Below are 109,552 nucleotides of genomic sequence, written 5' to 3'. Positions count from 1 at the left end.
GAGGAAGACATAATAATGTATGAAAAGCTACAGAGAGAGAGAGAGAGAGTCATGTGTGTCTTGCAAGTTGCAATCTGGTGTCCTGGCTGCAGTTTGTGTTCAGAAGCCTTGTATGGTCATTATTCTCTCTACTGATGTATTCTCCACCACAATGAAACCACAGCAAAACAATAGTAGTTTATATTTTAATAGTATAGATTCGTTTGTAGCTAAAACATACTTCCACCTAGCATCTATGTAAATAAAATAAATAACAATCATCTAGATAATATAGCATCTATAACATAACTCACATATCACCATTTATTCGTATTTTGTCTGCTAATTTGTATTCCATCACTTCCAATTTCACTTGTTTATCCTGTATCCATGTATTCTCTCCATCAGATGCAATTGATAGTCCCGACCCCGGCGACCCGAAGAGATGCAACCCCTGTTACTAAACAAGCTCAGAATAATAGAGATCATTTAACACTTATTTTAAAAATCAAACATTTAGCTTTCATATAAAGAACATATAGAATATAGAACCTATTATTGTATATCTAAATAACAGACTAACTAGTGTCTATCTAAATAACATTACAATAAATCTCTATAAGAGAATACCAGCACTCACTGTCCTTTTAAGGCACTTTTATTTCTACATTTAAGTTATATACTGTACTGAGTAGGCTACTTATTGTAGGTCTAAAGTTAACTTTTCCAGACCATGCACCCGGTAAGAAAGATCAGTAATATTGAAACTAGTTGGAGTTGTGCTCGCACCGTTGATGTAAAGATATATCCAAAGAATTTACAAGAAAACTACACTACACAATTAGATTAGATGTAAAATTGTTCTTATTTTGATCAATGTCTGCCGTCTCTTTCCTATGGTACCACATCAATGCAGCATGGAATTGTGGACAAAATCTTACCCAACGACAACAAAATATTCTTTAGTTTTGGGTCTGCAGGGCTAAACGTCATCAAATGGTGGTCCCTGGCTTAAATGCAGAATAAACAATGGGCCTTGATCTGTAAAAGGTTGAAAAGCACTGATCTAAATCATAGTAATGGTACTGTAAGGACACCAGCAATGTTGTGTGAAGGTATTCAGTATCATCTTCTCATCTACTTATTTTGTTTGGGTACAACACACAGCCATATTTGTATCCCATTTTAGCATGACCTTGTGTCTTGTGTTACTCTGAAGTCAGAGGATACGTCTTCATGTTGGCGGGGGCCCTGGGCCAGTAACTTAATGTCAGTGGAGGGATGTCATGTGGGAGAGCAGGGAGGTTACAGAGGGAACGTTTCTGGACCTACGGCAGACCATTCTCATGGGAACTGCTGTAGACACGACACACTGAGAGCACAGAGCTACACAGGATAGAATGGGCACACAGAACAAAAACATATACAAATGCCCTAGAATAAAGATGCAAGTTTCCAACCCATTTAAAAATGTATTAAATGATCTAAAACCGAATACACCATCAAGGCTAATATATAGACACCAGTAAATGCTGGTAATTTACTGGTATATGTATATGTAATGAATATCAAAGTGCAACATGTCATGATGTACAGTACATCAGAGATTCACTATCCAAGGAAAATGTCAGTCAGATGCTATTGCATTGAAAATAAGGATAATAATTTACAAAGAAAGGTTTGGCTAATCATTAAATGTTGTGTGTAATTACTTTACTTTATTTGTAAATTGGACCCGAGTTGGCTCTGTACTTGGATCGCTTTTTTCCATCAACCCCCCAAATCTCTTTGCCAAAAAGAGTTGATCTACAAAGCTCACAATCCAGAAAGTTATAAGCTTGTAGATCACCCATTTTTTTCCTCGTGCGGTTATAGGGTTTGGGGAAGGGTTAGTAATGTTGGTTTATTGGGGCGTCGGACTAATGCTACGCAGTACGGCTAATGTTTCCCTCGGAATATGGATGCTGCAGGTTCAAGTGGTTAATGGTGTATACATCCTGCTACAGTACTTGCATTAGCACTTATTGCAGTTGAGGGGGAAAAAAAAGCAACGTCACTGATTTTTCTGTTCAGTCTTTCATGGTTGGTGTCAGGAGCCTCAAAAAAAAGCACAAATAGAACTAATCTAAAACGTCGCTCATGCAGCTAATGAAATCACAGGGCAAGCGAGGAGCGTGTGCAGTCTCATTCGGTGGTCTGTGGGGGGGCCTTTCCAGGTCCTGCCATTTCCTCTGTTGGGACAGAGGCTGTTGGAACAAGGAAATGAACTCCCATATCTGCTCACAAGTGTACGCCGTCAAAATCCTTAGTTTGAATTCAACTCGAGGACACAAATGTTTGTACAGAGAGAGAGAGAGAGAGAGAGAGAGAGAGAGAGAGAGAGAGATAGACCATTTGGTTTTATTTGTACACTGAGGATTTTCCTGAGATGCATCAGAATGTAGTATAAATGAGTGTCTTAATTATACAGTAGGGTCTTTCTAGATTTTATTGCCGGTATTTGGTGAATTGGAGGGCACAGCCCTTTCACCTCACTCTGTGGGAAAGGACAGACTGGACGGATGTAGATGACTTTTGTTTTCTTTTAGTTTTTATTCCAGGATTTGATTTCAGCACTACTATATCTTTCCCTCATTCTGTCTCTTACCTCAGATGACCTCTATTTTTTCCATGTCTTCTCTGTCTGCATATAGCTCTCTCTTTTTGTCTGTCTCTCTTTCAGTCGAAGTGCTAACAGTGTCTAAAAGTAGGCTATCCAATGGGAAATGCAGCAGCTGATTAGAATGAGACAGAAGTGAGCTTGTCGATCAGCTATTTGTGCCACTGTCATATGATGCAGTATAGTATATTCATCTACACAAATACAGAAACGTTGAAATATGGAGATAAAGGTTTCTGCTCAACAGCAATGGAATTATATGACAATCCAGCCGAAAGATTTAAAGATAGTCTGTCGGGTGGAAACCATGTCCAAAACGGTTTCAGGATCCAAATTCCAAAATAGCAAAAGTAGCAGATCTACAAGCTCAAAACACTTTTGATGCTTTTATGTGACACAGTCATATATTGACTAGTATGATCTTGTATGGCATCAATTTACGAGAAAAACCCCCACAAACCATTATAGGAGGTTTCCGCCTGACAACAACGCTATGTAAGTTTTCAAGTGTTGGACCGACCGGCTGACGGACTGACTGAGCGGTGGACATTGCCGTCCACAGAGCTCAGTGAGGCGTGTGTTCTGGATAAGTTCTGGCTCAGTGAGGTGTGTGTTCTGGATAAGTTCTGGCTCAGTGAGGCGTGTGTTCTGGATAAGTTCTGGCTCAGTGAGGCGTGTGTTCTGGATAAGTTCTGGCTCAGTGAGGTGTGTGTTCTGGATAAGTTCTGGCTCAGTGAGGTGTGTGTTCTGGATAAGTTCTGGCTCAGTGAGGCGTGTGTTCTGGATAAGTTCTGGCTCAGTGAGGTGTGTGTTCTGGATGAGGTGTGTGTTCTGGATAAGTTCTGGCTCAGTGAGGCGTGTGTTCTGGATAAGTTCTGGCTCAGTGAGGTGTGTGTTCTGGATAAGTTCTGGCTCAGTGAGGTGTGTGTTCTGGATAAGTTCTGGCTCAGTGAGGTGTGTGTTCTGGATAAGTTCTGGCTCAGTGAGGTGTGTGTTCTGGATAAGTTCTGGCTCAGTGAGGCGTGTGTTCTGGATAAGTTCTGGCTCAGTGAGGTGTGTGTTCTGGATAAGTTCTGGCTCAGTGAGGCGTGTGTTCTGGATAAGTTCTGGCTCAGTGAGGCGTGTGTTCTGGATAAGTTCTGGCTCAGTGAGGTGTGTGTTCTGGATAAGTTCTGGCTCAGTGAGGTGTGTGTTCTGGATAAGTTCTGGCTCAGTGAGGCGTGTGTTCTGGATAAGTTCTGGCTCAGTGAGGTGTGTGTTCTGGATGAGGTGTGTGTTCTGGATAAGTTCTGGCTCAGTGAGGCGTGTGTTCTGGATAAGTTCTGGCTCAGTGAGGTGTGTGTTCTGGATAAGTTCTGGCTCAGTGAGGTGTGTGTTCTGGATAAGTTCTGGCTCAGTGAGGTGTGTGTTCTGGATAAGTTCTGGCTCAGTGAGGTGTGTGTTCTGGATAAGTTCTGGCTCAGTGAGGTGTGTGTTCTGGATAAGTTCTGGCTCAGTGAGGTGTGTGTTCTGGATAAGTTCTGGCTCAGTGAGGTGTGTGTTCTGGATAAGGATCAAGGTTGTGGACTCATCTTGTCTCGTGAAGAGTGCTGACGGACGGGGTCGCGACCCTTCTCGCAAGCTCCTAATTCTCAACACCTGCACAAACACACACGCTGGGACGTAACCTGAGAACCGTCTACTCATTCACAAAAAAGAGCATGAGGTGTGTGTGTGTGTGTGTGTGTGTGTGTGTGTGTGTGTGTGTGTGTGTGTGTGAACAAACTGCTACATGGATAAGTGGATGGCGTCACATACGAGTGATGGATGGATGGATGGACGGACGACAGACTGAACACCAACAAACCAAGTTAAATTAATATTTGACTGATTAAGTCAGCTTACAAAGGGTGAAAAGGAGGTAAATGTATTTTCAGGAGAATATTCAATGAATTAAGATTGCCAATCAAGTAACACACATACGTAGCTATAGGATGCAGAGTGACTATCATTTCTTTTCTGAAACAATACAGTATAAGTGATGTTAATTGAGTCAGTACCCTCCCCCTGATTGGGTCATGCGTGTTCATTTATCAAAATTGATAAATTGATTAGGGTGTACAAATGGAACCAATACATTAATTTGGTTAATATAATAAATGTTGTATCCTCTGAGTTAAATTAACACTGATGTATAGGCCTACTGTGTGTGAACCATGCGCTACAAACAATAAATAAGATAATGTAAGATATACAATGGCATGTCTTGTAAACAGAGAAACTTGGAATGCAAAGTGATATCACTATTTTATTTGATACCGAGTGTTTGTGTAATGGCCCACAGGGTTAGCTCAGGACACATAGGATTAGGATACATAATATAACAAGGGGCGGCATTGAGCGTGGGGGGTGGCATTAGCTGAATGGTTAGCAAGCCCGCCCGGGGAGCCAGAGGTCCCAGGCTTGATTCCAGGCCCCAGCGATGTGTCAAAGTGTCCCATGAGCAAGACCTAACCTCTAACTGCTCCCTTCTCTATGCTCCCCTGTGGGCAGCACTCAGCTATAGGTGAAACTGAAGTTTTCAGTTTTTCAGTTCAAAAACCTTTTATAGACCGTTGCACATTCCCCTCGTGTGCACCGTGATCCACGTTGTTTTGGTGACTAACTATAGTAGTTATTAATTTATTGCCAAATCCAAGATGGCAATTTGAAATTTTGACCTTCATTGATGACAAATCCAGAGAAAGAGACCTCCGCTCTCCACGGTCATGGAACATCTAGACATATGACCCAACTATTATGCTACATATTGTTTCTCTCCTTGCTCTCCCTACCTCTCCACTCCTTCTGTTTTCTCTTGCGAAAAAAAAAAACCCAATAAAAATGACAGATTGCACAAAAACAAATTCCACCCATTTGTATACAGCTGTAAACCTGTGATATGACAAAAAGGTGATTCTGATTCAAAGATTCTTTATTTTATTTAGCAAAATTGGGTATTCAACTATATCATCCCAGACATCCCAGATTGTATTTCACCATATCAGATTATAGGGCACAAGGGTACATTCCATCTGTCAAGAAGAGTCCCACTGTTCATCATGTACTTATCTTTGAAGATATATACAAGATTCTCCAAAGCCTTCTATCGTTGCAGTTTCCGTCATGTTTGTTGACGTTATCTGCCTTTCAGAGAAGATAAAATATTAAACAGATAATCTGTCATGTCGCACAAAACATCTCAGCGTTGCACTGAGCGTCTCAATAACGGCGTAGAGTCTGTGGTTTGAAGCCATTTAAAAGAAATCAGTAACACTAGCCATATCATTTTAAGAGTCCAACACTGCATATGATTGAAACAGATAGTCTATGAGAAATTATACTTTATAGTTTTATAGTTTAGTTAAATATTTAATTTCCCCATCATTGTTTAAAATGAGAGCTATATTTTAAGATATAACAACCATGTTTGTAATCCTTGAGTCGATGCGATATATGATGCAAGTGCGGACTAGCCAACTCGGGAATCGCTGCCCTCCACATCCCCATGTCTAGCATTGAGGTCTTAAAAAGGTCACCGCTAAACCCCTTATCCCTAAACTTCTTTGCCTTTTTTTTTTTACTATTTTTGACGGCGGTGACGAAAATGGAGCCCATATAAATATCTCTGCAGCTCCGCTGTTGCGCTGCAGTGCGTCTACGACAGCCCCGGGTCGGCTCCAACAGTATCAGTTTCTTCCCATCACCATCGGCAGAGTGCCTGACATAGTGCCCTAGCTGCTCCGTAGAAAATTTAAGTTCTGCGTTCACATTTTACTTGAGTAAAAGTTCAAAGGTATTTTCAAGTAAAAGTACAGCTAAATGTATAGCTAAAAATCTAAAATGGAATGAAGCATCCAGCGGTCAGGAGTCACCAGTCAGTACCAGGTCTTAAGGTCCCTGCACGCAGCACACTGGACGTGTTTTCAGATTTTTACGAAAAACGTGTCCAGTGTGTAACCACCTTTACTGTACATTTCTCATTATGGGGGCCAAGCTTGGTTGTGGAGCCTGATGGCTACTGACATAAAGGACTGTACAATTGGCTTTGCAGTGCAGCGCAGCATGGAGGGTTGAGCTAGTTCTCCTAATCCTCACTATCTCATAGAGGGGATGCTACTCCCTTCTGTTGAGTTAACCACCCAACAGACCATGGGGGAAAAAAGTGTATACTGCGGTATTACATTGAAGAGGGATCCAATAGGAATCACCCATGATCAAGGGCTTGATGTATTTTTTAATATTCATATTTACTTACTTATATGAAATTGTTTACATGAGATAATTGTTTTTGGAAAGCATACAGATGAACACAAGTTTAAGTTAAACCTATTAATGTGTTTGTCCTAACTGACCTAACCTTCTCCCATAGTGCTTACACCACAGTGAAGATGAAAGAGTAGACAGATAAGACCAGAAAGGGGAGTAAAACACATCTTCAGAATTCTTCACAGTTAGAAAAGAAAATGAACTGCACCTCCACAGAGGTTTTAACTTATGAGGTCACCTTCCATTAGTGGCAGCTGTTTCTACAATGCTATTATCGTAATTATGAAACTATCAGGAGAAGAGTAATATGGAACTGATAGAGCAGCTATGAAGGTTGTGTAACTTAACTTTAGACCATACTGCTACTGCACAAAAGAAAGGAGATTGTTTAAATCTTTTTTGGCCAGCATTGACAGCATTTGTAATGTGAAATACAGTTTTGATAACTCAACCGAGTGCAAGGATTCATTTATAATGGGAGGGATATTTCGCTGCATTAGTGATGATTGTGTTTATATTGTAGCATTACCATCATATACAAACATGATAAGAAGAACTGGGTCACATAACAAATTAGTGACATGAACTCAGATCAAAGGATCACAATCCAACATTATACAACAGGTCGTTTCGAGGAAGCAATCCAATTGGTTGAAACAGCTTTCTAGCCGTGATTAAACCACGATATTGGAACATAAAAACAAAGAAATCACCTGCTCTGTTCTCCCAGAGCGCAGCAGACTCTGTGGCTAGGCTAGCTCGTTTCTTGGGACATTTGTAGTCGTAGTGGCTACATCTGTCATTTAAAAATGATGATTTTTTTGGTGAATATTTTTGCTTTAAGGGTTTAAACTGTTGTTGCAATATTACACGAGAGGGTGTTCTTTCATTAATGCACTTCTGCACGTCATCAATGCACTTAGGCTCTGCATTTCGGCATCGCAGGTGTGCATTAATGACGATAAAGAACACCCTCTCGTGTAATATTGCTTAATTATATTATATAACAACTAGTGACCTCTGTTGAATGTTCACAGTTGTGATATCAACCCTGGTTAAGTTAACTACAGTATAAAGGACATCATACTGTGAGTGAGTGTGCACAACTGAATCAGCTTTATTGTCACATCACAGGTTTACAGAAGGAAAAGAGTGATGAAATTTGTTTGTTATTTCCATAGAAAATAGGAAGGGAAGAGAGATCAATCAAAGTTGAGAAGCATCAAGGTTTGGATTGGGGGGAAGTCCCTGTGACATACATGATTGCATCGCCCATCTGTTTATACAATACTTGTACTTTTTGTCAGAGTATCCGTTGTACATGTTGTTAAAGTAACCATTGTACTGCGCGCTGTGCCCTGTGCGGTACCCACTATCATACAAGCGATATACATAATATGGAGAATGGAGATAAGGGGAACCCTGATTGTTGTGATATACAACATGATATGTGTATGAGTGCCTATGCTGTGTACTTGAAACACAGCATTCCTTTTACAAACTAGGAGTACTCACACAGTAGATAATATACAGGTCGCTGAAAATGTTTGTGAATACTGTGGCTATGTGGATACAGACAGTGAGTAAGGACAGATAAGGGAAAGACAAAAAAACAACAAGAGTAGAATAGAGTCAGAGTACACTGATCCGTGTAATAGTGTTGAAATTAGACACAACTGACTTAAGAAAAGGTTGATTATTCATTATTTAGAAATGATTTAATTTAAACATAATCAGTGATCTTAAGTGATGCATGATTTCAGGTTGTTTCAGTGTTGATTTTTATTGTACCCTTCCCTCTCCCCACATCACATTTTCCTTGTCCCTTCCTTATTCATTTCCTATCTCTCTCTCCCTGTCCCCGTCTCTGTTTTTCACGTACAAACATGTCGCATGCGTGTGCTCGTCCATAGGATGGTTGATGAGGATAAAGGAGGGCTCGATGCAATTTTCCTAGCAAAGATTTATCACAGATTAAGTGAAAGGGTCATATTAAAATGACTGTCTAGGTTTTTCGGTATCGAGACATGATTGTACGCTTTTCCGTAAACACAGCAGAGTTGTTCTTTCATAACAAAAGAGGGCACTGTTGTGATATACACCATGATATGTGTATGAGTGCCTATGCTGTGTACTTGTACGTGAATATACAAATGTACAGGATATGTATTGTGTACTGCCATGAACTGTGACAGACTGATTTTAGCCACTGAAGCCATCTCAGAGAGCAAGGCCACTTGCTGCTAGCCGATGTTATTGTTATGTCTCATTGGCACGTCATGAGGACACGAGGATCCAGAGAGCTATATACGATTCTGTATGTGTATAATAAATTGTGAACCTTTGGCGAGATACTGTCTGAGTGTCCCGTTATTATCGTTCTCCCGGGCCCGTCGATGGCCGCCGTTACCACAGGAATAATTCAGTTGGATTATTACACACCACCCAGCCTGCACACACACTACCGGTCAGCCAGAAACGGACAAGGGTCCTTACCAAGAGATTACAACACTGATGTTATCAGAAACTGACAATATCGGGATTTTGTGCCTACCTGTAGTTATATTTACAGGTAGGCCTTGTGGTGTTTCATTATATATATATATATATATATATATATATATATATATATAATATATATATATATATATATATATTCAAAGAAACAATTTATCTTCCATGTTTATTATTTGAAACACAATATAACTTAACATAATAAACTATGAAAGTTGTGTTGTGTTCCGACAAAATTTATCTCATCCAATCGAGAACAAAGGAGAGGTGCCATCAGACCAATCAGCTGCTGAATTCAGACTGTGCTCTTGACAGTTATGATGAAGTGGAAACTCGTAGGGAGGCCATCCTGTTGCCAGCGGTTACCGACAGGCTTTTAAGCCCTAAAGTAAACACACTATAACTCCCCAGACTTCGTGGTAACATTAACCCTCATTTATCAAAAGAGTGAAGCGGTTAACACTCCCCAAAGCACCACAGGAGCCATATAAGATGGTGGCCTCTACTTGAAGTTTGATACACTTGCTGTGGTTGCAAAGCTTCCAGACGTCAACGTGCATTCTGTCAGTTTGGAAAAAGGGGCAAAGTGAAGCATGGAGGCAAGCATGGGGAGTTATGTTTGGTGCCAGTATCTGAAGAGACGAACGTTGTGGAAGCTAACTTTACATTTCTAAAATGCAATGGATCTAGTTTGGGAAAGTATTGTTTTGTCAACTAATGTACTGTACCACGATTTATTCAAATTTAAAGTTATGGTTGTTTTCTTCTCGGTAATTCACATGAGCTAAAACAAATTGAAAGTATTTGTATTGTAGGATTGTATGATGAGGTACAGGCCAAAACAACATGTTTATAGCACCACAACGAGGCAGATAAAAAGAAAGCAAAAAGTGCAGTGGAGGTTAATTCTTCCTTGGCCTACTGGGAGTGTGCATGCAAAGGTTCAGAGATTAGTTGTACGCACGGACAGACGCACGAACGGACAGACAGACAGACAGACTGGCAGGGGGGGAAATGTTAATCTCCGCAACCCAGCCTTTCAGCCTAGCAAAGATAACTAATGCACGCAAACATAATTGATTCTAGTGAGAACTGGGAAACTAGTGTCCACTGAGCTGAGGCTGTGGTATCTCCTTAGAAAAATCTGGATAAAACTCATACATATCCCAACAGACAATCTTAGAAAGCACGGGAGGCATACTTTGGTTAAACATTGGTCCGACTGGATTAAGGTGTGTGAGGGTTGCGTTAAAACGACCGGATTAAGGTTGGTGAGTGGTGTGTTAAGACTACCGGATTAAGGTTGGCGAGGGGTGCGTTAAGGGATGGGAGGGGGTTAAGGTTAGGTTTAGGTGTGCTGCCCTGTGGGAGGTTCGGTTTCTGGTTTAAGGACTTCAGCGTTTTGTACCATACTATTGTATGAGTACAGAACAAAGAATGTTTGCTTTCGCCATTTTAGGGTTAGGGTGAGGGTTTGAGATATCGGAAAACAATGATAATGTACATAGCCTACTATATAAAAACTAATACACTATATACATTAGGAAATTATTAAGAAGCTGAACTTTTGATGATCCCACATGAGGGATTTAGCATAGGCCCATTGTGTACAAGGATATTATATACAATACAGTATGAGCATGAGCATGAGTGCGTGCGTGTGAGAGTTTATAGATTGCCTATATTTGGTGAAGACATTTTTGTGTTGAGGGAGAAATGAGCGGATCCAAGTTGACCTGGGTCAACCTGCAGGGTATAAAGTGGTTAATAGTAAATCACAACCAAGTTCTTTTTTTTATACAGCAATCATCAACATGCATAGAGAGACACTCAGGGTCCATTTTACACAAATGAGATGTGTGTATTATGTTTGTGTCTGCATGTGCAGATGTTTGTGTGTGCATGTATAATGTTATGTATGTGTGTACATGGGACTATACTAATATACTGTGTGTGTGTGTGTGTATATGGCAAAAAAACTAAAAACATCAACACATAAAGTCGAAATATAGTGGGTGATGCGTTTTGGCCAGAGCCTTCATCTGAGTATAGGTCATTATGGCTGTAGTATACTGTATGCAAAGAAATTAGTCTCTAATGCCAGTTTTACAGAATTCCCTCTCGTGCATGTGTGCTTGCTCTTAATAACATTAACCCTGCCATCCCTTTTTTGGCATATTTTGGCTAAAATGGTAAAACTTTCTACTCACTTTCTACCCCTCCCCTCTCTAAAAGAATAAAAATCACACCTGTGTGAACCGAGTGGTGCATCTCTAACTCTCTCTCTCTCTCTCTCTCTCTCTCTCTCAATCTGCAACATATTGTGAAAAGGCTTAAGTAATACAACAAACCACTACAAAAAATATCTGCCTTATCTGTGTTTGCATTTACAGATTGCTCCGGCATTTAGACTAATAGTAAAAAGAAAATCATGCATGCACACACACTCAGCCATTGTTCGGTGTTGCACTTGGAGCGAGTGACGTATGTTATAAAACATAAGACCACAGCATTGGCCAAAAACCATTAGTACTGTGTGAAATAAAGCGGCCTTCCCAGTGTACACAGCCAAAGATATCCACCGAGCATTTATAGGAAAGATTATCTGTATTATTAGTTATGAAAGATGGCTTTTAAAAGTGGGGGTTTTCAACGCAATTGACCTGATCTCATCATCTGTGTTTTGAGGTCAGAGTGAGGGTTGTTGCCGTTACTATGAAGCTTTATTTATTTAACCTTATGTTAACTTGGCCGTACCATGCATCAAAATCTAAACTGGACCTGGTACAAAATAGCAGATCATATCACTGAGAAAGACGTGCAGATGTTGTTTACATAGTACCACAGTAGTAGAGAAACACCAAACAACGCTATTGAATGCAAAATAGAGTCAAAGGCCAACAGTTGGAGCAGTTGAAATTCATCTGAGTGAAAACTATAGTTTCTGTCTATCTGACCACATGTGTTGAGAGAGTGTTTCCATTGACTATGAGGATTAACCCACTAGTGGTGGGGCTCTGATGGGCTGTAAGGATTGCTGGCTGTTGTTTGTCAGCCCGCTAAACATTTTTTTGGCTCATTTTGAACCATTCTTGATGTTAAATATTCTTAAATAATAATGTCTTTTAAACAATTAGTGTTCTTAAACAATGAATGCCTAAATTAAGTATTTTAAATTAACTTATTAAAGTCAACATTTTAAACAAATTAAACATTTCAACATTACTTTAACCTTTAAGCTTGGATAAATGATTCAAGTTAAGTAAACATTTAGCATTTTAAATTGAATAAGTAGTTAAAGAAAATAGCTGAACTTTAAGCTTGTAGTAGCCGCAATTTGCAACTCTAGATTTTTTTACAATTGGTTGAATCTAGAGTTGCAATAACCTCCATCGACTTCCTATGCATGGTTTTGGTTTTGCATTGGTTTGTGATCTCCTGGTCTTAAATTACGTTAAACTCACCAACATTGCAGCTGTAGTCCAAGCTTGAATTATCCTCTTTCAATCTGGTGTCGCTTGTTTATCATAAAAGTCCCCCGTAAAGATGTTATGAGCTACTTTCTGTCCAAAATATTCCAAGAGTGACAATATCGAGCCGCCATTTTGATTTTTGCAACGTGCCATAAAACAAGATGTGAGGGGGAGTGCTTGTTTAATAGCGTCCCTCCCTCCCTAGGGCGTCGGCCTCTTCTTTGGGTGTCTTACCTGCGCAGGTAAGATTCTATTAAACAAGCGCTCCCCTTCACATCTTGTTTTATGGCACGTTGCAAAAATCAAAATGGCGGCTCGATATTGTCACTCTTGGAATATTTTGGACAGAAAGTAGCTCATAACATCTTTACGGGGGACTTTTATGATAAACAAGCGACACCAGATTGAAAGAGGATAATTCAAGCTTGGACTACAGCTGCAATGTTGGTGAGTTTAACGTAATTTAAGACCAGGAGATCACAAACCAATGCAAAACCAAAACCATGCATAGGAAGTCGATGGAGGTTATTGCAACTCTAGATTCAACCAATTGTAAAAAAATCTAGAGTTGCAAATTGCGGCTAAGCTTGTAGATAAGCTCTAATTGAACAAGGCATTTTAAACCTTTAACGTCCACATTTTTAGTAGTCTTTTAAATTCTTAAATAATTTTAAGATTTCTAATTTAGGCTTATTCTTTTGTAAACACTTTTAAACATAAACTAAATCAAGTAAGTTAATGACAGCTATACTGCAGTGTTAATGTGTGAACCTACTAAATACAATTAGCCAGACATAAACCACATCACACCACAAAACCACAAACTGCATACACAAGTGTGAATAAAAGAATACACCGACCATTGGCGTCTTTGGAGGTAGAACCCAAGAGTAGTCTTTGCTGGTGTTTGTTTGAATGACTGAAGCTCCATTCCTGACGTGGTAAATCAACGAATCCCCCAAGGCCAGTGACGTTACTGACGTGGTAGACAATAATTCCAAATTTTTTAAATAAAATTATCATTTTTTTTCGATTTTTTTGCATTTTATTTTTTATTTTTATGTAATCTACTAAAAACCGGCCGAAATCCGCGCGGTCGTGCACTATCGTGCACGCGCGCCGTCTCTATGTGAATCGCGGCAAAAAATCTGATATTTTGGGTTCTTCTGGGCTCGATAAATCTGACAATAAGAGGGTTAAGGTGCTCCTAATCAGGTAACGAGCAGCCATCTTGCTGCTGCATTCTGGGAGATGTAGTTTCTGAGGTGTGAGATGTCATGCTGACCAGATTTTGTCCATTTCTGAGTTTTGACTCAACATCAAATAACATATCTCAAACACTATACTGTCTGGATTGCCACGGGATTAGCTGTGGAACTTCCTGCTCCACCAAGAATGAACCTACCAACTTTGTGACCACATATGGCCTTTACTGCTGTACCGCCAGCATGCAGGACAAGATTTCCACCTGCACACAACATATCTCAACATGTTGTGGGCAGTTTGCCTCATGTATGTATGAGGAGTATGAGGGGCACATGCGGTTAGGGTATGAACCCTAACCACATGACTGACCCAGTGACCTTTCCTCTAGCACCACTCTTAGGCCAAAATGTCCATTTGTTTAACTTTTGTTTTTAGGCCGAATCTACAAATGCCTTTGTGTAGTTCTCTTATCCACACTTATCCATGCCAAGGTTTCAAGATTTTTCAAGTGTTAGAGAATAGCAGATGTTCAAGCTCGCAACACGCTGTGAGCTTGTAGATCTGCTATTCTTGAATAGCCAACTAAAATGACACAGAAGCTTTCCCCGTTTTGAGTTGACACGTATTTATTTCTGAAATTATTATATATATATATATATATATATATATATATATATATATATATATATATATATATATATATATATATATATATATATATATATATAGTGTCCATCCACCAGTGAATATAGACAGAGCAGCTTTCACTTGTAGTGTAGAGTAATGTTTTACCAGGAGTATCTATACAGTATTTTGACTCAAGTACTGGGGTTGACTCCACCACTGGTGAGAAGTTGAACATTATCAAGATCAATATTTTACTCCTTGTTGCAAGAACATACATTCACCACTAGATGGAGACAATGCAATACATGTTCTCAACTCTGGACCTGAGGAGTCTAAGCTACTTTGTGTGTGCATATCTATTCTTTGTTGTTGTTTTTCATTAATAAATAGGTATTTTCACATAAAATCCATATGAACATTAAATTATCTAATGCATCAATGATGGGTTTTAAATTAAGTCAAATTATTGAAACAACCAGCTTTTTGTGAGAATTTAAGTTTTCAATAGGCTACTCAATTATAGGATATAGTTTCGAAATACTTTTTCTTTAAAAATATATGTAAATATATAGGCCTATATATTATTTTGCAACCCATTTTTTTCACCCAGTGTCATCTAATGTAGGCTAATCCTGGGCGCTATACACTTCCTCTGCCAACCTGGGGAGGGCAGCGGAGCTTCTGTGTCATGCTTCCTTCTATGCATGAGGAGTCCAAGCTGCTTCTTTTCACCTGACAGGGGAGAGTTTCCCATGCCGGACGTAACGCGTGGAAGGAACATGTTATACCAAACAGTTCCTTTCCCCTCCATCAGTTGCCCTGGCTGCGGCCAGGGGAAAGGTATAGTTTAGAGACCAGGATTCAAATTACTTTTTCATAGACCCAGCTGCTGCTGCTGCTGGCAACGCCATTCAAGTCAGAGAATATAGGCTACCTACTGTATTAATGCTGGTACCAGAATTCTAAAATATAGCCAATATATAAATGGATAAACTGGTTAAAAAGATTGTGAGGACCCTCAGTTTGATATGCAATAGGCTACGGACCCCCATTAATGCCAATTCATATTGTAAAATGGGCCCTATATAAGGGCCCATTTGGTTCCTATAGTAGAATGCCTTACAAACAGACATACAAAAGTGTGACTCCTGTCCTCCTATTAGTCCTATACCTCCTTCAAGAACGCTAAAAAGTGCACCCATGGCTACCGGTAATATCTGCAATTATTCATAACAGGTCCCTGTAAAAATCACCAGAAATGAAAATAGGCTAAATAAATGAAGTATTCAATCAATCAAAATCAAAATAATTCCCCAGAAATTTCTCGTCCCCCCTATAATGGGGAACTGTGGCCATGCAGGGCCGCCTGACCCCTGGAATTCCCCTGATTACATGGTGCGTCGAGGGCAAGGCTGGTTTATTGGTAGGCTACAATCAAGCGCAGGTGTGGTTAATTAGGATGAGACAACACGATATTTTACTGACTTTGTGCTGTGCTGTGCTCAGATAAAAAATGTCCCTGCATTGTTTTGCCTTAATATTCTTTTACTGAAAGTGACAGCCAGGCCTGCTTTGTTAACTGCAGTGAGACATTTGGACATCTGTTTTGTTGTTGAGCTAACGAGCACACATAAACAATGTAATCTACCGGTAATTGGTTAAGTAGGCCTCAGGACTTTGTCACGTACGGAATCGACAGTCAAGAGTCAAGTCAAGTATATCACGTGGTTCTCAAAGTGGTCCGCGAGGCGCGAGGGCCCGGGGACCCTCAACAATACCTTGTCCTTGAGGCCAGGTCCCAGATAAATGTGTTAGGCCTATAGCTAGAAATAAATGTATTACCAATTTAACACATAGCCTAGGCCTATTAACCCATTCTGACCTGAGATCATATTCTAAAAATGTCTTCTTGTACATCCTGACAGTTTTCTGAAAAAGCTATATGTTTCTATGTCAGTCGTTCTTCGATTTTTCAAAAATAGCAGACCTACAAGCCCTGAGCTTGTAGATCTGCTATTTTTCGATAGCTAAAGCATAACGTAATGCTAACACCAAAAGGGGTGTGAGGGAGAGAGAGAGAGAGAGAGAGAGAGAGAGAGATTGCTTCTTCAGATTAAATAAAATTCTTATAGGTTCCTGGGCTGGCCCACATATAGTCCTATGCTGATTTGGGGGTCCTTTGTTTGAGAACCACGTTATCATCGGAATGGGATCGTAGAGTAACTAGAGTTACGTATGGGATGATTTGGGATCCCTCATCCATCGGACCATCCCTGCCTGCCGGAGAGAGCCGGAGCCCGGCCGGAATGTGCCGATCTGTTTCCCTCGTGTTGTGGTGAGACACGCGGAGCGGAGGAGACTGAACTGAACAGAACAGAACTGAACTGAACTGGAGACTCATTCAAATAAATCACCTGATGAAGGAAGGAACTATCTTTCTACCTCTGATATCACTTTGACACTTTATGGCCGCTAGGCTTTAGATTTCAATAAGACTGTTTCCAGTGTTTCTGTAGCAATTCTACTTTCTGCGTTGGTAAAAAAAAAAGAGACAGATACAACTTTGTCTACCATGGGGTGATTGAAGAAGCTGATTCTGCAGCTATTTAAAAAGTAAAACATTCCTGAGCGTCTGGAGACATTTGCAGGTGAGGCTCTAGTGACAGTCTATACATTTAATTATTAGGCTTACCGGTATATGCTTTAATCAGCTTACACACTATTCATTTTGATTCTGCAGAGGCAGTTATGCGCACAAAGCTCACACACATGCAACTCACATACAATGTGAGTTATAATGCCTGCTTTATAGAATAGCATAATATAATGTAATAATAGTCTACATTATAATACACTATATTGTCTTAATGTCTTTACATTGTACATTCATTATTTTGATTCCAGTATAGCAGCCCATGTTTATTGGCTATTATTGCAGGACATTACTTTTAATTAAATCTACTTGTCTACAAATCTGTATACAGGGATATTGGACTGGACAGCTTTATCTTTATCTTGCCCTGGGATTTTAAGCTGCAAGTGCTTCTGTTGAATTATAGATCAACTTTATTTCTGTATATGCATGGAAACCCCCCTGGGAGCATTGCAGACAGCATGGATGGACCCTGAAGAGAGAGAGAGAGAGAGAGAGGGGGGGGGGGCTATATAGCTAATCGTGTGTGTGTGTGTGTGTGTGTGTGTGTGTGTGTGTGTGTGTGTGTGTGTGTGTGTGTGTGTGTGTGTGTGTGTGTGTGTGTGTGTGTGTGTGTGTGTGTGTGCACTTCATCTCTCTCAGCTAAGGGTCATATTGCCCTGAAAAACGTTAAAGACCCCTGCTATAATATAGCAGGGGTCTTTAACGTTTTTCAGGGCATTTGTTGCATTACCATGAAAATGTGACTACTGAAATAATATTATTATTTCAGTAGTCACATTTTCATGGTAATGCAACAAATACATAATTGTCTAGTTATTTCTACCTTTTCATGTCAAAGACTCCCACAACTGAACATAATTTGTGCCATGTTTCAAAACGTTATTCCAAAAGTTCATATTTATGAACTTGATGGGGTAGCTGGGAATTTTTTTTTGTGTTTTAATTATTTAAGACTTAAGCTATAGCTTGCAGCATGGTGCCTACAATTAAATTAATTAAGATAATATCTTAACTATTGATCCTACTATCTATCCAGGGTCATGTTAACTATAGCTACTATTGATTTTGATTTGCTAATGCACCCACTCACAAAATGATTACCTATATATGCCTTCTCATGTTTCTCTGTGAGTATATTTTACCCTACTCTATAAATAGTTAGGAGAGACCAAATTAACCACTTGAACCCCAGCATCCGTATTGTGGCAAAAGCTTTCGCAGAAAATAGCAGATCGACAAGCTCACAGCGCGTTGTGAGCTTGTTATTTTCAGCGAAATATTATACAATAACAAAACAGAAAATAAATGTTTGTCTTCAGCCTGTGTGTAATCCCAAGTTGTCTTGTGTATGTGTGTGTGGGAGTCATGCAGATTCTTTGAAATGTGATGACTGCACTTTATTTACTGATTATACCTTCTAGGCAATTAACTAAAAATACTTAGAACCAATAACTGACGAGGGGCAGGGTTTCTTTATATATTTTTCCATTAGCAACCTTTGAATGTTGTGACTGTCCCTGAAGGCTGCTACAACTGAACCTCAGAATTCAGTTTTGTGTCATTAAAAAAAGAGAGAGAATGAGTAAACCTGCCACCCCCCAACTCTTAACATGTATACTGTTATGCTGCATTCACACTGGCAGATACACAAGATTCAAAGGCACACAGCATATTTGTAGCTTCGTATCTTTGTACAGTAGCTGAAGTTGAAACCAGCTCAATGTTTTTGTAGCTGTTACAAACATACAACAAATGTATCTTCACCTCACTGGATTCTATTGAAATAGAATGGTAGCTTATTGTATCAGCCAATGTGTACATGGCATTCCACAAGGGACAGGGCCCTTAGCAACAACAGCACTGTCACAGGAATGCATTTATCAATTTGCCATCACCTTAGTCCAAACATGCATGCACGCACGCACGCACGCACGCACGCACGCACGCACGCACGCACGCACGCACGCACACACACACACACACACACACACACACACACACACACACACACACACACACACACACACAGACACACACAGACACACACACACACACACACACACACACCTACTCAAATGTCACAGGTGTTTAATATAGGCCTCATTAGTCAGGAGGGTGAGTAGAGGGCCAGCCTGTAACTGTATGGGAAACACTATTATTATGTCAATCGAAACCAGAAGTACTTTTGTATAGGTTAAATGCCAAAGGTAACTATGCATGGTCTAGTTAAAAAATATTATGCCCATATTTGGACTGTACGTATTTTACTTAACGTTCCAACATGTCATGTCATGGGACAGGTCTTTTGACCACATTTTGTAATCCACTGTACCCTGCAGACTCCATTTTAGTTGATATAGATTCTGATTTAGTCCATGTCTGTCCTTAGCCTGTCTGTTTTAACCGTTAGCCGAAACTCACAAATGGTTAATTAAGGCGTTTACAGTATGTCACATTTTAATGTTTGAGAGGATAATATCTGTGCCAGACCTTCATAGTGCACAGGCTTTGAATTAGAATTTTAGAAGGAAGTAGGTAGCCCATTTCGATGTGTGCACAGGGAACTGACAAGGAAGCCTCTTTGAGAGAAGAGAAGTGGAGGCATGCTGACATGGTGAAAGATTTTCCATGTTCGTATGAAAAGTTTTTATTTTGTTCATGTTCAAGGCTGATACAGGCACAGGCTCTTCTTATGCTGAGAGTTAGAGCATCATGACATTCAGCCCAGGATGTATTGAGTGATTGAATCAATGAAACAGGACTGTGCAAAAGCTAATGGATGACATTGGGGAATTTAACTTTCACTGGAATGAAAATATCTTTAACCGCTTGAATCCGGGAAAGCATCTGTCAACTCCACTGCAGCTATTGGGTGTCCGCCAGCGTGGCGTCGGTGCTGCCAACGCAGGGAATGTTCCTTTTTTAATTAACTTTTTTTTGCCAGCTAAGTATATATTCGTACCCCCCCATGGGACGTTATCTGCCAGCTACGTATACCCTTTACAGTTTACACCATATATTAATCGGTTTAGCCGAATATCTGGTTATAACATAAAACATTGGTCAAGGTTGCTAGGCAACGCCTCCATCACCCGAGCCAGGCCCTCCAGTCAAAGTAGGGTTTTCTATGCCTCGTATCTCTGAAACTACGTGCGCTGTCCGTGGTTTTGACGATCCACCCGAGTTTCCGATGTGATTTGTGATTTTGTCTCGTATCGCCCTCGACATGTTAACGTTTCTGGCGAAAGGTAAACAGCATGAGCTAACGCTAATAATAGCCGATCGTTACAATGGTGGTCTCCAGGCCGGGAAATCGGAAATTAAGATGACTAAACATAGTCAAAACCTTTACACTCTGCTGCCACCTAATGGCACAGAAAGAATTAATGAAGGGTACTCCATTGCTGACGGTTGTGTTTGGATGGCGTCTGGACGGCGTCACCAATTCGCCCCGGTTATTTTTTTGATGCTGAACAAACGCAACACGACGCACTCAGCGGAGCTCTGTGGCAGAATTGGGCAGCAGTCATGGAGCAGTTGCATTGTGTGCTATTTTTATTTGTACATTTTGAAAACTTGTGAAATGGGACATTCGCATAAGGAGTACTCCTTTACTTTTGTTACTTTGTTACAATGCAGTGCAAGAAATGAATCAAAGTATTCGGCTTTGATTTAAAAACTGAGATTTTAGTGTGTAGTTAATAACACAGCAGGAGGTTAGAAATGTAGTTACTATCACCATATTTGAAGATGTGAGAGAAAGGCCGGGACCGACACAGGGAGACATCCACAGACTGCAGTAGGTCTAATCGTGTTAAATGAGACCAGAGGCCATTTCCTTCACAGCCTGCAATTACAGCCTCTAATGTTGCTAAATTACATTACAGTCACACTTTACCTGCGGTGAAACAGGACTTAGAGCTCTGAAAAGGGATAACTCTGCTTCCTGCTTTACTGAGGTTTCCCTAAGCAATATGAACTCATGTTACTCTACCGTTAAACCCATTCAATCCAGGAAAGTATCTGTGTCATTTTAGATGTCTACCACTTCAACCATTATTTTATACTTTACTTTACTTTATTCAGATGTGCTTGTAGATCTGCTATTTTTGAAAAATCCTGAACATTTGTGCAAATCTTTGAATACAGTACTGTTTAAAGTGAAAACTTTTACCAAAACAAAATTTCCAGGTCCCTGGAACAAAATGAGATGGGGGTCTGTGGCCAATTACCGGTACAGTTAGGATTTAGAAGACATTTGTAGAGGTCTTAATGGGATAAAATCAAGAGAGTGAATAAATGATGGGTATGGATAGTATTTGTCAATTCATTCACTATTATATTAATTATAATTTGCAGTGAATCACAACAACCCCTTTTTCTTTAAACCTCTCAATCATGTTGAAATCACTTTGCAATCATCATTAGATCATCATGGTGAAGGAGAGGCTTCCCCAGTGGGCACGCCAGGGCCCTGAGGAGAGCCTGGTTCATGTGAACGTAGGTGGTCTGAAGAGGAGTCTCTGCTCCAGCACTCTGAAGAAGTTCCCCGACACCAGGCTGGGAAAACTGCTGGCCTGTGACTCTGAGGAGGACATACTGCAGGTTTAGACATTACTCAACATTACATTTACCACTTGACTTAACCGGATTATGGCCAGTGTCATAATTGACGTAATTAATCAATAAATCCCTTATGGCCACCTACGTAATTGACGTAATCGTTTAATCCTCTGTAATCGGGAGCTTAATATAACAAAATGTAGCAACTTTTAGCTTGTTTGGCTAACGGCCGATGTAATCTACCTGTAGACAGTACTTCGAACATTACCATTAATAAAACAAATCAATCTTTTGTTGTAGGTGTGTGATGACTATGATGTTCAGCAGAAGGAGTTTTACTTTGATAGGAATCCTGGTTTGTTCCCCTACGTGCTCCACTTCTATCAGACAGGAAAACTGCACATCATGGACGAGCTGTGTGTCTTTTCCTTTAGGTACAACAACAATCATCTGTCTGTCTCTGACTTTGTCTGTTAATTTGTCTGTGCTGTACTGTCTTGTCGGTGGCGTGGCATTGTTTCCGAAGGCGCATTATTCCGACATTGTGTTAGTCTGACTCGCCCAATTACTAATCCTATCCCTAACCACACGCGAAGCCATGTAGTCGGAGTAATGGCATGTCGGAATTATGGGCAGTCCCCGTTTTGTTGTACTGTGTTGTATTGTACCTTACTGTAGATAAGAGGTTCTCAGGGTCCCCACATGATTTTTGGGGGGAGGGGGGTCCCCAGATGACAGTGAAGAACTAATCAAACATTGGCCAGATTGTCATATAATATAAAACAGAGACAAATGTTGAAAATAGCTATAATCTCACAATGCCTTGCACTGCGAGCCGTGAGTTTGTAGATATGTAGATTTTCACAATATTTCAAACAAAATGTAATGCCTCAACTCCTACAATTTGAAGTGCACACAACATTAACATACTGTATCTTTGTGAGTATAGAATGGATAAAAAAATTAACACATCTTTGTGAATACACAATGGATTATTTTGTCTTCTCCACATCCAGCCAGGAGATTGAGTACTGGGGTATCAATGAGTTCTTCTTGGACACCTGCTGCAGTTACCGTTACCATGATCGGAAGCTGGAGAGCAGCCGCCATCGCAGCTGGGACGACGAGAGCGAAGTCAGCAGCATCGACACCTCGGTGGACGAGATATCTGACCTGAACAGGTAAAAGAAAAGGAAAATGCCCAATGTTCATCCCTTCCCACCACACATGATCTCAACCCGTGACACTTTGTCTTTCTGGATCAGCAGCCCAGGTGCCCGGACCGCCAGGCCGGCCCGGGCGGTGTGTTCAGTTCTGTTCTTGGAACCTTCCCTTGATCCCTAGTGGCAGAGCAGAACAACAGCACTACATCCATTTCACTTTCGTGAAAATCTGTCCTTTGACCTGGACCTTGACTGTGACCTTAACCTTTGGCCTTTTCGACTCGATATTCAACCATGCGTTCTCATGTTACATCCCCTATGGTTACGTCGCTGACAGAAGGGGCCGATTACAATACTCTGTCATGAAAAGCTAAAATTAACCGAAAATACAGTATATCGAAACTGATAAAACCTACATCTGACTTAATAGCTCATGTATGTTAATCGATCGCGAGCAGTTTTTTTTAAATAGCTTTATTTTCTTATATTATTTCTGTTCAGCTATAGCGGCTTCGGATGTTATCAAATGATTTACTCTCCGTCATCAGCCCTTATCAGCACCATGCAATGAAGCCATTATGCCTACAGCTTACATATTGACGTTGTTGACAGCCACTGTCCGAGTGGCTAACCCTATTACTAACCCTAAATCTAACCATAACTGAAGAAAAGTCTACAATTTATTGTGGAAATACCAGTAACCTTACCGGCTTGTACCTCAGACCTTCAAGAAAAGTCTACAATTTATTGTGGAAATACCAGAATCCTAACTTCAGTTTTAACGCCCCACGTAAGTCCCCTAACCTCATATCAGTCTGAATTTAGCAGTAATTTCACTTCTGCATTTCGTAGTCGTAGGCAGTATGTGGAAATGTCCATATTGCCTCCATTGCATGGTCCTGATAAGAACATATAGTAGGAGGTCGGGAGTGGCTTATTGTCGGTATCAGCTGGTAACACGTGGGAGTCTGTCCCCGTAACAATGTACTAGCTAGACCCCTGGGAGATGGATTGCTGGGGTGGAGCGCCACACCTACCATCACGCTGGACCTCACGCTGTTAGCTCTGGTCCAGAGCTTTGGCAAGTTCTCTCTAACGCAGACTATAAAATGACCAGCTGTACGATTGCTACACGTGAGCGAAAATTAAGAATATAATTTGCTGCACTACAAAGGCAGTTTTATGATGTTGAAAGCTTATTATCATTTTATCTATATTTTCAGATCTATCAGATCTGTATAGGTGGCACACTTGAATGAGAATAGTCTGTCAAATTCATAACACTGCCTTCAATTGCATGATTCAAGATACCACATCATAGTACAATCCATAGAAGAACAGCACGATCACAGAATCATCCATTAATATAAGGACTATGCCATAGGGAGGAGGCTGGGAGCTGTGACCGCTAACGTAGTAGAATGAACAGTGGATAGTGGGTTTGAGGGCGTGTGGGTTTGAGGGCGTGTGTGAGTTAGCTTGTAGCGAATGAGAATTAAGTGAGGTTGAACATGGAGAGACAGACTTACTTGTGGGCAATGAACTTGTTATGGAATGAATGTGGGGGTACGGGAGTGAGATAGCATTACACACCACCTGCCTTCCGTGAATACCTGAACTATCGCTACGCTGGATTTTAGACATCGCACTGTACAGTCTATGAGAAAATATAACAGTTCCTGGCAGAGTGTTAGTTAGTGTGTAATCGCTAATGCTGTGGACCAGAAAGCGATGCTGCTATATGTGCATACAGCCAGCTACAAGGCCATAGCTACAGACTGCACCGCGAAGACACAGCTGTATTTCTTGTTCTCAAACACCACCTCATCCATTCTCCTTCCAGAGACATTCTGCACTTCCAGGACATGCGCTACGGCCACATCAGGAAGTGTCTGTGGTTGACCCTGGAGAACCCAGGCTACTCCATCCCCTCCAAGCTATTCAGCCTGCTCTCCATTGGAGTGGTTCTTACATCCATTGCTACAATGTGTATCAACAGCATACCTGAGTACCAGGTCAGTGGTCAGTATGCATGCGTGTATGCATGACTTGAGTTGCATGTATGCAACTGCATGCATGCATGCATGAATGCATAGGGGCTGAAGTCCCTTATGGCCACTTACAGGCTGAAGTCCCTTATGGCCATGAATGCATAGGGGCTGAAGTCCCTTATGGCCACTTAGGGGCTGAAGTCCCTTATGGCCACTTAGGGGCTGAAGTCCCTTATGGCCACTTAGGGGCTGAAGTCCCTTATGGCCACTTAGGGGCTGAAGTCCCTTATGGCCACTTACGGGCTGAAGTCCCTTATGGCCACTGCTGCTCTTGTCCCTCTCAGGAATTTGATGAAGATGGAAAGTTAATGGAGGACCCCACCATGGAAGCCCTGGAGGTCTTCTGTACCAGCTGGTTCACTTTCGAGGTAGACAAAATTATTTCCATTGACTGATTGAATACCTTTTTAACAGTTTGCAAAAAAGTGCAATGGCACAGTTATACAATAATGCTAAAATGATAACACAGTTATCACAGAGTTATTGTGCTCCTTTGAGTACGAACGTGTAACAAAATTTGTTTAAACACATTTAGACCTGAGGCTGACAATGGAAATACGCTCTCAAGCTTGCTGTCAGGAGGAAACCACCTAACTCTATTTTTGAGGTTTTAGATTTGTTTTTCATAAATCAGTGCTATTCAATACCCTAGTCTGTGTGTTGGTTAAAAAATAACCAATGGAAAGTATTAAAAAGCGCTTCGGACAAAACCCCTTAACTCCATTGAACCCTAAAACGGACTGCTAACTCCACCACCTCTTTCCCTCTCACGCAAGTAATTGACAATATATAAAGTCACTTTGATGAGGCAGTATTGCTTTGTTTTCAAATTATAAGGTTTTCTTCATTTCCTGAAAAATATATTTTTTTCATTTTCTGAAAAATGAACATTTTGGAGTTTGGTTTCTTCCCAAGAGCAGCTCATATATACTGTACGTACTACGTAGTTCAGTCAAAAACATAATCCAATCAAACACTGTAGGCACAGACATGCTAACGTCGTTATGAAGTGTGTTACTATTTATTGTCACTGTTTTTCATGCTCTATCTCTCTCTCTCTCTCTCTCTCTCTCTCTCTCTCTCTCTCTGTCTCTTGGAGGTGGTGACCAGGTTGCTGTTGGCCCCTAACCGGAGGAAGTTCTTCCATCAACCTCTCAACATGATTGACATGGTGTCTGTGGTCCCCATCTACATCACCCTGCTCTTTGACCTGCTGCTGGGCTCCGAGTCCGAACTGGGAGACGTGGGACGTCTCATGCAGGTTAGATGCATTTGGTGTATTGTTATTGTCTCCACCAGGCCAAAGGCACAGGGAGAGTATGTTTTGCACTCCGCCCGCCCGCCCGCCCGTGTGTGTGTGTGTGTGTGTGTGTGTGTGTGTGTGTGTGTGTGTGTGTGTGTGTGTGTGTGTGTGTGTGTGTGTGTGTGTGTGTGTGTGTGTGTGTGTGTCCGTCCATGTGTCCGTTTTATGACAGGTAATCTCTGGCACCGTTGGCTTGATCGCAGCGAAACTCTGCACACACTCCCTGGATGCCAGAGCCGAACCAGGAAGTAGATTTTTTGAGAGTATACCAATTTTGTCCAAGCATCATGCAAATTGGTGCAGTCTCTCTATAGCCATTCAATGAAACAGGTCTTTCAGATTTTTCAGACTCTATCCTGATTGGCTAGGATTGGCTTCCAAAGTTTGTTGGAGTGCTCCGTTTTGAACAAAATGCCTCAAATCATGAACACAGCGTGGGATTTCCGTGAGATTTTGCACGCACATTCCCACTAGGCAGAGGAAGAAATGCCACTTGATCAGCCTCATGATGGATAACTGTTTTTAGTACCTATAACTGCACCATCACGATCTGTGTAAAACTTTGTGGCACAAATGCCTCTGTTGTTCACAATGATATAGCACTTCAGTATCTCTGCAGTTTAATCAGGTGAGTCACTTTCGCCCTCAAACCGTTCAACACACATCTACATGCAGGCACAATGGCACACAATGGTCAAACGTCCCTTTGAAGTCTGCGATGCGCCACTGCTGTTTTTTTAAGACCCCATCTCTAGAAAGGTTTCTCTAACATAGCCGGAGAAGCCCGTCCATCCAATAACAGAAACAGATAGACGGTCAACACTTCTGGTGAGAGGACGAGAACAAAAGAAAATGACCATTTGGGACAACTATTTCCGGGTTAAGCTGGAGGACCAAGTGAGCAGAGATTTGGGTATTGCAATTTGGCTTATGGCATTGGCTACCGGCCGTAACATCACAGGTCATGAACATATCTGTCTCTCTCTGTCTCCCTCTCCTCCCCCTCCCTCTCTTTTCAGGTCTTCAGGTTGATGAGAGTCTTCAGAGTATTGAAGTTGGCCAGACATTCAACAGGGCTCCGCTCTCTGGGAGCAACACTACGGGTGAGGAGACGACTCTGAGTGTGTGTATGTGTGTGTGTCACTGTCATATTACAAATTGTAAATGGTGCATTTATACAGCACCTTTATCCAAGGCACTTTACAAAGATTGTGCATTCACCCATTCACACACCGATGCCGGAGGAAACCATGCAAGGCACCAACCTGCACGTCGGGAGCAATTAGGGGTTCAGAGTCTTTTTTATATTTTTTTAATCCCACGATTTTGTAACCCATTTTTCACCCCTGTGTCAATCATCTAATGTGATCCTGGGCTCTACACACCCTCCACCAACCTAGTCCCCATATATGGGGGACAAGGGGAGAGCAACGGACTTGAACTCATGCTTCCTTCATGCCTGAGTGTCCAAGTTGCTCCTTTACACCTGACAGGGGGGAGTTTCCCTGGTTGGACGTAGCGCGTGGAAGGAACACGTTATTCCAACCAGTTCCTTTCCCCTCCCTCAGGCGCCCCGGCTGGCCAGGGGGAGGCAGTTTAGTGACCAGGATTACTGCATGTTTTTTGTGAGGGTACCTACCCTAGGGTTCAGAGTTCAGAGTCACTTCGACATTAACTCTGGGGGAGACCGGGTTCGAACTGGGAACCTTGCTGCTCCCATTCGGTCATTCTACCCCTGAGCCACTGCCGCCCCCCCCCCCCCCCCCCCCCCGCTTGGCCCTACATCATTCTGTTTTTCTCGATGTGTTTTCGAGCTCCCACAACTTGTATATCACATTACAGTACAAGCACAGATATTGTTTCCCCTGCAGAATCAGTAATCCTATACCTATAAAGTACTATACTATGAGCCTTCAAAGCAGTGATATATTTACAAGAATCCCCACCAAAACATAGAATGTAATGTAAGGTCAGTGAGTAGTACAAATAGATCAAATTACACTATCTGCTATTGTAATAAAGACAGACCCATCTCAATGAATGTGAGCATTTGTCACCCAAATCGACTTCATATGCTTGTCTGTTGCAGGTTGATATGTTGGTATGAATTCCTCAAGCTGGAAAACAGATTTTAGCCTTCCCACATTTTTGTTACATATATTCTAACCCAGAAACCACACATGACTCTGGTTTTGTATAAAAGGTTAAATTGGTTAAAATCAGAGCTGTTATATTTAGTAAGTGTGACCCAAGTGCACAGCAAGAGGAGGCGTTGTTCAGGTTTAGTTCAGGTTTATTCACAAAAGGTTTGTATGGAAGGGAGTGGGGTAGTAGTAGATCAGTGGCTCTCCAGGTTGGCCAAACTCAGCATGGGATTCCAAACACATACATGTAGACATGTGAAGCTCTGGCATGGAATGAAGGGCAGACAGGTTTCTTGTAGAGGCAGTGCTTGATTGCAGGATGGAAGACAGGTGCAGAGGATTGGTGCAGGAGAGCAGGTGTGCTGAGTAGAGCCATGGAGTAGTCAGTGAGGGGGGAGTGGCTAAGCAGTGCTTGCATGTGGAGGTGAGGAGGAGTGAGCCGTAACAAGAGCCATCTAATACTTCTATTAGATGAATTATAGTTGCAATAATGAGGGGGCAGAAATTAAACAGCACGGTCACGTGGTTCATGTACTTGCGCCTGTACTTTGAAGCCTTCAAATAGGGACAAACCAATAGAAGTCTATGTAGAAGAGCCGCCGTTGGACTGGCCCCATGAAGTGAACAGAGTTTGCGCAACTCTGTCTATACGCTATGGCTCTGGTTAAACTGACTGTGATGCTGGGGATTGCATTGGAATTGCATTGGAGCCCCATCAACGACTCCTAAACCACTGATTTACACATTTGTTACATCTTTAAATGGAGCTGCTTGCTTGGTGGCCAATAGAGCGTCGCAGTCCCTCCCCCTTTCAGAACGACGAGTGGCCCAGGAAATGAAATGCAATGCATTTCTCCCATAGGATTTTCTTTAAGTATTTATTTAAAGACGGTTACGCCGCGGACAAAGCCAACTCGGATCGTGACAAATCATGACAATGAACACAATATTTTGGGCCGATCAAATCATTAGAAAGAAGAAAATAAAGGCAGGAGACAACACTATTTGTTTTGTTTTTCTTCTTATAAATTATTTGATCGGCCCAAAACATTGTGTTCATTGTTAAATACGTTTAACAATGTAGTTACGTTTTGTTTATTTTCGGGGAATTGTAAAGTAAAACCTCGCACACAGTGGGAAAAGCTGCTAGTGAGCAGTGAATGGGTGTACAGTCTGAGGGTAGCCGGTAGCTCTGGTCCATAGAGCTAGGTAGTCGGGTGGAAGTTGTTAAAGATGGAGTGCCACGATTTTTTCCACCCTAAAACATGATCATCAGATATTATTATGATGTTTTCGTGGCTTTTGCCTTTATTTTTATATTTTTTATGGAGGGACAGACAGTAGGCTGACAGAAAATGGGGAGAGAGATGGGGGGGTGACAAGCAGTAAAGGCCATCGGGATCGGGAGTCGAACCCACGGCACACTGCCAGACTGGATTACCAGCCAAGGTGCCTGGACCGCTGAGCCATGGCCCAGGCCATCAGGTATTATTATAATATAATAGTGTACAGTATTTGTTAAAATCATGCTTTTATGTGGACACGCCCACCAGTTCATTAAGTATGGTTAGTAGTTGTATGATAAAGGGGGAGGGGTTAGGGGAGGGGCTGATAGTGTGATGTCACTATATTACTGTTTATTTCATTGGCCCGTTTGACTGTCAAGGCTCCATCCTCCAGGAAGAAACCCTAAATACAAAGTTAATACACCATTGCACATACAAACGACTCCAGGGTGTCTAATGAAGTACTGTCACCTCATAGACACATGAAAAACTGAAAAAGGCTGTCATGTAAAGTGGTCAGACAGGTCATGTAAAGTGGTCAGACAGGTCATGTAAAGTGGTCAGACAGGTCATGTAAAGTGGTCAGACAGGTCATGTAAAGTGGTCAGACAGGTCATGTAAAGTGGTCAGACAGGTCATGTACTGTAAAGTGGTCAGACAGGTCATGTACTGTAAAGTGGTCAGACAGGTCATGTACTGTAAAGTGGTCAGACAGGTCATGTAAAGTGGTCAGACAGGTCATGTACTGTAAAGTGGTCAGACAGGTCATGTAAAGTGGTCAGACAGGTCATGTACTGTAAAGTGGTCAGACAGGTCAGCCGCAGGCATTTTCAGAGCATGTTTATTTTAATGATCAATCAATCAATTGTGTTCCGGCTTGAATGAATGGAACTAATGTAGAATACTTTTCTAAGTTTCTATTTATTGGCATCACAAAGAAAACTATTAAATGTTTTATAAAAGGTTTTAAAGAAGAAATACCATGGCTTTTCGTTGGACATTAGTTTTTCTTTTTTAATACATCAATTATTGAATACAGAAGGACGGTCTTCCTGCTTTCTTTGTCGCACCTCCAACGGTGCCATGGCGGACTATGCATGGCAGGGGCGTCCTCTTCCCTGAGCCAAGCCTAAGCCTGACCGCATACCTTGGCTTACATTATCATTAAAATCTTAGTGTTTTGGCAATTATTTGGGGGTCCACTTGCAATACCCTCGTGGCCCACCTTTTCAACCCACAGGTTGAGAAGCAGTATAATCTTCCGTGTGTTTTCCGTCTCCAGCACAGCTACCGGGAGGTGGGCATTCTGCTGCTGTACCTGGCTGTCGGGGTGTCTGTGTTCTCTGGAATGGCTTACACGGCTGAATACGAGGAGGTATGCTTCAATTTGAATTATTTAATATAATATAGTTGTACAATGAGTAAATCAAACAAAAATAAGCCGTTCTCTGTCTTCCTTACAATGAATGGGTGAAATCTCTGTCCGTGTGTCCGAGGGCCGTCCGTGGACCATCAGTTAAAGGTTACAGTATGGCTCCTTTTACACAGAAATAAAAGATTCCACCGTTCATTATTTTGTTTATGACAGGGACACTTTGACCTGGCCTCTCTGTATACCCACTCAGCTATGGCCGCTTTCTGTTCTATTCTCCCTCCCTCCCTCTCTCTTCTTCTTCAGTTCTTTCTCTCTGTTTTCAACGTCATCATTGTTCTACTTCATTGAAGCCTCCTAACTAGGGATGTACCGATGTATCGGCCACATATCAGTATCTGCAAATTAAACTGACATTAACCGATGGCAGTAGCCGATATTTATCTGTTGTTTATAAGCATACATTTTGCATTGGCTATGTTGGTTATCTGCAGCCTACCAAGCTGTAGATGCTTAACATAATGTATTTCTTGTATTGAAGATGTATTTGTTTCCCTGGTATAAAAGGGGGAAATAAAAACAACAAAAATGAAATAAACATATATCGCTATCATTATCGGCTAAATAGTTTCCATATGGGTGCATCCCTACTACTAAACTCTTGTCCTCCCCCCCCCTTCCCCCCTCCAGGACGTGGGTCTGGACACCATCCCGGCGTGCTGGTGGTGGGGGACGGTGAGCATGACCACAGTGGGCTACGGAGACGTGGTGCCCGTGACGGTGGCTGGCAAGCTGGCGGCCAGCGGCTGCATCCTGGGCGGCACGCTGGTGGTGGCGCTGCCCATCACCATCATCTTCAACAAGTTCTCCCTGTTCTACCGCAAGCAGAAGGCCCTGGAGGCCTCGGTGCGCAACAGCACCTGGAAGACACTCCGCGTCAGACTGGGGGACAGAGACAGACACGGGGCACAAGGAGAGGAGGAGGAGGAGGGGTCGGACGGAGACAGCAGGTGTTTGGACGAGGAAGACGATGTGGAATTGGAGGAGGAAGGTGGTGTGGTGAATTACAGCTACATGGAACATCCATCCTACGTGCAGCGAGCCTGATACGCTGGCTGGCAGCGGGGAGACGCTTGTTTTCCTGTGATTCTCAACCTTTTCAGCCCAGACCTTTTGAACACCCCAAAATAATCATAACAAGCACTTGGAATTGTAGGGGCTGGCTGAGGTATTACATTTAGTTTGACTATTTGAAAATAGCGGATCTACATGCTCACAACTGAGCTCAATTAATGTTTTTATAGATTGATGATTACTTTTGATGTAATACCGTCGGGTGTTGCTGCTCAGTGTGTTTTCTCAGTTGGAATTTCAAACAGAATAACTCCTGACAGAATGGCGGCGTAACATAAATCAGTGGATGGAATTTATGTCGAAGATGTTTGTTATTGAAGCTGTTTGAAGCGTTTTGTCATCTCTTTAAAAGATTTACATCTTCCTCCACCCAGACAAATGTTCCATAGTGTGTATTATTTACTAAGTGCCCTAAGTACCATGATTGGTAAATTGTCTACATAAACGGCAGGTGTTCTTGATAGAGACCAACATAATGTGACAACAATGAAGCGCTTTACCATTGTGACTGGTTTGGGGATGAAAATCGCTTCTGCACTTTGATTATGCCCATCTTGGGTTCAATGGGAGCACTTTCAGCCTGAATAATGTGAAACTAAATGGAAATTCAGGTTAGCGAAGTATCAGGATAGTCTTTTGAAGGTTTGGCTGATTTTTGGACATGTGTCACTGTTCAAATTGACCACATGCTGCATCAACGGACAACAGTTTGTTATTGGCTCGTACTGTGAAGTGACTTGGATCAGTGCTGGTGACCTAACAACGAGGATTATGACATAATTATTTTGGCTTATGGAGTGGAACTAAGCTGAAATGAACTGAGCAGAACTGAAAAACTAAAAAGAGAAATATGTAACGTTCATTTCTGACTGAGTGTTTAAGGGCAATATATGGTTGGCAGTACGTGGCACGGTGGTTAGCACTGTTGCCTCATCATAACAAGGTTGTGTGTTTGAACCCAACTGGGCCCTTTCTGTGTGGAGTGTGCATGTTCTCCCTGTATTCACAGGGCTTTCCTCCAAACACCAAAAGGCATGCATATTAGTCTAATAGTCTTACCAGTGCCCTTGAGCAAGGCATAGGCGTCGGCTGCAGGAGCTGCTCAGTGTCTTCCCACTGAACCTGATAGAAAGGATGGATCAAAGGAAGATGGTGAATGTACTCCCCACGGTGATAAATAAAGAATATATACCGTAACTTACATGAAGAATAAAGACTACCTGTTCTGAAGGATATTTGGGTTGGGATGTTAGGGGTAGGCAGCAATTAAGGCTGGTAGACACTGGAAACATTGAGCATTGTGCTGTTCATTTTCTTAATTTAGCTGTACAAACGTACAAAACCAGATGACCTGGAACCTGTGTACCTGTAATATGTTTGGGACACACACAACCTTCCTCTATGCATGAATTATGGTAGAGGATGATACGTGAGTTCTGTTTGCTGATTTCCAACACAGCTGTCTATAAACATTAATTTCTTTGCACACCTGAGTAATGTTGCTGACTTGTGCCTTTAAGAAGACTGCTGTAAAAAATGGTATCACCCTTAACGGTTCCATTCGAATTTGTTTGATTTTACAGTGTAGGTATACTGGGTAAAATCCACAATGGGAACAATCCTACAAGGTCCCATAAAGTACAGTACTTGCAATTACATTCCCATATCTCCTAATTAACTTGTTGAACGATTTAGATATGAATTCTAATACTGGATAGGGGGAGGAATGCACACAACTTGGAGGTGAAAATACAAGAATCAATGATTTAAGTTTAATGTAAAATCTTACATTAAACGATTAGATGTTCTAAATTCACAATTATAAAGATCCAGTCACTATTGATTCCATCATTCAAAGTACAAGGTAAAGGTAATACTGATTGTCAATAAAAATCCGGAGCCAGTTCTACTTCTAGACTGAGCATGACAACTTTGATTGATTGAATACTTTATTATTAGTCAGAAATGTAAACAGCGCTTGGTACAGTAAGACATTAGGGCTAAAAGCATAATCACAAAAACAATTGTGGTCCTATACTGTACTAGAGTATGTTGTTTTTCATGGTTTTTGACGATTAAAAAAATAAAAAACATGAAAAAACGACACTAGTTCGTCAACATCCACCATTTCACCAAATTCACCATCACGTTTCTGAATACTTTCTTTAATGCATCATGTCTTCAAGGTTCAAGGTTTGCGTCTGTGTGATGGTTAAAACAATATTGAACCAATGAAAAGTATAATAAAAAGAGCTTCGGACAAAACCTCTTAACTCCATTGGACCCTCAAACTGTCTGCTAAAACAGCTAACTCCACCTTATCTCCCCCTCACAGTCACAACACTAACTTTGATGAGGCAGTATTGCTTTGTTTTCAACAAAATGCATATTTTAATTTATCTGAAAAATGAACATTTTGAAGTTAGGTGGTTTCTTCCCGACAGCTATGATAGATATGTTGAATGTCATAATGTGGTAACATTATGATTTATGAGTTGCAGTGGTTACTCTTTAGAATCTCAAACACACACACACACACACACACACACACACACACACACACACACACACACACACTTGTATAGCTTGAAATGAACACTAGACCCTGCAGTCAAGGAGAGAGAGATCAGATTTGTAGACGGATAAAAGATTCATCAGTGCTATTTTGGCACAGAGAAAATACTGAGATGGGAACACGGTAGCTGGGAACAGATTACGCTAAACAATGGTAATTAAAATTTAATAAAGATAACGAGCTGTTGGTTTTAAGATTGTAAACAGTGTAGACTATCATTACCCTCATGCTGGTCTTCTGTTTGGGATGTCTGTCACCTGATAACAGAATGGATGTGCATACTTTACATTTATTTATTTTAATATTCATACTAAATGTAAGGTGGTTAAGTGCCTTGCATGCAGACGTGGACCGAGGGGACAATAAAGAACACAAAACATATCCCTTAAAATGTTTTATTAATTAGAAAAGGAAAAATAGAAAAAGCACAAATGAAACGGCAGTGATTCAAAATGTACCCATAACTTACAGTTTACTTTTAAAGGCATGGAGACATATTTAACAACCATTTTTGTAGGAATTAACAGTAGATTTATCAGAGCCAGCAGCTGTAGGAACAGTTACCAATAGATATACAGAGTGCACAAAGCAAAGAAGAAAATGTCTACCAGTTTGAAAAAGGAAACAAATGTTTAAGTGGCCTGAAGGCTTTACAGCATCCTTTACCCTCCTAGTCCTCTGCATGACTGAAGGGTCTTTAACGTGACATCAGTGGGTCATTTTAATTTAACAAATACAAAAAGTAAACAAACATGCCAAAAATGCTCAATAGTCCTCACAGGACTGTTTTGTAGAGTTCTGTCTGACCTTTTGTGACCTTGTCCTGAATGAGCCTAAATATTTGTTTTTTTTAACAATAAAATCAAGCGCAGATTATTACATCGCACATGTTGTGATGATGCAACACTTTGTGAGTCTGTAGACCTCCTATTTTTGCACAAAAAAGCAGAAAAAAAAGAAAGAAAAAAAGAGTAAAGTGTCTGTCTGTAGGGTTTTTAAATATTGAAACAATGAAAAGTATTATTAACAAGAGCTTAAATAATGAGTAAATAATGACATTGGATCCATCAGAACAGGTTATTATTTTCTCCTCCATTTCCTGAAAAATATAGGCTAACCGTTGCAGACAGAGAAGATGCAGGAGTACTGTATGAAGTCCTGTCTGAAGAAGTGGAAGGCAGAAAGACAGAAAGCACATACCCATTAAAGCTTTTTAAAAGTGGACAAAGGGATGACAGAGCTGTTTCTATATATATGGCTCAGGATAAACTGTTCTCCAGTGATTGCTACTTAATCAAATAACATCTGACTCATCGTTCAAAAGTACCAGCATGGTGGCCTTGCCAGCAACAAAAAGCTCACTCATGAGTTCCAAAAGTCAAAATCTAATCCCAACTCCAACATAAATACATCAGCATTATTTTTTCAATGACTGCGTGGTAACCTCTGTCGGTATCATAAAAAATAAATCAACAAGAATCAATCACAGCAAAAATCAATCACTGCTACAAGAATTAGGCAAAAGGAAAAAAAGGAACGTAGCATCTTCAGTGTTAATTGAACTCTGCTGATGTACAAGTCCATTTGTACAGTAGTTAAATTAACAATTTTTTAACAGTGTAGTACTACATCCAATGCTGACAAAATTAAGGCAGTATAGAAGCATTCCCTTTTGCTTTGCTCCAACCGTTCCAGAGAACTCAATTGATGCCAGTCACAGTCGGTTCACACAGGCCGGCTAGAAAAAGAAGCCCTCCTTTTCTCCAGTCATTCCATAAAGATGACAGTGTCATTTCTAATGGTGAAAAGGCCATACTCCAAACACCCCATGACGACCAACTATTGTGCTTACAACTCCTCCTTACACCATACAGGAATGTACTGTAAAGTCTGGAAATTCGTCCTCTAGTAAGGTCTCCAACCAAACATGTGCTTATTATCATAACTTATACACCTCTATATATAAATGATTCCCTTAATATCTACAGCAATTAGCCACACACACACACACACACACACACACACACACACACACACACACTGAGGAGTTTGGTATGACCTGAGAGGGTACAGTAGCTTCACCTGCTCTCGCAAAAACATCCTTGGAATAGAAAGCAACCATGCATGTTCAGTCTCTGCACTGACTGACTGAACCAACCTGTGTAACTAAATCTAGTACAAAGTACAAAAATAAACTGTCCTTTTACAAATGTGCTGGACGTGTACAAAAAAAAGAAAAGAGAGAAATGCTTCAAGCGTATAAAGAATTTCTGCCCGTAGCCGTCGGGCAGAAAGCTTGTAACTCCATATTTTCTTTCTTTTTTTGGTGGCAAACATGCCACCAAAAATAGCCAGTTAAATAAAATAATATTTTTATAATTTTAAATAATTTTAAAAAGTAAAAGTTTTGGACATACAAGGTTTTGACCCGACAGCAACGATGTAAGGGGCCAAACGGCTCCATGGGATGTCTGAAGCCAAGTTGCGACAGACCTAGATTCATATTTAATAGTCATTCATTGAACTGCTGTTAAGCCTGCCAGTGAATTGCAGAACCTCCTACGATCCTTGTGGAATAACTAATAAGAATAATTGGACCCAGGTCTTGAGGTCTATGAACAGATGTTGGGGGGGGGGGGGGGGGGGGGGGGGGGGGGGGGGGGTACACGGCAAAACTGAAGTCAAATCATATTAATAAAGTCCCTCAACATCTTGGTTTTTTTGCTCTCAATACCTGAACCTCATATATCAAACCACAGCATTCAAAAGACACAAGATGTAATGTGACACATTATTTGAATTGTCATAATGTAGGCCAATTATGACAGAATTCCCTTTAATCAGCCTAAAGTCCTTAAGTTAGTGATGTGGTGGCAGTGGATTGCCCTGTAAGCAGAAATGATGAAATACATCCCCCATGTTCATTTGAAGTTAAAACCAGTATTTAAACATCAAGAAAAGGCCTGATTTTTAAGTCCCCCTTGTGGTGTTGAGTGATGGCTGATTTAAGCAGTCCGAGCTGGGTGCGACTGCACATCCGTTGTCCAGGATGAATCTGTCATCCACACACCACACTAAGCAGAGAGCCTGTCATTAGCGCATGTCCTCTGGTTGGTTGGTAACATCTTGCCTCTGCTGGTGGCAATGTATTTTAGAGAAAGGTTTGAGAGCCACTGCTGTTAGTCTAGAGAGAGTGGCTACATCTGGGTGATCCGCAAGAAGAGAAACCTAAGCTAAGGAACAGACTGGGTCCAACTGGCCCAGGTATGTGAACTGTGCTCGTAAAGACCCAGAACAGACTGGGTCCAACTGGCCCAGGTATGTGAACTGTGCTCGTGAAGACCCAGAACAGACTGGGTCCAACTGGCCCAGGTATGTGAACTGTGCTCGTAAAGACCCAGAACAGACTCGGTCCAACTGGCCCAGGTATGTGAACTGTGCTCGTAAAGACCCAGAACAGAACCCGATAGCGTTCCGTTCCAGCATCGAAGAACGGGGTCTTGTATAGCTTTTATCCTCCTGTGGTTGAGGTGCAAGAACTTCTAGTCTGGTATGGACTATATGGAGGCAAACATGCCACCAAAGACCTGAGAATCATATTTAACAAGCTGAGGTACAATACAAGCTACAGGAAGCATCATCTCATCTCATGTCTACCTCCATAAACACATTTACTGCTTCTGTGTTTCAGTTTGATAATGAGGCTACACATAATTGTCTCCACCAGGCCGAAGTCATTCTATCCTCAGAGATCCTATGAGTGATCCTCCTAAACATTTTGACAAACATCACACACTCCTATCCTCCTATTTTAGCCATTTAAAAACAGCCGATTTAAAGCTCATCATGCAACGAGCATCTAAATCGGCTATAAAAAATGGTTTTAAATATGTGAATATGTGAAATATTTTGGGAACATTAACAACGCAAATCTTTTAACGCAAATAAATGTATGTGAAATATATATATTTAAAATAAAGTAGAGGGTGACAAGATGTTACAAGCCAGAGCAGATGGCCATGTTATGATGACAGAGGCTCTCTCCTGAGTTTGTGCAGCGACAAGGACACAATACTATGCCAGCTTCCCATCCACCAACACCACCCCCCCCCCCCCCCCCGCCCCCAATGGTGTTTGCTTGCGGCACCTGCAGCCAGGAATGGAACCCGTGGTGGCAGGCACACGGCGGGCACACGGACACCCCCACTTAAAAACAACTTTGTTCGATACCACAACAATAAAGATCTCCGTTTATCATTTTAATTTGAAATCCCCCCGCCCCCCCCCCACCCCCCAAAATAAGGTGGATGACTATATTTTCCCCACACTTTGTTTTTTGCGTAATTCCAAAACCTAAACTAAACGATTACCAGATTAATTTTACATCCCCTTTCCAGACCTGCATTGGAATGAGAATGAAGAGATTAAGCACCAAAAAAGTACCAAAGAGTTTGCAACAGAATGTAAAAAGACATTTGTACCACAATACAAGATAATAAATGCTTAAGTCTAATTTATGCCCCGCCGCATGCCGAGAACACGACCGACATTGTTGGACGAAGTATGACTCAGGTTTTCGAGGTCTGAATTGACCTTTCACAAACAGCACCATAGCAAGTGTGCAAGCTTGGCAGAAAACAGTAAGCCTGGTAAAATAAGGAGCAATAAGAAAAAAATTATTTGTTTTTAGGAGGGGAGAATTACTCTCCAACTTGTTCTTGAAGTCTCCAGCTATGTGAAGAGCAGTGTGGACAGCTTGACTTCAAACTGAAGCTATAGATTCCAGCAGTGAAGTCATATTCAGAAGACACACGATAATTTACTACTAGTTCTTGAAGCTTTAAGAGTTCTAGCTGACAGTCCCTTTGTGGAAACCGTCACAATACCTGACGTTGTGGCTTACAGAATAAGAACATTATAATGTCAACATTTAATGGAGTCGTGGTTGTGTGGCTGATATTTTTGAGACGTATATCCAATCTCCTGAACCAGTGCAACATAACCTGTGAACTATTCTTGTACGGAACAAAACAACAACCAAAAGAACATGTATTTACTATTTATATGTATGATGTATATAAAATAAAATCTTGTGTTCAAGGACGACTTGTCCAAAATGTCCTGGTCCTACTGTAGAGAGGCGTGCATTGAACCAAGAACCTCCGTGATGCCAGACATTGTGAAGATGTTACGGTATCATCTCCACGGGCCCGTCCGGCGGCCCTCAGAAGTTCTGCTGGCGCCGTTTCTTGGCTTGGATGGCGTCCAGGATGGGCTGCCTCTTGGCTTGGTAGCGCTGGCGGATCTCCTCGATCTCCTGCTCCATCTGGGGGTCCAGAGAGCCCAGCCGCAAGCGCAGCTCCTCCACCGTCCACGAACGCATCTGAACACACAACACACACGTCAATCAGTGTTCATTCAGCGCAGCTCCTCCACGGTCCACGAACGCATCTGAACACACAACACACACGTCAATCAGTGTTCATTCAGCGCAGCTCCTTTACTGTCCACGAACGCATCTGAACACACAACACACACGTCAATCAGTGTTCATTCAGCGCAGCTCCTCCACGGTCCACGAACGCATCTGAACACACAACACACACGTCAATCAGTGTTCATTCAGCGCAGCTCCTCCACCGTCCACGAACGCATCTGAACACACAACACACACGTCAATCAGTGTTCATTCAGCGCAGCTCCTTTACTGTCCACGAACGCATCTGAACACACAACACACACGTCAATCAGTGTTCATTCAGCGCAGCTCCTTTACTGTCCACGAACGCATCTGAACACACAACACACACGTCAATCAGTGTTCATTCAGCGCAGCTCCTTTACTGTCCACGAACGCATCTGAACACACAACACACACGTCAATCAGTGTTCATTCAGCGCAGCTCCTTTACTGTCCACGAACGCATCTGAACACACAACACACACGTCAATCAGTGTTCATTCAGCGCAGCTCCTTTACTGTCCACGAACGCATCTGAACACACAACACACACGTCAATCAGTGTTCATTCAGCGCAGCTCCTCCATCGTCCACGAACGCATCTGAACACACACGTCAATCAGTGTTCATTCAGCGCAGCTCCTTTACTGTCCACGAACTCATCTGAACACACAACACACACGTCAATCAGTGTTCATATTTTAGTCATCTGAAAAGTTTTAGTTAACATAAGTTTTAGTTAACATAAGATTTTAGTCAACTAAATCTACAGTTTATTTTGGCGGGCCTTGATGTTGTCATAATGGCTGATTTTACACTTGGTTGCATGCTGAAACTTCAGGATCACAACTGTACCTACCAAACCTACTTGGATCACAACTGTACCTACCAAACCTACTTGGATCACAACTGTACCTACCAAGCCTACTTGGATCACAACTGTACCTACCAAACCTACTTGGATCACAACTGTACCTACCAAACCTACTTGGATCACAACTGTACCTACCAAACCTACTTGGATCACAACTGTACCTACCAAGCCTACTTGGATCACACTACTACAGTGTCACACAAAAGCATCAAAAGCAGCAGATCTGCAAGCTCCAAACGTGATGCGAAGAGAAGAGACATGTTGTGAGCTTGTAGCCACATTAAATCTTTAACAAAATCCTAATATATCTCAGTATTGACAGCAGTTACTAAAAAAATAAGTAATTATATCTGACTATTGGCAGTATTAACTAAAAGCAAGTACTACAAGTGCATCAATGTTGCAACCCTGAGAGAGAACCTGATGCCCTCATCAATGGCCACATAAGACAGAATACCTGCCTGCCTCTTGGACTCAGATAACTACAAGGGATCTATTCTGGGCGGTTATCTCCTGGCATCCGTCCAAGGCCTGATAGGGACACAGGGCCTGTGTTGGTCTTGTCCCGTGGGGACCTCCCCCTCCTCCTCTACTCAGCTCTTACCAGCAGCACTCTACTCCGCTGCTATTTATTACTCACAATCAATGGAGCTAAAATAACACACAATATCGTTGCCGTCGGGCGGAAACCTCCTATGTTCAAAAACTGTTGCTTTTCAGGAGATGGAAAAAAGAAACGGTGTCCCAATGTAGTCGTAATTATTTTTTGTCACAAGCGCTTGTTAATGACGTTAGTTTAATGTAGCCCAGAGATGGCTGTGACAAGCACCCCCAAATATTATATACATGTATATGGCTGTGGACCCCACGTACCCGTTCCATAGCTAGCTTGATCTGGGGAATTTCTTTGTAGAGTTTGTTCTCCCACACCAAAAGGCATGTTAGGTACATACTGCTGCCAGTGGCCTTGACCACAGACACTGACCTTAGAGCAGTTTGCCCCCCTGGTACTGCTCAGTGGCTGTCTGAAACTGACCTTAGAGCAGTTTGCCCCCCTGGTACTGCTCAGTGGCTGTCTGAAACTCGGAATCACACTGCTTTGAAGGGTTGAGACGAATGATTCCCTCACAAAGTGGATAGGCAAGGGAATATATTCAGTGTGCGGACTGCGGACTCGTTTCTGCCTTGTACTGAGGTTAGCCTTTGTTCAGAACCTGCCTTTTTATTTGTGCGTGACCGCCACTGATCTTCATTGAATGTAATGTATTTTACAAATGATAGATCATAATTTTTGATAAGCATTATACATGCTTATCATACAATACAATTGTACACATATTATTGTAATTGTACAGCAGACCTTAAGTCCACAAACTGTGGATTGTGACCGTATGATAAAACCGCTCTAAAAGGCTCTGGAACTGGAACCAAATGTGATGGATTCGATTCCCATTCCTCAATATTGGATCTGGTTCCTCCGGTTCCGAATCTCAGCCGTACTGCTCAGAATAGTTAGGATAGTTTAAATGCAGACTGTTCCCCCACAGGGCAACAAACTGGAGAGGTTGAATCTCAGCCGTACTGCTCAGCAGTGTCGGTTCTAGGCCTTTTGAGGCCCTAGGCAACATATTATACAGAGCCCAAAATGTTTATAAACAAATCACAAATGTTTATAAACAAATCACAAATCCCTTGGTCCTACCCCCCCGACCATGAGACTTACTACAGGTAAACTGGTAGTGGTCCTACCCCCCCCATGAGACTTACAAATCTTAAATGTTTATAAACAAATCTTAAATGTTTATAAACAAATCCCAAATGTTTATAAACAAATCCCAAATGTTTATAAACAAATCCCAAATGTTTATAAACAAATCCCAAAATGTTTATAAACAAATCACAAATGTTTATAAACAAATCACAAATGTTTATAAACAAATACCAAAATGTTTATAAACAAATCCCAAATCCCTTGGTCCTACCCCCCCGACCATGAGACTTACTACAGGTCAACTGGTAGTGGTCCTACCCCCCCCCCATGAGACTTACAAATCACAAATGTTTATAAACAAATCCCAAATGTTTGTAAACAAATCCCAAATGTTTATAAACAAATCCCAAAATGTTTATAAACAAATCACAAATGTTTATAAACAAATCACAAATGTTTATAAACAAATACCAAAATGTTTATAAACAAATCCCAAATCCCTTGGTCCTACCCCCCCGACCAGTGCTCAGAATAGTTAGGATAGTTTAAATGCAGACTGTTCCCCCACAGGGCAACAAACTGGAGAGGTTGAATCTCAGCCGTACTGCTCAGAATAGTTAGGATAGTTTAAATGCAGACTGTTCCCCCACAGGGCAACAAACTGGAGAGGTTGAATCTCAGCCGTACTGCTCAGAATAGTTAGGATAGTTTAAATGCAGACTGTTCCCCCACAGGGCAACAAACTGGAGAGGTTGAATCTCAGCCGTACTGCTCAGAATAGTTAGGATAGTTTAAATGCAGACTGTTCCCCCACAGGGCAACAAACTGGAGAGGTTGCCGACCTCCGTCCCTTGTGGGCAGCCGCGGTGCTGCACGTCTCATCTCATCTTTATTTTAAAATCACAGGCCCGGGATTTTATTTCTTTCATTTTAGTTCATTCCTAGTTGGATGACTCCTTAAGCAAATTATTTCTTATTTAATTTCATAGTAGTTGTTCAATGTGGGTTGGAGAGAAATTTATATTGACGTGACGATTTCTGACCATTACAAATGTGTCATGGGTGCATGTACTGTATCTGGATGTTTTTGCAAGGAAGCATGCTGTCATGAGAGGATGCTAAGACTATTTTAAGACATCCGGGTGGCCTCAAGGTGTGTTGAAAGGTAAAGAAAAAGTCCATCTCATGCATGCATTATTTAAAAAGACATGAGAGAAAATATCAAAACATACATCCATTTGACCAGACTGAAACTGCCTAGACTTAATGGAAAGGACAGGGAGCCATGGCTGGAATGTTAAGAAACCTTTCAATCACAAATGGCCTGTACACCCACACATGATGGTTTGGGGCCACTGCACTACACATTACATTGAATCCATATGCGTTTACCACCAGTAAGACGCCTGAGGGCGAGAAGCGACCTCACCCTTTTAGGGTGACAGCAGACTGCTGGGCAAGCATGGGCGCTTTGGAATGGGGAGCCAGATCAACATATGGAATGAATTCTGTACTGGCCATATATGGAGCGTGTCTTGAGTGTACAGGGTTTGATTTACAATTTAGGCATTTAGCAGATGCCAGAACAGGTCAGCTCCATATATGGAGATCTAAGGGTGGCAGCGGGGGCAGTGTCTTGAGTGTACAGCGTTATTGAGGGCCCAGGTAGGGCCAGGCCTTAATTTTCGGGCCTGTTGAGAACTCTAGTTTTCGCCGGCTGCTCCATCCCTGATGATGTCACGTGATGTCACGAGGCATGACCATATATGGTCAGGCCTGGTGGTGACTAACGAACTAACTGGCTGACGGGAAATGCACGTTTTCATAGTAAATGCGAGCTGCGGTCACAATAGTTACCCATCATTTCCCCATATAGCAGCAGTAATCCACAGCTGGGGTAGTGTGGTGGTGTTTATCTGCAGAAACACATTCCCCTCTAGCTGTATTGGTGTTTGTTTTGGTAGACAGGGATGTTTTTGGGATACCAAAACAGTGGAAACACCAAAACACAGTGAGAGGCCAGTGCGTTTCTTCAACCACACTACTCCCGTGGCTGATGGGTGACATGAGAAAAGGGTGGGAGGGAGAGAGCTAAAGCGAACATGAGGTAGCAACACAAAATAATAAATGGAAGTGAATGGAAGCAGGTTGAAGGGCAGAGCAGAGTGCTGTAGTGGCTGTCAGTGACCACAGGTCATGTATAACGTTCATGTATAATGCACATGTGTTCTCTCTCTCTCTCTCTCTCCCTCCACATGTTGTTACCATCCAGCTACCATCACACAAACAATGCAGCAACAACATTATGAAGACTCACATAGGACAGGATAAAAGACTATGGGCTACTTTACTTCTTGGCTGCCATCAGGCATATGAACAAGCACTGAATAAATATAGTATACTGCCTGGACTGTATAGTACGGCCAGTCGGCCACTTATTATATTATCTATTATAATATGTTTGTTGAGATATATATATATATATATGGTAAAATATATATATATATAAGGTAAAAAACGTATTACAAAAACCTTGCTTCTCGATTATTTGGTCATACAAGTCGGTTATTTGGGTTCTAAACATCGGTTTCAATGTATTTTCGATTCATTGCCCAGCCTGACCTTAAGACAGTAAATGATTGTGTCGATACATGAGGGAACACGAACAGAGTTACACCACCACCACCACCACAGAGAGGGTTTGATGTTGCACACTGGCTGTGTTTATGCCGTCAACATATTGCCCTGATAACAGAAATGTCTAAAATTAGAGGCTGCTCCTTGCCTCCCTCCGTCAGCACAGAGCTGTCAACAAGATGCTTCAAAGTAGCCTAATATAAAACTCCACAGAAGTCTAATGGAATGCACGAGTACCAAAACATTGGATCCATTTAATGCTGAGCTAGTGTAGGGGTTCTCAACCTGTGGGTCCCGACCCCTCGGGGGTGGGGTCCCGAAATTATATGGGGGGGTCCCCAGATTCTTTTTGCAACTGAATGGCTGTAACATTGAAATTAAGAGTTTACATAGTACCATTATTTGATTCTGAACCAGTTTAATTTTCCAATAAAAAAAAAAAAAAGAAAAGGTTTTGACGTTATATTGAATACTTTTGCTAGGGACTCCCTGGAACCATGTCAAGGACCCCTTGAGAACCACTACACTAGCCTACATGAAACTGAGATCAGTTTTATTCCACATATATATCTACGTACATTAATGTGTACCGTTAACCCTAGCATCCCTCTTCTGGGGGAGGGAACATTCGCCGAAAATAGCAGATCTACATACTCACGACGCATCACAATGTGACTTGTCCACCATGACTGGTACTTCATCTGTCCTCTAATCTCCCTTTTGTGTTTTTGAGGGGCGCTAGCCCCTCCTATATACAGGTTTAATGTTTGTTTTAGTTCAATGTTTGTTTTAAAAAGGCCAATGACAATGAAGGGAAAATGTACGTCATCTTGTCCCTAACACAAACATTAAATGCCATTAACAATAAAGATAATTAAATGTTTGTTTTGTCACCATTTGTTTTACATCACCATTACATCACCTAATCATAGCAACATGAGTTAGACTTTAATATATTAGTGCCTCTCACTTCACACGGGAGTGATGTTTTCTAATCATAGCAACATGAGTTAGACTTTAATATATTAGTGCCTCTCATTCACACAGGAGTGATGTTTTCTTCATCAATTAATACCCTAATTGATCATACTAACTACAGCGTCACACAAAAGCATCAAAAGCAGATCTGCAAGCTCAAAATAGCAAAAGTAGGAGACCTACTTTTGCTATTTTTTAATACGAAAGCTAAAAAGTAACAGTTTTGGACAAGAGGTTTCCACCCGACAGAGACACTATATTTATTAAACAGGCCAAATAAAGTCTAAAATGAAACATTCATAAGCCCGTTTTTTGTAAGTGTTAAAATGTAGAATATGCATGAGAAAGCTTGTATCATCTTTTGTATTAATTTCCCTCAAATGACAAAATAGCAGAGCTTGCTAGTGACCCAATTCTGTTCATGTACTGTGGCGACGTTGCTATTGAAGATGATAGCGTGCTCATGACACCTGCCACTGTGAGCTGCATCTATTAAACATGATGGCATGGGTTACTGTTCATGTTCATTCGTTTTACTGTGGTACAGCTAACATGACTTTTTCTGTCATATTGATGTCTGTCTGTGTGTGTGTGTGTGTGTGTGTGTGTGTGTGTGTGTGTGTGTGTGTGTGTGTGTGTGTCAGAGACTGGGCGACACATTATTAAACATAATGAAGTGTGTTTTATACATCAAATGGAAAATAAAAACACTCAGTGTGTGCGGATGTATTACTGTTACTGTGTTGTGTATATAATATATACAGTATATGTAACATAATGTGTTATAGTTATACATCTATTAGCACAAGTGTGCATGGACGCACGCACGCACACTTATCATAGCTAATAGGCTTTTTGTCTAATAAAGCAAGACAGAGTCTATTCCCTTTGGGACCAAAGTGAAGCTGTGTAGATTACCTGGCTTCAAAGTGATGCTTAGAGACACAGAAGTGTCAAAAACAAAAGTAACAGTTTGCATAAGCCGCTTCCATATCTCTGCAAAAAGAGCCGTTCCTCAGTATTTACATATCGTTTCTGTCGGGCAGAAACCTCTTATCTCCATATCTAAAGTAAACTCATGCCCATCTTGACCATAATACAGCATCACACAAAGTATCAAAACCTCGTATCTCCATATCTAAAGTAAACTCATGCCCATCTTGACCATAATACAGCATCACACAAAGTATCAAAACCTCGTATCTCCATATCTAAAGTAAACTCATGCCCATCTTGACCATAATACAGCATCACACAAAGTATCAAAACCTTTGGACATACTGTATGAGGTTTCCACCCGACAGAGACGATATACTGTATGAGGTTTCCACCCGACAGAGACGACATACTGTATTAAAGTAACAGTTTGGACAGAGATGATATACTGTATCATGGAGTAGAATTAGAACGGTTTAATAAGAGGAGTAAGAGATGGAATACGTCATGTATTGTGGATAGCTGATGGATCTGAACTGCACTAGTGTTCATTTTAGTCTTTGAGGAAAGCAGACTTGTGCTTCCCACCTAATGCAGCCTGTGTTTTTAAATCAAAAGTGACTTTTACCAGTCACATTCATCTCTAATACTCTAACTTAATCGACCCAAAGCCTCTGCTTTCTGTAGGAATTCTTCCTTTACAAAGTAGAGCGGGAGTTTCAAGTGTGCTTGAATCCAGTGAGTTAAAATATTTCATTGCAGATGCAGTCTGCCAGCCCGCCTATTAGTCAGGTTCGCTATATGTTCATATATATATATATATATATATATATATATATATATTCATTCGTTACAAATGTTTGGAGATTAGTAAAACTATACATTTTTGGAATCTTCAGAGCATGGGGAATCCAAAAATCGATGTTGGCCTTTGCACAGACACCGGCATCGCTGCCATTTTTGATGTTCAAAATGGCCGACATAAAATACCCAATTTGTGCCATCTTGGCTTCTAGACAACCTAGAAACTTAATTAAACATGCTAATCCTATGTGTTTTGGGTCAAGGAATCCAATAAAGACCTCACCATTGTGGTCAGGATTAAATAAAAGCAAATAACAAAGGTAAATGAAAACCATAGTCTTTATATTTGACATACAGCAATTGTATTACATACAGGCGAGTATTCTACTGAAGTTATGGGGTTATCAGATTGAGTTATCAGATTTAACTATATACAGGATCTACTAGACCTATAGCACCCAGGAATATTCTTTCACAGCTCATTTTCAGCATTTTAGTCGGCATTCGTCGTTTTCACGTGTCTCCTGCATGAACATTTCTGGGTTTTGCTAGCCATGGTTCACATGACGCTCGTACTTCACGAGTGTCATGGCGCAACTGCAGCCTGTTTTACGCGATCGCTACATTTACATTGTAAACGTGTACATAAACATTCAGATTCCAAATATAAAGTACTCGCCACATTTTTGCTGGTACAGCGATTAGCATTGCTGCATCCTGCGTTGTTTAATAAAAAGCATTTTTATCCGAGCTGTTATTTTGCCATTGGCTTTCAACTACGCCCCCCTATCGGTCGGCAGGAGGGTGGCACTCGGTGTGTTCGATATAGGCACGCTGACGGCCCTGCCAATACAGACTAATAGGCGAGTGCGCTCCCGGTGTGCAACTGTGGATTTCCCAAACAAACCCCGTTTGAGAAAAGTATAAATTAAAATGATAAAATAATAAAAATGATTTTTATTAAACAACGCGGAATGCAGCAATGCTAATCACTGTACCAGCAAATTTCTAACATCCGTGGCACATGTGGCGAGGACTTTATATTTGAAATCGGAATGTTTATATCCACGTTTGGACTGTAAATGTAGCGATTGCGTAAAACAGGCTGCAGTTGAGTCATGACTGTCATGATAATCATGACAGTCATGTTTCAGGGCTAGGGTTTTGCATGCACTGGCATCTGACAAACTCTAACAACTCTATGGCCTGTGGTGCAGGTGGTTGTAGGTAGTATGCCACCATGGCTATTTTGATAGCCATGTTTGAGTACCTATATAGGCATTTTAGAAGCATAACGGTACTTCTCTAGATGTCTTTATTTCAGCCTTACAGGAGAACAGGAGAATGTGGTTAAAGTGAGTAATAGAAGAAGGTAAAAGGTGGGCCTCCAACAACCAGTGCTCTTGTTTACAGTACATGACATTTCTCAAATCAGTAAAAACAGAGGTAGGAGCGCACACCAATAGTGGGAAGGTGCTGAAGATAAACAGAAAGGAGTAGAGATCGCACAAATGAGCATTTGTGCCTGTCGTAGACATGCGCAGAGCAAGTTCAGTCAGGGAACCTCAGTCAGCGCGCCGGCCGTTAATTGGGCCACCGCAGCATCATCCGCATGATGCACTTAGCCAATCACAGCTCACCCCATCTCTCATACCGGCTACTTGAACCAGAGGTTTGCATTCCTCTGCCTTCTTGCTTGCCCACTGCTGGTGTATCAGCGTGCTGCTGTCATACATCCTTTGCCGTCTTTCTGGCTGCGCTCAATTCTGCTTGCTGCTTTCTATTGTATACTCTACGCTGCGGTATACAAGTGCGCACCCACCTCCACCCCAGCTACCACCTGTCATTTTGGATCTACTGTTTTAGGTACGGGGGGATTCAGAGTCCCTATGGTCGGGACTGATGCGCTTGATCCTGAGTACCTAAAAAGCAGATCCAATACATCGCCAAACCATAATAAATATATTGCATTGATTTATTATATTCAATAAATATATATATTACATCCTCCTTGAGTTGTCTGACTGAACTGGTAGTCACTCATGCAAATATACTATATTTTAAGATTACAACGTTTCGACAGAAGATGCCTTATTCAGGGTATGATGGCAGAGGTAGTAGATCTGCTCACATTTATAGAGGTTGGGACAAAGGTGCACTCAATCTGGCAAACACCCAAAGTGGGTAATTGGTTGCTGGCAAAGCGTACTGCCATAAGTGGAGAGTAACCAGGACACTAAGGCACAGTGCGTGACAAAGGTTTTAACACTGGATACAGTGAAGTAATTAAGTAAGTGCCCAATTAAGTGTACAGAAAAGTTGTAGTGAGGGTTAGACTCTCCTTCAGGCAAGTTTTGTACCATCCAACAGACCAAAACTAAATATAATTATGCTTGTTGCGTTATCAAGATCAACATTTTCCTGATTTGACATGATTGCAGTGGAACTTCAAGGTTCATAGCGAGTAAGAGATAGGCACAAGATGACCACCTGGACATTTCTCTATTCCTGTGAGGAAATTGTCAACATGATCTAAATTCACTGGAGGTTGCTGAAACAGCCAACCGAAGAATAGGTATGGGTGTAATAGCACACTCGAACATCGAACAACTACACAGTACACAGTACTGTACAGTACCAACCACAGTATGCTATAATGATAGATATCTTAGCATACAGGTCCTTGCAGACTGGACGCTTTTTTCGGAAAACCGGCGGAAAAACGCAGCTAGAAATCCGAAAAACGCAGCAGTGTGCAAGAACCTTATCCTCTGTGTTTCTCTTTGCCGTTTTCTTTTCTCTTTCTGAAAACAACCTAAACTGATTTCACCCACTTCTTTATGCCTGTAATATAACAATGAGTTGATACCAATTCCACCCAGACAGTGGATTTTAGAATCCATCAGCCACAACAATGGGGCTTGCTGTAACCAGTACTGTACTCACCACCTCCAGGTCTCCCTCCGTAGCTTGCTTGTTGTTTTCTCGTCGTCCTCCTCCTGCTGCGTCGTTGTGACTGTTGGCCTCCTTCTCTTTCTGTTCAAAGTAGTCCATGAAGGACGCCTTCACCGGCTGCATGGTCTCATCTCTCCCTAGACACACAAGAGAATGCAAGCCACACAGTGTTGGTACAGCACATTTCAGAGTATACACAATTCAAAGTGCTTTACGAGGCACAAACAAGCTTGAGACAGATTCTTTTTTTTTTTTTATATATATATTATCCCACGATTTTGTAACCCATTTTTCACCCCTGTGCCAATCATCTACTGTGATCCTGGGCTCTACACACCCTCCGCCAACCTGGGGAGAGCAACGAACTTAACTCATGCTCCCTTCATGCCTGAGTGTCCAAGTTGCTCCTTTACACCTGACAGGGTGGCCCACACGCCTTCGGGTATGGGCACTGATGACGCGGAGGAGGAAACACGCCGCCAGCACCCACAGTGCCCCGAGTGGGAATCGAACCCAGGACCTTCTAGCTGTGGCGACAGCACTACCAACTGTGCCACCGTGCCCCGAGACAGATTCTAAATCAGTAGTTCTCACACTTTCAAGATGTTGAAAAATAGCCAACAGTCTTTGAAGCTTTATACGTGTGACAAAAAGGACATTTTAATTGTATTAAATAACGGTTACATTTAAACAGGTGTTAACTACAGATAATAATCTATAGTATAATTCAAGAAACCAACTAAAATTACTGCAATAAAGATATCAGGAAGTGCACAGTCAAATCTATAGTGCATGTTTAGAATGGAAGAGCGAGAGTATCCCCAACGTTATGGACTCGAATAGAATTTCCGATACAGCAGGTACGTAGATAAGGTGTTGTAAATGCACTTTTCCACACTGTCCGACACAATGGCCCCTAGCTTTGTTTAACTTTTGTAGTTAACAACATCCATCATTGCAGCTTTCTTTGTAGATCTAATTTCAGATCTCTTTGGCAGAGGTCTTAAACTGTGGTTGGAGTCACCTTTTCAAAATGAATGACTTCATTGCTGACGGCTCCTTAGTTAATTTCTATGATAATAATATTTATTTTCAACAATTTCCAACATTAACCAGCAAGACGTCTGAGGGCGAGGTCGCGTGCAAGGCTGCAAGCATCCGCCTCGTTGACGGCAGACTGCTGGGAGACCACTGGCGCTTTGGCATGGGGGATCAGACCAACTTGGAATGAATTCTGTACTGGCCATATAAGGAGCGTGTGTACAGGGTACAGTATACGGAGATCTAAGGTCGGTAGCGGGGACATTCTCTTGAGTGTACAGGGTTTGATGAGAGCCCAGGTAGGGCCGGGCCTTAATTTTCAGGACATAACTAGGCAGGCAGTCATGTAGGTAGGATGGTGCGAGACCATTGAGAGTTTTATAAACAAGTTAAAACCAACCGGGAGCCAATGTAGTGAAGCTAAAACTGGAGTAATATGTTTTCTCATCTTAGTTTTAGTTAAAACTCTGGCTGCCGCATATTTAACAAGTTGTAATCTGTCAGTTGTTTTCTTTGGCAGGCCAGAAAAGAGTGCATTGCAGTAATCAAGCTGAGAGAAAACAAGGCATGGATCAGCGTTTTTGCATCTTACAATGACAGATAGGCACAATATTTCTAGGACGAAAGAAGGCAATCTTGATAACCTGATTAGTGTGTGTATTAAATCAATAATAATGACCCTCAAGTTCTTTACTGTACTGTTACTTTCTACAATCAGGTTACCAAGTCTACTTATTGATTATTTCTGCTCACTAGAACCAATTATGAGAACTTCTGTCTTATACTCATAAAAGGAACACAGACAGGCAGGCAGACAGACAGACAGACACAACGGGTACAAGGGATATTGCATATAACGGGGTGGGCACGCATTTCCAACTTACATCTTTCCTGAGTAGCCTATATATATAATGACAGTTTATTTGATTCAGTCTTAATATCGATTTGTAATTTAGTCTACACAGTGGCTTTTAGCTTTCTCAGCATATTACTCAACAGAAGTGCATGAGACATTGAGGCAACCAAATGGCTTCTTTATCGATTCTCTCTTTTCCGCCAACAATATGGAGAATCCAACCTCACAAATACTTCCTAGTGTATAAGAAACAAGCAGCATGTCTTGCACGCTCCTGTCTGCATTCCTAATTCTACTACAGTAAGAGTAAGGCATCCTGCCCCATACATTAGTACAGTTCAGTGCCTGATGCATGGCTTTAATAACCTGCGCTGCTGTGGGCGAGAGTGCTTTTTGACAAAACATCGAGTCTATAGAGAAAGATTCCCTTGTGCTGACATCAAGTATAGTGTACTGGCATTTATTATCCAACATTATTAAAAAGGCAGCACAGCTACTGCGGGGGAAATCCAAGTCTCCAGGGAGGTGAATTTAATGTATATATAATGCAATAATAATGTTAAGGCATTATTTCTAATGACCGACTATTATATTCACTATACCCTGCTGGGTTGTAGGAAGTGGTTGTGCAAGAGTAAAATGTGTCTCTGTGGTCTGATTACTATAATTTTGAAAAATATCCATCGATCTTCAACCGCTTATCCGTAGTCAGGTCGCGGATGCAACAGCTCCACCAGAGAGCTCCAGACTTCCCTCTCCAAAGCAACATTAGTAACTTCCTCCTGGGGGATCCTGAGGCGTTCCAAGGCCAGTGAGTACTCTCCATCTGCACCTTGGTCTGCCCTGGGTCTCCTCCCAGTGGGACGTGCATCGAGGACCTCCCTAGGGAGACGCTCGGGAGGCATCCCAACCACCGCTCGAGATGCCCGAAGTCCCGAACCACCTAAGCTGGCTCCTTTCCAGGCGAAGAAGCAGCGACTCTACCCCGAGTCTCTCTCGTGTGACTGAACTTCTCACCCTACCTCTAAGGGAGATGCCACCCGTCGGAGAAAACTCATTTTGGCCGCTTGTATTTGCAACCTTATTCTTTCGGTCATGACCCACACTTCATGATCATAGGTGAGAGTAGGAACGAAGATTGTTCGGTAGACAGAGCTTTGCCTTCTGGCTCAGCTCTCACTTTTCTTTATTATTATTATTATTTGTCTCACTTTTTGAGTGCTAATGAGAGAGAGAGAAAGAGGGGGGGGGGGGGGGGGCGGGGGAGTTGCACCACTCAGTTCACACAGGTGTGATTTTTTTTATTAGTTTTTTGGTTTTTGTGCCTTTATTGATAGTTACAGTGAAGACGGACAGGAAAGAGGGATGAAGAGACAGGGAGAGACATGCAGCAAAGGTCGTCATGAACGGGACTTGAGGCCAGAGCCTATATGTGGCATGCACCTGGACCATTAGGCCAGCAGGCGCCCCTGGCTTAGCTCTCTTTTTGTCACATTGCAGTACAGCGACTGCAATAGAAAATAGTCCAAAGTAGTTGGATTTTACAATGTCCATCCAGGCTATGGGACCGTAGGTCCACGCGTATGCAGAGTGGTTTGTTTACAAAGTGCCAGAGAGAGACGGCAGAAAAGCCAGGGGATTTCTTTCGATTTATTTGTGACGATCAAGTCGAAAATGAGTAATACACTGCCTGGATGACATCTTGAATTAGATTAAAAAACAGAGGATTTCTGTAATCAGTAGTAGCTGGGTTTGGAGGATGTGCAGGATGTGCATTTTTATTGGCTTTTATTGATGTAGCTCTACACGTCATCACGCAGCACGTTCATTTTTTTTCACCCCCGTGTCAATTATCTAATGTGATCCTGGGCTCTACACACCCTCCGCCAACCTAGTCCCCATATATGGGGGACATGGGGAGAGCAACGGACTTGAACTCATGCTTCCTTCATGCCTGAGTGTTCAAGTTGCTCCTTTACACCTGGCAGGGGGGGATTTTCCCTGGTTGGACGTAGCGCGTGGAAGGAACACGTTATTCCAACCAGTTCCTTTCCCCTCCATCAGGCACCCTGGCTGGCCAGGGGGAGGCAGTTTAGAGACCAGGATTACTGCATGTTTTTTGTGAGGGTACCTACCCTAGGGGACACGGGGAGAACATGCAAACTCCACACAGAAGGGCCCTTTTGCCAACCCCGCCTCAGGTATGGGCACTGATGACGCGGAGGAGGAGACACGCCGCCAGCACCCACAGCGTCCCGAGCAGGAATAGAACCCAGGACCTTCTAGCTGTGAGGCGACAGCACTACCAACTGTGCCACCGTGCCCCCCCACAAAGTAATTATATTTTTATGGACTTTTGATATAAAAAAACACACAAAAACTAGAATTGTCCAATTTCTTTGGTATCCATTGTTAGGTATGCCCATATGATGATCACGAATATGGTCTAAACGTGTGAAAAACTTATTTTTCATTTCACTACACCTTTGAAAAAGTACCGCAGACTATACAACAATATGACGTTTCCCTCAAAGTAGTACATGCACAAAGTGCGCATAGCACTGGTGCCTGGTCATTGGCGCCAAGCAGAGCATGGGCTCACATCCGTTTATTAGCTGGACATTTAGCTGGAGAACGGAAGACGATAATAAATGGTTTAACTGCTACGTAGGTATGGATGCTATAAATGTCAATGCAGCAGTTGCGACGAGTGAGGAGGTTTTATATGTGCTCCCCCACTCAAAATCAAAGTTAGGCACGCCTGCACACAGTACTGCATATCAGATTGAAAAGCAATCTTCAAAATAGTATAGTATGTGACTGTGTTGCATAGCCAAAAAGCCACTTGTCAAGATGTCATGTATTTTTATGTGTGCTTGATGGTTTAGGAAGCTAAAGTGTTTTCTTGTAAAATGATTCTAGGGGAAGATTTTATTGTGCCAATGTAAGGCCATCTTTGAGGGCAATCATAAGCTCCCACACTTAATAAATAAGTTATGTGTATGAAAGATCAAATTTAAGAAGATATTTGGCCTGTACACTATATGTTTGGTGGAACTCAGTGCCTCTCAAACCTCTACACGTCAAGGACTTCCAAATGACCATATTTTGACAATATTTTATGCCATAAAAGATATTGTGTGTACAATATTTGAAAAATGGTCAATCAAGTGAGCCTGTATTTTGGCTATTTTCATGCATAGGGTCAAAGTGATTTTGATGCCATATTAACAAATGTACCAGGCTCAAATGAACCCCCTCAAGGACCCCTGGTGGCCCCCAGGGTCCACTTTGAGAACCACTGCCCTAGCCTCTGGCATAAATCTTTTTTTAAAGAATAACTCTCTCCTTTATATCCTTTTATAAAGTATAATGTATGTGTCTCTTTTGCCAGACAAGATAATTAATAGCCATCTATTTCCTCTCCAGCTAAGTGGCTAGAACTGTCAGCTCACTGCAAGTGCTTCCTGGATTCAATCCTTAAAGCTGGCCAATTCCATTCAGTGTCATAATACTGACCATGTTTTGAGTACAGTGTGTGCACTGGTTTTCAATGTGGAAGCTAAATGACTGGTAGTTGGGAACTAAATAGGCCCTTGTGGTTGTGTAACTCCCACCCATAAAGGGCTTGAGTTAACTCAGATTGGAGTTAAATTATTTAGGATTTTAAAGTGTGTACTGGGGTCCCAGAGCTACAAATCGTTATCAAATGAGTGTCTGTGGCCTAGTTCATATCAAACTGTGGGTCTTTGAAACTAAAAAAGGTTGTGAATCACTGAGTGCATTTTTATACTTAGTCGTGTGCCAGTGTAGCTCACTGCGAATAGCCGATCTGCAAGCTCACAAGCTTAGCACTGCAATGCTTGTGAGCTTGTACAGGAGTAGGTCTGATATTTATTTTGTGCACGACCTGACGTGCAACCAAATATAAATCAGGCATTATGTTTACAAGCCAAGAGAAAGTGTCTTTCTCTTGGCTTGTAAACATAATGCTGGCCTCTATGAATACAAATGACTGAAATAATCAGCCGTGGTGATTGAGAACTTTAATCCATGGGTTCAAGGGCGTATACTAGTATACTATCCTCATAGGTCCTCTGCACACATTGTAACGATCTGTTCTTTCTAGGTCTTAAAGTATACTGATGTGTGTTGCTGTGAAGTTTCTATACCAGAGGTTTAAAGCAGTGGTTCTCAATGTGGGGTCCATGGAGGGGGTTCCAGGGGGTCTCCAGCAAAAGTAGTTAAAACAGCATCACATAAAGTGGTTAAAATTACCACTTTATCCATTTGTGTTGGCTATTCAAAAATATCAGCTCGCAGCTGCAGCTTGTAAATGTGCTATTTTTTTAAACATTTTGTGTATCTTCTCTTCTGGGGGTCCCTGGCAAAAAACGCTTCAGATGGGAGTCCGTGGCCAAATAAATATCAATTAAACTGTTTTTATTATTTTGTTCTGTAAAGCGACTTTGGCTACCTTGAAAAGCGCTATATCAAAGAAGTTTATAAAAAAGTTTGAGAACCACTGGTTTAAAAAGCATGCTCTTGTGCCGTTTCATCAGTAACGGTGTGCATACTGTGACGTACACCATTCACCTCAAGCCAAATGCCTGTTTAATGAATTGTACTTGGTGACGTGTTTGTGATCGTGATAGATGTTCCCTAAGTGTGAACCTAATTGTAAGTCTGGGTGTTGTTGGCCATGTATTATACGGGTGATCTATCAAAGTTGTCTCCAAAGTTATTTGCACGTTTTTTGGAATGAGAAAATACTAGTCGCAAATACACTTGTGGCCACGTCGCAAAAATCATTGCTGTGGAAACAGATATTTGTTGAAACTCTGAGCACCTCGGCACTTGTGTGTGATAGACTCAGACATATCAAAAATGTACTATTGTAACTATCTCCTTAATGGCACTTAAGCCTCTCAAATTGATCCAGAATACTGCAGCTCGCTTTGACTTCAAACAGCCAAAATTCTCACATGTCTCCCCCCTTCTCCACTCCTTCCATTGGCTCCCGGTCGATGCCTTCAGCGAGTACAAAACTCTGATGCTGGCCTTCAAAGCAACCAAAGGTATGGCACCACCACCATATCTTGCAAGCCTGATCGGACCCTACAAACCCTCTTGCAGACTCAGATCAGCCAACGCAGGGAAGCTGGAAGAAATGAGCATCGTGCCTGTCACACATGTGCGGAGCAAGTTCACTCAGGAAACCTCAGTGCAGTCACTGCCGGACGTTATTGGGCCACCTCAGCATCAGGCTCTCATTCACATGATTCAGTCAGCCAATCACACACTCACTCCATCTTCATACCGGCTATTTAAACTGGAAGGGTTTGCACTCCTCCTCCTGCTTGCTGCGCTGCTGTATACAACCTGCTGCTCACCCTCCTCCACCCCAGCTACCACCTGTCCTTTTGGATCTACTGTTTAGGTATGGGGGATTCGGAGTCCCTATGGTCGTGACTGATGAGCTTGATCTGAGTACCTAACAAGCAGATCCAATACATCACCAAACCATAATGTACATTCACTAGTAAAAACGTTCCACACGTCCCAAACTCTTCTCCCTTCTGGCTCCAAAACTATGGAATGCACTTCCCATTGCAATCAGAACTGCAGACTCACTCTCAACCTTCCGCCGTAGTCTGAAAACCCACCTCTTCAGACTCTATCCGTCAGTAGCACTTGCTCTAGCTAGCCTTGACGACCTTACAGGCATATGCAAAGGCTCAATTTATGTAACTTAGATAGCATTTAATGTAGACATAGCACTCTATTGTGTATACGGATTGTTTCATTATATTCCACTGTTAGGTTCTTAGCTTAAGTATGATTCTTGATGACTACTTTTATGTATTTGACGTATTACCATGTTTTCGCTTTTGCTTACTGTAAATCACTATGGATTAAGAGCGTCTGCTAAATGCCTAAATTGTATATTGTTATGGGCAGTTAAAGCACCACTCTGTCACAAGGACTCGGAGTTGCAAGTAGTTGCATGTTATTGTTGCAAAGAGTTGCATGGCGAATTATTGGTGTGGTTGTTTGGTCTTTTAACTTTACAGATGACTAAAACTAAATTACATTTTATTGAAACAACTAGGACTAACTATATCTGACTACATCAAAATGTGCTGTCAAAATTAACACTACATGAGACTACACTGTCTCCCTGGTCTATTTTAAACCATAGTGGTTTAGACACTGATTAAAAGAACCTTCCACTGTTTAAAGTGTCTCTTCTTGTAGGATGGACAGGGAATGCCAGCTAAGTGTAGCTTTGTGTAATTGGCAAATTAAATCCATTTATTCGCCAAAGCAAAACATTGCAGGGCAGGACTGTGCTGGAGACAGAGTACGACTACTAAATAATTTATCAGAGGCTACATTATGGTTCATTTGAATTGCATTTAAAATGAACACGGGCTAAACTTGGTTAGAGCTATATTCAATACTGCTGCTGTCTGTGTAGGTATGCACTTTTCACGGTCCGTTGTATAAAGATGACTTTTGGCCAGTTTGTGTTGTTGTTCCCGAGTATCCTTGCACATTAACCCATTAAGACCAGAGGCCGATTCTGTAAATGCCTTCAAAATCACTAGTTCAAAAGCCGAGGGCTAACCGGGGACCCCGTTGCGGTTAATGAGTCAACCTGCGTATCTGTGCATGTTTATAAGAGAGAGAGCAAGTCTGTCAGTAATAGGCAGAGAAACAGAGAAGACGATGGCTAATCAGAGAAGACACACAGAGAGAGTGAGTGTGTGTCCGATGGCTAATCAGAGAAGACACACAGAGAGAGAGTGAGTATGTGTCCGATGGCTAATCAGAGAAGACACACAGAGAGAGAGTGTAATCAGTGCAAATGAAAAGGCTTCTTCTGATTGTACATCGCCATTAGTAAGGATCAATAATCTGATTGAATACATTATGCTGAAAACACACACACACACACACTCGTATTACTATACTTGTGAAATCTTAGGACAGCATCGAAAACAGCTGACAATTGTGTGTGACATTGCCGCACAATGTATAAAGTACAACACACTGGCACAGCATGCACACACATGCACGCAAACGGGCACACAGTCACACACAGTGCTTATGGAAAGACAATGGAGATTTTTTTCTTCTAAATGTTCGTATGTTAATGTGCTTTAAACTGCAGGAAAATAAGTCCATGCTAACACAATACAAGAACATTAGACTGGAGACTGTGTGTGTATGTGTATGTATGTGTGTGTGTGTGTGTGTGTGTGTGTGTGTGTGTGTGTGTGTGTGTGTGTGTGTGTGTGTGTGTGTGCGCCTGTGTAATGTAGGCTAATGTCTGTAATCATGTCCTGTATAGTGCTTGGTGCGAAATGTGAGTGTCTTAAGTACTATCAATTTTAACAAAAAAACATCGTTTTAAAAATAGTTCATTTTAGACAAATTATTTTAATGATATCTTCTGGGTGTGACTTATGTACTGTAGCTGATGAGCATGCATACATACCGGCACATAAAAGACACCTACACCCCTCCACTCCCACACACCAATACTCTAACAGACATAGTGTGAATGTGCCCCCTAGTGGCTATAAAAATAAGTGCAGTGTGATTGCTTTCCAGCAGGTTTTATATTCAGGGTTGGGGGAAAATGGGAAGTATGAGAAGTTAACCAATGGTTCCTGAGCCACGTGGCCAATAGGGCAGGAGCCTATCTCCTGATTTTGTAACATGTACAGCAGTACAGTACACCCCCTGGACATGATGCTAGTAGCAGGGATTTGTCCCCAATTATCAGTGCAGGAATTGGCCATGCTATTTCGAGTGCATAATACAATCTGACAAATATTTGGGCTCTTGTGATGCATTTTATAAATGTGGACTCAAATAAAGCATTGGTCCATGGAGTGGACCCCCAGGGGTCATTGAGGGGGTTCCAGGGGCTCCCTAGCAGCATCACAATAACATTTGTAACCACTTAACCAATATATTACACTTTGGATATTAAAAAATATAGCATATGTACAAGCTCACAGTGCGTCGTTTTAGGCTCTGCAAGCTTGTGCATCTGCTAAAATTTTTGGAAACTTTTGAATAATATTTTTAACATAAATCTTCTCATCTCATTTTCAGATTTAGTGTAAAAACTAAAAGATGTCAAAGATGTCATTCGCGAAACAAAAAAGACAAGGACATCTTTGGCATGGGTTTGGATTGAGTTAAACAGTGTCTTACTCTTCATGGTGCCGCAGTCCTCGCCATCCTCCTCGTCAGAGTTGATGACCATGGTGCCGAGCTGGGACTGCATGGTTCCCGTGTCTTCATCATCGTGCTCTATCATGGTGCGGGCCGTCCCGCCCATGGAAGAGAGGGAGCGGACAGTCCCGGAGTCCCCTGTCCCACCCGCCATCACCATGGTCCCCATGTCCACCTCGTCCTCGTCCTGCAACACGGGAGAGGAGTGTTGGTGTCGTCCACTAAAACTATGACAAACTAGACTAAATGTTAGGGATGGCACTGTATATTCCCCCAACGGCTAGTCTACAAGGGATTAATTTTTCAGAATTGGAATGTGTGATTTTAAATTGATGTACATTGTACAGTATGTGTATGCAAGCTACTGCTAACCATCTTTGCTTCGTTCCACATACAAGCATCTAAAGTATGCGTGCGTGTGTGAGCATACTCACCGAGTTGTCATCATCCTCTGCGTCCAGTTCTCTCTGTTCAGCTTCCTCCTGTTTCTTCAGCTTGATGTCCATGGCGTCCGTTATCAGAGCTCTGAGGATGGAGTTGGACTTGGCCGAGCGGATGAAGGGATGCTGTCAAAAACAATAGAAAGAGAGGAGGAAATGGCATGAACACAGTCTCTGTCCAACACCGTTACTTTGAGGATAATATAGCAAAAGTAGCAGATCTACAAGCTGCAAAGAAGCCAGTGGATTAAAAAAATACCTATTTTACATTTCCTGAAAAGTAACAGTTTTGGACATACTGTTCATGGTTTTCAGTGAAGATCTACTATGTGGTTTATTTGTTACATGTAGTAACTGTGTGTCGGTAGCTCTGTGTTCAGGGTTCTATTGTTACCTGTAGTAACTGTGTGTCGGTAGCTTTGTGTTCAGGGTTCTATTGTTACCTGTAGTAACTGTGTCGGTAGCTCTGTGTTCAGGGTTCTATTGTTACCTGTAGTAACTGTGTCGGTAGCTTTGTGTTCAGGGTTCTATTGTTACCTGTAGTAACTGTGTGGCGGTAGCTCTGTGTTCAGGGTTCTATTGTTACCTGTAGTAACTGTGTGGTGGTAGCTCTGTGTTCAGGGTTCTATTGTTACCTGTAGTAACTGTGTAGTGGTAGCTCTGTGTTCAGGGTTCTATTGTTACCTGTAGTAACTGTGTGGTGGTAGCTCTGTGTTCAGGGTTCTATTGTTACCTGTAGTAACTGTGTGGTGGTAGCTTTGTGTTCAGGGTTCTATTGTTACCTGTAGTAACTGTGTGGCGGTAGCTCTGTGTTCAGGGTTCTATTGTTACCTGTAGTAACTGTGTGGTGGTAGCTCTGTGTTCAGGGTTCTATTGTTACCTGTAGTAACTGTGTGGCGGTAGCTCTGTGTTCAGGGTTCTATTGTTACCTGTAGTAACTGTGTGGCGGTAGCTCTGTGTTCAGGGTTCTATTGTTACCTGTAGTAACTGTGTGGCGGTAGCTCTGTGTTCAGGGTTCTATTGTTACCTGTAGTAACTGTGTGTCGGTAGCTCTGTGTTCAGGGTTCTATTGTTACCTGTAGTAACTGTGTGTCGGTAGCTCTGTGTTCTGGGTTCTATTGTTACCTGTAGTAACTGTGTGGCGGTAGCTCTGTGTTCAGGGTTTTTCACCAGACACTGGTGGATAAAGTCTCTGAAAGGTTCAGTCCAGAGGTCTGGGTTCCTGAACGTTGGAGGAGGATTGGTGGGGATCATGAAAATAGCCTGGAAGACAACACACACACACACACACACACACACACACGCACACACACACACCCACCCACACCCACACAGAGAATGGAAACGATTAAATAAATAAATTGTGCATTTATATAGGGCCTTTATCATTGTGCATTACATTCACACAGATTCATAGACTGATGGCAGAGGAAACCATGCAAGGCACCAACCAGAAATTAGGGGTTCAGTGTCTTGCTCAAGGACACTTGGACACCAACTCTAGGGGACCCGGTGATGGAACAGGAAACCTTCCGTTTCCCAAGGGGCCGCTCTACCTCCAGAACCACGGCCGCCCCATTATGATGATTATGCAAATCAATCGTGATCATCTCAAATAATTGCCATTAGGTGATTATGCAATAATTGTGCCAGGCCTCACCCTCATTGGATGTATGTCAGCGTACGGGGGTTTGCCCTCTGCCATCTCTATAGCCGTGATGCCCAGCGACCAGATGTCTGCCACGCAGTTGTACCCGATCTCCTGGATGACCTCGGGAGCCATCCAGAACGGCGTGCCGATCACCGTGTTCCGCTTGGCCATCGTGTCCTCACAGGGAGAAGAAATAAATGTAACAAGAAAATAAAGAGAAATAAGGAAAGAGAGAAACAAAGACAAAAGATAAAGAAATTATTATCTCATCCAAGTTTTTCCAAGTGTCCTCTTTCATCTATTCTAAGACAATTAGGCGTGAAATGATTAATCAAATAATTGATTAATAGATTGACGGAGCATTCATTGAATACATTTTAGCAGTTGCATTATCATCTTGATTGTCTTAATCTCAACTGGACAACGTTTTGAGCATGTACAGTAAATCTGCTACCTTTGATACATTTTGTGTGACACATAGTATGACGTTAATTTACTAAAGAAAAATCTGTGTGAAGTGAGGGGCGCCAATATAGTAACTCATGTTGATTAGGTGATGTAATGGTGATGTAAAACAAACGTGCAAACACAAACATTAAACGGCATTAACAATAAAGAGACAATATGACGTAAATGACACATTATGTCGCCCGACAGCGAGGGTATCTAACCATATTCTACGTCATAAAAAGTAGACAGGGTTGCACTGTGTAGGTGTTGTTCTTACAGTGAGTTGTCCTGCCACTCCAAAGTCAGCCAGTTTGGCCTGTCCCTCCGCATTGAGCAGGATGTTTCCTGCCTTGATGTCTCTGTGGATCTTCCTCATGAAGTGTAAATACTCCAAACCCTTCAGGGTAGCCTGCAGTATGCTGGCTATCTCTTCCTCTGTTAGCTACAACACAAAACAAACAATAATACCCTTATTGGTAAAGCTTTCTATGATGCCCATGTCTATAATTCATCATACAGTAAACACACTTATAGGAAGGTCTCCCGGGGGACAGCGGAAACACTACAAGGACCACATGAAGACCCTCCTGAAGCGCTGTGCTATCCAACCCTCTGCACTGGAAGAGCTGGCTGCTGATCGCCACACCTAGCGCACCATCAGTCACGAGGGCATCTCCCTCCAGGAGCAGACCACGGAGAGGAGAAAACAGCAACATGTACAGCGACACCAGCGTGCTGCAGGGGACCTCCTTTCATCTGGCAATCCATACGGCTCACGCATTGGCCTACATAGCCACATGGAATGGCACCGTCAACCCCCCCCCCCCAATAACCCATGCTTGGAGCAACGTCATCATCGAAATCGATGGACAGCCATAAGCACAAGTAAGTAAGTAAAGTGTGTGTGTGTGTGTGTGTGTGTGTGTGTGTGTGTACTGTATACCACGGTGTGTTATATTACCGTTTTGTTGCGTAGTCGGATGATGTCGGACACAGACCCTGCTCCGCAGTACTCCATGACGATCCACAGGTCACTGTTCTTAAAGTAGCTGCCGTAGTACCGTACCACATGGGGGCTGATGGATAATAATAATAATAATAAAGTAGCTGCCGTAGTACCGTACCACATGGGGGCTGATGGATACAACACAATGCATACAGTAGTACCGTACCACATGGGGGCTGATGGATACAACACAATGCATACAGTAGTACCGTACCACATGGGGGCTGATGGATACAACACAATGCATACAGTAGAGGCAACATTACGGAATGTGGATGCAGGGATCGAAGCAAAAATGTAATCTCACGACTGAAAGAATGTGTTGTTGGGCCAAGTCCTAATCTGCCATTGGTGAAACAACGTGAAAGGAGACACGCACGCACGCGCGCACACACACACACACACACACACACACACACACACACACACACACACACACACACACACACACACACACACACACACACACACACACACACACACACACACACACATTGTGTTTCATGAACAATTGGTACAATCTGTAATGCGTTTCGGTAGCCATACAGCCACTCAGCCAGCCAATCTGCAAAAGAATGCAGATTGAGGCTTGCTTTTATTAAATATCAGAGATCAGTTAGGGTTTTCTGGATTGAACATGTATAATATTGATAGTTTCACCACTTCAAAAATCTTGTCAATGTTAACAGTTTGACTGTTTTAAACGCTTAACCCGCATTTTAACCCCCCTTCACTGCCGAGATTGTTGTATTACCTTTAGAGCATACGCTGAATTATTTGGGCTTTTAATCCGCGAAAATCCAGCGAAACAAGGTCCCTCGGTGTGTTATGATCCGATCGCACCATCCACCATCTTGGTGCACCCGGAAGACGCACACAAGACTCGTCTCAATGAGGCGTTGCACCCCATTCATTTCCATTGGCCTCAATTTCCCAGAAGCCCCAGCAGCCCACAGCATGTGACGATTGCCGGTTTCGTCATCAAAACGAAACCGTCTAGTCTCTATCTTTTTATTTGTTGCATTACGGCGGATTAAACGCATAAAACAAAAGGCGGGTCTGTCGTTTATGGCAACGACAATAACCTGGAGTAATCAATTACAGGCACGGAAACTGTTTTAAAATAGCCTATTTTTGGTGTGTGACAGGCTGACCTTTATGGAACGCAAATGTCTGAAATCAGTTGTGGCGACTGAGAACTTCCATGTGGATGTCTCATTGAATGTTTCTCTAGGAAACAGGGATCTAATCGGTAATCAAAATGGTGTGTCTGTATGTGTGAGTTTTGGTAAATCCATCGGCGCTCAGTTCAAAGGATTAATAATTTGTGCAGTCGAATATCACCGATTTGATGCTACTAATTATCCCACCTTAATGTGAGCAAGCAAGTAGCCAATCTTGACACACATTGGACTGGAACGTCATTGACCCTTTCCTTCTGCCAAGGCCTTCACTCTTGCTGGGACAGACTGGGAGTTTTTACGCATTATATTGGAACTGAACCAGGAAAGCATCCTTGTCATTTTAGATTTGATAAAGCAACATTGGTTCTCTAAGTGGGGTCCATTATTTTATACTTTGGCTATTAAACAATAGCAGATATACAAGCTTGTAGATTTGCTATTTTTGATGTATTTACACTGTACATAATATTTTTTACACGTTTAACTCTATATTATAGGTGCAGGTGTATAAAAGCCTTCCTTTTTTAACTCAAATCTTATGAAAGATCAAATGTTTTGAGATGGGTCGACAGCCAAATGCATATAATTTTGAGAACCAACATCAGTGAGGAACGTGAATTCTCTTTCATGGCTATCTGCCAGTTCACTTTTTGACTTTTTGAGTGAAAAATGTGGCGGAACAGGCAGAACAACATAGTTGTCCTTCGCTAGCAGGAATAAAAAGTAATAACTGAACATGTATTTAAAGCTTTACTTTGTCACATTGAGTCATACATTACAGTATGTTTGGTTTGCTGGGGTTTCTCCCCACACTATTCCTTTTGTCTGTGATTTAAACAGCTCTGTTTCTTGAATAAAACAGAACTGAAGCAACAACCTTGTATGGTTCATGTTCCAGATTCATCTTTGGCACCAACAATCGTCCCAAACGGTCAGCCCTCAGTGTCAACATGTGGACACCAAAGCAGCACAATATGACCAGTAGTGGGACTAGTGGCGAGAGCAAGCTATGGAAGACCATCAGTTTTTTATTTAAATGAACATATTTTGCATTATGTAAAGCCAGTCAACAACACATCTCATTGTAAGACTATCAATGAAGTGCGTATTGCCATGTGGCCAAGGAGAAAATAAATGGTGTGTACAATGAAGGGCAATGTGGGCAATGAAGTGAAAATATATTGAAACCGATATTTAGAACCCAGACTAATTAGACTTAGGGCAGATTTAAACCGAGACAGATTAATTCAAACTGTCCCCGAATACGATTGCCTGGTCCCCGCTGGTCATAATTAACATTGGCCTTGATTCTTCCACACCCGAGTACACTTCATTCAGCTGTATAGGTACATGTGATGATAACAGTAAATGTTACCTGTTACACTGCTGCATGATGGAGATCTCTTTAATGATCTCTTGAAGGTCAGACTCCACTGGAACCTGTTTGATGGCCACAATCTCTCCAGTCTCCTTATAATGAGCCTTAAACACACTGCCATAGGACCTGTACACACACACGCACACACACAATGATTGGACAGTTTCAGTATAATGGCAACAATCTTTGCCATCTTAATGAACCTTAAACACACTGTTTATATCAGATATACACACACAACACTCTGAAGGGTCACAGTGAGTCACAAAGAAAGACCAGCGTTTGGCAGAGAATGACAGGATCACACACACACACACACACACACACACACACACACACAGTTCAGAAAAGGAAGTGAGTTGAGAAACAGGAAATAAAGAACCAGTGTTTATGACAAGGGTGTAGGGCCAGAGGGAGGAGCTTAGAGTGTGTGTGTGTGTGTGTGTGTGTGTGTGTGTGTGTGTGTGTGTGTGTGTGAGAGAGAGAGAGGAAAAGAAAGCTAGAAGATGTGTTTGAGTAGAATGAAAGTTGCGTGCGCGTGTGTGACTCACCCTTCACCTAGCTTCTCCAGCACATCAAAGACTTCCTCTGGCTGCTTGGTCAGACTGTCCTCACTCAACTTCTTCAACTGCCTGAAGTCCCCCACAGACAGACAAGATGCACAGGAGGGACAGACAAGATGCACGTGCACGTTTAATTCTGTGTTGGTCATTGAACATTGGAACATATAAAAAGAAAATACATTTCTGTTTGGCTTTTAGGATTTGTAAACAAAAGTTCCAGATATGACAAATAACTTAATGTACCAAGGAATGGACGACATATTTAATAACTTTATACGTTGCAAAATGTTAAATAAAAAAACGCTTACAATGCATGAATTACAACACTTACATACAAAGCTGTCATTGCAACTGCACTGTACATTTTACATTTACTGTACGTGCATCTGTTAGTTGTTATTGTAAATTTTATGTACTTTTGGGATGTACTGCACATTCTCTAGCTTAACTTTCATGAAGGAATCTTTTTTTGTAATAACCTACATACTGTACAAAAATAGCTTCAAACACCAGAGCAACTACTACCAAGCCATGCTTAAAACAGCAGCAGCAGACTGTCAAGATATGAGACATCAGCTGAGACTAGACTCAACTTGCTCTCCTTTTTTCCAACAAAAGATTTCTACATAAAAGATATGTGCCCAATACAGGCTTCTGTGGGTATTGACACTTGTCAATGGTAGAAAATGAAACTAAATCTGTATCTTTCTCGCTCTGTTGCGACGCCAGGATGCCACACACACTCAGTTCTCCACACTCAACGTCTCATTTGCTCCATTTAAAACACATCACTGTCAGTGTGTCTTTATTTGTGGTAGTTGACTTGCTAAATATGACAGGTGTCACTGTGCAGAGCCGCTCTGTGAAGAGTGAAAAGTTTTGGAGCTACTGATGTGAGTTATAGGTCTAGACAAAAGTCAAATGATTGCATTTCCTCTTTCTATCTCCCAAAGGCCGATACAATAGTAAACTAGATAGACGACAATTCATCATAGTCGAGTACGCTATGCCTGCCATGGCAGCAGTCTGTCACAGTAGAGTACATGTCACTGTTTGAGATACACAGATGCTGTTCCGGACACCAGAGTAGCAGTACTCTGTATCTGTAACAGGTAAGATTTTACTTTTAGTAAGACTAGTATTTTGGTGACCTGTCATCCTGCGCCAATTGCACATTGCACAAATATAGAGCCTCCAGACTGTGTCATGCTTTGAAAGGCTAAATATTTATTACATTTAATACATATTTAGCCTTTTGGAGCATGACCCAGTGTGTGGACTATTTTTCATTGATACATTGCTTCTGCCCTCCACCCGGCATTTTACATTTTGGATGTGCATGCTTTTCTACTTGTGTTCATCCCATTTAGACCTGAGGCCGATTCCAAAAGACGCCTTCTGAATCCTAACAGTTTTCTGAAAATCGTATGTTTCATATATAAAGCAACATCTAAAGTGACAGATTCTGTCCCAGATTGAAGGGTTTATTTGTTATACAGTACTTTGAGAAGATTACCTTGAATCCTTCCAAGCGGATTCCTGTAACCTGGAAGATGAATCCTAACTATTTGAGTGATCAGCCTCAAGGCCAAAATAACATGGAAGAAAGAGCGGCGATCCAAGCACTCAAAGAAGTATAAAAGATAGGGCAGATATAAAATCATGGTACTTTATTAACGTTAAAAGGCCAGAATAACATCATAGCAACTTCTTGTAAGAACAAAATAGCTCAAAATCCAAGATAAACCATCCCAATTTCTCATAATCCACAGCTTTTCCTTAGCGACACTTTTTGGGGTTGGGTGTAAGGCGCAACATGGCCTCTTTGGGCTAAAAGTGGGGCTTAGTCTTGTTATTTTTTCTGTTGGTTATTCAGAGACACACCCCAAAAATATAATCATTAACATGTTTTAAGATGTTAAATACCCAAGAATACAAAGTCAGCAATGACCGTACAAGAGCAGATCAATAAGCCAAGAACCTAATATAGCAACATAAGAATCAATGACAATTGCTTTAAGCCTATTTAATGCCTATATATCACAAGAGACAATCAGTGTTTGAAATGGGTCGTGTTGGTCTTTTAACCACATGCATGCATCCTAGCATCCCTATTCTGACTATGTCAGAATATTCTGCGAAAATAGGCAACCATTCAGCAAAAATAGCAAAGATACAAGTTCACACAGACGCTTCTAAATGGCTCGCCTCCTCCTGGGAGTCACACTAATACTAAAACTTAGTCAAATCCCACAGGACAGAGGAGTCAATGTGGAGTCCTGTCACTATGTTTGGAATTGCTGTTTTGAGAATGAGAATGTAAAGGTTATGAAGAGAACATGAGATGTGGATGAAGACTGTCAGCCAATAACAGGGCCGGATATGGACCCACAACTAAAATTACTTCCCAGCATCCCTGCTACTGTACATATAATTACAGGAAACAGTGAACATGTGAGCAGAGTAGATAAGACCAAACGCAGTGCAGACACCCACCCCATAGAGGGACTGAGGCAACAGTAGTTCCTACTGAGTTCCTACTCAGTGAAATCCTTTCATTTTAAAAGGTCCATTTGACTCTCTGAGTTCAGTAAAGACTGATTTACGGACAACACAGCTTACAATGAAAAAGTGAAATCTACACATACTACTGTCACGCATTTTCTGTTAATTCCCTTGATTACACAACTCAATCCATCAATGATAGATGTGTCATATAGGTCAACACAGTTGCTGCACAGCACCATGGTCAATTGGTGAGAAGGTTTGGAAACATGTTCCTTCTAGGGAACAGAGGTTAAAAACATTTTCATGCCATTTTGTTATGTTTTAGGTGCAAACCCCCCATTTGAAAAGTTGTTGCGAGTATGTAACCTATACATTTTGAGGGTCCCCTCCAACATCTGGCTTTTAGACATGGTGTCATATGGGAGCCAACTCTATTTATTGTTTTGTGTTGTCTTTATTATTGTTTTCTAGAATTGTTAATTGTTTGTTTTGCGTGACACTGACTGAATGAATATCCATATAAAAAGGGTATAAAAGGGTAAATATTGCTGGGGAGTCGGGACCCCCTGGAACCTCCTCAAAGGACCCCTGGGGGACCCTGGATCCCACTTTCAGAACCACTTCTATAGAATACATAGGCCCTTTTGGAACCCTGTATACCTTCTTTGTATTGTTCATGTGTTCACTTACCTGCGGGGGTGATTCCTCATCTGTACTTTATCCTTGCTCTCCATGGTGGTATATCTTTTTGGGGCAGGTAGTTGTTGCACCCCAGCTACTGCATGTGTCCAAGTCCTGTCAAAACCTGCATACACAGCAGTGGTGGAAAAAGTACTCACATTTTGTACTACTGTACTGCCTGTATCAAAATGTGCTTAAGTGTAACAAAAGTAGAAATTACTCATTATGCAGAATGTCCCATTTCACAAGCTTTCAAACGTATGAAATGTTTAAAACTCTTTAGGAAAATATCAGATCTACAAGTTCACAATGTGTTGCATCGCAACGCATTGTGATCTGCTATTTTCAAATGGCCGGAATGTAATACAGGGCTGGAGTGGATAATGTAGGTTTTATAATAATAATAATAATTTACAAAGTAATAATAACTAAAGTTTTCAAATAATTGTAGGAGTAAAAGTACAATATATTTGACCTCTGTATAGTGGAGTAGATTGTACAGTACTTGTCTTGAGAAAATGTACTGAAACTCAATTAAATGCACTGTTGTAATTATTTACACGCCGTAGTACGACGGTGTCGCTTTTCGTCAAAATACAGATCTACAAGCGAACAACGCGAGGTGATGCGACGTCGTTGGCTTGTATGTAGATTTGTTATTTTTTGTGTCGCGAGATTGTATAACTATAGTATAAACTGAAGCTTTCTCTAGCACAGTTAGCTGACCAGCTAACCGCTTTCAGTTAATAACTGTCACATTACCTGTTCGGGTTGGTTTTATTTTAATCGTTTTGGAATAAAGACAAAGCTCATACGTACTCTTATATTTTCCTTTTCGGCTCTCATTATGCAGCTAGTTTCAGGACGACATGAGACGTGTTGTCTGATAATGACAGTTTGTTGTATTATTATGCTAGCAGAAAGACATCCAGAACACTTCTACAACCAGGAAGAAGAATATCGCGCTGCTGCTGCTGGTGGCGGTGGTGGGGGACAGTGGGGACTCTGGGGAGGGAGAGCGCCAGGGGTAGGAGGTGTAACATCCTATTGCCCGAACGGGCAAGACTCGCACTGCACTCTGATTGGCTCCTCAGCTAGGAGAGGTGTAACATCCCATTGCCCGGACAGGCGGGCACAGCAGTGGCAGATTCGCACTGCACTTTGATGGCTTAAAGCCTTAAACCGACGTTGGGCTAGGCTCTCAACATCGGGTGCGGGGACCACCCAGGGGTCTTTGACGTTTAACCGTTCCAGCATTCGCAGATAAGTAAGCCTGGGACCGAACGAGGCTAATTTTCCAGGGGGTCTCCAACAAAATGTCTTCAGTTAATATATCATCAAAATCAGTTTAACCACTTTAAACACCATATATACTTCGGTTATTTGAAAATAGCAGATTTACAAACTCACAATGCATTGTGGTTCAAGGTTTTACATTGTAAAACTGTAACTTGTAAGTTGTACCTCCCTTCAGACAATGCAGCATAGATAACAGCAAAAAACGATAAGAAAAAAGTGTATCATCATAATATAATGATACATTTGCTACTACAGGGAAAACATGCTCTTATATTATATGAGCATGTTTACCCTGTAGTAGAAAAGTTAGGTGAACTTTGTGAGCTTGTAAATCAAATTAAAAAAAACTTAAGAACCTTTGCTCATTGGTGGCAGGTCTTAAACTTGAGCAAAAATACAAATGAGGGACACACTACTAACCTGACCATATCAAGCATGGACAACATTTCATAGTATAATTTATTGATAATTAGCAACTGTGCTATATCTCATGTATTTACGTCCATTAATATGCATTGTTCTGTGCAAATAAATAAATAAAGTAAAAGTAAAGTATTGTTTGAACCACGTCCTTGAACAGCCTAGGCGGGCCTTGCAAGCTCACCTGAGGCACCCCTGTCTCAGACAGATCAGCACTGGACAGCGACAGCCCATCCCAAATCGGAGACTGCTAGACTTGGATCAAGACTAGCCTGGGCCGTGGCTCAGCGGTCCAGGCTCGTAATCCAGTCTGGTAGTGTGCCACGGGTTCGACTCCCGATCCCGACGGCCTTTACTGCATGTCATCCCCCATCTCTCTCCCCATTTCCTGTCAGCCTACTGTCTGTCCCTCCATAAAAAAATATAAAATAAAGGCAAAAGCCACAAAAAAAAAACTAGCGTAGATGTATTCATTAAAGTCTGACTATTTCTTTCGGATACGAAAAGACTCCATAATATATGTAATCTCACTCACTTTTTTCTGAAAGGTTTACTTTCCACATCCTTAATATCAAACCACTCTTCATTTTAGTTTTGCCAAGTCAGAAGCAGTTGAGTTTAAAACGAAAGTCACAGCCATTTTTTCCTGTAACAATTTAAGAGGGCCTCATACAGTATGGGCGAAGAAACAGCATAAATATTGCATGGGGGGTGCCACAGACCGTCTGTGGCACAAAATATTTTCAGATGGGGGTCCACGTCCAAATACATATTAATTAGGGGGTCCTTGACATTAAAAGATTTGAGACCAGTGTCATAGACAGACAAACCAAACAGCAGGGATCAGCGACAAGGGACTAAAAGTGGTTGCACACTGGACACGTTTTTCAGAAAACCGATGGAGAATCACAAAAAATCCGAAAAACCGGGAAATTGGCATAATCTGTTGGGATTTTTTGCAAATAACCCCAATCTCACATTTTGGCAGTGGAGCCCCATCTGAAAATTGTGTGCCACGGATGGACCCCCATACAATATTTGTGCTGTTTTTTCACCCATACAATTTCTGTAAAACAATGAAATTATTATTCATGGACTAAACTAAACAAAACATAAACATACTTCTATTAAGATCATTGATTGCACACAATTTCTGACAGATATCAGAATAGACTACATATTCTTCTGTATAGGTTAGTTTAACAATCAGTACTGAAATGTAGCTTCATGCACTTAAAAATGAAGACAATGTCATAACAATAAAAGTTTATTTAGAGGAACATATTATCAGCATAGTGATGTTCACATCTGATCAGTAAATATCATCCATGGGACAAGAAGAACTTCAGACCGGGAATGCACAATGGGGTAGAACTGGAAAGACAAAAGAAAACAATACATGTTTGTATTGTCTAATGGTTCTGGGATGGGGATATTATGAATATAACAAACATGATTATGCTATTTGAATAAATATTAACTATCTAATGTAAATCCTATCAATTTATTGTGAATGGAACATGAAAATCTGTGAACACTTTGCAAACCAAAGCCTTGCAGCACTTACAGTGCGTTTACTCTCCTGAGGGCCGGACACTTTCAAAGACTCCCGCTTCCCTCATGGCGTTAAACTCCTTGACGGGATCGTACTGCTTGTAGAAGTCAGCGTAGGCCTGCTTCCTGGGTTCTGTCACTGCATACTGCGAGAACAATGAATCAATCAGACAGACAAATGTTTTCTTCATGCGATAGACCAGTGGTCCTCAAACATTTTTGAAGGTCTCAACTAAATCAACTGTAGATTTAGACAACTAAAATATTGAATCGACTAAAACTAGAGTAACACTAAGACATTCCAGGTGACTGAAACTAAATAAACTATTCAAGAGACTATGACTAAAACTAAAATCAAAATGTGCTACAACAATCAGCATCCACAGCACCCCTAAATTACATTGTAAAGGATCATACATAGTCTGGATCTTCGGTGGTTAGGTGACCACCGAACTACAACATGACGTCACGAGCCGCGGTGAAGCGCAAACCACCGCCACCGCCCCAGCACTTCTCTCTCTGTTTTTACTCACCACCGCTCAATGTTGTTTCAACTCCGGTGGTCACCTCACCACCGAAAATCCAGACAATGAATGAGCCTTCACTTTATAGCAGCTTTTGTCTTATTAACCGTACGTAAATATGTCAATCTTTCCCCCATAGATACAGTATGTTACGAGGAAAACTGGAGAATATTTGTTTCCATTAGGACAGACTGAAAATAACTTTTGTACTTTTTAACCACTTAAACCCCAGAAGCGTTCCTAATCTGGGGGGTGAACATTCAACACAGCGTTGTGAGCTTGTAGATTGGCTATTTTTGGGGAAGAGACTCGATGTACCGACTGTAGGTGGAAAAGAACGCACAAAGTTTAACTCAGGTCCGTTTTACTAAGTATAGACTGGGTCTAAGTGGTTAAACTGAAGTGACATTCCAAATATTATAAAAGTATTCTGCGGCAACCCTGGATCTGCGTCAAGGCACCCACTTTTAGAAGCCCTGTACTAGACCTAAGTGGTACTAACAGGCCACTGGGAAATTTATTTTTATGTTCATAAGTATTTGTGATTTGAAATGTCACACCTTGAATGCAACTGCAGCGATGATGGACAGGGTGAAAGCGATGGGCAAATGGAACCGCAGGCGCTTCGCAAGCAGGTTCCTCATCACAGCAGGTTTGGGCAGAGACATGGTGAACTACCAGAAGAGAAAGACAAAAGTTTAGCATGTTCTCCTTTAGCATGGTCTAGCTCTGTTGTTTCTCAATCCTTTTCATGTCAAGGACCATCAAAACGATTTTTGATGTTAAAACGTTTCAAACATATCTACAAGCTCGCAATACGTGAGCTTGTAGATTGACAATAGACAATTTATAAATATCCGATGTATATGGGTTAAAGTGGTTACCGGTAAACTCATTTTGATGCCATTAACTAATTTGGAACCCCCTCAGGGACCCCTGGGGGTCCGTGTACCCCACTTTGACTTGAGAACCATTAGCCTAGCTGATATTCATCAAAGTGGACTGACTGCAGGAGGAAGTCAAACTACAACTGTAATTTCCATATGGCATTGAAGTATTTCACAAATATTATGCAGTAACTAGTGGTTTTGTAGTGTTCATTTATGAAATAACATTGCATAGCAGGATTCTCAAGAAGGTCCCATATAAACCCAAACCCAGCTAGCCTTACATGCTCAGGTGTTCTAATGGTTTTTAATGGCCTGGCGTGCACATTATTCTTATTCAGTCTCTTTTCCATGTCACCTAACTAACACTATATTGTCAAGAGTGCATTTGCGAGATACACGTTTTGTGGACGGATGTCATATAAAATAACATTGAGCCTGAGGGACCCAAAGTCGGGGTCAAACTAACATGTTAGTGCTTCCCCACTAAAATCAAGCGTGTACAAATGGAATCAATTAAGTGGACCCATGTGGACCCTTAATTATTGTTGAAATGTACTCAATACATAAATAATAAACCTTGCAGCCAGGACAGGACAGCTAGCATACGACCCTCTTACTCTTAAGATTCGGGAAACTGGCGAGTTCTCCGGATACCCCTTCACCACTAAACCAGGTAACATTCATAATTAGGGCTATTACCAATTATCTAAGATGTCTGTTGATATTTAACAAGAACTAACGTTACACCATCTATCAGTCAATATTACAATTGTGAAACTCATCATCTTCAGCAAGCTTGTAATGTTTGTTGGCTAAATATGTTAGCTTGATAGACACACAGCTAGCGTTGAGTTACGTGAGTAAAGCTTTTTGCTGTGAAAATGTGGAAAGCCAAATGATCCTCACAGAGTTCAATAACAATACAGTGAACATATATGAATGAACAATATAAATATTAATTGGCTAATTCTATGAATACTCACGAGTATAACTCACGACCTTCACGGAATATGCTAGAACTGTGTGGATATAGACAGCCGCAAAAAGGAACTGATGTACTGGTGCCGCAGAGGGACATGTGATGCTCTGCATTCCATAGGCCGAAAGGACGTCGTGCTCTTGGCTATTTTATCGTTGTTAGACAAAGAAGGCAACAATCTGACGATAATAAATAAACATGAAAAATGTAACAATATGTAGTCTGATTAAGTGTCTCCCCCGCCCCACCCCCCGAAAAGGAAACAAAAAAAATATGAATTAACAGGCCAATCACAGCATCGTCCCCCCGGGCTATGGGACCTAAAAGGTTCACTTCGGGACACACAGTTATACGCGTTATGAGGTTATGGTTATGACCCGACATGATCACCTGCTGCGGCCAATGCTGCCTGAATATTATTGGTCAGTGTTTACTGTTTACTCAAGGCAAGGGTAGGGTAGACGCGTCGGTAGCATAGTACAAATTACGACGTAGATTGTCTTGTTAATAGGCTATTAATGCATTGCTGATTGCTGTACTGACATTCAGAACATTTAATAATAATAATAATAATACTAATACTAATACTAATACTACTACTACTACTACTAATAATAATAATAATAATAATAATAATAATAATAATATTACTTTATTTCAGACCCGTGGGTCCATATAAAAGAAAACAGCACAGAATATAAAAGACACGGTATATAAATATTTACAATATATAAAATACATCAAGTCAGAGTCATAAGTTGGCTGTGCAGTGCCAACTCCACAGGATTCAGGCAGGTAAATAAACTAAAAAGTATAGAGGCTGTTACGCCAATGCTCTCTATGTCTGGTTGTGTCTTGTATCTGTAACTGCTTTTCATTGATTGATTGATTGATTGAAATATTTATTAACAGTTTGCAGAATTACAATTACAATTCAAGCACAACAAATACAAAGACTGTTAACTGTGAGTGGACGACCCAATAAAGCATTACGCTTGTTTACAAGAGGGTCCACCTTGTTCAATTCATCAAAACATTTAGAGATGTCCAAATATACACCAAAGAACAGAACGGAAATTCATCATAAAGGAGGCAAATAGGGAAAAGAAACATACAGTGAGGGGAAAAAGGGGTGGGTGGGTAGGGTGGGATTCAGATTTTACGGAGGCCAGTTTTGAATTGCAGCCGTCCGTAGACCTGTGCCCTTTGAAGGAGTCAACGTATTTTCATGTCTTAATGACTGTTGGTAGGGCGTTCCACATTTTGGTGGCATAGGAGCGAAAATAATTTAGTCCCTTGTTTGTGCCGAATCTGGGTTGCACATGGTTTGCTGCACTCCCTCTGGTGTTGTGGTTGTGGACTTTGTTAACATTAAGGAAGTATTTGGAAGGTACATGGGTATCTTGGTGGTGTATCGAATCTTGTGGACCAGGCCCATTGCAAGATGCTGTACTCTGTCGTCGACCCTAAGCCATTCCAGCCTGTCAAAGTGGGCAGGGGTTCGGTAGGTTCAGGGGGTTCGGCCAAGTAGGAGCCTGACAAGTTTGTTTTGGGAAGTCTGGAACCTTGTTTTAAGGGCCTTTCAGGTGCTGTGGTACCAAGAGGTGCATGCATAGTCGAAGAAACCGTATACGAGGGCTCCTGTCTTCAAGGTGGTTTTGTTGACCAGTGAGGAGATCCTGTAAAGGAATCTTGTTCTTCATGGGGCTGGTTATACCGTTAGAGCCTCTATGATTCTGTTCTCTGACACATCAAGCCAACACATTTATACACAATTATACATCAACTGTCTTAACAGTGCATCACAGGTGGGTACACCAGCGGTCACAAATATTTGACTGGCACTATGCCATCGAGGAATGTGGAGCAACAACCTCATAGCATCATTATAGGTAGGTATTTTGAAAGTAACACCTCTATCAATCATAAATAACTAATAATAAGAATCAGAAAATGTCAAGCTCAATGGTATTTTCACTTCAAATAGGGTTTATTGGCTTGAATTCACCCAGAAATTCACTTATTTTCTATCAATCTCTGTCTTGAATCTCATGAATTCAAGGCTTTGTGGGGTGAAGTCAAACATTTGGCCTCTCTCGGTGTCCTGTCTCTCTTTTTTTTTATCCCACAATTTTGTAACCCATTTTTCACCCCTGTGTCAATCATCCAATGTGATCCTGGGCTCTACACACCCTCCACCAACCTAGTCCCCATACTGTATATGGGGGACAAGGGGAGAGCAACGGACTTGAACTCATGCTTCCTTCATGCCTGAGTGTCCAAGTTGCTCCTTTACACCTGACAGGTGGGAGTTTCCCTGGTTGGACGTAGCGTGTGGAAGGAACACGTTATTCCAACCAGTTCCTTTCCCCTCCATCAGGCGCCCCGGCTGGCAGTTTAGTGACCAGGATTACTGCATGTTTTTTGTGAGGGTACCTACCCTAGGGGACACGGGGAGAACATGCGAACTCCACACAGAAAGGCCCTTTCACCGATCCCGCCTTCGGGTATGGACACTGATGACGCGGTGTCCTGTCTCTCATACGCTACAGTACAGTCTACACGTTGCTAAATCAGGGCCCACTTTTGTGCTGCGTGCATTTTCAGAGCATGTTTATTTTAATGATCAAGTAATCAATTGTGTTACGGCATGGATCAATATACTTCAAGTGCCTATTTGTTGCTATCACATCATTTGTCATACAAATTATTTTGGGGCCCACCTTGCAATACCTTAGTGGCCCACATGTTGAGAATCTGCTCTTGCTCTACACACCATCTATTCTAAATAAAGCTGAATATAGGAAACAATATTCTTTAAGAAAGAAAACACATTGTGTCTTCTCACAGGACAAACCTGTTTGATCTACAAACTCAATCGGACATATCCGGTATTAAACACACAATATATACCAATCAATAATGTTAAGAAGACTCACAATAATTATGTTTCATTATAACAAGTTAATTTACTTTACTTAGACGATTGCATCATACACTGTGTGGGTGTGTGTGTGTGTGTGTGTGTGTGTGTGTGTGAGTGACAGAGTAGAAACCTCAAAACATTAAGTTTTTTTCATAAAATAATGCCGTACTTCATCATACAACAGCCACACAGAAGTATAGTGAAAATATAGCAGGTCTGCAGGCTACGCGTTGTGACCTTGTTGGCTATACTGCAGTATGTTTTTAAAATAATAAAAAAGGGAATTGTTTTGAACGTTTCTGAAAATCTAGGACATGTATATGTTTAAGGCTAATTGTGCCTTTCCATTGCATGGAATCACTCGTCGTGACGTAGGGTGGCACAGATGTCATAGTGGACCGGTGCCAGGGTGATCCCAAAGTGAGGTTCCAGCGTGGGTTTCACACCAGCGGGCATGGAGAAGGTGAACCTCTGCATGAGGGATGTGAAGAACAGGAACAGCTCCATCCTGGCCAGGTTCTCTCCCAGGCACACTCGTTTACCTGCAAAACAATAATGTTGTGGGAGAACATGTTTCCTTTGCTGTGGGTATAGTGTGGTGGAATTCACGGTCAATCAGTAATAGGAAATATGGGTCTGAGGCACTATAGGCTACTTGAGATTTAGCCTCTCAGACCAAAGACTTTATATTTTTATATTTTGTTGTCGTTATTTTCCATGCTGTATGATGAAGTATGAAACAACAGGCGTTGAACAAAATAACAATTATTCTATACGTTCTCTAATCGTGTAGATTTGTAAATTAATTAAGTAGTGCATGCAGATGTATAACAATAATTTAACTCTTGAAATAAAATAAAACCAAATGGATCGTAAGGGTCAAGATCTAATAAGGATCCCCATCATTTAGCTGGGGACCACCTGGAACCCCCTCAAGGACCACTGGTTAAAAAAACACTGACTTCGAAGGTGGTGGTGTTGGTGTTTTGATGCTCCTTACCGGCAGAGAACGGGAGGAAGGCTGCTTGTCTCACAAACCTGCCGTCCTCACTCAGGAAGTGTCCCGGATTGAACGTGAAGGGCGTGTCCCATTCATGCGTGTCAAACAGCACTGAAGTCAAATTGGGGATTATTGTCACACCCTGTTCATTGGGGATTAAAAAGTAATTAGAAAGCAGCTCAGCATCGGTGTAAAACTGTTATTAAAGTAACTGTTTTGTACAGAATTATTTGATATGGTTTATGGTTACAAGAACCTGTGTGAAATCTCACAGTTCAGTGTGCATAACTGTGGCCCCGGGGCGGGTTTTCAGAAGATGTTCTGGTTCATTTTCCCATATAGCTTAATTTTAATGGCTTGCCTGTCGATTTGAATGAAACACAAAGATGTCATTTGTGTTTCCTGTTCAAATCTGCTGCCAAGCTAAATTAAACTATGGGACACTGAACTGGAACAAGAAGCGGCTATACTGCCACCTTGTGGAAACCTCTAGGACTACAGGTGTGCACAGAGCTGAATTTATTGCATTGTTTTGAGAAAGAGACCTTTGGAACAGTGTAGCCTCCCAACTGGACGTCCCTGGTGGTCATATGAGGCAAGCTTAGGGGAACTATGTTTGCCATCCTTTGGATCTCGTGGATGACAGCGTCAGTGTAGGGTAGACCAGTCTGGTCTGCCATGGAGGGCAGTCTGGACCGTCCAATCACTCTGTCTATCTCTGCCTGGACCTTTTCTGTGCAACAGCCAGGGGGTGATGGGGTATAAGAAATAATTACATGATTTGTAGAACAGGACTGTGAAGGGCGGATATACTTTGCTCTGCTCTGTGGGTAAATTAATTTTTAACTTCTGACTATTAACACATTACGTTTACCTTTTTTTAGTAATGTTGCTTGGCCGGCTAATTTCCTATACTGTCCTAAATCTTGGCGTAAATCCTGTTCAGCTTAAAGGCCATTCACAATGAGCACTATCACTATAATGATAACTACAGTAAATCGTTCACCATTATCTTGTTGTAGTGTGAACTCTTCCCATCATGTCTCATGTGTTTCCACTCTCTCTCTCTCCTTGTCTGCACTTTCTGAGTGCTATTGTGAGACGTGTGATCTTTTAGATCTGTTATTATTGTATGCTGTATGCTTTCTGAAATGACACATTGTGCATAAACCGGTGGTTCTCAAAGTGTGCCCAGCAAAAGGAGTTAATATAGAATGGAATATATTTTTAACCACTTTAACCGTATACATCGGCTATTTGAAAAAAGCAGATAAGATCTATAACCAACTATACGAAGTCACTGGCATAAACTACTACTAATAAGGACTCTATGATTCTACCCTGAATCTCAGGGTACTTGGTCATGTAGAGGAGGCTCCAGCGCAGGGTGGTCGATGTGGTTTCAGTGCCAGCCGAGAACAGATTTAAACAACACATCACCAAGTTCTCCTCATCAAAAGTTGAGTCCACATCCCCTTCACTCTAAGGAAAGTCAAATCACAGTTCACATTGATGGGACATTGAAGTTCTTCTATGGTTTCATGTTTACAAGTATTGCTCCTGGGTCAACACAAAACTTTGTTTGTCAGAGGACATACCCTTTAGGTTCGGGTTAATTTGACATGTCAGGTGTTATACTCACCTTATGAATCTCAGTCAGGTAGGAGTCGATGTAGTCTCTGGGATTCATGGGATCGCAGTTCTTTTTGTGCTCTTTAATCTCATCTCTTATGAAGTCCTTCACTTCATCCCAGATGCGCAGTAAGGCCTTATGTGGCCCTGGCAAATGCCTCATCAGTGTAGGAAAGGAGTTGTACAGCTGCAGAATTGTGGACAATTCCATTAATTTAAGTGTCATTGGATATTGATAATTAATTCTCAACGCGCCAACCTAGAAGTGAGCATAGTTGAGTTCAGCAACCTTTGGTGGACAACTTTTGAAACGACGTGACATACACATGCACATGCACATGCACATGCACATGCACATGCACATGCACATGCACATGCACATGCACATGCACATGTACATAATATGTACATGTGCATATACATATTATGTACATGTATAATCACATACACATGATGTACATGCATATAGACCATATCATTACAATATGACCTTTCAGCCGACTGAGTAGTAGTTACATTTTTTCAGACTTCCTATTGTTAAAAGATGTGCAGGTCCTGTGTATCAAACACATAAAATGATGAATTATGAGAGTATTGAGTATGTATATGGAAGCTACCTGTGCCCAAATAGAGCCATGTAACTGAAAAGCACGGTCAAACTTCGCCATCAAATTAATCAGCTTCTCATCAGTGTATTCAAAGCGATGGCCAAACACCAGGGAGCAGATCATGTTGGAGGCAGCATTTTGGAAGGCGAAGTGGGGCTGAAAGGGTCTACCTGAACAAAGGAAAGCAATTTTGGGTGAAAAGTGCTACATAAATTTGAGCTGTTACTATTATCATCAGGGTTGTTCCAATCCAATCACGTGATCGGAAATCGGGACCAATCACCTCATTTTCAAATGATCGGAATTGGATCGGGAGCAAAAAACGTGATCAGGACATCCATATATAGTAGGCTATCAATATTATCCATATCCTGATATTATTACTATAAACGTGATCGTGACATCCCTAATTATCATGAACAGTGTCATGCACGAGCGAGGAACTTGCTGGGGTGAGTGTCTGCCTGTGAACTCAGCTCATGTTAAACCCCACGTGTAATTGACAGAAACAAAGTAATTCATGGGTTTGTGTGTTGATTGAAATGTGCAGTGTTTTACCTTGGTGCTCAGAAAAATATGTGGCTAAATGTGTGAATTCATCCAGGACAGCTGGTTCCAGGGATTTCCTGCCAGCTCCAAAGTATTTGAGAGTGTACAGAGCAAAACGCCTCTGCTGTTTCCACATATGTCCACTGCAGAACACAAAACCTGTGGAGAAATGCTTCTTAGCTACACAAACCCTCAAGAAATCTAAAAACTTCCTGTTGATTTGAAGATCTGGATCCGGATCCACGGCTCCAGTCCGGGTTTTTTTCCCAGCACTACGTCACTACAAATGGCAAAATCAACAGGAAGTTAACATTTATATAAAAAAATATATATATATCAGTGGTTCCCAAAGTGGGGTCCAGGGACCCCCAGGGTCCTTGAGGGAGTTCCAGTGGGTCCCCAGCATAATGATAGCTTGGAACCAAATGGACCGTTATGGGTCTGTAACTCAGAGAGTCAAGAGTCCATTTGGTTCCATGTGTATACTCTCAGAGTTAAATTAACATTGATTTTACAATATAAATTGGGGGTCCCAGAGTTAGAAATGTCATTAAATGGGGGCCCGTAGACTAATGCATGTAAAACTGTGGGTCCTTGAAATTGAAATGGTTGAGAATCACTGCTAGAGCCGTAAAAATCTTCTCTTATTGGTGTCCCTGGCATATCTTATCAAATGGGGGTCCGCGGGCTGATTAGTGTCAATTTTGGGGTCCTTGACATGAAAAAGTTTGGGAACCACTGATCTATATTGTCTGAATCAACTTTGTTTGTTTACGTAATAAAATAGTGACTTTGTTTCAGCACAATGTACTGTAAGTCAATGAGCAGCATATTTAGATTTATCAATTTCTAATCACCGGAGCAATTATTTTAGATTTCTTGTCCACATTTAGAGTTGCATCATGGCAAGGTAACTACACAACCCAAACCTGGTCTTGTATTTTAAGCCTCACCGACAGCTGTGTGTGTTGTATGATAATGACCTGTGGTTTGGGGTGGGGTTAGCGTTATGATGACACAAAAATGGTGTATTTTCGATTGGGCCTTGACTCAAGGCTATCAGCTTTCAGGAAGAAACCAAAAATACAGAGGGAAGACATATTTGAATTTGAATTCTAAGACTATTATAGTAATGTTAACTAATAACTCCATAGACATATACAAAACAGTACAAAAATCACGGTACTCCATCTTGGAGATCAATGGAGATCAATGAATGAATCGAGGTAGTTTTGTTCTCTCACCTTTATTGTTGCTTATGTCCACCCCCTCCAGATAGAGGATTGGCCTGTCTGCCACGCAGTCTGCCTGGGTTACCAGCGCCTCTTTGATGACCTTGAATCCATTCAACACCACTGTCCAGCTCTGGCCCATTCTCATGCTGTACACATCACCATACTTCTCCGACAACTGCAAAGAGTTTTGACAAAAGTAACCATTCATTAATTTCTTCTCACCCCCAAAATGTTTGCCAGGATGAAAGCCAGCTTAAGATACAAGCATGAGAGCATTATTTTGGTAAGCATTATTATGACTAAACTGTACACAGCTGATGTGATTCTCAATACCTCAGTCAGACTTGTGTGGGCCTTACTAAAGTCAACAGTGAATATGTTCCCAACGAGAGGCAACATCCTGGGCCCCGGAGGGAAGCTACCAGTCCGACGGTTCTTGAAATAGTCTCCTAATATTGAGAAGACGATGAAGAAGATGAGCAGCAGCTGAATGTCTGCCCAGTGCCACATGGACCACACAGATACAGCAGAGGATGAATCCATTTTCATAAGTCCACGCTCCTATACTCTACAGTAAAAACATTCTTCTGCTCTCCTGTTGTTTTGCCTTCTGTCAAACACTGATCCGCTAGCAATCGACAACCAATAAAATCATGCTGGACTTTGACCTTTTATTTGTGGAAATCATAGCCTACTTTAAACACTGTTAATCAGTTGGCCCATGTACCACAGTCCAGTCCTCTCTCTGCCTGTCTCTCTTTCATTGCCTTACCTTCTGTTGCTCTTTTGCAGTGGGACAACCTGAACTTCTTTGACGCTAAACCTTGCTGACAAACCTCTACTGTCTAGTCATACAAAGCTAACAGAATAAACAAAGCCGGGTGTCTTTCCTGAATTAATGCACTCAAGACTTAATTGACTATTATGACTATTGACTTATTGGCCGGTGGATAACACCAACATACATACTTATTGACCCGGTGGACAACACCGACATACGTGCATATACCCAGACATTCGCAGTACTTGCGCGCTCTGCTTACACAAGTAACAAGTAATGACATCACTGTAAACAATGAAGCATTACAGTGGTGGCTGTGAGGGTTTCCATCCATGCCACTACAGCTGACCTACGGTACATGACTCATCAACAATGTGGTGGAAAGTAACTACTCAAGTTCTTTTACTCCATTACACCTCATAGGCAAATGTTGCCTCAAATGACACCAAATTGCCGTGAATTTAGCCTATTTAGGAGACCCTCCGTGTAGACGTAACAAGTTGCTGAGTGTCAATGAAGTTGAAGTAATTCTCATGTGACGGGCTCATAAAGTGTATTCGTCATGTGACCAGAAGATGAGACTGAGAGAAAGAATAGAACGTAATAGGATAAGATTAAGGATTAATTTACTGTAGTATCTAACAGCAGCATCATCAATAATGAACATGTATTTGGACAACAACACTATGTATTCTAGTGGGTAACAGGTCCGCAGAAAGAGAGAGAGCGAGAGATAGAGAAAGTGTGTATGCCTTCCTCTCCCCTTTACTTTTATAGCTGACTGATGGCTGATAAAACTCATAGGAGGGTGGTTGAAAGAATGTGTAGGAGGCAGGAGCCTAAATCATCATCTGTTCATGTTTCTTCTCACAAGGGTACCCAGTGAGATGCCTTTTCAAGGCTTCCGGCAATCTTTGCAGGTGCGTGTGATTCACTAAAGGCTCATTCACTGGATTTTCGGTGGTGAAGTGACAACCGAACTACAACATGACGTCACGAGCCGCGGTGAAGAGAAAACCACCAGCCCTTCTCTCTGTTTTTACTCACCACCGCTCAATGTTATTTCAGCTCCGGTGGTGACCTCACCACCGAAAATCCAGAGTATGAATGAGCCTTAATTCTACTCAGGTGTGTTGAGAATTTGACATACCCAGTCTGGTTCCTCCCACCTGGGTTGGAGGGGATTTTCTACAAACATTTACAAAATGTTTCATGTTTAATATTTAACATGACTGGTCATGACTTTGTAGATTGGGCACTGTTATTTGTCTCAGAGTATATTTATTTATGTTATGGTATTCCCTTTAATTTCAGTAGCCTAATTACTTCCTACACCGCTGCTCATCATCAACCAATTCAAACAAGTCAATGGTTTTCACTCCCCCCAAAAGGAAAAGACAAAAATCTAAGTGAAATGTGTCCTGGCTGCCTACATGCTAGTACACAAAGCTGAGACACAAGCTTATTTGTTGCAGTGGTCCCAGTTACAGCAGGAGACCATCAGACCCTGGGTGAGGCCCAGCTTCAGGCACTCCACCATCTGGTAGCAGGACTTGTGGAAGGTGTTTTCTGGAAAAAGAGGTGGAGAGAGAGAGAGAGAGAGAGAGAGAGAGAGAGATGATTCATGAAGTTCACACATGATCTTGTAAATCTGCAGTTTTTGCTATTTTTTACCAATTCTGAAAGTGTATGCCTACAGTATGATGACATGCCTACCTGCCAGGTTGAAAGTGGTTAAGTGTGACTGTGGGTTGTATAAATATATGACTATAACAATAAAGGCAACGCACTTTCATGTGCTAACATAGTTCAGCCCCACAGAAACAATATAATAAACTCCACACATTCACACCCACGTACAAACATGCAAGGACTAAGACTGATTTAAAAATCATGGCAGAATTGTGGCAGATGTCAAGTCATTGTTCATACAATGGGGAGAGACTCACCATAAGGGGCAGGGTAGGTGATCTTGGCACAGGCGTTCATCTCAGGGGCGCTGCAGGTCTCCACCGTCTCCACACATTCTGCCTCAGGCGCCTCACGGACACAGTTGGCACACTGCAGGGCTTCACCTAGAGAGAGAGAGAGAGAGAGAGAGAGAGAGAAATTAAGTGTTTGTATTTCTGTTCACAGTTGACATATTTGAGATCTCAACTAGTTCACATGGATGAAAATTTGCATCTTTGCTAAATCCAGTAGCCTATATTTACGTTGCATTTAGGCCTACATATAATGTCCTTTAATAATGCACTGTCCCGTAAAAATAAACAAAAAAACAAAAAAAAGTAAAGTACATGGTGATGGTGGATTATGAAAAGTGTTAAGTTAAGAAAATCTCTTCACCATAGGTGACGACCACCAGGAGAAGGACAGCGAAAACAAAAACCTTCATCTTGTCTTTTTCTTCTGACTTCTGCAGGGAAAAAATAAAACAGTTTTGCACAATGAATAGGCCTATATTCTCTCTCTAATCAACGAAACACTAACTAAAATGTTTTAAGTGAACTGCAAACTTCTTACCTTCTGAACTTACGCAGGTGGCTGTGTGCCTGGTCTTCCTCTCCCCTTTACATTTATAGCTGACTGATGGATAAAGATCAAATTAATCATGTGTAATCATGTGTATCCAGTCATACAGCATAAAACTACATACAGTACATACTGTACAATGTACATAGGCTATACTCTGCACTTTTCGGCTCTCTTCAGCAGGGATTACCATAGAGTGATGCATTAGATAGAAGGATCTAATGATTCTTTATGTCTGTTTATGTATTTTATGTGGAAACACATATCTATTATTAAAAAATTATAAACAATAGCTGCACATATAAGTATAAAGTAGTAGGCTATTAATGATACATATAGAGCTGTCTCCATCTAGTGATAAATCTGTTCTTTGGTGTGTGTGTGTGTGTGTGTGTGTGTGTGTGTGTGTGTGTGTGTGTGTGTGTGTGTGTGTGTGTGTGTGTGTGTGTGTGTGTGTGTGTGTGTGTGTGTGTGTGTGTGTGTGTGTGTGTGTGTGTGTGTGCGTGTGTGTGTGTGATTAGAAATCCAAGGTGATGTTTTTCCCCACCATATCTCTCCATGTGGTCCGCTACTTGATTCCATGGCAGGTACAAACATTGATGCAACCTGGTCTCTTTCCCACAGCAGTGATCTTTATCCATCAGTCAGCTATAAATGTAAAGGGGAGAGGAAGACCAGGCACACAGCCACCTGCGTAAGTTCAGAAGGTAAGAAGTTTGCAGTTTACTTAAAACATTTTAGTCAGTGTTTTATTGAAGAGAGAGAGAGAGAGAGAGAGAGAGAGAGAGAGATTAATGTAGCCTTACTATCCTATTCATTCTGTGCAAAACGTTGTTTTCTTTTTCCCTGCAGAAGTCAGAAGAAAAAGACAAGATGAAGGTTTTTGTTTTCGCTGTCCTTCTCCTGGTGGCCGTCACCTATGGTGAAGAGATTTTCTTATAACTTTCTTTGGAAAACAGACCTGGGGCTCCATCTTGCGCCACCCATCCCTAAACGTATTTAGGGATAGTATTTTTTACTATTTTGAAAAACATTCTAAAATAGTTCAACTATAGCCGATCTACATCGAGGAATTGGGAGCTTGTAGATCGGCTATTTGAACTATTTTAAAAGGTTTTTTTAAATAGTAAAAAATTGCAAATTAGTGTAAGGATAAGGGTTAAGGGGTGGTGCAAGATATACTGTAGCCCTTGGTCTTTGCATAACCCACCATGTGAACTAGTTGTGATGTCGAATAAGTCACTAAATATAATTATAAACACTTCATTCTCTCTCTCTCTCTCTCTCTCTCTCTCTCTCTCTCTCTCTCTCTCTCTCTCTCTCTCTCTCTCTCTCCCAGGTGAGGCCCTGCAGTGTGCCAACTGTGTCCGGGAGGCGCCTGACACGGCAGAATGCGTGGAGACGGTGGAGACCTGCCCTCCCGAGATGAACGCCTGCGCCAAGATCACCTACCCTGCGGCTGCCCCTTATGGTGAGTCCCTCTGTCAGCCAGACTTTGAGTCACAAATGACTTGACATCTGCCACAATTCTGCCATGTTTTAGCCTTAGGCCTTGAATGTTTGTGCATGTCCGTGCGTGCGTGCGTGCGTGCGTGAAAGCGTGAATGTGTGGATGTGTGGGATTTATTATATTGCTTCTGTGGGGCTGGAACTCTGTTACTTTTCAGGAAATGGGGCCAATAATGTAGTATGGAATAAACTGTATAACCTACTTATTGTTTAGTCACAATATTTATAAAACTCTTTTCCAGAAAACACCTTCCACAAGTCCTGCTACCAGATGGTGGAGTGCCTGAAGCTGGGCCTCACCCAGGGTCTGATGGTCTCCTGCTGCAACTGGGACCACTGCAACAAATAATCTTGTGTCTCAATGTGTATACTGTACTGTATGTACTGTAGCATGTACAGTAGGCAGCCAAGAAGAAGGCATCACACCGTCCTAATAAAAACCTTGATCTTGTCTTATTGTGTGTTTGTTTGTTTGTGTGTGTGTGTGCGGCGTGCGCATGCTCTTGAACTTGTGATCTTGCTATTGTGAAATGTTCTCACAACGAGAAATAAATCAATGAGGACATTTGACTTCTCCAGGATCTTTTCCAGGGCTAGAACCCAGGGCTAGAACCAATGGTGTAGTGACGGGCGGGAACGCCCGTCACTACACAGATTTCATAACCTATTCATATTTGAATAGAAAAGAGAGGTCGCACACAATTCATCGCGACGCATCGTGAGCTTGTAGATCAGCTATTTTCAAATGGTAGAAATGTATATAGGGTTGAAGTGGTTACAGTAATGTATGTTTTTCTAATCAAAATGTAAATCTCCAAAGTAACTAGTAACTAAAGTTTTCAAATAATTGTAGTGGAGTAAAAGTACAAATGTTGGCTCTGAGATGTAGTGGAGTAGATGTAAATGTATTGGAAATTTGAATAAGTCAAGTCAAGTAAAGTACAAATACCTCAAAATTGTACTTAAGTACAGTATTTGAGTAAATGTACTTATTTACTTTCCACCACTGGGTTAACGGCAGGAGGATGAGTTAACAAAACGTCAACAAAGAGAGAAGTATTATGACCAAGCTGTCTGTCTGATGACAAAAAAGATTACAAGAGAAAGGAGAGAGAATTAAGTATGACTAAGACACAGAAGTGGTCAATGTTATCCTCAAATTCATATTGACAGATCTGTTGTCCAGATCATCTCACAGCAGGGCTGAATCATTCAGGCCGCGGTAGTCAATTCATACACCCAGCCAGGCCACCCTATCCCTATTCCCACACACTAGTACGTTTGGATTACAACAGAGCCATAGAGTATAGACAGAGTTGCGACATTGAGGGGGCAGAAAACAGCCCGGTCACGTGGTTATGTACTCACGCGAGCCCTATCGACTACAATACATTCCGTAAACTTCCGTATTTCAAATCTCTGTATTTATGCCAAATATTGCGATATCGATACGACGCACGCACACGTGTGGGGATTGAAAAAACATAAAACCTGGGTGATCTATTCTACTGTATGCTATCAAATTGTATGTTTATTCAGCATATTACTGTAGTATATTGGTGTTATAAGATGTTTGTTATACTTTAGCTATTGAAAAATAGCAGATCTACAAGCTCATAACGAGGCACCGAGTGCCACGCTACGAGCTTGTAGGTCTGCTATTTTTGAAAAATCGTGAAAATGTGGTGCAAATCTTTGAATATATTATATATATTCTGTCAGAGCGATCGTTTTAAACTCAATCTTTGCTTCATGGGGGGTCCCTGGAACAACATATTTTCATATTTTCAATTAAATTACATATATTTTTGGGGTCCTTGACATGAAAAACTTTAAGAATGACTGACATAGAAACATAGGCTTTTCAGAAAACTGACATTTGCAGAAATGTCTTCAGGTCTAAATGGGACCAGACCGCATCTCCATGCATGATATGATCTACTGCACCACGGATATGTCAACATGAAGTCGAAATGAGTCATAGTTCTCTCTTTTTGTATCTTTTTGTCATCAGTTTCCTCCTTTAAGTGAAAGAAAAGTAGTGTCAAAATATCTTTTGTAGCCTATATTCGGCTTCAAAACAGGCCGTATAGTAGCTTTTCGTGCTGGGGCCCTTTACCGTTTGTCGCAAAAACATGAATTTTGGGGGTTAAATCCCCTCCGAATTACTTACACATGATCTAACGTGTGACTTGAAATTGTAATTGGCTGGCAATATTAGTGGGAGGGGCATATGTAAGACACTGCGGCAACCACACTGCAATTTTTTTAAATTGCGAATTTTCTAGTTGTATATTGAGGCTGTGACCTGTGACTTGTAAAAGAGAAATACTTTTTTTTAATTAAGATCAAACTAAATTCATTACCATAATTCGTCCTATCCTTGTGTCTGGCTCCATCATTATTTCAGGTAATACCATCTTTATGTGACTATTCTAGGTATCATTGTTGCTAACTGTCACTATCACTTTTATGATGCTTCAGAACTTTTATAGAGTTGATTGGGACATAATGGAGAATTGTTCACTTGTTTTATAACTTACTAAATATACTGATGATTACTAAACTATTAATAATAATTATCTTTCTAAATTATTAACATTTACCTCTCATTGGGCTAATGTAGGCCTACTTCCTGTACTCTGATGATTTATCTAAAGAATATCACCACCACCAAGGAATTATTTTGTTTTTCATTTGCTGCTTTCTTTCGTTTTAGGGATTTTAGCTCTTTTTGACAGGGGCATTCGAGCATGGGGCAAAATATGTATTTTTTTACAACATTTTATGGTGATTTATTTTTGTATTATTTACTATAGTCCTAATAAACCCCAGGAAATTACATCTGGCCACAGCAGATCACAGGATCTACTGAATGTGAAGGTAGCCTACTGGGGGAAGGCTTATACTGTGTGTATAGGCTCAATATGTCAGTTTGTCACATTCAATAGATCCCGTGATCTTTTGTGGTCAGATGTAATTTCTTGGGGTTTATTAGGACTATAGTAAATAATAAAAAAATGAATCGCCATAATATTTTGTAAAAAAATACATATTTAGCCCCATGCTCGAATGCCCCTGCCCCCCTGTCAAAAACAGCTAAAATCCCCAAAACAAAAGAAAGCAGCAAATGAAAGAAAATTAACACCTTTTACTTACTCTAATAACAACCTAAAACATGAACCTTGGTTGAAAAAAACTAAAGTTGTCCTTTAAGACCTGATAGTGCAGCAGATAACCAAAACAATCATTCAGTGGACAAGATAAAAGTACAGTTAAAGGCATTCACAAAAGATTTGGAAATGCAGCCACCATGAATTTACAAAATGTCCTGTTTTCTTATGAGTGATGGATATAATATGATATTTCAAACTTATTTACCATACTTAGCACTTGGTAAATGTCTTTTGGATAATTGAAAATGGTCATTGAGATTATTCAAGATGGCAGCCGTCACTTGTATGACTTTCTGATATGGGTGATCTCGGTGTCAAATTATTTTTATGATGCAGAATTCCTTCATTTCTGAACTTTGGAATTGGCCAGAAGCTTAATTTTACCTCACAACTGAATATGACCACTGTTTCTTTCAAGATGGCAAAATTATAATTGCAAGAAAAATAATATATTATCTATTTTATTGGATTTCAAATGTTGATCCAATAAATTCCGCAAAATCTGCAAAATGAAAACAACTGAACCATTCGATGAATGGGAATGTAATAGAGTGGATGTTGAAGGACAACCATGGGACACACTATGGTGACACTGCCACTGCTGTGAAATGACCTCCTGTGGTATGTCATTTGTGGCTGAAGACTCAGGAAATGCAGCCCATACTGACATTCTGTCTCTCCCTCAGTCTGTGACTCCACACTGGCAGTCAGTCAGTTCTGTGCTCCAGTGTCGTGTAAGTGTTTGATATTAGTTTGCTATGAATTCTACTTTAGCATTATTATTATTTTGTTTTACTTTGGATACTATGCCAAGCAAAGCCCAAGAGCCACGTGTAGTCCACAGAATAAGATCAGCGCGTACTGCGGTGCTGCAGATTCAACAGGAGACGGGCGGCGTAGAGAAATGCGCTGGTGTTACACGTCGTGCAGCGGCTGTGTTTTTTTATTTTGACGCTTGGCTCGTCGACTAGATTATGTAAAAAAAAACTGTCCACTTCCCACGCATGCATTCACATTGGAACGATCCGTATCTGAATACACTTCAACGGTCCAGAGACCCGCCCCCCCATGCAGTCCCGGGGACGGTTGGGCGATCCGCTCCCGGGAACGGTACGCATCATTCACACTACCACAACATCTGCCAAGTGATCCCGAGTGCGCACCCGGGATCTCGGGTATTGTTCACGAGTGAAGGGAGGATGGAGAAGGAGATCAGCCGGAGAATCGGAGCGGCAGGCATTGCAGTCGCTGTACCGCACTGTTGTGACGAGCAATCTTCGTTCCTACTCTCACATTATGGTCATGAAGTGTGGGTCATGACCGAAAGAATAAGGTCGCCAATACATGCGGCCAATATGAGATTTCTCAGACGGGTGACTGTCATCTCCCTTAGAGATATAGGGTGAGAAGTTCAGTAACACGAGAGAGACGCTGCTTCTTCGTCTGGAAAGGAGCCAGCTTAGGTGGTTTGGGCATCTGGTTAGGATGCCTCTCGAGTGTCTCCCTAGGGAGGTCCTCGATGCACATCGGATCCAACTTGGAGGAGACCTCGGGGCAGACCAAGGTGCAGATGGCCTTGGAACGCCTTGGGATCCCCAGGAGGACTAATGTTGCTATGGAGAGGGAAGTCTGGAGCTCTCTGGTGGAGCTGTTGCCCCCGTGACCCGACTATGGATAAGCAGTTGAAGATGGATGGACAACAATTCTTATGATTAGAAGTTAGATTTCCATGAGTTGCAATGTAATGTCTGTGTACACATCATTTCTATTCCCTTTCCATGCATTATTTAGTTTTGATTGTTCCACTTTTGCTTTGGCAATGTTAACGTATGGTTGTAAACTTGCTGACAAACATTACAGATCCACGTGTCAGTTTCTACTTCTTTCTACCATCAAACAACCTTTCTGGTCCACAGCCAAGCAAATAGGCCTATCTGGTGTTGTTCTTAGAACACACTATTTTTGTCACAACAGGACAAAGGGGAATAAAGTGTGCCAAGTAAGTCCCATCAGTTCTGACTGAGTGGAAGGAAGTGCTCCGACCCTAATCACGTACCATTTGTCTGCACACACATTCATAACTTAAGCTTAATGTATGCATGCATGCACGCGAGCACACACACACACACACACACACACACACACACACACACACACACACACACACACACACACAGTTGTTCTTGGATGTCAACCACGATATTTTCATGAGAAATCTCTGTGAGAAATCCATTATGATATGTTTCACCCACCACAAACTTGTAGACTTGTAGACTTGCAATTTGGGAGGGTTACAGTAGCTGCCTGCAGCTGATGTTACAGTGTGGATTGAACAGCGGAAACAGTGGGAGGAGCAGTGTGGTGGTGGGGGTCTCTAGATGTAGGCGAGAAATGAGTCCCCATTTCTTTGGTGTTTGGCGTTTCAAACTATCAGCAGCCACTACTGAGACTGACGCAAGTGAGGCGGACTGGCATCAGTGGCATGGTGCAGAACAAACCACTCAGCGGACAATTGTAACAGGAAGCTCAGATGGAAATGGGTCTTTCACCGAGAGGGAGACTGGCAAACTCATTGGGATTGTGACAAGACAGCCACACATTAGCACCCATTGTAAGAGGATCAAACAAGTGTTAAACACACACATGCGCACACGCACACGCACACGCACACCACACGCACGCACGCACGCACACACACACACACACACACACACACACACACACACACACACACACACACACACACACACACACACACACAGAGATCCAGTTGTTCTTGGAAGCTGGGATTAGGAGATGTAGTTATTAGAGTCAAAGTAAAACTAAAAGGCATTTACCATCGTGACAAAAAAAGCTGAATTGGATATTTCACTTCTTCATTATTCAGGCATATTGCTGTTGAATTCTTCTGCTCTTGTGGAGTTTCACATGTCCCATTAACCAAAGAAGATAAGGACACTTTAAGAGGTAAGGCTAAATTGTGAATTTTACAGATAAGACCTCAATGTATACTGCATGTGCATGTATATAAAATTGTCCTAATTAGCATGAATATAAACACCCAAGAGACGATATGTTGAGAGTAGGCCTGGTCACCATGGCACCTGCTTCTGCACTGCATGTTATTTGCAGCTGTTAAGGTTTTCAATGTAAAGCTGGCACACTAAACAAATACGGTGCCATGTTATAGTGACTGAGCCAGAATTCACTGATAACAGATGGATAATTGAGGCCCTAATTGTTTACATTTTCTGGTATTGAGATTTAATTGACCGTAAAACCAAGCAAACCATTATCGGAAGGCTGCAACAGGTGTCTGTGGTGTTCCATAGTCTACTACTCTAGTGTCTGTCAGCGGGGGCGGTACAACCCCACAGAGACAAGAATGACAGAGGGTCCTAAAAGCATGTTGGAAGGGGGCGTTGAGGAGTTGTTTTGTTTTGTTTGTTTGCTTGTTTGTTTAATTGTTTGTTTATTGCTTGCTTGGTTTTGTGCTCTATAATTATATCTAACAGTCAACACAAACACATTTTCTGGGTAGAAACGTAGCCTATATTTGAATTGTATGGGAGGTGGTAAGGGCGTATTAGGTAGGGTCATGCATGCTGCCCCAAAAAAGGTAGCACCACCTTGTCTAGAATATTATTTACATTTTGTAAATGTTACGTAAAAATGTAGGCCTATATGTATTTAAAAGTGTGTTTCAATGATATATGTAGTGTACAGTACGTATTTATTTTAAAGTAGGCCATCCCAGAAGGTGTCAGTCAGTGTTATTACATTTTGATTTAAAATGCAAAGCAAATACAGCAACTATACACAAGACGCATTAAGATAGTCAGCCTACAAAATTATATGACTCTTTATAGTTGGAAAACATGTATTTATCATGTATTTAGAATTTAGTGAATTCATTCCTCTCTATTTCCTCTTTGTTTTGTTTTCATTACATCATCTCTCTGAACTTCCTTCTTCTCTCGAGGTCCTCCAAGGTTGGGAAGATGAACGGCACCATATCCAATAACTCTGTGAAGTGCATTCGAGACACCAGTGTGACAGCGGTGGTGTTCCCCTGTCTGTACAGCGTCCTCTTTATAGTGGCCCTGGCCCTCAACAGCCTGGCAGCCTGGATCTTCTTCAGCATCCCCAGTACCTCCACCTTTGTGGTCTATCTGAAAAATGTGGTGAGTTAAGAATGACGTTTATTGTGCTGGGAATATATTTCAACAAAGGAGAGATCACACCAGTATGGAATAAGCGAATGTTTATTGGAAAGATTTTGGCAGCAGTTTAGCATTATTTTCAGTAGCACCGAAGAGTCGACTTTAGGACGGTACCCGCCCCCCCGAACCTCAAATGACGTCACATTGTAGGCTCTACAGAGCCGAACCGACTTTTATTCGGCTCTAAAATGAGTATGAATCGGCCGTAAGTCTCCCATTGGCTTAGACACAGCCGAGAGTGAGCCAATAAGGAAAAAGTGTCGACTACGGTCACTAGTTGAGGTAGGTGTTCACCTATACGGTACCTCAACTAGTAACCGTAGTCCAGTCACTTTTCAAGCAGCGGGAACTCTGGGGGGGAGGGGTAAAAATCTCAACAATTTTTGTATGCTATACTTTTGACTCATACTGTATGTGACTTGAAAAATTAATAAAGAAACTTTGATTTAAAAATAAATGATACTGCTAATATAATGATACTGCTCTTTCCCTTGTATAGGTGGTGGCAGACATGCTGATGACTCTGACCATCCCTGTCAGGGTGCTGAGCGACGCAGGCGTGGGCTCCTGGCGCCTGCGGGCCTTCTACTGCCGCTACTCGGCCGTCCTCTTCTACCTCTCCATGTACATCAGCATCCTGCTGCTGGGCCTCATCAGCCTGGACCGCTACTTGAAGATAGTCCGCCCCTTCGGGAAGTGCTCGCTGCAGCACGTCCGGGTCGGTCAGCTGCTAAGCACCACCGTCTGGGTGGTGATGCTGCTGTTGGCGTTGCCCAACGCCATCCTGAGCAACCAGTCGCCGCAGCTCTCCTCCGGAGGCAAGCTGAAGTGCACGGCCCTGAAGAGCGAGCTGGGCCTGCTCTGGCATGAGGGCTTCAACTACTTCTGTCAGGTAACGTCGACTCGTTGTTTTCATAGTTGTGGAAACCTTTTGTATGTCCAAAACTGTTGCTTTTGAAGTAATGGAGAAAATGATCTACAAGCTCGCAAGCTTGTACAGCTGCTATTTCTGGTCATGTAATTGCAGGGTTATTCTATTCTAAATTTAATTTTAAGTTAAATTCTATTGTTGCAGTAGACCTACACAAATCCATTACCCATAATCTCATGTGACCAATGTTTGGTACCTGCCCCACAGTTTGTGCACCACTGCCCCCCCACAGTAACCGGAATGCTCTGTATCCACGTTTTTCCCCGCCAAGGTACTGGGGCTCCTTGTGCTTTGCTTCCTTCAGGCCGTGTTGCCATGTCTGCTTATTATAAGCAACATTTGACTTGTTTTTTCTGTAAAGTCACTTGCAAATACATTATTGGTAGTTGCTGGTTGATGTTTTTTTTGGGCTTGATTCTAAAGTGTATAGTAGTTGCTTATTTGGGCTTGCTTCCACATTTCTTCACATCAAGGAACCCCAGATTCTCAATGTGTTTTTAAATAACGGATGTACAACCTCACAATGTGTCACTGTGAGCTTGTAGATCAGCTATTTTCATTTGTGCTTGTTTTCATAGACCTGGCCACTTGTTTCTCTTGCAAAACTGGCAACACAGCAAGAGAAAGAGGAACTTATGCACACACAAACGCAATGCACTATGGGCTGTAAGAAAAAGGTGAATACATACCAGAACTTAGTTGGACAATGCGGCCTGCTTGTTGAGGACAGACTCTTATATTAAGTCGGCCGAGTAGGTTCTAGTGGCCAGAAATACCTAGTTCCGAGGTTGCCAGATTTGACCGGGTTCAGACCAGGTTGTTGTACTGAGCGTTCTTGTATTCCTCTCAACTAACCAGAGGTGAATGCAGTGAGTGAGTGAGTGTGGAAGTAGAACAATGTTCCAAACAAACTTGGCACCTCAGTGACGTGAATGCTTTTGTTGTTGCTTTCCATTGATGCATTGTGTCCATGCAGGTGGTGTTCTGGGGCACGCTGGCTCTCATGGCGGTCTGCTACACCTTCATCAGCAGGAAGGTGTACGAGTCATACAAAGCCTCCCGGAGCAGCTCCAAAGCGGCCAGTCGCAGGACCAAAGCAAAGGTCTTCGTGGTGGTGGCAGTGTTTTTCGTCTGCTTCGCCCCATTCCACTTCGCCCGCGTTCCCTACACGCTGACGCAGACCCGCAACAGTGACAACCACTGCCGGGCAGAGAACGCCCTCTACATCGCCAAGGAGACCACGTTGTGGCTCTCGGCCACCAACGTATGTCTGGACCCGCTCATCTACATGTTTCTCTGCAAGGTGTTCCGGAGACGACTTACGGCCACATTCAGCCGCAAACCCCTCCCACAGGGCCCAATGGACTCTCCCACTGCAACTTCCACGGCCACGCAGCTGGAAATGTCACAGATAGTCCACGGTAACAGGAGGCTGTCATACAGTGACACGCCTCCTTAACTCTGGCGATAAGAAACCCAAGAAACTGGACTCAGTTCGTATATAGCTGCAGGCTGTCTTGCACTGGAGGAAGACCAGTCAGTCTGGGTCTGAAATTCTCTGAATCTGAAAAGTGCCATTTTTGTGCAAGCAAATTGTGTTTCTTTGGGAGAGGTCTAAACTCCAGCAGCATGTGTAGTATTAGTATATCATCTCTGTCGGGTGGAAACCTCATAGTCAAAAACTGTTACTTTTCAGGATTCAAGTACAAAAGTAGCAGATCTACAAGCTCTGCATGTTTCGAGCTTGTGGATCTGCTACTTTTGATGCTTTTGTGTGACACTGTAGTATAGTCGTATGATCAAATACAGCATTAATTTACAAACATAATGAATGAATGAATAAATTAATGAATGAATAAATGAATGATTGGAGGTATAGGAGGTTTCTGCCCGACAGCGATATAACAGATCTTTATTGTTAGACCAACACATTTCGACTTGTGGTCTTCATCATCATCTTGATTAAACCCATTATAGGCTACAAACATAATACATATCTGTCAATGGGGCATGTACTGTAGGCCTACAAAGATGGGTTGTGGCTTCAGGTCAATCTTTTCCCCAGACTGGCAGCATTTGTATAAAGGACATGGGTGATACCCTATTTGGTCCATGATAGTACTTCTCTTGGGTGGTACTGTATACTTCAGCCATATGACCATATGTCAAACCTACCACTGTGTACTGTACTGTACTGTACTGTACTGTACTGTACTGTACTGTACTGTACTGTACTGTACTGTACTGTACTGTACTGTACTGTACTGTACTGTACTATAGGTTCCTCATTGGTGGATACTGCAGGTGTATGTATATTCTTGGATGTCTGTCATATTTTGTTTTTTACGTTTTAGAAAATGTTAATGCTTATTGCTTACACACTATTTTAATATAGTTTGTAATGCGTTTCAAAATCACCCTGACGTAGGTCACAAGCCAAGCATGATGGCTTAAAATAAAGTTATATACACGACAGTAAAATCCTCACTGTTGATGTATCTGTTTGCAATTCTACAAATGTAGCCATGTGGATCCTACAGGTCCATTTGGTTACATAGTACATTCTCAGAGTTAAATTAAAGGACCACTTTATCCATTTTCAATGTATCTTCATGTTTTGCTCCTCACTAATGCTCATTAAAAGATTACACTATTGTTGTCCATTAGGTCTGTGTCTCAGAGGCAGGCCGTGGGACAATTCAGAAACCTGCCTACCAGTGACGACCTCGGTAGGAAGTTCCAACAACATTTCAAACTTTATTTTGTATTAAATGCAAAAACAATAGCTTTTATTTCACCGTACAAACTTCAAAGGAAGTGTAGTTTCTATTGCTTTGAATCCCAGTTGATGATGTTACAGGTTTCTGAACTTTCAACAGCCATCCTCTGAGACACAGAGTGAGTAGACAGATGGTGTCATTTATAATGAGCAGTGGGTGAAGTGATTCTTTAACACTTTTTACTAAGCACGGCACAAGAGTTGTGATCTCTTTAGACTTATGCCTCTTCTCCATGCTCCTTAGAAGTATACAGTAGTATGTTGTCTACATGACAAAAATTATAGACAGGGACGTGATATGATATAATATAGCCAGGTATCATAATTTACCAGTTTTTGTATTAATAATCTCAATTAGCAAAGTAACTAGTAACTCAAGCTGGCAAATAACTGTAGTGGAGTAAAAAGTATACAGTATTTGCCTGTCTGAGATTAAAAGTGGAATAGAAATATTGAAAAGTACTCACGTAAAAGTACTTTTGTACAATTGTAGTAAGTACAGTACTTGAGCTCCATCACTAGTGTGATGGAACATAGTAATTTTACAACAGAATAAAAAAGACATGATTTTTGATACAGTAGTGCATTACTATGTGTGAGCAGCTGTCCAACACATATCCTCATCCCTGCTTACTATCGCTCTGCTCTTCCTCCTCCCTAATCTCTCACCAACTGAACTTCCCCACCGTAACACTTCAGCAGAATGGGAAACATCTTGACACAGATCATTTCTCCACTCGAGTTAAAATGTGACTACAGACAAATGATAACAGACTGTACAGGAAGCGCTGGCCTCCGACGGGCGGACACTGCTTATGGTCACAGCTTTTGTACAAACAAAACTTTACTGCACAATCTAATAGTCTCCATAATGTTTGGGACAAATGGAATTTGAGTCAATGAGGATGAAATAAAGTTTAAATACATTTTAAATGCTTTAAATGCAGCAATAACTATGGTCTTCAACTTTTACTGACATTGCAGTGTGAACAAGAAAAACAACGCCTGTGCGACTATAGTTGTATTGTCATAGTTACTGTACTGTAGTCTATACTGTACTCAGAGTACTGTACTGTACTATTGTAATAGTTATAGTACACAGTGAAGCTCAACAGCGCCACTTGAAGGTCGCCCAGCAGTATTGTAGCTGTTCCTACTCCAAACAGACATAGGGATAGGGACATATGGACATAGGGACACATTGGAGCGGTGTGCATCACTCAAAAATGTGGTCCTCAGATCACAGCAGGTCTCCGCCAGGGCAGGTAGGTTATTCTAGGCCACCAACTGCAGGCCAGTTGGGCGCTGCATTCGTGATTTGAGGCATTTTGTTAAAAACTGGCCACACCTGCAAACTTTAGATGGCTGGAATATGAAAAATCACAAAGGATATACTTTTGGCAGAAACCTCTTATCTCCATATTCTAACTTTTTGTGTTTTTTTGTAAATTAACACCCACTTGATCATACTACAGCGTCACACAAAAGCATCTGTGTGTGTGTGTGTGTGTGTGTGTGTGTGTGTGTGTGTGTGTGTGTGTGTGTGTGTGTGTGTGTGTGTGTGTGTGTGTGTGTGTGTGTGTGTGTGTGTGTGTGTGTGTGTGTGTGTGTGTGTGTGTGTGTGTGTGTGTGTGTGTGCGTGCGTGCGTGCGTGCGTGCGTGCGTGCGTGCGTGTGTGTGTTGGCTGTATAGGGACACAGCCAGCCAGGGACACAGCCAGCCATGGACACACATAGCTGTCTATAGGAGTGGTTGCACCACTCAAAAAGAAAACAAAAACGGAAACGTGTATATTGCATGACTGCATTCAAGTAAGTGTGATGATGGCTGATTTATCATCAGTGTTTCATTGTTTATACTGATGTTAGTATATAGTCAAGTGCCCAGCTGCTGTTGTGTTTGTTTTCTTGCACGACTACCATTCCTTTTGTAGACAAATGTTGGATGTTCATCAAGGGCCATATAACCCTCCGCCACCACCACCAGCTCAGCACCCCCTGCTTGAAATATGTTCCCACGGCCATGAGTCACGCCATTGGAGCCCGTCTTGTTTTTTTTTTTTTTTTTTTTATGAGGTCCTGTAAAGCAGTACGTGGTTCCCAAACTTTTTCGGTTGAGACCCAAAAGAGAAATAGCCGATTTACAAACTCACAAGACATCACAATGCAACGTATTGTGAGCTTGCAGATCTGCTATTTTCACTACTTCTTAAAAGTACTTCCCCCGTCTAATTAATGGATTTATTGCTTTATGTAATTTTTGTTTTGAAAAAACCTTTTTAAATATTAATTAAAAACTAAATTTAGGAAACAAAAGATAATGGGGAATTTACCACAACCAACAACAAGATTTGTATGGGTGACCCATTGTTTGGGAAACTTGTTTGTTTGGAAAATTGAGACTGTGGCAGAGGGTATCGTTATACCCAGGGAGGTAGCTGAGGACAAGAGCACATCTTTTTCAATTATCAGTAGGCCATGGATGCACTGGATATCTTCTACACATTCTGAACTGCAGCTTCTCCAAATGTGGTGTCATAAAACTGAAGCACAACCATTTTATAGTCATTTTAGTTAGAGGCTAGAGCAGTAGACCTATACTAAACTAGACAAACTCTCCATTTTAGTCATTTGGATAGCTAATTCTATATATTTTTGCATCAAAACAGGGTTCTGAATTATATTCTATTCTATTGGTTGGAGAGCAATTGCACACATTGAAGCCACAGATATCTAAGGCTGTACAAACATAATTGAGACATGGTATTTGTGAGAATGGGCCAGTTCGTTGCCGGAATTAGACAGAGGCAGCTGGTACGGTACAATCAAAAGGTGTATTTATTCACCACAATGAAATACAACAATGGCAAAAGATGGCAAAAATGGTCAAACAGACAGGCGCTTCAACAGGTGATGTGATGGTGTGGTACCGTGTCCAGCCCTCTCACCATGTCCTACCACCAGCCAAGTCTGTCTGATGTTCACTGCCTCGCAGTATTTTATACTCAGCTGAAGGTAATTCTAATTAGTCTGTAGTAGTACTATACCATGTCAAGGGTATATTAATGAACAAACAACAAATACATAAATAATAAGGCTATATATACACCTTTAACCCTCATATTAAAAATCTCCATGAATTACAGGTGAGTTAATGGTTTGTTTCTTCACACTACTAAAACATAAAACAAAATCCTTAATAGCAATTCCAAACAAGCATATCACAATCCCCCTCTGCCATCCTATATGGTCCAGCCCAATTACACATGAGGGCAGGTCAATGTTAAGCATCCAATCAAACATCCCTTTATATTGCACTTCTCTATTGTGCTCTCTTAACATTTATAACACTTAATATTGCACTTGCTCTTAAATGTAAATACATTGCAATAGCCTATTTGTCAGCTATAATTAATGAGCCTATATTGAGACTGAGTTCGGGAAGTGACGCCAATAGACATACAGTACAATGTCCTTGCAGAATGGGAAGTAAATGATGATTTGGTCCTGTCAAATGGAAAATACATTTGTCTCATCAGCAACAACTGCACCACAAAGGCGAAGAGGAACTTTAAAGAACACTTTTTGATAAACCACAAATAATTTGACAAGACCTCCCCAGCTGAGAAAAAAAGAAACAAACTATGAACTACTGTTGTTCAGGAAAGAGAAATGACCAGCTCCTCAGTGTTCAGCCCCCCCCCCCCCCCACCTCTCTCTCTCTCTCTCTCTCTCTCTCTCTCTCATTAGCAGGCAACATTGCAGCACTATCTCTCTCTGTTTCTGGCGCCCCCTACTGGTACCCTATATTCATATACTCGTGCTCATGGCCACATAGGTGAACATGGACATGCCACATGCCACATAGATTCATAGGTGTACACGGACATTGCTGGTTGTAGGAGTCGTTGCACCACTCAAAAAGAAAAACTGTCCTTGGAGCACATATCTCGGACGGCTCAGGTTACAGGCTGTGTCAGTTGTGGCTAGCAGAGCGATTTGAACCCAAATGCAAAGTCACACCTTTGCATATAAAGTACAATGATGTGGCATACACTGAAGTTGCAGGCAGGAGGCAAGCAATCAAATGACAAGTCCAGAGGAACAAGTCATGCACCAAACATCTAGGTTTGCAGACGTGAATCTGCCGGTGGCTATTTTCTTTGCCTTCGGCGGATTGTGATATGAGTCTGTCCTGCAAGAAGCCAGGCTACCAATCATCTAAGGCACAAAGGCAGGACAACAAGGTATGAACTGCCAAACAGTTTGCAAAATGATTCCAGTTTTATAGGTACTGTAGTAGCTATGTTTGACCAGAATGGAGCAGAGCCTAAATTAGTATCATCGGTAACACCTGTGAAGGGAGTAGGGAGAAGGGCCCGGAAGTAGGAAGAGTTATTCTTTGTGCATAGAGCCTATTATATGAAGATCCGAAATGGGTGAAACGCTCGTTCAAGAGTCATTTACAGTAACCTTGCGGTTGACCTTAAGCTGTGCAGTGGGCTTGACCCTGCTGGCCCCAGAGGGCGTCCAACAGACCAAGTGGCGAGCCCAATACTCCCTGAACTTCTGGTCGCGGAAGCCGTAGATCATGGGGCTGAGGAAGCGAGGGATGATGTAGACCAGCAGGAAGAAGATGTAGCGGATCTCCAGACCAAGGCGGGGGAACAGAGAGATGAGCGCCGCCTGCAGTGAGGGGACCACGAAGGCCAGCATGCACAGCAGCAGCTGAGAGGCACCAGACAGAGGTTTAATGGTTAATGGCAGAGTAGGCACAGAGCTGGACATGATGCTTTAGCACACTCGTTCTCAAATGTTTTTATGTCAACGACCCTCAGATTTATATACTAGACCGATTATGGTTATTACGCACTATACTTTGCCTTGGCTCTCTGTCTGAGACTTGAAGACCACAGACCAGTAGTGGTTCTCAAGGTGGCCACCAGGGGTCCTTAATTGGTGGGGGTTCCAAAATTGGTTAATATAGCATTAAAATCAGTTTAACCCATTTTCTTATACATCAGCTATAGGCCTACTTGAAAAAAGTCAATCTACTGTACAAGCTCATAATGTGTCACATCTGCCATTTTAAAATAATCGTAAAAAAAAAAAAAAGAAAAAAAAGCTACAACTTGATTAACACCCTTTATGAATCACCACTTAGGTGTAATCATCAATCAAACGGCATTCACCTGGATGCCGTGCAGAAGCACAGTGTTGCGAGCCCTGTTCACCGAGGCCAGGCCGCTGGAGGCGGCCCTGGCCGCCAGCATGATCTTGCAGTAGGTGTAGAGCAAGGCCAGAGCCACGAAGGACAGGTAGGCTCCGTCAAACACACAGTTCTTGTAGTAGATGGAGCGGTGGCGGAACAGCAGCGACTGGTCACAGAAAATGGCGCTGTGGAAGAAGTGGGGCGGCTCCTGGACGGATAGGGATTTATAATCGTTTATCGCTATGGCAGAAAAAAAAACGCTCCAGAAAATACTCAAAATAATCATATCGCAGAGATTTGCGTCTACAGCAAATTTTTGATTGTCGCAATACTATAATCACAATTGTTTTTGGGACGATATGAAAATTACATGTCACGATTATTGTGGCAAAGATTATTGTGATTGTGATTAAGGTTTTATCACCATAATCAAAATATGCTTAAAACCTTTGTTTGTTTAATCACGATAAACGCTAATGACGATTTATCGTCCTATCCCTAATTACAGTACGTCCCTGCAGTCGTATAGGCCTACCTGGACGACGGTGATGAGGAGGTCGCTGACGGGGGGCGTGGCGGCGAGGAGGAGGATGATGCCGATCAGGAGGAAGGTGCGCGGCACGGTGCACATGTGGCCGTAGTGCAGCGGGAAGCAGATGGACACGTAGCGCTCCACCGCCATGCCGGCCAGGATCAACGGCGTGGAGCGAGTGGTGAGGACGGCTGTCATTATCTGGAATGAACATAAGTGGTTCTCAAACCTCTTTCACGTTGACGCACTATTATGGATTCCACCCACGTTCTGGGATATATCTATGGTATAGCCTACTGTATGTCTGGCTTCCTGGCAGGCATATTTTGACTGAGGTTAGGGTTAAGGTCAGTGTTGTAAAAAGTACTCTAAAACGGTAATATTATTACCTATTACTAGTTACTTTTAATAAAAGATGCTAGGGTTCAAATGGGTAAAAAAATATATATTTTTTTACCAGTAAGCAGCAGACTGAGGCGTGTATCTTTGCGAAGATGTAACTGACTACGTAGAGAGCTGTGACCAGGGTGAGCTGCAGGGCATCATTCACCACCATGCAGATGAACATGATGTAGCGAGGATCCTCATAGAACAAACTACAGGCAACATACGTGTGAGAGAGAGAGAGAGAGAGAGAGAGAGAGAGAAAGAGACAGACAGACAGACAGACAGACAGACAGACAGACAGACAGACAGACAGACAGACAGACAGACAGACAGACAGACAGACAGACAGACAGACAGACAGACAGACAGACAGACAGACAGACAGACAGACAGACTTAAATTGACAGACAGACTTAAGACAGACAGAAACAAAATAAAAATAAAAACTAATGAAAAATGCAAAGCTAAATAACCATTGTGCATTGTTTGTATATAGGCCTACCGGTGTTTTAGAAAGGTATGGACCATGGTACCGTTGATGATGCTGAGAGTCATCCATACCAGCATGGCTACTATGTTCTTGGTCAGTGCGTTGCTGAAGCTGTCTTTAGGGGAGCCTGCAGCGCCTCCTGTTAGCAGAGAGCTGCTATTGCTCATCAGCAGGTCCAGGGGGACGGGGGAGCTAGAGTTCCACACCATCATGTCTACTCCTCCTCCTCCTCCCTGTCTGACAGACAGACAGACAGACAGACAGACAGACAGACAGACAGACAGACAGACAGACAGACAGACAGACAGACAGACAGACAGACAGACAGACAGACAGACAGACAGACAGACAGACAGACAGACAGACTTCTTATGACTGTAACACTATCAGTTTCTTAATCTTAATTAGACTTATTTTGTTGCAGAAGACATTACTATGCAACGCCATGTTCAGTAATCAAATCAAATCAAATCAAACTTTATTTATATAGCACATTTAAAACAACAGAAGCTGACCAACGTGCTGTACAGGCTGAAACAAGCAGAGCAACGGCACACAGACAATAAGAACATCATTAAAAAACACAGGTAAATAGTACATAATTAAAATAATACGATCAGGTGCAATTCAATGCCAGTACACAATGGAGACATGATGGTGTTCCAGGAAACACAACAAAGACATTGTTCATTCAATTGCAAATAAGCATTCACAATTCAGGATTGTGTCATATATTAGTGCTGCAAAATATATGGAAAAAGTATCATCACAATATCAACATGTGCAACATACGTACATACGCGAAAGCACTGTACGTATCACATTTCAACAATTCAGGTATGGATGTTTTTGTTTGGATTAGAAGAAAAAAATTAAGTGGAGCAGTAACTGTATTACTAAGTTAACTTGTTGGTATATTATATTCATCGTCATAACAGCTGTAACCATGCAGGATTGCAGGTGCAATGTTTTCAGTATGTATAGTGCATAATTAGGCTCTTCATTGCCAAAGTTCTATTATTAGCAGCAAACAATACGATGCATGATGCGCTTTGAGTCTTTGCACATGCACATGCACATGCACATTTCTCCAACAGTATATGCACACAAACAGCTGTATTCTCACCTGTAGACTCATGGCAGACAGAGGAGTCAGTGTGGATCTATTCACACCTGTTCAGGTGACCTCATCCCGCCAGTTGGTAAAGGTTTGTCTGAGATCTGCTGCTGTAAATGACAATAAGAGCAGCTGGTTTTTATTTGAAAAGCAGAGCAGATGAGATGAAATGAGAGATGTAATGTTATAATACAATAAACAACATACTGTACCTGCTAACTGTGTCTGATCCAGTGTGAGAGACCACCCGCTTTCTGTTATATAAGGACTGTGTGTGTGTGTGTGTGTGTGTGTGTGTGTGTGTGTGTGTGTGTGTGTGTGTGTGCGTGCGTGCGTGCGTGCGTGCGTGCGTGCGTGCGTGCGTGCGTGCGTGCGTGCGTGCGTGTGAGTGCACTATACTGATCAGGGTCAGAGTGATGTCATTTAGGGGTCTTTGTAATGATGAGCATCAGGAGACTCTGGGACTTTCAGCCAATAGGAAAGCAGATTGGTACATGAACATGAACATAATGTACCCTCAGGGTTCCTAGATGGGGTGGTCCGGGTTCCTAGATGGGGTCGGCCTTGTGTGTCATTTAATGTCAAATGTCAACACAAGCATGTGATATTAAATGTCAAATGTTCAAGCATGTTCAAAACTTGAACCTTGAACATGGTTTCAAAACTTGAAACCATTATTTTTCTTTTCTTTAAAACAATTGCCAATTTAACGTCAAGGTGCCCTGCAGACTTCTCAGGTGCACTCTTCCGGTTACCATATTGCATTGTGTTGTGTTTTATATATGGCTGCTACCTTGGCCTGGTCTCTCTTGTAAATATATATATATATATATATATATATATATATATATATATATTAGTGGTGTAACGATATAACTGCATTATCAGTATCGTTTTGCAATGCAAATA

General features: G+C 41.8%; 6 protein-coding genes across 8 annotated transcripts; 2 read left to right on the top strand and 4 right to left on the bottom strand.

Annotated features, from left to right (window-relative positions):
* Positions 1-17,094: 17,094 nt before the first annotated feature.
* Positions 17,095-33,507, top strand: LOC308328142 (delayed-rectifier potassium channel regulatory subunit KCNS2). The gene is made up of 10 exons (XM_080781863.1): positions 17,095-17,393; positions 21,830-22,006; positions 22,265-22,398; positions 22,981-23,145; positions 24,971-25,142; positions 25,463-25,546; positions 26,278-26,439; positions 27,501-27,584; positions 31,194-31,286; positions 31,974-33,507. The coding sequence occupies exons 2-10, from the start codon at positions 21,836-21,838 to the stop codon at positions 32,388-32,390; spliced, it is 1,482 nt and encodes a 493-aa protein (XP_080637989.1). The 5' UTR covers positions 17,095-17,393; positions 21,830-21,835; the 3' UTR covers positions 32,391-33,507.
* Positions 33,508-39,354: 5,847 nt separating this feature from the next.
* Positions 39,355-72,338, bottom strand: LOC308336174 (serine/threonine-protein kinase 4-like). Its single transcript, XM_080793463.1, has 12 exons — positions 72,179-72,338; positions 71,369-71,483; positions 68,159-68,239; positions 67,605-67,733; positions 65,001-65,115; positions 64,317-64,481; positions 63,599-63,766; positions 63,064-63,201; positions 61,933-62,064; positions 61,478-61,685; positions 51,340-51,485; positions 39,355-40,375 (listed from the first exon to the last, which is right to left on the bottom strand). The coding sequence occupies exons 2-12, from the start codon at positions 71,410-71,412 to the stop codon at positions 40,217-40,219; spliced, it is 1,485 nt and encodes a 494-aa protein (XP_080649589.1). The 5' UTR covers positions 71,413-71,483; positions 72,179-72,338; the 3' UTR covers positions 39,355-40,216.
* A 1,991-nt stretch (positions 72,339-74,329) lies between these two features.
* On the bottom strand, positions 74,330-77,189 carry cox6c (cytochrome c oxidase subunit 6C). Its single transcript, XM_080781925.1, has 4 exons — positions 77,030-77,189; positions 75,717-75,830; positions 74,646-74,778; positions 74,330-74,452 (listed from the first exon to the last, which is right to left on the bottom strand). Exons 2-3 carry the CDS (start codon positions 75,822-75,824, stop codon positions 74,653-74,655), a joined length of 234 nt encoding a protein of 77 aa, XP_080638051.1. The 5' UTR covers positions 75,825-75,830; positions 77,030-77,189; the 3' UTR covers positions 74,330-74,452; positions 74,646-74,652.
* Positions 77,190-80,308: 3,119 nt separating this feature from the next.
* Positions 80,309-88,151, bottom strand: LOC308333581 (cytochrome P450 2J6-like; the record flags this gene model as incomplete). Its single annotated transcript, XM_080790040.1, has 12 exons — positions 80,309-80,493; positions 80,952-81,093; positions 81,497-81,684; positions 82,292-82,433; positions 82,594-82,770; positions 83,201-83,361; positions 83,750-83,899; positions 84,985-85,150; positions 85,309-85,469; positions 87,245-87,325; positions 87,706-87,831; positions 88,103-88,151. 12 exons carry the CDS (start codon positions 88,149-88,151, stop codon positions 80,309-80,311), a joined length of 1,728 nt encoding a protein of 575 aa, XP_080646166.1.
* Positions 88,152-92,124: 3,973 nt separating this feature from the next.
* LOC308328150 (P2Y purinoceptor 13-like) lies at positions 92,125-100,296 on the top strand. 3 transcript variants are annotated; one of them, XM_080781875.1, is made up of 5 exons: positions 92,125-92,207; positions 95,861-95,940; positions 96,956-97,157; positions 97,696-98,088; positions 99,104-100,296. In XM_080781875.1, exons 3-5 carry the CDS (start codon positions 96,975-96,977, stop codon positions 99,584-99,586), a joined length of 1,059 nt encoding a protein of 352 aa, XP_080638001.1. In that variant the 5' UTR covers positions 92,125-92,207; positions 95,861-95,940; positions 96,956-96,974; the 3' UTR covers positions 99,587-100,296. The 3 variants fall into 3 exon arrangements, with proteins under 3 accessions (XP_080638001.1, XP_080638002.1, XP_080638000.1); XM_080781876.1 differs by lacking the exon at positions 92,125-92,207 and adding an exon at positions 95,453-95,584 and having other exon boundaries at positions 96,966-97,157; XM_080781874.1 differs by lacking the exon at positions 92,125-92,207 and adding an exon at positions 95,453-95,584.
* A 5,061-nt stretch (positions 100,297-105,357) lies between these two features.
* LOC308333570 (odorant receptor 131-2-like) lies at positions 105,358-107,735 on the bottom strand (the record flags this gene model as incomplete). The annotated part of the gene is made up of 5 exons (XM_080790029.1): positions 105,358-105,633; positions 106,098-106,325; positions 106,653-106,850; positions 107,107-107,245; positions 107,539-107,735. The coding sequence occupies 5 exons, from the start codon at positions 107,733-107,735 to the stop codon at positions 105,358-105,360; spliced, it is 1,038 nt and encodes a 345-aa protein (XP_080646155.1).
* Between the last annotated feature and the right edge of the window lie 1,817 nt (positions 107,736-109,552).

Source organism: Protomyctophum bolini (genome assembly GCF_963924005.1).
Source record: "Protomyctophum bolini genome assembly, chromosome: 2".
In the NCBI taxonomy this organism is placed as follows: Eukaryota; Metazoa; Chordata; class Actinopteri; order Myctophiformes; family Myctophidae; genus Protomyctophum; species Protomyctophum bolini.
The sequence above is the reverse complement of the archived record's forward strand: the minus strand, read 5'-3'. Positions and strand labels throughout refer to the sequence as shown.

What these genes read in the sequence shown, in the direction of transcription:
- LOC308328142 (XM_080781863.1), top strand. Translation starts at nt 21,836, where the DNA reads ATGGTGAAGGAGAGGCTTCCCCAGTGGGCACGCCAGGGCCCTGAGGAG. An exon ending in CCAGCTGGTTCACTTTCGAG is followed by an intron (nt 25,547 to 26,277) that starts GTAGACAAAATT and finishes TGTCTCTTGGAG; the next exon opens with GTGGTGACCAGGTTGCTGTT. An exon ending in ACACGGCTGAATACGAGGAG is followed by an intron (nt 31,287 to 31,973) that starts GTATGCTTCAAT and finishes TCCCCCCTCCAG; the next exon opens with GACGTGGGTCTGGACACCAT.
- cox6c (XM_080781925.1), bottom strand. Translation starts at nt 75,824, where the DNA reads ATGTCTCTGCCCAAACCTGCTGTGATGAGGAACCTGCTTGCGAAGCGC. An exon ending in TCGCTGCAGTTGCATTCAAG is followed by an intron (nt 74,779 to 75,716) that starts GTGTGACATTTC and finishes TTGTTCTCGCAG; the next exon opens with TATGCAGTGACAGAACCCAG.
- LOC308328150 (XM_080781875.1), top strand. Translation starts at nt 96,975, where the DNA reads ATGAACGGCACCATATCCAATAACTCTGTGAAGTGCATTCGAGACACC. An exon ending in TGGTCTATCTGAAAAATGTG is followed by an intron (nt 97,158 to 97,695) that starts GTGAGTTAAGAA and finishes TCCCTTGTATAG; the next exon opens with GTGGTGGCAGACATGCTGAT. An exon ending in GCTTCAACTACTTCTGTCAG is followed by an intron (nt 98,089 to 99,103) that starts GTAACGTCGACT and finishes GTGTCCATGCAG; the next exon opens with GTGGTGTTCTGGGGCACGCT.
- LOC308336174 (XM_080793463.1), bottom strand. Translation starts at nt 71,412, where the DNA reads ATGGAGAGCAAGGATAAAGTACAGATGAGGAATCACCCCCGCAG. An exon ending in CTGGAGAAGCTAGGTGAAGG is followed by an intron (nt 67,734 to 68,158) that starts GTGAGTCACACA and finishes GTGTGTGTACAG; the next exon opens with GTCCTATGGCAGTGTGTTTA. An exon ending in GAGTGGCAGGACAACTCACT is followed by an intron (nt 63,767 to 64,316) that starts GTAAGAACAACA and finishes TCTCCCTGTGAG; the next exon opens with GACACGATGGCCAAGCGGAA.